Source organism: Limanda limanda, chromosome 5 (genome assembly GCF_963576545.1).
Source record: "Limanda limanda chromosome 5, fLimLim1.1, whole genome shotgun sequence".
Lineage (NCBI taxonomy): Eukaryota > Metazoa > Chordata > Actinopteri > Pleuronectiformes > Pleuronectidae > Limanda > Limanda limanda.
Window position 1 is genome coordinate 6,628,275 of NC_083640.1, and position 123,706 is coordinate 6,751,980.

Here is a 123,706-nt window from a genome sequence, read left to right on the forward strand (position 1 = left end):
GATGAGTCCCGCAAGTTGGCCCCCCGGTTTATTGGTCCGTTCCCCATCTCCAGGATCATCAACCCCGCTGCAGTGTGACTCAAGCTTCCCCCCAGGATCGTCGATGGAGGTATTGCGGTCGCCAATACTTGGTAGACTGGGAGGGGTACGGCCCTAAGGAGAGGATATGGGTGTCTACGAAGAACATTGTTGACCCGGTCCTCATTCGAGACTTTAACCGCCTGCATCCTGACCAGCCTGGGACGTCCGGTGCCGTCCCTAGGGGGGGAGGTACTGTTATGTCCAGTCCGGATTATTAAGGTTAAGTTGGCCTGATATTTATCGTTCATTCTTCTGTTCTGTGTTGTTATTGTTTACTCACCTATCCTCTCGTTTCAGACTCCTCACTCACTCCCTTTGTGTGTGCTCCACCTGGTTGTTTATCTGTTCCTCATCACCTAGTGTATTTAGTCTGTGTGTTCCTGTGTCGCTTTGCCAGTTCGTCTTTGTTACCCCTGTGTCTCAAGCGTCCTAGCAATTCCTTTGATTAGTCAGCTTACAGTGATACCGACCCCGGACCGTGTAACCGACTCCGCTTCTGCTTCTTCCCTGTCTGTGCCTCTGCCTGGTTTCTGTTGTCTACCCGTGTACCGACCCTTGACTGGATCTTCACCGATCCCTGCTACTGCCTGACACTCATTGGTATCGTTTGCTTATATTTGGACTGCCTTACCTGTGTGCAGAACCTGGACTGGATCTCCGACTTCTGCTACTCCCCGACCCTTATTGGATTTGTGTTGTTACTGGACTGCCACTCCGTGTATGATATCTTCCATATTATGAAAATTCCACTTTTGTAGTGCTTCTACAAGTTAATGTGGGTATCTGGCATGTCTACCGTCCCAAAAACTCTGGAAAAAAACAACTCCTGCGATTTGTTGTGGTTCCTCTATGTCAGAAACGATGCGCTAGAGTGCGTCGAATGGGATTACGAGCGAAAAATACGTAATAGTCACACCATGCCCATGTAGGGAGTCTCGCAACATGGCCTTGGACCACCCCCCACCATCATCTCACCGGCTCCAGGGAGCGAGAAAGCCCGGATCCCCGGCTTCCCAGCTAGCGTTAGCTCGCGAGCGGCCGGTGGAGCCCGGGGGGCCGGCTAGCGTAAAGTAGAACTGCTGGTCCTAACTTTGTAGGTGTTTTTACTCTGTCTGCGCTAAGCAGATAGAGTGTATGTGTGTGTGTGTGTGTGTGTGTAAAATATCTCACGAATGCATGGATACATTTAAAAAAAAGGATAGGATTTAGTGCCGGTCTTACCCTTTTAATTTAATACATGTAATAATAATTAATAACAATAGATCTGTCTTGAATTAATTCCAGAATTAACTCAAATACATTCCTTTGAATATTTGTGGTAAAATGTAAAACTGGATGAACATTAATCATGTTGTTAAAGTATACAGGCCAGTGTGGCAAGGGAGGTCTGTGATCTTACATGCGACATCAAAGGAAGTTTGTGTTGGATGAAAGACATCATATGTAAAGGATCTTTACGATAAAATACATAAACATTTGCATATACATTAAAGACATTAAATGTCTTCAATGTTTATGCATTAAACATTTCCTGTATCTTGGAGGCACCCCGACAACGTGCCGTGGCACCCAGATGCTGTAGAAAGATTTGATGAAAGCAAAACAAAACCTGAACACACAATGACACAGGACAAAAGCGATACAGTGAAAGTCAGCATAAAGACAAGCTAGAGCAACAGACAACATGGATCCAGACAATGTGCAAGGGCAACCACAGAATGTGCAGCTGCGCCCAAATACTGTACAGCAGCTCCCAGTACCGGTGCAGTTGCCCCCAGACACTGTGCAGCGGCCCCTGGGCACCATGCAGCTGCCCCCAGGCAGCGTGCAGTTGCCCCCAGGCAGCGGGCAGCGGCCCCCAGGCACCGGGCAGCGGCCCCCAGGCACCGTGCAGCGGCCCCAAGGCACCGTTCAGTTGCCCCAAGGCACCGTGCAGCGGCCCCCAGGCACCGTTCAGCGGCCCCCAGGCACCGCTGCACGGTCCCCAGGCACCGTGCAGCGGTCCCCAGGCACCGTGCAGCGGCCCCAAGGCACCGTGCAGCTGCCCCAAGGCACCGTGCAGCGGCCCCCAGGCACCGTGCAGCTGCCCCAAGGCACCGTGCAGTTGCCCCAAGGCACCGTGCAGCGGCCCCCAGGCACCGTGCAGCTGCCCCCAGGCACCGTGCAGCTGCCCCAAGGCACCGTGCAGCTGCCCCAAGGCACCGTGCAGCGGCCCCCAGGCACCGTGCAGTTGCCCCAAGGCACCGTGCAGTTGCCCCAAGGCACCGTGCAGCGGCCCCCAGGCACCGTGCAGCTGCCCCCAGGCACCGTGCAGTTGCCCCAAGGCACCGTGCAGCGGCCCCCAGGCACCGTGCAGCTACCCCCAGGCACCGTGCAGCTGCCCCCAGGGACCGTGCAGCTGCTTCCAGTCCCCGTGCAGCTGCCCCCAGGGACCGTGCAGCGGCCTCCAGGGACCGTGCAGCGGCCTCCAGTCCCCGTGCAGCTGCCCCCAGGCAGTCCATCAATGCAGGAGTCTGACCATTCGGCTTCTGAAGAGAAGCAGAACAAGGAGCTCGTTGGCACGGTGGTCTTGAATGTCATTAAGATGAGTAAAATACTGAAGGACGCCAGCGATCAGGAGTTGGAGCGCTTCATAGAGCGTCTGGTAAAAGAAATACTGAAAGGACTCCCGAAGGATCATCTTGGTGATGTGGGCTGGGAGAATGTGTCAAAGGCTGTGTATTCCAAGCTACACAGCAAGTTTGGCAAGAGGCTGAAATACATGCTGCTTCTAACTGATCCTGGAGTGTTAGCTTCCGTGGCGAAGTGCTTTCAATCCCAGATCCTCGACAATACAGGGAATAGTTCATGGTACTCCTACAGCCATAAATGTGTCTTCAACATCTTCTGGGGTGTCCTTGGGTTAGCATCAATGGCAGCCTCAGTTCCTTTAGTACTAAGGTTGATTGGTGTATATATGTCACAGTTTGTTGAGGGAGATGACGGACCCAGGATGCAGAGGTTATACGAAAAGGGTATTTAATATAACAAGAGTCTTTTAACAAGACCAAAACAAAACATAAAACACTAACAGGTAACCCTGGAGGGAAACAAGAACACGAGGATCATAATCCAAGCGACAAGGCGCATGGAGAACACAGAAGATCCAGGATGGGAAAGCTGGACGAGACAACAAGACAAACCATAAGCGACAACGTGTAACACGAGTAACGAACCGACAACGGACAAAATGGAACACAGAGGCTTATAAAGAGACACAGGAAAGGCAGGGGTAATAAGCCACAGGTGCAACACATGAGGATTTGGGAAGACAATCACCAAGACAGGAAGTGACACACCCAAGAAGCTGAAACAACACACAAGGGAACGAGACTACAAAATAAAACAGGAAACAGAAAACACAAAGAGACCGAATTTAATAAACTAAAATGACAGAACATCACAATATATCTAAAACCAGCACTTTGTCTTTATGTGTGAGAGTTTTCGGTTATCCCATTTCAGAATGTGTGTTGTTGCATGTGTTTGTGTATGTGTAAAATCTCATTATTGTATTGACTTTTGTATTTTTTGTATTTAAAGGGTTTTCTCCTGCTGCTCCTTTAATTGTATACATTTTATAATAAATATGAACATCTTGAGCTGTCTTGCATTAATTCCAGAATTATCCCAAATACATTCATTTTAATATTTGTGGTACAATGTAAAACTGGAGGATTGAGGATTTTCAACTCCCAAGCTGATAATCATTAATCCTCATAAGTTTTTAACTCATCATTTACCCGTAGAGCTGATCGGTATAATAACATTCTAAATTCATGTTTAATTTCCTGGCTAAAAAGGGAATGTGTCACAGTTCCTCTGTGCCTCCAGCCTAACCCTAACCCTCTCTTCTCTCCTTTTCCCCACAGGTACTGCTCATCTCGTTAGATGACTCGGCGGAGGCTCACCAGAGAGCGCACCTGCACTCATCACGCTGGCCTATATCTACCCTGGCTGTGCGCCGAGTCATCGCCAGTTCGTCCTCGTCACTACCGTGGTTGTTATTCGTTCTCGGTCCCGCTATTTGTTTCTGGATGAGACCTCTTATCGTAACCCCCTATTTCTTTCCCTCTGTTCACCAGGACTTAAACCTTGGACCCTTCTGTTCTCTCCAACTTCAATAAACACTCTTGAACGCACCACCCTTTTTGGCTCTGTGTTGCCTCTGCTCTGGGGTCCCTCTCGAGACCTCAGTCGTCACAGAACGAACTGGCCAATAAACTATGGACCCTGCAGAGTCAAAGGAACTTCGCCACGCCATTTCAATGCAACCTGCTCGGGGAACCCGACCAGACGCTCCAAGGACTGGTAACCTCCATTAACGCCGTTGGAGTCCTGCTGATGCAGCTTCACGAGCGCCTTAATCCCTCCTCCGGCTCTTCCTCGGGGGAACCATCAGCCCCGACGCATTCCGACCCTCCAGTGGCTTCCACCCGGGATCCCCACATTCCCACACCAGAACGCTACTCCGGTGAGTTGGGGTCTTGTCGGCGCTTTTTGCTCCAATGCTCTCTCGTTTTTGATAATCAGCCCCGCATGTATGATAATGACCGTGTTAAAATAGCTTTTGTTGTGAGTCTCCTCTCGGGTCGGGCTGCGCAGTGGGCCATGGCGCTGTGGGACCGAGATTCATGATTCAATTTTTCATTTGATTAGCTTCAAGCAGAGATGAAAAAGGTTTTTGTTCCCAGTTCGGGGCAAGGAGGCAGCCAATCGCTTGCTTTCGCTCCACCAGGGGACACGCTCTGTGGGGAGGCCACGGAGGAGCCCATGCAGGTTGGGAGGGCCCGGCTCACGGCTATTGAGAGGGAGCGGCGTTTCCGGGAGTGGCTTTGCCTGGACTGTGGTCAGCCCGGCCACACTCTCTCTTCCTGCCTCCACCGGTCAAAAGAGGAGGCTCATTAGGGGAAGGGGGAACCCTGGTGAGCCACACTCAGTCCTCCCCGTCTCTAACCCCCTCCAGAACATTATTAGAGGCAAGACTGTTTACCAATGAGTTTTCCCTTCCCCTCAAAGCTCTGGTGGATTCCGGTTCGGATGAGAACTTCATTGACACTGACCTGGTCACTCAGAGCAACATTCCTCTCACTCACCTCCCTCAACCTAGAGAGGTGAGTGCCTTGGATGGTCGACACTTGGCCAGGATAACCCATCAGACCAAACCCCTCAGCTTGGTGGCGTCAGGTAATCACCGGGAGATCATCCAATTCCTGGTTATCTCCTCGCCTCACTCTCCCCTGGTTCTAGGTCAGCCCTGGTTACAGCTCCACAATCCCCACGTCGACTGGAGGAGAGGCGTGGTGATCAAATGGAGTACTCATTGCCACGCCAACTGCCTCCGTTCAGCCAGCCCGTCATCTTCTCTTCCTCCATCTCCTCCTCCTCCTCCTCCTCCAGACCTATCTCTGGTCTCCCCGAAGGTGTTCAGCAAGGACAAGGCCTTTACCCTACCCCCTCACCGACCCTATGACTGTGCTATCACTCACCTTCTGGGACACACGCTTCCCTCCAGCAGACTTTACAATATCTTCAAGCCAGAGAGAGAGACGATGGAGAAATACATTCAGGAGGCACTCGTAGGAGGACTCATCAGGCCCTCTGCATCCCCGGTTGGAGCAGGCTTCTTCTTCGTAAAGAAGAAAGATGGCTCCCTACGGCCATGTATAGACTTCCCCGGGCTTAACAACATCACGGTAAGGAACAAGTACCCACTCCCCCTGATTGACGCTGCATTCGGCCAATTACACGAGGCTTCTGTGTTCTCCAAACTGGATCTCCGCAACGCCTATCACCTGGTGCGGATCAAACAGAAAGAGGGATGGAAGACGGCTTTCAACACCCCGCTAGGACACTTCGAGTATCGGGTGATGCCTTTCCAATGCCCCTGCAGTGTTCCAAAGCCTTGTTAATGATGTTCTCCGTGATATGCTCAACCGCATTGTCCTTGTTTATTTGGACGACATTCTCATTTTCTCACGGACCCTGCAGGAGCACAGAAAACACGTCAGGTTAGTGCTGCAGAGACTGTTAGAGAATAAACTGTTTGTTAAAGCTGAGAAATGTGTGTTCCATTCCCAATCGGTCCCTTTCCTGGGATATATCGCGGAGAAGGGTCAGCTTTGGACGACCCGGCTAAGGTTCAGGCAGTGACCGAGTGGCCAACTCCCGAGACCAGAAGACAGCTGCAGTGTTTTCTTGTTGGGCTCAAGACGCTGTTTTCCACCGCACCTGTACTCGTTTACCCGGATCCGTCCCTGCAGTTCGCTGCGGAGGTGGATGCTTCAGACATTGTGGCCGGGGCAGTCCTCTCTCAACGTTCCCCAGCCTGTCCTCGGGTTATCACCCCCAGACTAACAGACAGACCAAGCGAGCTAAACAGGACTTGGAAGCAGCCCTCCGCTACGTGTCAGCCCGACATCCCTCATCCTGGAGTGCTCACCTGGCCTGGGTCGAGTACGCCCACAACTCCCTCACCAGCTCTGCCACAGGTATTACCCCATTTACTGTAATGTACGGTTTTCAACCCCCCCTGTTTCCCTCACAGGAGGAGGAAGTGGCCGTCCCCTCCATTCAACTCCACCTACGCCGCTGACGGAGAATCTGGAGGGAGGCTCGTGCTGCCTTGGTTTGCACAGCAGCCAGAAATGAGAGGATTGCCAACTGCTGTCGTACTGCTGCCCCTACTTACACGACTGGACAGAAAGTATGGCTGTCCTCCCGGGACCTTCCACTCCAGGTGGAGTCTAAGAAGTTGGCTCCCCGATACGTCGGTCCATACGAGGTGGTGAAGGTCATCAATCCGGTCACAGTATGTCTCAAGCTCCCCGCCGCTCTGAATGTACATCCGACCTTTCACACCTGTCTCCACCTGTCCGTTGGGCCCTCCGGCCGAGCCCCCGCCACCCAACCGACCCATCGACAACCATCCAGCTTACACTGTCTCCAGCATCCTGGATATCCGAAAAGGAGGCAGGGGGTACCAGTACTTGGTGGACTGGGACTGATACGGTCCGGAGGAGAGGTCTTGGGTCTCCCGACAGCTCATCCTGGACCCGACCCTCCTTTGAGACTTCTATCATGCCCATCCTGACCGTCCTGGTAGGACGCCCAGAGGCGTTCGTTGAGGGGGGGGTACTGTCACGGTTCCTCTGTGCCTCCAGTGCCCTTCCCCCTCTCCTCTCTCCTTTTCCCTACAGGTGCTGCTCATCTCGTTAGATGACTCGGCGGAGGCTCACCAGAGAGCGCACCTGCACTCATCACGCTGGCCTACATCTTCCCTGGCTGTGCGCAGAGTCATCGCCAGTTCGTCCTCGTCACTACCGTGGTAGTTATTCGTTCTCGGCCCCGCTATCTGTTTCTGGATGAGACCTCTGATCGTAACCCCCGTGTTTCTTTCCCTCTGTTCACCAGGACTTAAACCTTGGACCCTCCTGTCTTCCTCCCCGTTGAAGACCTCACGGAGCTCTCAGCGGTCCCGTCATTCTGTTCTCTCCAACTTCAATAAACACCCTTTAACGCACCACCCTTTTTGGCTCTGTGTTGCCTCTGCTCTGGGGTCCCTCTCGAGACCTCCGTCGTAACAGAATGTCTTCTTCTGTATCACTGAAGTTAAAAGGAACAGCACTGTGTGATCTTTCGGTGTTTTTTGTAGTGTTTGAATAATTGATCCCCTATTACTTCAATTGTATTGGATTTGGCAGTAACGCTGTTCCCCCCTGAAACTCCAAAAAGTGTGTTGTGGACTCAAAACACTTCACCCATCCCTCTATCGACATAGTGGTGAGTATATGATGAGCGAATTTTTATTTTTAGGTCAACAAAAGTAACATATACCAACCATTTATACAAACCGTTTTTATAAGGGAATGAAATTGTTAACTTTGATAACAACACTTCTTACAGTGTCTATATCAGTTGATTCTCTCAATGCCAGGGGTTTAAGAGAAGACGTTAAATGTAAAGCTCTGTTTCTATTTGCAAAACAGCAAAAATCTGACTTCTATTATTTTCAGGAGTCACATTCAGTGATAAACGATGCTTCCTTGTGGAAGGCCTAGTGGGGCATTTATATAAGGTTCTCGCATGGTTCAGAAGGATCTGTAGGATTGCTATCTTAAAAAATAATTTTAATGATAATATCTTGCACTCAGAAAGTGACCTTAATTGCTGTTATATGTTATAAATGCTTAAAATCAATAACAGCATTCTCCTTCTTAACAATATTTATGGTTATAACACTAAACTTGAAAATGACTATTTACTTAATGTCCTGGAATGCAGTTTCTTATATGGATTATCCAAATATCCAAATTTGTTTTTTTTTGTGGGTGGTGATTTCAACAATGATTTAGATCAGGGGTTTTCAACGGGTTTTGTCCCAGGGACCACCATTCTGACTAGAAAGTAATCCGCGCCCACTGCGCCTAAGCACGCGTGCCTACGTGTGTGTGTGTGGGTGCGTGCTTGCATGTGGATAGAAGGAAGTTTTAACATTTGGTTTTCCATGTTGGTTTTATTTAAAAACCTCAAACAAATCTAGATATATCTACCTAAAAACCTCAAACAAATCTAGAAAAATCTGTGTAAAAAAACAACAAAAACAGTTGATTTTCAATGCTTAAGAATTGAAAACAAAATTAAAATGCAGTTTGTAATTGTACTGCATCTCAGAACCATATGCACATCAATATATAACGTTCATGACTTAAATGTACAGACATGTAGCTGTCGAAAGAATGTTAAAGTAATGGTGATCAATAACAATCAGCACAAACTGGGGCTACAACTGAAGAGGGAAGATGACAAAGTAGCAGAATATGTCACAAATGATAATCATACAATATCACACAAACAATTAAGGCCTACTTAAATGTAACATCATGATCACCAGAACCTTTATATTATTTTAGACATATTTTTCTTATTTTAGATATTTTTCACGATATTCAAGAGTAATCTGGAAATGTGATGAAATATCAAAGCGAATTTCGCGGACCCCCTGCAATGCCGTGGCGAACCACCAGGGGGAATTTTATATGTACACTTACACAAATACACCACAGCAAATTCCTTGTTTTTGTTCTTCTGGTTATATCTTTGAATATGTAGTCGGGGAGAACTTGATGAAAAGTAGATAAACGTTTAGAAATGTCAAAGTCAGATCTTAATAAAAATTCTTTACCACCAAAGTTCCTGAATAGGTTAGACGGAAACTAAAACCGAAAACTTTAGTAACTATTTAAATTTGATAGTATTCATAAGATGATTTAAACCCCTTCTTCAGGAGATGTAACAATATAACTTCTTCAAAAATACACACATTTTTCCATATATACACATATTTATACATGTGTACATGTTATAATTACTATTATTATATCACTATTACTATTGTTATTATATATACTGTTGCTGCCATTGTTATTATTACTATATAGTCTATCACATGACAACCCAGAGTTGGGACCAGGAAGCAGAGCTGCAGTGCTAAACTCTTCTCTGCGCTCCCTCTGGATCAGTCACCCAACCGCATAGAGACTGTCTCTGTCTACCGTCCGATTCAATTATTTAAATTAAACAATAACAGAGCGAGAACTCACAATAATCTTATACAAATTAACACAACCTCTGGAACAACACAGGAAACTAAGACTTTCAAATGTGGTCTTTTAAACATTAGATCACTGTCCTCAAAGGCTATTTTAGTTAATGAACTAGTCTCAGACTACAATATAGATTTATTGTCCCTTACTGAGACGTGGCTGCATCCTGATGAATATGTCAGTTTAAATGAATATACTCCCCCCAGTCATATAAATTCACACGTTCCCAGGGAACTCGGGCGAGGAGGTGGAGTTGCTGCTATTTTTAACTCCAGTCTATCAATTAATCCTAAACCTAAATTTAGCTACAACTCATTTGAATGTCTTGTTCTTAATCTTCCACGTCAATCCAGGAAACACCAACAGCCAATCGTATTTTCTGTAGTTTATCGTGCTCCTGGGGCTTATACTGAATTTCTAACAGAATTCCCTGAGTTTTTATCAAACCTAGTCCTAAAGACAGATAAAATTATTATTGTTGGTGACTTTAATATTCATGTTGACAATAATAAAGATAGCCTGAGCGTAGCATTTATTTCAATACTAGACTCAATTGGTTTTAGTCAGTGTGTGCATCAACCTACTCATTGTTGTAACCACACACTTGACCTTGTGTTATCATACGGTGTCAAAATTGAACATTTAACAGTACTTCCGCGCAATCCAGTACTATCAGACCATAATTTAATAACCTTCGATTTTTCACTATCTGAATATATGCCCCTAATAAAAAACTCATTTTCTAGATGTCTACCTGATAGTGCTGTAGCTAAATTTAAGTAAATAATTCCGATTACATTTAAACCCGTATTATCCGTCGACATAAACAACAAATTCTTTAAAAACCCGAGCTCTATTGAGATTGACCACCTCGTAGAAAGCTCTGCAGACTCATTACGATTAACATTAGACTCAATAGCGCCTCTAAAAAAGAAATGTGTAAAACATAGTAAATTAGCTCCGTGGTATAATTCCAAGACACATGAGTCGAAACAAATATCAAGAAAACTAGAAAGGAAGTGGCGCTCCAGCAACAGTGTTGAAAATCTCCTAGACTGGAAGAGTAGTGTTACAGAATATAAAAAGGCTCTCCACAAAGCAAGAGCTGCCTATTATTCAAAACTAATAGAAGAGAATAAAAACAACCCCAGGTTTCTTTTCAGCGCTGTAGCCAGGCTGACAGAGAGTCACACCTTCACCGAACCCAGTATTCCTCGATCCCTAAATAGCAATATCTTTATGACCTTTTTTAATGATAAAATTATTAGAAATAAATTCAATCATCTCCTGCCCTCAATTGACACTAATACCCTCCCAACAATAGAGATCTCAGAAACGGCTGAGAATCCTTCCCATTATTTAGACAGCTTCTCTCTGATCACCCGTGATCAGTTTACCAAAATAGTCTCAGGTTCTAAACCAACAACCTGTATTTTAGATCCGATTCCAAACTAAATTACTTAAAGAAATTCTGCCCCTAATAGATAATTCGTTACTTAACACAATCAATCTGTCATTATCATCAGGTTATGTACCACAGTCTTTTAAAATAGCTGTAATCAAACCCCTACTCAAAAAACCCACCCTAGACCCAGAGGTTTTAGCAAATTACAGGCCAATATCTAATCTCCCCTTCCTATCTAAAATCTTAGAAAAAGTTGTAGCCAATCAGCTGTGTGAGTTTCTCCAGGAAAATAATATATATGAAGACTTTCAGTCTGGGTTTAGAACCAATCATAGCACAGAGACAGCCCTGGCAAAAGTCACTAATGACCTTCTAATAGCTTCAGATCAGGGACTTGTGTCTGTCCTTGTTCTGTTAGATCTCAGTGCAGCATTCGACACAATTGACCATCAAATTTTATTAGAGAGACTAAAACAGTTAATTAACATTAAAGGAACGGCCTTAAACTGGTTTAAATCTTATTTTGCTGATCGCTCCCAATTCGTTCAAATCAATGATGAGTCATCGGTGCGCACCAAAGTTAACCATGGTGTCCCACAGGGGTCTGTGCTCGGCCCAATTTTATTCTCATTATATATGCTTCCACTAGGAAACATTATCAGGACACACTCGGTAAATTTTCACTGTTATGCGGATGACACCCAGTTATATTTGTCAATAAAACCTGATCAAAGTAATCAATTAACTAAACTTCGAGCATGTCTCAAGGACATAAAAACCTGGATGACCCGCAATTTTCTCTTATTAAACTCAGATAAAACAGAGGTTATAATACTCAGCCCTAAACACCTTAGAGATACATTATCTAATGATATAGCTGCGCTAGATGACATTGCCCTTGCTTCCAATGACACAGTCAGGAACTTGGGAGTGATCTTCGATCCTGATTTGTCCTTTAATAGTCACTTAAAAGTAATTTCTAGGACCGCGTTTTTCCACTTGCGTAATATCTCAAAAATCAGACATGTCCTTTCGCAAAAAGATGCAGAAAAACTAGTCCACGCCTTTGTTACATCGAGACTGGACTATTGTAATTCATTATTATCAGGCTGCAGCAGCAAGTCGTTAAAGACTCTGCAGCTGGTCCAAAATGCCGCAGCACGTGTCCTGACGAGAACTAAGAAAAGAGATCACATTTCTCCAGTATTAGCATCGCTACACTGGCTTCCTGTTAAATCTAGAATAGAATTTAAAATTCTCCTCCTCACCTTCAAGGCCCTTAATGATATGGCACCTCTTTACCTTAAAGAGATGTTAGTACCATATCAACCTACTAGAGCACTCCGATCCCAGAACTCAGATTTACTTGTTGTCCCTAAAGTCTCTAAAAGTAGAGTAGGAGCCAGAGCTTTTAGCCATCAAGCCCCACTGCTGTGGAATAATCTCTCACTTTCAGTTAGGGAGGCAGACACGCTCTGTTCGTTTAAAAGTAGACTCAAAACCTTCCTTTTTTATAAAGCTTATAGTTAGAGCTAATTAGTGCGATGTTCCAAATTTGATTAAATGGCAAAAACCCCTGATGATGCTAAGACGCACAGGGAATTTATGACACAAGACACACGGAGCTTCTCTTTCCTGCTTCTCCTTCCTTTTTCTCCATATTTATCACATCAAGATAATTCTTATCTGATCAGTACATGTTACTAACTTGACCCCTTTCCCGGAGTTTCTGTGCCTTAGCGCACGCGGATGCAGGGCCACAGCTGTGGCCGCACCATGGATTATGATTGTGGATCGCGTGTCGGAGGTCGCAATGGTGGATCCAGTTCGGTGGATTCTGTATCGTGCCAGCTGATCGTCGTTGTAATGGAGGATCCTTTGTCGCGTTGGCATCGGATGATGAGGGACCACGACCGAGGCGGCAGCTGATAATGGATTCTATCTGGCGGCGGTGGACAATGACTGTGGATTATAGTGGATCCCATCCTGATGCTGGATCGTGGTCTTGCTGCTGACCAGAGACTGTGATTGCAGCGGGACTGCCTGACACATAGTATTGAAAAATGTTTAGTCTAATGGATGCTGCTAAAAATCCTGATGATGTTTTCTTACACCTGACATCTATTGCACTTCTGTCCGTCCTGAGAGAGGGATCCCTCACATGTGGCTCTCTCTGAGGTTTCTACATATTTTTACCTGTGAAAAGGGTTTTTAGTAGTTTTTCCTTACTCTTGTTGAGGGTTAAGGACAGAGGATGTCACACAATGTTAAAGCCCCATGAGACGAATTGTTATTTGTGAATGTGGGCTATACAAATAAAACTTGATTGATTGATTGATTGATTGATATACTGCTTTTATATTGGTAAAATTACTATCATATATAAATGTATATTATGTTATATTATATACTATATATACTGTACTATTCTTATATACTGTCTAACAATAACATTACCATCATATCAGCAGTACTATTAACATCATCTTGCCACTGCACTTTATCTGCCTATTTTATTTTATTTTATCTTGTGCTTCTGTTTTTTTATTCTTTCTACCTCAATATTTTTTTATTTTATTCTATTGTATTGTATTTTATTGTATTCAAATATACCGGCTGCTTTGACAACTTAATTTCCCTTCGGGGCAGAATAAAGTAATCTATCTATCTATCTATCTATCTATCTATCTATCTATCTATCTATCTATCTATCTATCTATCTATCTATCTATCTATCTATCTATCTATCTATCTATCTATCTATCTATCTATCTATCTATCTATCTATCTATCTATCTATATGCAGTTAAAACTGTCTGCATGTATTTTTTTTGGTAAATACCAATACGTCTGATACATCCAATAAAAAAGTGGGATACTGGATTTAGCAAAACGTCACAGGAGAAAACGAACGAGGAGTTTACTTCCGGAAACAGATGATTTCGCTCTGAAAGCGGCGACTTGTTTTGTCCCAGTGAGCTCGCCGTACTTTCACATGACTTCCACTGCTTGTGACTCCCCCGCATTCCTCAGGTGGCTCCAGCCCATAGACTGTATATATAAAGCTCCAGCCCGGTCCCACCGGTGTCTCCTCGGCCGCAGCGAAGACAAACAGCGGCCGCAGAGTCATCCTCCAGCGCCTTGTGTCTGCACAGCATGTAGAGCTCACCGGAGCGACCCACAGACAGACTTCTAACATCTGACTCCGCCTGTGCTCGGTGTCAGAGGGGATCTGCAGCCCGGTGGAAGCGTGGGGATACCCGGGCACATGATAACCGTTGACCGAGGAACCTTCTCCGCTTTCTCTGGGCTTTCCCTCGGTGATGGCTGAGCTAATAAGAAGGTGAGGTCAGCACAGATGAAGTGTCTGCTGCCACTGTCGACCTGGAGGGTGGATGTAAACACGCCTCTCTGATCACTAGTCTCCTCAGCTGAGAGGATTTATCCATGTGAGCCAAACATGAATGTCTTCACTGCTACATCAGCCTCCATTCTTCATCTGATGCTATTCTAGTACATATACTGCTATTCTACTACATCTTCCTCCCTTATACTACATCTGCTGCTATTTTACTACATCTGATGCTATACTACTACATCTGCCTCCATTCTACTACATTGCCTTCCTTATACTACATCTGCTGCTATTTTACTACAACTGATGCTATTCTACAACATCTGATGCTATTATACTACATATACTGCTATTCTACTACATCTGCCTCCCTTATACTACATCTGCTGCTATTTTACTACAACTGATGCTATTCTACTACATCTGATGCTATTATACTACATATACTGCTATTCTACTACATATGCCTCCCTTATACTACATCTGCTGCTATTTTACTACAACTGATGCTATTCTACAACATCTGATGCTATTATACTACATATACTGCTATTCTACTACATCTGCCTCCCTTATACTACATCTGCTGCTATTTTACTACAACTGATGCTATTCTACTACATCTGATGCTATTATACTACATCTGCCTCCATTCTACTACATATACTGCTATTCTACTACATTGCCTTCCTTATACTACATCTGCTGGTATTCTACTACATCTTATGCTATTCTACTACATCTTATGCTATTCTACTACATCTGATGCTTTTTTTACACTTCCTGTGGATGGACAGTACGGTTTTACAGGTACAGGCCTATCACCGGTCTCATTCTGGGGCATTCACTCTGGTAAACACGGCTGGAAGTCACGTTATGTTTGCAGCTATAGAAGACCAGCCACATATTCAAATTTGGTGACAGCATTATGTTTCTGAAAATTAAGTTCCACCGTCCTCATGTCTGTTCAAGTTTTAGAAGGACAGTAGGCCAGAGTAGGAGTAACGTCCCGAGTTACAGTACTGTCCCCTCCCTCTGGAACTCTCTCCTCAAACACATCAGTGACTGCACGAACTTGTTCACTTTCAAATCCCTTTTTAAAACTCTTAACTCTGCTTTCAATATGTGACAGTGTTACATTTGTATCTCTAGTGTATCTTTTAAATTTGTTTGAATCCTTTGTAAAGTATCTGAGTGACTTGAAATGGGCTTTACGAATAAATATATTATTATTTTGCAGGTGTACTTATTTCTTTCTCTATGATGGATCAAAGGTCCAAGGAGAGGGGGACGCCACGAGAGAGGGAATCTGCTACTTTTATCCTGAAGAGGTTTGCAGCCTCACACACTCTTTCACGTTTGGTTCCTGTTGTGGGTGGATGTCCTGTATGTTGAAAAAATGAATCCTTGCGCGTTGTGTGTATTTGAATCCACAGATTTGAATTATCATTATTTCTGTGTAATTGCCCTGTGTGTTTCTTGCAGACCCCTGTAGATAAGCAGGAGCTTCTCTGCGGACAGCTCGCTGGCGTAGGTCGCTGTGTCTCGGAGCTGTCCTCCTCTCCTGTCCGCTTCCTGAGGCTACGTCGCAGCAAGTATGCCATCCGCATAAAGGATGACTTCTTCTGGGTGAGTGCGCTCACAGGTGGTCCAGCTGCAACATTTCAAGATGACTTTGTTTTGACATGTTTATTTTGGGATACATGTTTCTTTTGTTTTTTTTACTCTCAGGCTCTGGGCTGCTCAGTGGAAGTCCCCACCACCAGTGTGTGTGAGCTGCTGGATCAGCTCATTAATCTGTTTTGTTTCTACAATGGCTCTGTCCGACAGAGCTACCAGGTACACAGTCCAGTCGTCCTCTCAGTTCTACAACAGCTCTGTATGTTGAAAGTCTGATTTGTTCCCTAAGAGTTTGTAAGAGGATTTGCTTTAAGTCATGGACCAACGTTAGGAGAGGAAAGTTTATTTGTGTAGCACATTTCGACAGCAAAGCAATTCAGGCATTATGGCAAATAGTAAAAGCATCATAAGACAATACATAGAAGGAGCATTTCAAAATATATAAAAAAAACCTGTTAAGTGTTGAATTAAAAACAACAACTAAGAGATAAAAGCGTAACAGGAACAGTAATAAAAGACTGATGATTTGATTTAATAAAAGGTGGTGGCAAACAGGAAGGTCTTCAGCATTGTATTAAAGAACAGCTTACAACATAGATGAAAGTCAAAATCACAGTTTAGTCGTACTGTATGTGGAATTATTATTGTCTTTTTTGTATATATTGAAAAAATACATGAAGAACTTTGACCCAAGAAATGTTATGTCTGTCTCTGCATGTTGTAATTTGAGCTTGTTTTGTGCTGTAGCTTCACAGTCAGGAAACGTTGGCCGCTCGATGGGGGCAGTACCTCTCCCACCTGCAGCCAGGATCCTCCGAGTTCCATCGCATCTTCAGCTGTTTACGTACCATCGACTCAACTAATGTAGGCACTACATGTTGTTAGCCATCTGCAGTTCAAAGCTGCAGTGTCTTATGTGATGCTGCTGCACATAAACTAGATTTTTTTGACAGGATATGACTTTGCGTTATTGTGTAAGCCCTCGATGTGTCTTAACAGAAACACAGAGGCAAACTTCTGCTTATTCATTGTCTCGAGAGGATCAGGTTAGATGTTCCCAAGGCAGTGCCAGTAAATCCTGGTTATTTTCTGGCCTCTTAGCCACACAAAAGGTTAAATGAGCAAGTTTAAAATGTGCTGATTTCAAAGCCCATTTTGTTAAGTCCCGTTAAAAACACATTCTGAGACGACCCTGCCTCATGATGGATAAAATGTCCCCACTTTAATAATTGTATTCCAGCAATAAACACTTAAGTATTATCCTTAAACTATCTCTGTATTCATTACTTCTCAATTCATCTACTTTTTAAAAAAAAATCTATGTTTTTGTCCTCAGGTTGACCCACTTCTGTTGCTCAAAGCTGCCCTTATTCTTCAGGCATGTCAGCGCTGCCCTCTAGTGTTGGCAGGCTGCATCCTGTTCAGAGGAAGGTAAGCTGACATTTTGACATCATCCATTTTCTGAGAAATAGTTTTTGTAAGCACACGCAGTTGGAAAAACCAGACCTTTTCTTCTTCTCGTCCTCAGAGTTGTCAGCACACAGATGACTCCTAAGCTCACAATGAAGGTCATGGTCCATGAGAGTGAGACGTACTCAAAGGTACAACATGGCATTTAGTCTGAAAATGTTGATATACCTAAACTAAATTAAAAACCCTCCTTTTTAGACTGGCTTTAATGTAATGTTTCTAATGTCAGGGTAATGTTATTTGTATATATACATATATATATATTTTGTTATTCTTATTATTCTATTGTCTTTTACACCCGTGGATGGGGCGCTGTGCACCCCAACATTTTTTTGACAAAAGGCATTATTACTACGATGATGATTAGTCTTAATATTAGTAGTAGTAGTATAATATTATTAGTATTTTATAACATATATATATATATTAAAATAAAGAAAACAACACAGACATAAAGAATATACATGCCAAGTATGTAGTCGTTTAGATGAACGATCCACAGGCAGACAGTTAGTTAGATAGTTTGTGGAATTAGGAGGTAGATATCTAACTTACACATTAAACAGTGACTGTTCCTACAACAAAAGCTGTTTAATTCATGTGGCACCAGTCCACAAGATATTTAGTGGAGACATGAGTGACTTCGAGCTCCTTATCTAACTCTCCCGAAATATATACATTTCCCTAAAAGTTGAGCTATTGCTTTAACAGTATTTTTTTTTTATGTAGAGGCGCCATGGATCAGGGGCCTCTGGCAGATCTGGTGCGGCTGTCTGCTCCACTACAGTGTTCCTGACCTTATCCGAACTCCAGTACCTGCAATCTGCTCCTGTCGACAAAGATCTCAGGTAGTGTCCTCCCCTTGTGAGATTTGGTTAATTTTTTCGTTTATTTAAGACTTTAAAAAGTAGCTCAAAACAGGATGCAGGACTAAAAAGACTTTCTGAAACTTGTATTCCACCCTCCAGTTCCCATTCTACTCCGCGCAGAGACGCTCCCCAGAAGAAGACCCGCCTGTCAAGAACGTTATCTGAAATGGCCTCCAGTGAGTCCGACTCATCTGACCTCGGTCCCTCCCAGTCTCCTCAGAAGGTGTCCTTCAGTCCTTGCTTGTCAGAATCGGATTACTCAGTGTCTAGCCCAGCTCCATCACAGAGCGCTGATCCCCTCAGCCCTCCAACGCTGTCCCCTGAGCCTCCTTTCTCTGATGAACAACATTCCCTTGAAACACCGGACAAGTCGTATTATCATAGTTTTCTCAGCAGCGAAGGTGGAGACAGCCAGGTACGAAGCAAAGGAGATGATTCTGTGTTTGAAGAAAACTCCCTCCTCAATGGCTGCGGGAAAGAATTTGACCTGCGAGAGGCAGAGTCAGGCCTCGAGGAATCACATGACGACGAGGAGGTGGTGGGAGATAGAGACGTGGATGGCTGTGGGAGGGCACAAGGTCACAAGGCCGAGGTGCAAGATCCCCTTCCTTCCTCTGGTGCCTCTGACGACCCAGAGGAGAGTCCACTGATCCCCATGACGCTGTACCTGCACCGGGTGAAAGGCCTGGTGCTGGCCCTGCTGGTGGATCCTCCCTTCCTGAGTGACACAGCTTCTATGGAGGAAGTGGTAAGAAACAAAAGCCACGCGGCTAATAACTGGGATTTCTCCTATGTTTGTCACATTTCCATACTGAAGGTCTTTGAGCACAAAACCTGACCTCACTTCTTTTGATGAGTGGAACAAAAAGAAGCTTCATGACACAGCAGATGTAATGCATTACAATGTCTGCCTCTATAATCCACCAGCTGTGACTCAGCAGAATTTGAATTTAAGTGCATGAGTGCACTAATTGGCCTTTGTGATGATAATGTTTGGCTCTGCCTTTATGGTTTGTATCCAGTATCACAGCAGCCTGGCGTCACTAAACGGACTGGAGGCTCATCTGAGGACCGTTTCTCCAGGGGCCCCGGGTGCTCCGGGTCCCTACATCTTTACCCATTTTGACTGCATTCAGAGCACCCTGACGAGTAAGGCCTCATAAGATTCACACGTCTCTCTGTATTCACTCTTTGACTTTTCCTGTACTTGGCTTTGCTCTGAATCTGTCTTTTCCAGTTTTAACTTTTCTGCTGGAGTGAGTAAAATCCCTGGCACCTCTTCTCGGACACTGGGGTGGGGTTTGGAAGTTTATATTTGTCTTTGCATGAGTTAACGGCTAATTAGTCAAACTGGGGTCAGCATTCCTTTGTGCAGCAGGCATGCCTGTCCAGGTTAATGTGCCACTGTTATTGTGTGTCTCTGCAGCCAACCTGTCTGGTCGACCAGGGGGAGCCCCGGAGCATCCTTTTGTCAGGGCAACATCGCTTCTTCACTCGCATTTCTGTAACACTAAAACTCTGCAGGAGGCTATTATCAGGTCAGTATGGCAGTGACGTGGTGGTGGTGGTTTTGTGTGTGTGTGTTGGGGGGGGTGGTTCTCGTGCCTTTCATGGCTCCTCAAGTATAGGTCGGGGGTGGAGGTTTGTCAGAACATCGTGTCTATCACTACATCCCACCAATCCCTGAATGTTCTTCCTTTACTTGCATAGATCACACTGCAGCAACAGCTCATGCTGTATTTACTGGAAGACGAATAACTTGTCTGTCCTTGCTCTTTGCATCTCTTTATCTTCTGCTCTGCTGCATGACGACATTCTTTATGCCTGAAAATTCATTTAACATTTCAACCACAGGAGCGCCGGTGCTGCAGTGTATGGAACCCGCAGCGTGGCTCAGGAGACTTACTTCCAGCAGCACGGGGGATCTCTGAGGAACTCTGGCATCCCCAACCACCAGGACAGCGCCTTCTCGCTGCCCAGCAAGGCCCGACACAGACTCCTGAAGCACGGGGTAAACCTGCTCTGACCTAACAACACTGTGACTGTCTGCTCTTGATGTTCTTTCAAAGAAAAGCTGTCCTGTTAATAGCTTTAACATTAACACGGCAAATTTGACTAAAATATGATTAAAAGCTTCCTCTGTTTTTTGAACTGCCATGGTTAACATATTGTGTGATATTTGCTTATGGTGTGTTATGAAATACTATGGCACTCATTTTGTAGTATCATCAATAGGAATTTGCTATGAAAATGAAGGTAATTTATGTTATTATGATTTTTATCAGGTTACGTCTGCACATGTTTACAACAAGGCTTTAGCCATATCTTTAGTTACTCACATGCTTTATTTACATTTTATTTCTGCCTTGCTAAAACACACTCCTGTTTACACTCTGCTCACATTTCCTGGACTTTTCATTTGACACAGGCAAAGGTACAAATTCCCTGTACTTGTATTCATTCAGTTAGAACTAAATCTTTATACTGTTTAACTTCTGTACATATTCAAACTTTTGCTCAAGCTATATTTAAACATCTTTTTATAAACAAAAAGTGTATTTATTTCAAATCAACTCTTGGTCACATAAATGTGTTGTTAAACCCTTACTTGCACTGTGCTGTTTTTTTTAATTTTATTATTAGTGGAAATTAAATGAATACAGGATCCTCTCAGTGTCGAGTCTTGTGTGAGCTATTTTTGTAAAGGCTTGTGTAAAAACCACGGGGGCTGCACGGTCTTATTAGGGCCTTCAGCGGCCTGCATGTGACCCTGCAATCCGGGACCCAGTGGTTTTCCACCTCGGGATTAATGCCTCGTTTCAAAATGGTCCCAGCTGACTGCAGGATGACGTGCGCACGGTTGTTTGAGAAGCATGCTCATAAAATGTTATCATTCATGCTCCTTCCTCGGGTTAACCCGTTCCTGATGATCCGAATATGGAGTAATTAGAGTCATTAGCTCAGCGGCTGAATTTGAATGGATGGAGTCGGCGCTCTTCAGGGCGCCTTATTATGCAGGCGCATTAAAAGAAAGCGATGGGGGGCAAATGGGTGGTTAAAGGTACGAACAAAAAGAGGGGCAGGGTCTGTGAGGAGGGCCAGGATTCAAATTCTAAGTGGTAAGTTGTTCCCATTGTCACTGGGGTATAAAGGCGGCACAGCCAACTCGCCGGAAGGAGAGCTGGCACCACACAGAAGCAGCCTGTTGTTCATCAGTGAGGATCCGAGAGTCAGGATCTACACACCTCGCCATGGCCTGCTCGCACTGTATCTGGATTGCTCTCATTCTTCTCTCGGTGATGACAAGTGACACTGGAGTATATGGTCGCGCAGTGGATGCGCTGGGATTTGCGTCGCAGTCGTCGAGGAGCGCAGCGGAATCCTCCGGAGCAAGTTTACGCACGGAGGAGGAGGAGGCGCACCGGGAGCGCTGCGCAGAGCTGGCGGCGCCGTGGCTGGAAAACACACAAGCACCCGGGGAGAACGCGACAATGTTGCAATTCCGTGGTCGACCCCTTTCCCCGGGAGCCTCGCAAGGCCTGGTGTTCCCGGGGAAATCTCTTTTCAACTTTGTCCGACGGGTTTACCAATGCTGTCACGGGGGACTAACCTGCAGACGCGTCAAAGGGATTCAAGGTCGTTTGAGAGGAGGTAAGAGTTGTTCTAATCATCTCTGTTTACTGAATATCAGGTTTGTTTGCGTGAGGTTAATTCCACTAACTGTGCCTCAAACTACTATAACCACACATGGGCTGCACAGGCGCTACAGAGGATTTGAGAGCCTTTAAACTTGTGACCAATCCTCCAGCTGCATCACAACTCAGCATTGCCTTACATGTGGGTTAAACAGATTTCTTGATGGTATATGTGTACATGAGGAATAATAGAAAAAGAGCAGCCTTCCTCAGGTAAAAAAGCACACAGAGCTCTGAGGATGGCCCAGGTGTATAGCCATCAAGATGGTTGCATTATATAAGATATAAGATGAGATGTGCTCTTAGCTTTTGCAAAGATAAAACCTGTTCAGACCCACTGAGAGGCGTTTTGAGTATACGCACATCTAAGATGCCATTTACATTCTGCACAGTTCGTGGTGCTGAGAGTGTGACAGTGTGCAGGAATGTCTTAGGCTGTAGAGGGGAAAGAAAATTAGCTGGAAAAGCAGTTTGGGGGACATAATAGCTTGATTAATACTGTTGTATTGAGGAGGGTGTCATCTGCATATAAATGAGTCTCAGCTGCCTTAATGTCCCCTTCATGAATTGCTGAGATGTCCTGCTGACAGATTAACATGGTATTAGCAGTGAAAACATCACCTCTGTGCTAGAGATTGTTTTCTGATCCCTGAGATTGATCAGGATGGAGCCTGACATGAGTTTGTACTGCTCTGTGACCTGAAATGCTCTTCGTCTTTAACGGGCCGTGACTCTGATACTGCCTCTTGTTCTCGTCCTCCCCAGATAGAGATGTGGAGTTTCTCCTCAACAGGGAGATTCTGTCACTGACAGTAACGAGAGCCGAGCTTCACCTTCAACTTTCCAACCCGCAGCACCTGGACATCCACCCGGTGCTTCCATCCATGGCAAAGCGAAGCCTTCCAACAAGGTAAAAACTCCTCTCGATATGAGCTTCACATTTAGATGCCCCTTTGAGGCCTTTATAGACAGTGGTGAACTGCAAGCCTCTGGTGGTCTCAGGCCTGGTTGAAACTTTGTTGTCTCTTGCCTCCTTTAGGTACAGTGTGTGGTCAGGGGGCAGCAGGCTGGAGCTCAGAGTGGATCTGCTGTTCCTCTTCCGGAGTCTGCAGGAGGCGGCAGGTGGTGCCGGAGGAGGGGGTCCCAGTTTGGTGAACATGCGGCGGGTGGCGTTTTCTTCCAGGGGGGATCCACTAAGAGAAGACCCAGCTCCTCACACTCTGCATGACGCCAACGGCCACGCGTGGGGGGATGTGCTCGCCAGCGGGCTGCCTGCTCTGGAGCTGGTGCTGGGCTGCAGTCAGGCCGGAGCAGAGGTGTCCTGCGAGACTGGCGGAGTTCATCTCTCACACACACCTTTCATGGCTCTGTACTACAGATGAAGCCACGTTGAGACTGGGACTGCATGGAAACTGCTTTATCTGTTACCTCTGAAAAGAGGCACAAGGAAATACTGCACTTCGACATCAAATCTATTAATTTATAAATGTTATGTTTTGTAAAATATATATATAAATTTGTAAATAGTGAATATGATATACTGGGAGTTTATGCAGTCATTCATTGGTTATTAAAACTCGACTTAACAATGGCTCTTGACAAAAGCGTGTGGCCGCTTCAGTTCTTAGATGTGCTTCGTCTACTTTGTTCAGCTGTGTTTGTCTTTTAAATATTCTGCTCCCAGCAGCTTTTAGATATGTGGTTCTTTTTCAAGAAGTATTCACAGTTGGTGGAAAAAGGTGGAAAAAACAACACCTGGACAAACAAAGGGCCTGTGCATGTTGCTGTGACCCTGATGAACCTAGCTGCTCTGTTAATTTGTTTCAGGAAACGCTAGACGAACAAGTAAAGAGTTTCAAGGGTTGCAAGTGCTCACAAGGTTTCACAGTTCCAAAAATACTGTGGATCCACAGGCACAGTACTTGTGAAACACCGAGGAATCCAAAAAAACACCAGACATTCTGATAAAATAGCACATTTATTAAAAAGAGACAGCATTTAATCAGCCTTTCCCATTTTGCAGGTGTACATGACATGAGTAAAATCAGTCAACACAGTCATCAAAATAACCTGTCTTTATCCAACACATGTATATCTGTACAATGGGTTTCGTATTTTAGCTCACGCTCACTGTCTCTCAATCCCACTGTGTGACCGGTGGAAGACCTCGCCCTTCATGTACGCATACGATGGTCTAAATTGGCTTTCACTGTTCAAATTTGTCTCAATTTAAATTCATCTCACATCTGAGCTGCTTTGAACATGGGACACGAGGGGAAATAGTATCAAGCTGAATTATTTTTTTTTACAATTACAGAGAAAATAAAAGATGGCAGGCAGATGATAAGTGGTGACAAATTAAATGACATGTTTGCCTCCTGGTTTTTTGTTACTGCTTTACCAGGTAATGGGGGGGAAAGAGAAATCAAACACCATTTTAAGACACTGTTAAAGAATCTGGATGGAATGACAGAAATTCTTTGGTTCGTGTGGAAAATAAATAATAGAGAGCAGATCTTCATTCCCCTCCAGTCTATTCAGCTGTGAGGTGTAGTGATCACAACAAGTCCAAAAAGGCTGGTGAGGAGTTAAGGCCTTTTCATTTGTGTTTGACTGGCTTTGCTCCTAGAAAAGTTGAGGTGAACAACCGACTGAATGTATATGGATCATACAAAGCCTTATGTCAAAAAAGATCCGCTTGTGTGGAATGAAGATCTCCCCCTGAAATGTGTGTTTAACTGAGAAGAGGGAAAACAAAGAGGCAAATTTGATATAAGCCAACAAAAAAAGCAACCTCAAGGCGAACGATGGTAAAGCACGTTGTATTCAATAATTCAAGGCAACAAAGACAAAAACACACATCAAAATTAAAATACATGAGGCAGTGCAAAATGTCACACCAATAACATATCACGTTTTAAGAACTCAAAAACAAAACAGATCCTGAGGAAAAATTCAAACATACAAATCCATGTGTATTATAAAATATCTCCAGATCAGCCCCACTCTGATTTAAATTATATGTAATAGAATGGAAGATCCCACATTTTTAGACGTAATCTCTTTTATTTGTTACTCTTTTCTGACAGTTCATCTGGCTGCCTGTTAAATTTTTTTTATTTTTCATATTCTGTACCAACAACCATTCCTCCCCAGAAGAAAGGCCACAGAGTCCTCCTCACGAAAAAAAAAAAGAAAAACCCTAACACCTCAGCTAAAACACAAAAGTGATGAGATCAAAATTGCCGTCACACAACAAAACTTGTGATCTTGTACCTTATATACACATGCAACTGTGTGGACTTGTGTAGAGAAACAGAACATGGCGACTTTGGTGCTGAAATAATTAACTTTCTGCAGCATCCAATAGGAAGAAAAAAGGTGCTTCCGTCTTTAAAAAAAAAAAAAAGTGTTGAGTTTTTCAGCTGAAAAATTAAATCAATTACCCCCCCCCCGAAAAAAAAACAGAAACCCCAAAAACGCAGACAACTGTCTGAACAATTTATGGCACAAACTTCTTGCCAATCAATCACTCTGGGAAGGGGAGGTCAAGGAGTGGGGGAGAATCAGCAACAACTGAATTATTAACAGTTTTTCCAAGTAATGCATATGGTAACAGCAATACTAAGTTGGGTGGATGGGTGAGGGGCCCGGGGGGAAATTTAAGACGCATTAGTGAAACAGACAAAGTTACAAAATTTTCCTTGGAGAGCTGAGCACTTAAGGGAGGTAACTAGATACATTATAGGAGGATTCACAAGACAACGCTGTAAAATTTAAAAAAAAGAACAAAGCTGCTTCTAAGTTCGGATATAAAGCGGAAAAGGATATCTTTGTCCGAAAGCTGAAACTAACTAACTCAATAATATGGCCATGTAGAAAAAAAAACAACAATGATTATGTTTTATCCAATTGGTTCAATATCAAGAACAAGCATCTTAACTGCACTGAATTAACTAAATGGTACGGTCTACATAAGTACGTAAAGACAACAGATCTGAAAAGGCCAAATGGAGAATGTGGAAAATTGATCTGGAACATCTGGTAAACTTTTGGTTTTCTACGGATACCAATGTTGTGCTTTCTCTCACTGCAGGTGGATGAACTTTTGGTTCCCACAGAGACTTTTTATCAAACACATGCAGCACGGGCACAGGTTATTCTAAATTATATTATCATTGAGCTGCTGTGGCTTGTTCTCTTTCAGTCTGATAACATGGAGTGAAGTTCATGGTCCAATCAGAGTCAACACAGCATTATGTATTCAATAGAAAAATAAAACAACCCCCCAATTTAAAATGTAAAACATTATGTTCCTCTAAATAAACAGTTACAAATTTCATGGTGTTTTCTATTACGTGTATTGTAAACCTAACCGTTTGCCACAAACATCACAGATTGAATTTTTAAGCGGTTTGTCAAATAAAAAAAACAGCCCCAAATTTTCCCTAAACTTAAAAAAACAAAAACATTCTTTGGTGCAACAAAAAGGCAGGCATGCATCATTGTTGAACAAATAATGAAAGCAAAGATGACCTAAAGTAAAGCAACGTGATAATCAGGACTCACTCACTTGTCTCTTCACACCTTGAAAATTCAGACGTTAAAAATGGATTAATCCTTTAAAACAAAGGACAATTTGTAGATACTGTAGAGGAATCATTTCTCTATGAACACTCAAATTAACTAATTTGTGAAAACCGTTTTATATTTCTGTAAAGGAAAGCCGAGTCAAGACAGCAGATAGCAAATAATCCTGCCGGCCACAGCGCTAATTCCACGTGAACGTTTGGATGTTTCAACATTGTACAGCAAACAGATGATGGCACGTCAAGGCAGGACTAACTAGGTCTGAGTGGACAGACAAAAAAAAAAGCAACAAATTGAATAGGAAAAAATGAAAGCATTCAAATGGCAAATGCATTTCCGTTAACCATCAGACTCATGTTTTCTAATCTTTTAAACTATTTCTCTGCAGCACCCTATCCAATTATAAGGTAACATGTATGACCAGGTGCTGAGCAGGAGCAGCAGGAGTGTTAAACAGTGTGCTTCCTTGCCACACCCAATACAAAACAATGCTTTTTGTTTATAAAACGGGCCCAGACCAATCACTCCTGAGCGTCCCATAGCTGCTGAGATGTGGTTTCAAACCGTGAAGACTGGCCTCTGTAAATCCCGCCCAGTCTCATGAGTGGAAAAATTACGAACATTGTTCAAAAGGGTCAGCAGAGGTGGATGCCAAACACATTCACAAAGAAGCGCACAGCATACACTTCCTACATCTCCTTTTCTGTCCTCCGGTACAATTCACCAGCAGCGTTTGCGTCATCTTGAGGTGGCTTCCCGAAAAAATTATTGTCTCAGTTTGTTCCTCCCGCCGTCGTCGATTTTCTGCGAGCCCTCAGCTCAACCTGTGCTGCTGTTGTCACCTTGACCCCCTCCCGTCTTCTCTCCCCCTCTCTCTTCATAGTCTTGCGTCCTCCTCGTCCTCCTAACGTCGTCCTGACAGCTTGTTTGAGCTCACAGCCGACAGAGGCAGAACAGTGTGGGGATGAAAACCCCAAATGCCACGAGGATGGGAAACATTAGACTGCTGTTGTCGGCTGCGTATGGGTTTGGTGTTCGGGGACCAGACTGGACCCTGTTCTTGGCACCTGCTGGCAACTTTTTCTTTCCACCTTCCTCGCCTCCTTCACTATCTTCATCGTCATCATCGTCATCGTCAGGCTTCCTCTCCTCCAAGCCAGGGTGAGGCTGAAGTTTTGGTACATCTGTTAAAAATAAACACGGTACATAAAAGAAAGGTACAAAAAACATTGGGATGTGTCTAGTGTGCTGGTATATAACACCGTTACTACTAGGTCTACAATTGCTTTACGCAAAAGTCTAATTGTTAAAATGTGTTCAGTGTCAGGACTCACCTTCTAATGTTCCCTTCATCACATAGAGCGCACAGACCTTTGGGTTGTCATAATAACCCTGAAACAAAGAACAGATCAGCCCCATGATGCAGACCAAACAAATGACAGTAAATAGTTATAGGTATTTATAAGATTAATCGGTGGCTTCACTAGTGTATTGAAGTGGTGATTTAGAACAGCTATATGAAATGGTACAATTGACAAAAAACTGTGTCATTGATGTATAATCACAAACACGGCTGGAACAGGCTAGCCTTAGCATGACGCTCAATGTAAGACGACAACAATTAGAAATTGCCTTTCTTCTTTCTTTTTAATCTGCAAAAAGAGTTTTTTCTCTCGACTGAGATAAAAGCACAGACAACCAGTGACCTATAAAAAATAAAAAGAAGAGGTCACTGCGGAAAGTAAGCCATTCTACATATTTCGACCCAGCCAGGTGCTCTACAAACTCCCAAATAAATTATTTTTAATTTGTAGGAATCCAGGGCTTAAAGTGAATAATAATCGTGTCTGGGGAAAAAAAAGGCTCCTTGGGCGTAAAACTCTTCAGGATCTGTGAAAAAGATCCACACAATCCCTCCGACTGAGGTTTCTTCATGTTGGATGTTTTGTTGCAATTGCAAATATGAGCAAACTTCTCCAAAGAGGTTACACTCTCCTCTGCGTTTATGTGTCTGTTAGTTAGTATAATACTGAGCCGATTACCACGAAACTTAGTGGAAGGATGTTGTATGGGTTAAGGAAGAATCTATTAGTTTTTGGTGCAGATCCTGATCACCGGGTTTTTTCTTTAACATTTAGTGATAAGGCGTTTGCAACATTTTCTTTGATTGCTCGATAGTTCATGCAAACAATCAATCTCTCATGTTTACAGGACAAATATTTTTGAGTGTGTGCAGTTTGGTGCATATAAAAACAACAATCAGGATCTACTGAATTTATATGTGATTTTATAAGGGGACTCTTAAGCCTTGGCGGAGGTATACGCCCTCCCGAGTTCCCTTTTGAATTCAATTCTGTTGGAATAAATACACCTAGGCACACATTGTGGGAAAGGTTTGTGCATCTGGCTCAGGGGTCGCTGACCAGATGGTTCGTGGTTCTATCCTTGGCTCCTCCAGTTTGCATGCTGAAGTGTTCATGGGCAGGCCACTCAACTTCCAAACTGTCCCTGAGGCTGAGTAAAGAACTGTATGAATGTGTGTGTGTGTGTGTGTGAATGGGGGAATGTGGTTGGTACAGTTAAGCACTTTCCCTTGAAAAGCGCTATATAAAAATACAGCCAATTTTCTAACCCTAACCCATTTACTACATATTAGATTTAAGCTTATAAATATCATACCAAAAGTCAAAAGCATACAGCATCATTGTATGAGATGATGCTGTTTTGAGAGCGACGATAGCAATACAGGTAAAGCTGTGTGAAGTGACTAAAAGGAGGAGCATTGCTAAAGGATATTGTGAAGGTTAGACACAAATTACCAACACTACTGCTGTGGCAGAGCACAGTAGATGGACTAGCAGAGAATAACATGTGACAAGGAAAGGAGTGACACAATTACTGACCTTATCACTGGCTCTTTTCAGAGATTAAGAATGAAGGGTTCATGGTCAGACTAACTCCAAATTCTATCTGATATTTTGGATATCATTAACGTCCTCTCGTAAATGACAGTGAATTGGGATTACATACGAAGGGGGGAAATGATCAAAATCCACCACTAACTTGAAGAAATATTGAATAGTGGAGAAGTTGAAAGATGATTTACAGAAAATAGACTGGTGAGGGCAAAAAAGCAAGGTTAAACGCTGTAGTAAACAAATATGATAAAAACTGATGAGATTTGGGACTGATGTCAAAAACATGGACCCACAGTCCTGCAGTCATGAAAGCAATATAACTTGGTGGGTCAAACGCTTCAAAAGACCTAAAGATATTAAATATGTGGCATGTTCCTCTTTCTTCAGAGAACTATAAAAATACTTTAATGGTAGTATTTTTACTGAGTCACTCTTACTGCAGAATAAGACTTGCAGAGCCAGACTTATCTCCAGTGATGAGAATGGCCTGGCTTTACCCATTATCGTTCTGCTATGGGAAAAAAGGGTCTGGTTTGTTTGCATTTATTTAACCAATCACAACTGTCTTGGGTGGCGATAAGCCCAGGATGCAGTGAATGTACTGCTGCAAAATAGTTTGAGGGGAAAAACAAAGACAAAAGTTGACTGTGTATTTGCCATTCTTAGTGTGTAGGTAGTGAAGGAGATTTTGAAAATGGTCACAAGCTGTAAGGGGTCAAGAACGCCGCCTAGAATAGGTGCTCCAATGGCAAGCTTTCACCCAAAGTCTTCATCTGATAAGACATGCTGCCTCACATTTTATTTTCATTTCACAGCTGGAGCACAACTTTTCAACCAATCAGCCAACCTGTAAAACTACCAGTAGCGTTCACATTCTGTCAATTTCCGTAACTTATCAACCCGTTTAAACTAGACCAAGTCGTCAGAACGCCAAGGAAAAAGCAAAAAAACAATAATTAGAAAAGGAAAACCAGCTCACCTTTACAAACTCCACAGTGAGCTTGCCGTTGAAAGTGGACACCTCCCCTTGCACGCTCAGCTTGCCGCGTCGAATAGAGAAAGGCACTATCTCATCATGAGCAGTACTGTGGCCCACTCGATCAAAGATATCCAGGTCCTTCACCACCACATGGCCGTTCAGACGGACGTCAAACACCTAGTAATACAGATTTTTGTATCATCAATAGAGTACCCCAATGAAAAATCAAACAACTCCTAGAATACTGTCTGAACACCAGTGTGCAGCTACGAGGAAATTAGGAGAGAAAAAGGATATGTCTGTCACATTATATTTGAACTGGAAAAAATATATAGAAATAATAATTATACCTTAAAAAATGTGTTCATTGCGTAGCTTGTCCATTCAATCTTTGCAGATAAAACATGCAACACAAATAGACTTGATACATTCTTTGTCATACCTTTTGCTGTGACTGGGCAAAGTAAACTTCTGCATACTTCAAAACCAGTATATAGTCTCCTTCATCGCGAATGGGGACATCATATCCAAAAGTGTCCTCGTTGTAGCGCTCCGTCTGATAAAGAATCTGGTCCTCTTGACTGGAGCGCAGGATTGGCAAACGCACCCCATAGTCGGAGGCTGCAAAAGAAGGACAAGGCATCAAGTTGTTTTCTTACACTTGACATCTATTGCACTTCTGTCCGTCCTGGGAGAGGGATCCCTCACATGTGTGTCTCTCTGAGGTTTCTACATATTTTTACCTGTTAAAAAGGTTTTTTAGTAGTTTTCCCTTACTCTTGTTGAGGGTTAAGGACAGAGGCCCTATGAGACGAATTGTGATTTGTGAATGTGGGCTATACAAATAAAATTTGATTGATTGAAGTTAGGTGTGCACTTTGCTCAGGGGACCAAGACAACACCTGCAATGCTTTGGGAGACCCTGGACTGTGGGCAGAAAAGGTCTCTGGTTCGTCTCTGGTTTGATTCCACGGAGAAACAAGATAAAAGGAGAACCTGGATTGATCTGTCCTAAAATCCAAGAGGATTCTCCCTACCCTGTCTAGTGCCCCTGAGCAAGGCACCTTACTCCCCCAACATCTGCTCCCCGGGCGCCGTACATGGCTGCCCACTGCTCTGTGTGTCCTGCACCAGATGGGTTAAAAGCAGAGGTTAAATTTCCCTCCTTGCATGAGTGTGCTTGTCTGTGCATGTGTTTGGGACAAATAAATGTATCTTAAACTGATGGTCCTTTAAATTCAGCAGAGCACCCCATTACAGGAGGCCTTCCCTGTTCCACCCCCCATGTGAAATACAGTTTCCCGTTTGTCTCAAATGGCAGATTATTACCACAGTGACCACGACAACTTTCACTTCCAGAATTCCTGACGACGCCATGAAGGTCTCTACAGTCAATTAGAGCGCATCATCACCTGCTTCCTGTCCACGCTGAAAGGGGGCGGAGCCGCAGCCCTCTCTATGCTGACTCCTCAGTAACCGCTGCTCACTTGCGGAAGCAGGAGCGTGCACAGGGTTTTCTGCTGCAAAAATCGTCCCCGGGCTCCGAGGAGCAGCAGCAGCAGCAGCGTTTACCTTCACAATGTCACTCTCAAAGACACGTATAAAAATCCCATGAGCGACTCACCTTTACCGAGCTTCCCTTCCAACGGGTCCTTTTTGAAGTGGATCCCATGCACGTCTACGTGGGTTTCACCCCCGGCGTTGACAGCCCAGATGACCCGCTCGGCGAGGCTGGGGCCCCCGCCGTCCGCCCAGCTCTGCCCGGCGAGCAGCGACAGCACCGCCGCGACCAGCCCGGCGACGAGGTGCCCGGCGACCCGCTGCATTGCCCCGCAAAGCGCTGTCCTGCACACAGACACACAAACAGTGTCGGTACCTGGCTACGTGCAGCAGAACCAAGTGCTAGCCAACACACACGGCTAAAGCGTCAGCGGCTATCGAAGCTCGTCGTGGTGACATGCAACGTGATATCCCGGAGTTAGCCAGTATGCTAGCCTCTACAGCACCGGTAGTAGCATTAGCACAGGAGCACACACACACACAGGAAATGACAGATTTATCACAACCGGTTTCACGTAGACACATTCGCGACATGATGTCCCCATGTGCGTGTTATTTGGTTTCAAGCAGTGACGAACACCGAGACATTAGCGAGTGAGTAACGCTAGCTAGCTACCTGTCTAACCAGTAATACTTGGTCTGTGGAAGGGGAGCCCAGCTGGCTAACGCTCATGCAAATGTCTCCCTCCTACCTTCTTCCCGTTTCGGCGACAATCCGAGTCTTTGTTCCGGGAACGGGTTCTCCTCTCCTCTCTGTGCGGACACGGTGTCACCGGCTGCCCGCTGGACGAGCTGTCAGATAGGTGCAAGGGAGCAGATACTCTGGGTCCTCAGCTTCCTCCTGCTGCTGCTGCTGCTGCTTCTGCTGCTGCTACGCTGACTTTCATTCAATGTGTGGATTCTACCTAACATTGGCTCAGCCAGTGTGCAAGGGGGCGGGACAGCGCTACCTAACATGAGGCTCTCCAGGACCGGTGAGTGACGGCTGCTCCGGCGAGTCACGTCCTCTCTGTGGAGGTTTCTACCATAGATTTATATATAAAGGCTAGATGTCTCGTCCGCGTTGCCGGACGAGACATCTTGCTAGGGGGCAGCTCGCTCACCCATAACATTGGGTTGATAGATAGATAGATAGATAGATAGATAGATAGATAGATAGATAGATAGATAGATAGATAGATAGATAGATAGATAGATAGATAGATAGATAGATAGATAGATAGATAGATAGATAGATAGATAGATAGATAGATAGATAGATAGATAGATAGATAGATAGATAGATAGATAGATAGATAGATAGATAGATAGATAGATAGATAGATAGATAGATAGATAGATAGATAGATAGATAGAGTACTTTATTCATCCCCGAAGGGAAATTAAGTTGTCATAGCAGCCGGTATATTTGAATACAATAAAATACAATACAATAGAATAAAATAAAAAAATATTGAGGTAGAAAGAATAAAAAAACAGAAGCACACGATAAAATAAAATAGGTAGATAAGGTGCAGTGGCAAGATGATGTTAATAGTACTGATGATATGGTGGTAATGTTATTGTTAGACAGTATATAAGAATAGTACAGTATATATAGTATATAATATAACATAATATATACTTATATATGATAGTAATTATACCAATATAAAAGCAGTATATAGTAATAATGGCAGCAACAGTATATATACTAATAATAGTAATAGTGATATAATAATAGTAATTATAACATGTACACATGTATAAATATGTGTATATAGACTTATGTATACAAAGAATGTACAGAGAGTATGATATAATATATGATATATAGTAGAGGTATGAATATAAGTATTTGACTATACAATAGGTAATATAATATACTATGAGTGTAAGAATATGTAGACAGAGTGTGCAAAAGACAATATTATTGTATAAAATGGTAAAATAAAATTGTTGTTAGTGGTAAATAACCATAACTTGCTCAATTTTCAACCGATTTTGAAACGGTGTGGTTTGTTATAAACGTCAGAGATATAGTTATGACACTGCATTAATTATTACATTTTTTTTTAAAATAACATAATTATTCAAAAGTATGCAGTGTCATGTCTACATCTCTGAAGTTTATAACAAACCAGACCGTTTCAAAATCGGTTCAAAATTGAGCAAGGTATGGTTATTTACCACTACCAGCACAATGTAATGGGTGAGCGAGCTGCCCCGTAGCAAGATGGCCGCCATGCCATGTCTGGCTCCGTCGAACGAGACATCTAGTCTTTAGTTTCCCGAGCCACTCAACACCAGCTTCCGCATCACGGACCAATCAAAGGCTACTACGTTATAACTGTGCACAAAGAGCGAGTTTGAGTGTGTTCACTGAGAGAAGGAAACACATCCGACGTGTTGGGGGGGTTTTCACACAACACTGCATGTCTCTATTCTGAGTTTGATTGACAGACACGTGTACTGACGAGGCCCTTGCGTCTCTTTTACACGTCAGGTTTGGATGTTGGAGTATTTTTGTGCCCTAAACTCAGACTGTCAGGCAGATAGATACCTCAGTTTGGGACCACGCCCCCTTCTAAGACAGACTGGCAGGTCTGACATGATAAGAGGTGGAAAATTCTTTACTCATGTAGAAGTAGAGATACTTGTGTTAGAAATGACTCCAGTAAAAGAATGTTTATTGATTTATCCCCTTTACTCAAGTAAAAATAAAGGCTCTGAAGTGTGCTCATGTATGAAAGTAAAAAGTAAAACCCTCTGAGGGCCGTTTAATCTGTGCAACGCAAACTGAGACTCATGCCACATTCATACAGTTTGATTTCTATTTCAATTAAACCCCACTGAGTTAAATTCAAGCAAGTGTGAGCATAAACATGGCAAACTCTGAGATTCTCGGATGAAGAGTGCCTTAAAAATAAAATGTATTTATTTATTTACATTTGTCCAGGATGAAATGTATAGGCTACAAGGAAATAAAGTATTCTTTATTTAAATAAGGTCATGCAGGGAAAGTGACATTTTTTTTTCATGCTGCGTTGTGGACATTGTTGATATCATTAGGGATGTAAGCTGATTCTTCACTTTCTTCCAGGTTGTTACTCCTTGTCATGGACATATGTGCTGTGCCGCTTCTCTACAGTTGACTCTCTTCTGTCTGTTTCATCTTGATAAGTCTGTAGAGCTGATTTGTGTAGGGTTTGCATGTTATACAACAATGGATGTACTGCAAGGAACTTCAAAAGTAACCAGCTGTTTTGGAATTTTAAGGAGTAGAAACTACAGGCTTGTTTAAAAATGTACAGAGTAAATGTTATTCAGGTAGACTACAAATACCTGACAAATCTACCTAGGTATAGTAACAACGTATTTCAACGTTATTACACCGCACATTATCATTATCATTCTAATTTTTGGATCGAAACATACCAAAATCAGTCAAGGAGAGCATTTACAAAGACAATATTAATGTTGTCAAGGGGGATATACTTGAATATGATCAAATATAATTCTTATATTTATAAATATAAGTCTTATATTTTATTATACTGAAGTTATTGACTGTATTTTTAATTGTAAGAAAACCAAACACAAAGTTGGAACCAAATATTTAAATGTACAGTGTGTATTCAGCAGTGTTGTGAATGAGTGCTTTAAAAGAGCACTGATCAGTAAACACTCATATTTTTTATAAACGGTGAACTGCTGAATGTGAATTTGAGTGAATGGTGGCAGAAGACTTTGCCACTGTGTCTCTGATGAAATGTGTCCCATATTTGACATAAAAAACACCAACATTATTTGAAAAATGCTCCATGTCTTTTTTTTCCGAACAGTATGACATTTAGTGAAGACTATAAAATTAAGCCAAATTCAAAATTGTCCTTGACTCATTATTTCGCTCTTGATTATTGGCACAATGAGTTTCTCAGAAGGTACCAGGCAGTGAACCCTTCAGGTGATCCTAAACCAATACACTGTACACTGGACTGCACTGATGTCCCTGCCTGCGACACTTTAACTTCCCGTGGCAAATAATGTACTATCTGTACTTTGCACAGTCCAGTCTCTAATGTTTGCCTACAACATATTGCACAATCCCTCCCTGGTGCTTATAGTATTTTGAAAGTTTAATTTTGTATCCTATTTTTTTATTTTTTACATTTATACTTGCATAAATACACCACAGCAAATTCCTTGTTCGTGTCTAACTGATTGACCATAAACTGTGATTCTTATTCTGATTCTTAACACACACCTTTGATAACAAACCTCGACACACTGGACCTACAAGAAGGGGGACATGAATCAAAATAACAAGAATTTGGATTTATCCTTATAAAACTTCCTTTTTAGTGGCTTTACCACTATGCATTCTCTTAAGTGAAGGTCTAACATAAGCATCAATAGCTAAAAAGTAACATTAACTGATAACTAATAGCTACAAATGCTTTAAGGTAAAAAGGGCTAAACCCATGTCTAGGTCATAAATCTCTAAAACAAAATCTGGGAAAGGTATTTTCTAGTCCATTCCTAAAGCTGGAATGAACTGTCCCCGTAACTATAAATCATATTGATACACTTACAATGTGTGCATACCTTCTTTTATCTCCATTATCCTTATGTTCTATATTATTCTTGTAAATTGTGTGTGTGTGTGTGTGTGTGTGTCTGTGTAAACCAATGTTATTTAATAACTCTTATCTTCATGTACCCCCACCGTCTCTCTCTCTCTGACACGGTCCGAGTGTTGTCCAATCAGAGGGGACCAACGCAGCGTGCGCACACGGTGCACTAGAGAGCTGGTAAGAAAGGAATGAATGGAGATAGTTGCTATGGCAACAGCATTTCTTCTGTGGGTGACAGGTGTTTGCTTTTTTACCCAACACAGCACCTGTATAAACATACAGTAAAACTGCCCTCTATTCATAAAAATGAAACAAACATGCATAGTAAAATTGACTTGATTTAATACGAAAACGTTTGTTGCTGCTGCTTTTAACCTCATGTTCCTCCAGAAGTGGCCCAGGGGCAGCGTGTTGAGTACATGCAGTTTAGTTGTGGGTGTTGCTGTGCCTGCAACAATCTCCTCTGTTCTTTCTGGATGAAAACTGTGGCTAGCCCAACATTTTAGTGTTAATATTACTGCCGGTTTATCATTTGAACCTGTAACCAAACCCTGACATATAATGTACCTGAAATAAAAAAGGTGACCTTTTCCCCCCCTATTTTACAACGGAAAGTTCAGATTGACCAAGACACAAACATAGCAGCAATCTGGCCCGTGGTCAAATGCTTTACATAGAGATAATTAAGACCCTTTAAATAATGTGTAATTTGTCAAAGTTGTGTCAAGACTAAGCCAAATACAGATGAAAAAACAAACCTAATGTAGAGCAACCAAGGCCAAAGCACGGGGCGGTGTATTGTAAAAGGTTAACTTCTTTTACAATGCTGTTACCAAATAGTCGAAGCTTAACAGTGAAGTATATTCACTGCAGTGGCTTGTAAATCCATGTTGTCACCGTTGCCCTAATAAAGCAGAAGAATGTGACTTTGTTATGTAATTGAAGAAAACTTTGTCACTACCTAATATGTCTTTTAACCACCAAACATGTTTGTATCAGACAGAAATCTTTCATCAAATCTAAATTAGTCATATTATTAGGTCACATCTGGGACACAGCACAATACAATAGAGTAATTTTGACTTTGTGATGCATCTGTGTTTGTACTGTTGCACATAACTGCAAATCCATGCAGGATTCCTGCACAGTGAACAAACCCCACCCTAAGTCTCAGAGACTTGTATGAATAATAGATATGAGGAGGTTTGAACTCATGACGTGCTGTGACAGCATAGTGATGTACCAATATGCTGATAATGACAAGTTCAGTCAGGAAGACCTTACCCCGTCAATCAATCTCAATTCTCTCTCATCTTTTCTTATTGATCAGCTGATTGTGGGCATTTCTAAACAGCCAATCAGATTCTGCCACAGTCTCTTCCAGCCAATTATGCGGCTAATGTCAAACTGTCAAACCAGTGTCGAGACCCCCTGGTGGAATCCTTTACTACGTTCTACTCCACCCCCTTCTAATCCTGAAGACATCACATAGGGGTGAAGACTTACAACATTCACATCACTTTCTCTGTGCACGTGTCAACAAATTATTGTTAAACCATTTAAGGTTCATGACAAAAAAAACTGTCGTCAATGTATAAGCATAGTATATTTTCATTTGACTTCTTAATAACAGACGCGAAACACTTTCTACCATATTGCTCCTGTATTTTCTTTGATAATTTTATCATGGGAAAAGGGGGCTCAAATGTAGACACCTTTTAATTTTTGTACACAATGAACTTGGCGAAATTATTGTATTTACTTCCTTAGACAAAAACATGTAATGTGCATACTAAATTTAATAAATTTCTGTCTTTGGCATGCATAAAAATTGCTTCAACAACACGGATGTGTGGAACATTACCACAACTAGATTCATATTGACACTGACATACAGTACAGGTACAACATAATCACATCCACTGCATATACAGACCACAAATGTCATTCCTACGGTGTGTTCACAGACAGGGTCGTGGTGATACTTTGAAAACTGACATTACTTGTTCCCAAAGCAAGGTTACAGATGACAGGAATTCAAACCTGTGAGCGCTGTCAGACAGTAAGTGGAGAGGCTCCATTTACACTGCATTGGATGCTGCAGACCACAGCAGGCTAGTGTCACTGAGCACTTTGGTTTTCTGGCTTTTGAAAGAGAGCTATGCATCTTTTTTAAAGGAGACATATAATGCAATTATTCACGTTCATAAATTCCTCATATTGGCCAATGCTGCAGCTCCTGTAGGAAATATTGACCTCTGCCCTCGCTTTAACTGGTTTTAGTAGAGGGTGTGCCAGAGTGGCCGTTAGGCTTAAATCATGCAAATGTCTGCATTGTGATGTCATGTGACATTATGACAGCCCGGAGGTATCGGCCAGGCTGGTGACGAGGAGCTTCAGGAGCAGGGTTTTCTGTGGAGGAGAGTTTTGGCTCTTTAAAACACACTAGAGGAAAGAAAAACTGATAAAAAGCCCCATATGTCTCCTTTAAATGGGTTTTCCACTGTCCCTGATCCAGACCATGCAGAGTGAGATCCTGTATATGAACTGTAATTCTGAGTTCTGCTGCTCATCGATTTCAGAGATCTGCTGCTTCATTGCATGTAGCTGTCAGACAGTTGATGCTTCTGTTTACTGAACTGGCACAGTGAGAAATCACAGATGGTCACACGGTTACAACACAGGTGTGATATTACCACGTTGGTTCCTTGGGGGAGCACCAGTTCATTCCACTTATAACTTCTAATAAAACACATACTGTGTGAAGATGAAGCGTAACAGTCTTCTCAATCTTTTCTATAGGCATACATTCTCTAATCCTGACTGTTATGCTAAACACTTATATTAGCCACGTAGAAGAGGAGACGAGACACTAGCGTTCTATCCACACAGGAAGTTATTTAGTGAGAATTAAAGTGCAAAAACCTAAGTTGAACAATCATCAGCTAGGCTACAGCAAATTTCGCCTCACTGAACCGGAGACTTTTCAGGAAGAACACTTATTGTTTGAAAGTGAGAGGTGACGCTTTTCTCCGTTACATTCAAGGAGTTTTGATTCCAGTTTGATTTATATTGGGACGGCTCAGAAGATCTCAGCATGATCCTCTGTCGAACTCGGTCAAGTACAGACAAGGACACAGCTTCACATTCAGGACCGATCTTTTTGTGACCTCAGCGAGACATCATTCGTACAAACTCTGTGGAGAGAGAGAAAGAGAGAGGGACGATGACAGAATGCACAACACTTCCCAGGATACTTTGAATAAATAAGTAGTTTGTAGATGCTGTTTTACCTTCAAAGTCAACAAGCCCGTCTCCATTTAAGTCAACATCCCGCAGGATATCTTCTACTTCCTTTAGACCCACCTGGAAAAAAAATTGTAATAGTAAACAGAGTGGAGCCCCACACTCATATAAAGTAAGAACACCCACTTACATCTTGCTTTTGTCTGGAATGGGAATGGATACAATCTACCTTCCATTCTACATTTTTAAGCATATACCGACTTAATTTTAAAGAGGTATTAGAAGTGTTGACTTTATGATCTCACCTGTTGACCCAACAGCTTTCTCATTGCATCTCGGAGCTCGGATGTGCTTATGGCACCATCTCCATTAGTGTCAAACTGAGAACAAAAAGCAGAGGAACAACACTGATGATGAAGATGCAATTAGCAAATATCAACATGACAAGAGCTATGGTGAGTAAACCTCTTACCTCTCTGAACGCATCTTTCAGCTCCTTTATTCCGATCATGTCAGCCGTTTCAGCGAGGAGTTTCGGACCCATCAACTCTACGAAATCCTCAAAATCAACATGACCTCCCACTTGACAAAAAAGATTTTGGGACAGAATTTCAGACCACAATACACACACAGGATACAGTTGAATGGCTCGTAGATGCACGACATAGGTGGGTCCTTACAGTTCATGTTTATCTGTTGGCTCAGCTCAATCAGCTCCATTTCAGTGGGCATGTATCCCATGGTTCTCATACAGTTTCCCAGGTCTTTGCAGCTGATGAAACCATCTTTGTCCTTGTCAAACTCTTTGAAAGCGTCGCGCAACTCTGTTTAGAAATAACAGAAAATGACTGTAACTGTCAACTAATATGTAAATTAAAACCTGTCTCCCCTTTGCTTTTGTTCTATGACAAGCTTTGACAAACCTGTCAAGCAATGTTTTTACGATACATTTTGTCTGAGTGCTCAAGTCGAGTAAAGGTGAAACCTACCATCCATTTCCTCTGGCCGCAGCTCTCTGTCCTGTAATGAAATGACATTAGATCATTGGTCAGCACAAAAACAATGGCAGTCACATCATAAAAAACACACTCATACAGTTTATATATGAGTTAATCATCATCATGTAAACTTTCCCCTGACAACGCTGTGACTCGAGTGATGCCCAAACCTAAATCTCCCTTCTCCATAACAGTCGTTTTGTGAACTTTAAACGATAAAAGATGTTAACTGGAACTATCTCACATCTTGATGACAAATCCTCCCAGTATATCAAGCATGACTGGGAACCATAACCCTCACAGTTTACAGAAGAATGTGGCCGTTTCTATTTTTTCAGTGCTTGCTTACGATGAGCACAACCTTTAAAGGGCAGAGAGAGAGGCAGACATATCCCAGAGCCCTCAGGGGTTAACAGCAGGAGCAGTGAGACGTCTAAACACAACAATGAGGTGCTGACGTCAGCCTGAAAGAAGTGTCTGACCGGAACCACGGAGATAGAAACCACGGGAGCAGACACCTGAAGATCCAGAATAACCAGCCGGCACAGCATGCACGTATGCGCAACACCATCAGCCCTTCATGCATCACTGCCGGTTCATCATCCACCACAATTTACACTGACAAGATCCAGACCACTGAAATATCTACTCAAAAACTTCCACTACTTTACTGTCTTCACTTTGGCCAATATGATAATCTGAGAAACTGATTCCACTCAGCTACAGTACAGCCAGCAGCAGGTGAGCTTAACATTAACATTGTAAAACAAGCAGAAACAGCTGGTCTCTAACAAAGCTTGGCTACTACAGACATGTGAGTGTTTTCGAGCCTTTCATGTTAATCTTGGAAAAAAAGTGTATTTCCCAAAACAGTACAGTATTTCTTTAGTATTTTATGCACTCACCATACAATTAAAGATATAGGTATATCTGTGAAAGGTGAGCAGTGGAGCAAAGCGTTGCTGAATCAGCATCACTGCACCTGTTTGACCTGTTTAAGCTGAGAAAGGTTGGAAACCAATTGATCAATGAAGGCTGTTGCATTCATGTGCACTGCATGTGTTCACAATGTCCTAAACACATCTGCAGTCACTTGGCAGATGGAAGGATGCCAGTCACAAGCAGCATCTTGCAAACCATTCTTCTTATCCACATCACACTAGGCATGTGTATTGGTAATGGCCCAGGGAGGTGCAAATTCAAAACTTGGTGCAATTTGGACCTTTGATACATTCAATATTAATAAATTGAATAAACAGGCGCCCAGCGTTCTGTAGCAGTCAGTAGGGAGTGCTTACAGTCAGTATTTGGACCAAGCTCAACACGTCCTCCTCTACATCCTTTGATAAACTACAGCAGTGGTTGACAACTGGGTCAAATTGTGGGTCAAAATCGCAATTTTCATAGAAATTGGCAATTTGTCTTTAAAGTAACAGCATGAAGTTTGTTTTGTTGCTTTGTATCTAGCTGAAAAACCGATTTATTTTGAAAAGTTGTGAACAATGGTCTGAAGATTGTGACGATTGCTTAACAGAACATTGAAACATATGAATTTACAGGTTAGACATGCAATATATGAAAAAACAATAACAAAAAAATGAAAAAAATGTTTTTTCTAATAACACTGGCTTTAAAATCTTCCCTGCAGATAAACCAGGTAGGATGAACTTCACTCTGCATCATAGATTGTTTATAAAAAGCTCTGCACAAAACGTCCAACACACAAACAATAAAAAGTGACAGTATGTTATCGAAATATTTGAAGAGGACTCACTAATGACAAGAACTTTTTAAGAACGGGCCCTGCAGTGATAGCAAATAGGTCCGCAACAACCCAGACAAGAAGTAGATATAAGAAGGATGTTTTGTCCAGACTTACGTACAGTCTGCCTGCAATTGGCCACGCCATTACTCAGGAAGACACAGGTTTGTCCCAGTATGTTGCTCACAAGAACGCAGTTTTGTGTCATGGAAACAATGGACTCCTGATAAGGCCGGAGATACCCTGCATGGCCCATCTCCTCACAGGGCAGCCCCCCTCTGAGTCTCCTCTCAGCGTCCTGGAGCATCTTTCCAGAGGGGGAGACAGAGTTAGAGATCTGTAGAGGCTTCAGAGCAGAATGGAATAAAGCTGCAAACTGAGAGAGGAGGACGTGTGACAGTCAACTAGTTTCTCTCTGTAATGTGTGTGTATGTGTTGTCCAGTTATTATTCATGTTGTGAGGTTTACACAGTCACATGAAGGGAACTTGTCTTCCTTTTGGGGACACTTAACCTCCTAGGTTAATGTTAGGGTTAAGGATAGAGTACGTATCCAGGAAAGTGTGTGAGTGTTGTGTTACTGTAAATGAAGCAATGTTGGGAATGCAAAAACCAGACAGAAATCTAAATACATCGATAAAGCGGCACATTGCCAACTTTCCACTCATTGTTCACAACTGTTTACGTGTGACGTGCGAACTGGCAACTCACACCTATACACTGTCACTTGAACAGTAAACATACTTACACATATAAATGCAAGCTCATAAGCACCGTGGAGCTGGCTACATGTGTCAGCGTATTGTCACAGAAGAAAAAAAACAAGATTCTGTGCAGACATCGAGACACATTTTCTTCTCCTTTTGAAGAAATAGTGCCGGCTGCACAACAAAGATCTGAAGCCATTAATCTAACACAAGGTCAACTCAATATTACGGAAGCCATTTACAAGCAGCAAAGTGGCAGAATAAGCTTCAAGTCATAATAAAGTAATGTGCAAGAAAAAACATTACTTAAACAAACATAACACAACGCAAGCAAATGCTGATTTTAACTATTTTTGTAAAGGCGCTGTGTGTGGATATCATTAAAAACACACACACAGACAAAACAACTCAAAATCCTCTATAGCAATGTGGCAGTATGAGGACTTAACCTCTGCAACATCTACTCAAGCTTGAGCAGAGACTGAAAACAGCTGCACAAAAGCATTCAAAACTTCCAAAAACGATACACCACTGTCAAGTTTTATTGCCAGTTTCAGTTTTGAACCTGCCACAAAATCCACCAAACTAACTGAGAGAGACAGGGTGTGACATCCGTATATCACAGTGAAAACAGTCTTACCGTTCTCAGGGGCCAGTCTAAGCAGTTTCCCATACCAAGAGAGAAAAGAGACACTGCAAAGGACCATGAGGACTTTTTCTCCGTCAGGTTTGCAGTTTGGGCTCTGAGAGGAGTAAAAACTCTGGTTTCAGCAAGACCCATGAAGCCTGGGGTGCTAACCTGCAGCTGATGGACGAAAACAACTGTGAACTTCGCTGCACTTCGCTGTCTGTCTGCAAGTATAAGCAAAGTGTGGCCAGTGACACTCAAAGAGAGAGAGAGAGGGGGAGACGAAGTGAGAGTGAGAGTGAGAAAGTAAATGAGAGAGGGAAGTGAAGCATGAAGTATGCCTATTAAAGGAAAAGAGGTTGAGCTTCTGTGCGATATTTCACCCAACTGTCACGCTGACCAAACTGTTGTAGCCGATCTGTGAACGACACAGACAACTCGACACGGCTTCACAGACGCCACACATCAGTAACCTTTGAGCCCAGTGTAACACAAACATTCACACACACACACTTCCAGGTACTTGCTGTGTTTGTGCTGTTTGAAAATCTGTAGCAGGCAATTTTACAAGACTCCTCTGTAATAACCTATTTCCAGCTCCTCACCTGCACTCTCACGTACCACCAGACTCGTTTCTCAATTTGCAACCTTGAGATTGTTATTTGGCTGGCATGCACTGCAAGGAGGTTCATGATTTGAAACCCAGCTCGATTGGGGCTTTCAAAAGACACGCAAGATTATTGAAAACCTTGCAGGGGTTAGTGTGAATGGTAGTTTGTCTCTGTATGTTGGCTTTGTGATAAACTGGCAACCTGTCCACGGTGCATCTTGCCCAATGTCAGCTGGGATTGGCCCACCGCCTGCAACCCGCAAAGGATAAGTGCAAAGATAACGGATGGTTGGATGGAGATTGCATTTTGAATCCCTGAGGCGTTCTCAAATTATCTGCACATGCTTTGTATTCTCGCCTCACTCCCCCGCGCCACACACACATCATCCTGTGCCCTCTGCCGTCAAAGACAAGGTCAGCCTGACCTACAGCAGCCTCGTGGCACCTCCACAAAGACCGGGAGAGGCAGCAATGCAGCTACTGACGTTTGTTTATTCATGTGATTTTTTAAATCTGTGTGTGTTTGCACATATGCAAACTGGATTCAAGGTAGTCGATCTCCATCTGTTCACATTTGGCAAGTGAAACCACAACTTGCAGCCAGAGCCGTGAAAATCCTGTTTACTCTGAATGCATTGTTTAGAGAAAAATGCTAAAGGCAGAGCAGAGTGTGTTTATATCTCTAAAACCCGGTGTTATATTCCTGCCCGTCATTGACCTCCTCCCCATCTAGCTGTCTCATCAAAGACCTTCTACAGGTCACACTAATGTTTTCACAGAGCTGCTCGCACACTGACTCATGGGATATTTGTAGAGGAGGCATTCATTCTACAAGTGCTTGAGGATTTTCTTGTGTGTTCCCATACGGAGCCTGAAGCTGAGAGATTCCTAATTCTGAAATCTGTAAATAACCTCCTCGTTAAGGATCGGCATAAAATCAAAATACCACACACAATGCGACATGGTGGAGCTTTGTGAGGATTTGTGATGTAAAACTGAAATTGGTTGCAGACCTCAGCTCTGCAAGCTAAAATTATGCAAATCCACATCACTGATACCAACCCAAGCATATTAAGTGGAACCTATTTTCTACGTATAAATAGACGGCAGGCTCAAAATAGATCCCTCCATCACCAACGGGAGCATCAGAGTGATTTCCTCCCAACACAACACATCAATTGCTGCAGTGATGATGATGATGATGCAGGAACATGAATGTCCATCTCTCTGTTTTTCACCAAATACACATTAGCACATCAGACATTTGCACATCTCTGATATTGAGCATTTTAAAATGCCCCCATCACATCCACTTCAAGAGGGAACGGCTGACTGGCTGAGGTCTGTAGGAGGTAGCGCTGTATTTACAAATTATATAAGAAATGAATGTGTATAGAAGAAGCCTTTTTCCCTGTCTATATAATCAATCTGTACAGTGGGGACAGTTTTTTGCAGACTGCATCACAGAGCACAATGGCGTGTATTGATTGGAAACGTCATTGGAGCCAGCCAAACGACAGTGGCAAAGAATTATATTTTTAGCAGAGTGCTTCTGCAGGGGAAGCCTGGATTTGATGTGTTTTGTAGATGAAGCCTGTCTTACGGGCGACTGTGGCTGAGGGGTAGAGTGGTCCTCCTCCAACCTGAAGGTCGGCGGTTCAATCCCCAGTCTGAACCATCTACATGCCGAAGTGTCCTTGGTCTAAGATACTGAACACTCAATAGCCCCCCATAGAATAACAAAGTGCTGCAAGTAGATGCACTGTATGAATGTGTGAATGTGAAACTGTACTGTAAAGCGCTTTGAGTGGTCTTCATCAGACTAGAAAAGCGCTATATAAATACAAATCCATTTACCATTTACTGAACTGAAGCCACTGCTGTTGTCCATTCACGTTGGTTAACAAAACCTCATTTTCTTCTTATTAACCCCTCTCATTAAACCAATAGAACTATAGGCTCTCACATGAATTAGAACTCAGGTTTTGGGGTTTCACTAACACAGCTTGTCAGGGGCCACAGAACTCAGGAGCTGCACTTAAAACTCTTTAAATGAACAGAAACTGTGAAGGATGACTTGATCCAGACCACATCTAGTGGTGTAAGTGCACATTCACGTTTCTTTATCCGTTACCTGGCCAAAGAGTGAATTGAGGATGCTGCATAAATGGACATCGGATGCAGAGGAAGCAGCGCTGGACCTCCGGGAGCGACGGGACGACCTGCTGGACAGCGGGACCGGGGAGCAGGAGGACGGGGACGGACTGGGGACCTGTCCTCCTGCACTGTTGGCCGAACCTGGTCCCCGACGGTCCCTCGGCTCACAGAGAGGCGTCCTGTCGTCGTTGCTGTCCGACAGCGAGGGCACCCTGGGGACCGGGCTGCTGTGGCGGGGATGCCCGGGCTCGGGTGCCCCTGCCGCCGGGGGACGCTCCTCCCGGGGGTGCTTCTTGCGGTGGTGGTGCCGGTGGGTGGGCTTGGAGGACCTGCAGCGCTCCCTCACACCCCGGCCCGCCTCGCCGCTGTGTGGGGGGTCGGGAACTTGGCCGTGGGTCGGGGCATGAGACTTGCACTTGTCCCGAGTGGCTGCGTGGTCACTACTGTCCGGGCTGCCGACGAGGGTGGGGTGGCACAGGGGTCTCCGGGCGCTGACGTCGCACTCGGCCGACCAGAAGGACTCCTCGGCTGGGCTGCTCCGGAGCGTGGTGGCGGGACGGTGGTGGTGCTGGTGCTGATGCTGCGGGTTGGGATGCTGGTGCTGATGCTGCGGGTGGGGATGCTGATGCTGGTGCTGATGCTGATGCTGATGCTGATGCTGATGCTGACTCCTCCGGCTCTCTGCTGTGCGCTCAGGGAGGTGTGTCGGTCTCCTCGCCGCCGTGGACGATTTCAACAAGGAGGTCGTGGATTCAGATTTGGGGAAGGAGGAGCTCATAGCTGCGGATCTGCTCTATTCCGTCTCGCTGGGGTGATCCTCCATCACTCGTTGGGCTTCATCTCTCCACCTGGTTTGCTGTGCGGCAGCAGCGCAGCGGAGCACACACACGTAGCTGCAGAAGCGCGTCACCTTTTTCATTGATGTGGATGCTCGTCTCTGTGACGTGGGTGGAGACGGTAGTAAGGTGTAGCCAGCCTGTCAGTGGTCGGCCAACTTTTCCATGACAGAGATTAACCCGTTAGATAAACACAGCAGGAGACGGAAAGAAACAAACACAGATTCTCTCAGGACACATTCCACTCCAAGAATGATGGAAATCAATACTATAATAATATCCAATCCCTGATGCTAATGCACATTTGTTTGTCAGTAAACTGTAGACTTCTACTCCACTCAAACTCTAAACTGGCCTAATGTAACTGTAGATTTTTTTACTGACAAGATGTGGCATGGAACTGAATAGGCTGTTTGTGTGTCATTGTTTTCCTCCTGGTGGAGAAAATAGGAGAAACACCAGTGACCATCTTCCCATCTGCATTAATTAGCTGTAACATTTATAGAAATATCACGTGTTCCAAAAACCACAGCTCAGACTAATGGATTTCAGAGGCTGATGTGATTCTGGCTTCTCTATTCACCTGCATTTGAATGAATTGAGAGTTATTGGGTACTAAAAACTTGAAAAAAAGGCACCACAGAAGACGCAGATCCTCAGGAAGGAGTAGGTGAAAAAAAAATGGTTATCAACTAAAGGTATACGACAGAAAGAAAAGACTAAATCATACTAGGGGGAAAAAGGCTAAACAAAAGCCTCCCAGCAAGCTGCCAACTCCTCTCCCTCCTTCACTACTGACTGGCATTTACCTCCACATCCTCACCTGCCTGGAACCTACCTGCCCTGGTAAGTATAGGGTGATCTTAACAGAATGACAAGTAAAGAAACCACAATCTACAACACGATCACAAGACCAAGTTAGGACTGACAATTCAATCTATCTGCAAAGATACAGAAGACAAATGCAACACCTTGAGTGTGTCACCCTTGACTCTGCCCAGTCCCTCCTTTCTCCGAGACCTGATCATGACCTGCTGATCTGACCCCTGATCCCTGGCAAAAAAAACAACCACACAGAGCAACATCACAAACAAAACAAAATAAACTGTCAACACGTACTTGCTGTAAAACAATGCAACACACAACTCAAAGAAGATTCTCTACATCAAGCCCGTACCATTCCATATTCTGTGGTCCCCCAGTGATGTGGCATGAACAACTGAATGATATTTTTTATAATGAAGGCTATTTCTGTGATTGTACAATGTGACTTCTAGGAGAAACACCAGTCTGGTGCATTACACTGCAACAATTACTGAAGTGTTACCATGTGTGTGAAACTCTTCTACGACACAAACTATGGTGTTTCACAGGTTGTGATTCTGAATTAACTATTCACCTGCTCCGTCAGCTACACCTATATAGTTCCATGCAGCTCATCAGCCCACACACAAGCCTGACTTATGACAAAAACACACATTTATACACACTGTTAGTGATATGCAGCTGAGAACAGGAGTCCTTCCTCTGGCCCTCGACGATAGTTGATTTAAAAACATCCCTGAGGACGACAAGTTGTGTGAATAGTGTGAATTTAGAGGTGGAGAAGGAGTCACATTTTCCTCTGTATTGGTCTTATTATAATAAGAATCTCTATACTTCATGAAATGTCGGTTCAAAATGCAGTAATGTTCTGGTGCTCCGGTGATGAGACGTAGTGTTTCTCGCTCTCTCTCTCAAACACACAGAAGGCTCAGCTCTGGATACAAGGCAGTAATCTAAGAATAACTACTATTGTCTACTTTGATGATTCAACAGCTGCAACAAGAACACTTCTGGGTCCAAAAAACATGCAGTCTATAAATAACATCACTTCTGTCTTCCTACATGACTCAGCCTATATGTTTTTTTTTATTATTGCTGATTATTGGCACATCAACATGTGTCTTCATCCATAGACAGATGTGGAGACAGGAACGTACCATTGGAGATCCCCATACAGTGAAGGATGCTGATGCTGTGTCAGGAATCCATTTCCTTGGCTCTGGAGACAGTTTCTTTATGAACCCATGAAGTAACAATGACTCTATGATGTTCTTGTTGCCTCAGCGCTTTAATGCTTTCCATGCTGAGGCTACAAAGCCTGGCAGTAAATAACTGCTGCTATAATGAGAAAACAGAGCAGTGACAGCATCGTTGTGTGTCTATGCCTCCCGGTGCCACTGCATCCAAACTGCATCTGTCTGAGAGGAAGCAACACAATTTATTTTGTCCTCTTGCTTTAATGGAAAAGTCTATCGTCGATACCAGAGTAGCAATTCTGCACAAGCGGTATTTTTTTCTTCTGAAAGTGTTCATCGAGCAGAATGCACTAGATTAAGTTCGTACCATCATGTGATGTCCACATCTCTTGTTCTGTGTAAAAGTGACACCTCTGACAACAGCTCGTTAGATAAGATACCATTTATTAAATGTACAGAAATACTGTTCAAAATCCACACAAGACTGTGTTAAAGCACAAATCTTTAACCCTAATGTAAACAATACGGTTGCCCCATCTTATACTGTAAAGCAAATGCTTCGGAATGACAGATTTCATTGTCCTAAGTGGATTTAAAGCACTCTTGATTTCAAATCTACAGTAGTTATGGACAGCTCAATGTGAGTGTCGGTGTCGTCCGATGTTGTAAACAACTTGAAAATGATCACACTTCTGTAAACATTGGAATTGACTCCATGATTATCTTGAATTGCAGTGGACTTGTAAAGATGCTAAAGATGATTTGTCGCTACCTTTCCACACTGTGCACGAACGCCCATGAAGTGCTGTCGAAGAATCCGGGGTTGTGGCTTTAACAATGGGCAACGTGTGGCGCTGCAAAAATGACAGAGTCCTAAAATAAAAAAACGTCACAGAACAACGGAGATAATACTTCATAAACATTTTACAGAATCTACAAATTCAATCTATCAAAATGATCTCATGGTTGGCTCTTTGAGAACGGAGAATGAAAATGCCATCACTTCAGCTGTAAAATCAAGACAACACAATAGTTATAGCATTGAAGACAATCATTTCAAAACATCTCAGACTGTTCAGTCGTTGTTGTTTTCTTTTTAACTCAACCCTATTTACAGAAATACAAACCTGATATCAAATACAAGCAAATTACAAGAGTTTAGTAAATTTACCAAAAACACTTCATATCCAGTGACACAGCACAGGCCGACTCACACAGTTGGACCTAAAAATGTGCTTCTCTAACCATGTCTTGAGAAAGCAGGGCGGACTTTTCCAGAGAGGAGCACAAATAACTACCACACCAGCAGGAGTCGTCGAGACAGAGACGTCTGTAAACATTCATGTCGCGACTGACATTGGACCTCAAATATCAAACCACATGTGGATGAAATCTGTTTGCCTTAATAATGATTAACACAGGAACATGTCATTGGAACAACCGCGACATTCCCATAGATCTATCTGCAGTCGCCAGTTTGGTCAGAAGTTATTAAAATCCCAAACTGTAGCAAAACAAGAACCAAATTCATTGAACGTGTAACGAGTGCTTCCTCAACTTCAGTGTTACTTTTACACAAATACATTATGGAAGCTACAATCACTAAAATATACATTCTGCAAGCAGGCAAAAGTCAAATGTTTGTTGTGGCTCTGTTCTGAAATGAAAATATTCAAACCCACTGACAGTTGTGTCTTTTCCAGACACAAAATGATAAGCTGGAGTGGGACTGGATATGTTGAGTCATGTAAAAAGTTGAATGATCAAATATCTTAGCCCTTGCAGAAATGTATGTGGGTGTATCTAGATAAGTCAGAGTAAAATAATCCATAGCATGTGTTAGATGTTTAGTGTAGTCAAGTCATGTGCTGTTGTGATTTGTGTGTCCTGATGCCTGGGAGGAGGTCAGGACACAGGAAGGCTTGCCCAATGACTGCAGTTCATGTAAAGTGAATAGAGCAGGTTGGCCTTATGGACCTCCTTAACTGTTTTCATCCACTCAGGGTAAAATCCAGAGAACTGTCTACGGAGTTTACCCGTGGTCTCTCTTTCACACATGCACAGCACAGTGGGAGGTCCTCAACGTTCACAACAGCATCAAATCCCCGGTATTACTCACGAGAGCTGGAGCCGGGTAAAGCTAGCAGAGGCAGAAGTGACGTATTAATGCAGCTGCAGAATCACTTGATCGTATTTACGGTACATTCGTCAGTTTTTATCACCACAAACTCTTTTGACATCTTTGACGGTGTCTTCTACGTGTGTCAAATTATTTTTTAAAATGTTTTGCACATCGGATTCTATGGCGGCCAGGCGGATAAAGTCCGTAGGTCATTTCCCACCCCATTTCATGGGAATTGGTTCTGTAGTTTTTGCGTAATCTTGCTAACTAACAAACACCAATGAAAGAAATAACCTCACATGTCTCTGCTATGGTTTTAATACACTCAAGTCAAATGTTTGCGTAAACAATCGTGCACCTGCTCAGGTTTGAAGTACTTTCACGTGTGGCTGTCTTTCAGTATACAGGCAAAAAACATGAACATGATTGATAAAAGAGGCCCAATGTTTTGTCATCTGCTAAGAAGAGCTACGACCGATACTGTATATGTACACAGTGAAAGTGAGAGCTGGTCTGGAGGCAGAGAGAGCAAAAAAAAAAGAAGAGTTGCTCCCCAATCCTACAGACACCTCTCTAAAGGCCATCCGTCTCTCGCTTGGACATGGTTTCTCACTCACACCTTATTTCCCTTCCCTGTCCTCTAAGCGGCCCGGAGTGAAAATGTAGTCCAAGGCTTGTCTCTCAGCAGCGGCCACGTTGGGGTGCCACAGGTCCACCATGAAGACCACCCTGGGGCCGTCCTCTGCACCGCCTGCAAACACACAGAGAAACACAAGAGGAGAATAATCAGAGGTGTCAAGTAACAAAGTACAAATACTTCTTACATTTTCAGGCAAATATCTGTACTTTATACTCCTTACATTTAAAAAATAGCCTTGTTACCCCTATTTAATTTTGGCTTGTTTTCATTCCGGTTTGTCATCGTTCAAAAACACACACAAAAAAGGCAACACGACCTTGTTACGACTTTTACTTCCTCTAGATAGTCAAGTTTGATTATTGGTAGTGTTCAGTCCAAAGGTCTCTTCCAACAATATATGTATTTGCATTGTAATAAAATTTTATAATTTTCAATGGGCATATTTGGAGTTCAAACGAGTAGCCTAGTGCATCCCACATTTTTCAACATAATATTTTAATATAACATTATAGTCATAGTGGCCTTTAGAAAAATGTGTTTTTTGCAGGAGGGGGGGTAGTGCACTATAGGCCCCTGAGACGCGGCTTAAGAGTTTGTCCTTAATAGACATTTTTTTCCCCTTACATTACTTTTATACTTTAAGTAGTTTTGAAACCAGAACTTTTACACTTTTACTTAAGTAAAAAGCTTGAGTTGATACTTCAACTTCTACAAAAGTATTTTGAAACCCTAGTATCTATATTTCTAATTGAGTAATGAATGTGAATACTTTTGACACCTCTGAGAATAATCAAGAACCTTATTTTGTCACTGTTTTGAACAGGAACCCATGTCAAACTCATTTAAAAAAATAAATACATTTTCTTAAGCGATATTGGTTTATATCCTTGTTTGGTCAATCCTCCTTCATGAAATAAGTAAAAACAAATGGGCAGAGTGCAGTTAAAGATTTTACATCCTTTTTTTACATACATTTTACCCTTCTTACCCTCGTGAAAAGCCCGGTGGAGGAAGGAGTCATCAAAAAGCAGACAGCTTCCCTCGGACCAGCACTGTGGCTCTCCACCGACCACGAGCTCACAGGAAGGGGGAACTCTGAGACCTGCCGCAGGAAAAAATAAACAGTCCATCCATGGGTCAGACTAAATACAAGGCATGTTGTGTTGCTATCCAATCACACACATGACACATCCCTCACGAAATGTTCTGCTATTAAAGGTTCAGTGTGTAAGATTTAGGTGAAAAGGATCTATATAAAATAATCCTGTTGAAACCTTACACTAGGGTTTGTCATCGTCACTAAATTCAACACTGAACCTTCAAAGCCTGTATCATCATACTGTGCTGTATTAAAGCATCCTGCTAAATATACTTTCTTCACAACAACAAACTTCAGAGAAGAGAGGCAAATATATCCAAAGGTGCAATGAAAACAATATTTTCATTTAGCTTAAATAGGAAATCTCACTCGTCAGTTTAATCTCTACAGCAGCTGACTCACTGCACCTCGTCTCATTACTGAAATCATCTGCTGTTGTGTTGCATTCACTGCCTCACACATCACGTGGCTGAATCGGTACACACTTCACCCTCTTACCCAGGTGGCAGCGCAGCCTGACATTTGTCGGACCGTAATGCTCGGTGATCAGAGCTCCGGGCGTCAGCACAGAGAAGCAGGCGTTGCCGAACACGTTGTTGGCGATGAAGGTGCGCAGCTGTCCCAGCACCCTCCACGCCCGCGGACACCTCCTCACATTCAGAACCAGAGGGGTGCCTTGGTTGACTAGGTAGTAGGTCCACCACGTCCCGCGGGGGGTGCTGTTGACCTTCCACCCCGGCGGCAGAGAGGAGCCGCTGCGGGCCGGAGGCTGGTGGTAGATGCTCTCAAACTCAGCCAGAAGGGCGGGGAAGCTCTGCTCCAGCAGCTCCACGTCATGCCTCTGTATCTCCCGGGAGAAGAACGGCGCTGACGGCAGGTCGGGCAGGAAGAAGACCTCCGGCCGCTGGATGGTTGGTCTGCTGTTGAGGTAGCGGCCTTGATCGCGGACTCCTTTGTGCACCCTGCCCATGCCGGACCAGGTGTAGCGCTTGGCGTAATCCTGCAGGCTGTGGTAGAGCCTCTGGTTCAGGCTCTCCCCGGCACTGGTGCAGCGGAAACACTCGGACGACTGGCAGAAAGCGAAGCCGTTCTGCTCTTCCAGCAACGATCCCAGTTTCCCTTTGCCCCTGCCACGACAGTCTGTATTCATGAAGCCTCCCACAACGCCTCCGATCCGGCCAGGCCCGGCCAGATACCTCCCACGCAGGGGGCTCGAGCCGTGCTCCCGGCCCACCCTGTAGCAGTACCACATGAACAGCAGCAGCACGCACATGGCTATGGCCAAGGCACAGATCTCACACTCCCTCACAGACTGCATCCCTCCAGCCACCATCTCCCTCACACTCTCCAGCGACCACTCCATCCCGGCTCGCTTCTGGATTGCTGAATCTGACGTGAGGGGGTGACAGAGAGTGCTGATGGAAGCGTTAACACGTCTTTTCTTGATCGCAACCGATAGGGGCCTTAAACTGCACACGGGGCGTTAGTGGGTCTGGTGTCTGGCAGCTCGTATCCCCCCCCACCCGAATGTAAACAGTCTGCTGATTTGATCTGACACACTGGCTCTTCAGTGCTAACATTTCAGCACTCTGCAGTGAGGGATGCCTTCTCCTCGCATGGTGTCTGGCTGGCTGTGCGGTATGTGTGTCTCTGCTCCCTCTCTCTCTCGTTCTCTCAGACGAATGCAGACAGACGCCGCGCCTTGGGGTGATCTGTTCCCTGGAAAACAAGCAGAAGGAGAGGAAGAAGGGGATGAGAGGGGGGAAGAGGACGCTTGTAACTGAGAAGAGTTAAATCAGAAGAGTGCTGAGACTGATCTTAATGCTGGAAAACTGATGTTTGATGTTAATGTGTGTGAAGTGAAGTCACATGCAGGAGCATCTTAACCCTTTTGCTTTGTGTGTCTGTGAAAAGAATCGTTGCTGCTGCTCTGGGTTTTAAGATTAAGATACATTTTATTATCTCACACACAGACACACTCATGTAAGGGGAAATGTAACCTCTGCTTTTAACCCATCTGGTGCAGGACACACAGAGCAGTGGGCAGCCATGTACGGCGCCCGGGGATCAGATGTTGGGGGAGTAAGGTGCCTTGCTCAGGGGCACTAGACAGGGTAGGGAGAATCCTCTTGGATTTCTGGACAGATCAATCCAGGTTCGTCTTTTTGTTGTTTCTCCGTGGAGTCGAACCAGAGACGAACCAGAGACCTTTTCTGCCCATAGTCCACCGCCTCTCCCTGATGTTTGACAGCATCCTGTGTGCAGCTCATCTAGAAACACACCTGCTGGAAGTCACACACACAAACGCACACACACACGTACACACACTTTGGAGACTTGAATGTCAACTCTCCACACACACACCCCTGTGCTGCACTGTGTAAAGCCATGAGTCACGGTCACAGTGCAGCATTTAAAACACATCTCTTCCTCTTGTGTATATTTTTTGGCGCACTCCCCACCCTCACACACGTGCACGCGCACTAAACAGTGCATTGAGTAAACATAAACAGTGTTTCTGCTACCCCCCCACCCCCCCACCCACACTTCATTTAATTGGCATTCATAGGTTTCTCAGCAGGAGCTGCATAAATGGATGAATAGGGTGGGTGGGTGGGTGGTGGTGGGGGGGGGTGGCAGTCTGTGTAATCTGCCTCAGTAACAAAACACACACTGGATTAAAATGGGTGTGTGATTATATAATGGTAATGGACCAGTAAACAAAACGCGAGGAAGTGCAATGCGTCAGCTGTGATCGGTGCGCCCCTCACCAAAGATGGTCGGGAAATCCTGCTCCATTAGACCCCCCCCCCCACAGCGTCAAGACGCCCCCACACTCCCGCTGCATTTCAGAACCATCACACCCAACACACACTAACACACACACCCACACACTTTGGCTTTACTCCTCCAACCCTGCCTCCATGGTATCTGGCCACTGGAGCAGCTGCATCCACGGTGCCACACAAAGTGCTGGTCACACAAATATATGGATGAGCTATAACGCCTTAATAACAACCACGGTAAACAAGCAGCGTGCCACGTTGCCCTGGTGGATGGTTCGGAGCAGAACAGGTTTTGCACTGATCCGGACCTGCTCAACACTCCTGGCTGTGGCCGCCGGAGAGAGGAGGCGCACAGGTGTTTCTCCAGGCGGAGCTGCGCACCACTGCAGTGCACGGAGCACACGGAGGAGATCACTTGCTCACATAGAAGGGAAAACACACAAAAGAAGTCCCGCAGGAACCGACACGCATCGCACTCTGGAGGGGAAAACAACACAAAAGCGGTCCTACCGACGGGTCGCCTCCCGGTCTGCGGTGCACGGCAGCGTCAGAAAGGCTTCACGTTATATTGTTGTAAATAGTCAAGCTCCACCGGAGGAAGACACCCAACGTCAAGAGACCGGAGGATCATGCAACGGTAGTTCCAGTCGCACCCTTTCAAAATAAACGTCCTGGTGAGGCTTTTTTTGCTGAATGATTTCATTGAGCAAAAAAGCCAAAGAAGCGACAGAACTCAAAGCACCTCCCACCTCACACAAGACCAGAGGTGTCAAGTAACGAAGTACAAATACTTTGTTACCTTACTTAAGTAGAAATTTTGGGTATCTATACTTTACTGGAGTATTTATTTTTCAGACGACATTTTACTTCTACTCCTTTCATTTTCACGCAAATATCTGTACTTTCTACTCATTACATTTTACTCCTATTTCCTTTTGGCTTGTTTTCTTATTTTCGTACCTGGGGTTCCCAGGAGACACAGTAGATGTACTGAAGTCCTTCCCAGCTGTGTGCCAGCTATCACTTAAGTTTAATACAGCAAATTCTGCTGAAGTTTGACTTTTTGCACTATTACAATACTTATTGGCAACTAGTTATCATGTCTTCCGCTCCATAATATAACATTATAGTCATTATGGCCTTTAGGAAAAAGTTTTTTTGGAGGAGGGGGGGGTAGTGCACTATAGGCCCCTGAGATGCGGCTTAAGAGTTTGTCCTTAATGGTGAAAAAATTCCCCTTAAATTACTTTTACTTTTATACTTTAAGTAGTTTTGAAACCAGTACTTTTACACTTTTACTTAAGTAAAAAGCTTGAGTTGATACTTCAACTTCTACAGAAGTATTTTTAAACCCTAGTATCTATACTTCTACTTAAGTAATGAATGTGAATACTTTTGACACCTCTGCACAAGACCACAGTGCAACACGTTCAAGTTGGCTGCTCAACAATTTACATTAATAAGGATTATTAATGTAAATTGTAAATTGACTGTTTATAAAGATGGACGATGTTCTTCCTCGCACTATCCAGAAACGAAGCCAAAAATATCCTGGTCATGAACGCTGCCATCTTGTGCATTTGGAGGCATCGTCTGCTCAGTAGCAATCAGGGGATGGAGTTGCCGTAGAGATGTTCCTTTGATGCATAAGCTCAACCTAACGTGAGTCAGTCTCAGCTGTCAATCATAATGTTTCACCTCGTTTTCATAACATTTAATAACTTATTAAAACTAAACTCAACAAAATTTGCACTTGGACATACACTGTTGTGATAAGAACAACCTAAAATGTCCGAAACCGTCTTTCAAAAATGTATTTGTTGTGTACTTTATGACTTCTGACCTATACTGCAGCCAGCCACCAGGTGGTGATCGAGACACTTTGGCTACACTTTTGGGGAGTTGTCATGTCGTCCATCTTTATATGCAGTCTATGGTAAAGCCTTGATGCTGGAATACCTAAATTAAAGTCTTAAGCAGTTCATGGCCATAAATATAGTATAAGTAGCTATAATGTCAACAGAAATTTGCAAAATTTGTGTCTTCAGGATTTTGCAAGAGGCTAGTCTAAAGTGCTATACAGAAATTAAAATACTATCTAGTTATGAATATTATTTCTGACATTATATACCACTAAATCTTAAAACAAATACTTGAATACGTCAACCAAGGCACTGAGCATTTTCACCAATTTCTATTCAAAAAGTCGACAAAATGATTAGTTAATAAAATGACTTGCTGATAATCTGACAATGAAAGTGCAGCACAACCAAAAGCCTAGAGTTTAACACTGAGAGCCAACTGTTGTATACTCATTCTTTTATTTTGAAGGAAATCGTACCTTATATCCGGTACAGCTCTGGTTCTCTTTGGTGGACTTGACTCAGATGGAAGCCTCCCTCTTCCGTGTGTCTCCTGGCTCGCCCATCGACTGTTTATTGCAACTGCAGACAGCAATTCCCATGATGCAGTGCGGCTCTTAGGTTGAGTCCGCAGCGTCACAGAGCAGCAGTTTGATGATGATAGTTTATTACACAATAGGAAAACATGGTCAACACATTTAAACCCAGAAAGTAAAGACTGAAGATTAAATGATAACCATGTCACTAATAATATATAACAATAACAACATAACATAAGATAACATAAGATAACATAACATAAGATAACATAACATAACATAACATAACATAACATAACATAACATAACATAACATAACATAACATAACATAACATAATAATAATAATGACAATAATAACACAATAATAACAATAATAATAATACAAAATGTGTATTCATAATCCAGGAATCTAGCTGCTTGGTTCACTGATATCTAAGGCAGGGGAGAAATCAAATCATAAAAGTAAGTAATTTTATAATTTTAATAACTCGTTCCCGAAGTACCTGAGGACTTTTGTGTATTTACAAAATAAATAATACAAGCTAGGAAGCTAATTTTGAGTGAGTGATTTGAAGCAGTTTCCCCAGCCAGGTTAGTAAAGAAACTAAACTAAAACATGATTAACTTAGTTAGTTGTTGGCACTCACCTGGCACCAAGCTGGGGATACACTGTAACAGTGCCCTAGAGGTGGAGGAAAGTATGTGAATACTCCTTATACCTGTCATCTGTTACCTGAGTAATATACACTCAAATATAGATAGATAGATAGATAGATAGATAGATAGATAGATAGATAGATAGATAGATAGATAGATAGATAGATAGATAGATAGATAGATAGATAGATAGATAGATAGATAGATAGATAGATAGATAGATAGATAGATAGATAGATAGATAGATAGATAGATAGATAGATAGATAGATAGATAGATAGATAGATAGATTACTTACTATTCATCCCAGAAGGGAAATTAAGTCGTCATAGCAGCCGGTATATTTGAATACAATAAAATACAATACAATAGAATAAAATAAAAAATATTGAGGTAGAAAGAATAAAAACAGAAACACAAGATAAATAGGTAGATAAGGTGCAGTGGCAAGATGATGGTAATAGTACTGATGATATGATGGTAATGTTATTGTTACACAGTATACAAAAATAGTACAGTATATATAGTATATAATATAACATAATATATATTTATATATGATAGTAATTATACCAATATAATAGCAGTATATAGTAATAATGGCAGCAGCAACAGTATATATAATAATAATAGTAAATATAATAATAATAATAACATGTACACATGTATAAATATGTGTATATAGACTTATATATACAAAGAATATACAGAGAGTATGATATAATATGGTATGATATATAGTAGAGGTATAAATATAAGTATTTGACTGTACAATAGATAATATAATATACTATGAGTGTAAGAATATGTAGACAGAGTGTGCAAAAGACAATATTATTGTATAAAATGATATATAATATCAATATTGTTTATATTAACACATATCACATATGATGTGAAGTAAGTGTATATGGAGCGGAGTGTTACAGGGTACACAGTGCAAGGAGACAACAACCCTTTGTGCCCCCTCGTCTCCTCCAAGTCCTCCTCTGGAGCTCCGGACCGAGGGCGGAGCCAGACCAGTCCGATGCACACGCCCCTTCTGATGGCACAACCGCACAGTCACTCAGAGGAGTTTTCTTATTCCAGGAGTGATAACCTGTAAAGGTCAGATGGAGCTTTAATGAGCCCCGCAGAGACGTCTGCTACTATCATCCATGGCGAAGTCCAAGGCGAGGCTGTACACCTGGTGCGCGCTGCTGCTGCTCTGCGTGCTCGTCTTAATTGTGTGTCTTGCTGTGTTTGTGAGACGCAAGTGTCCAGCTGGGACCTTCGCACATGCTGCAGTGGCCGCAGACTCTCGGACATGCTCAGAGATTGGACGGTGAGTTTCACTTCTGCTGTGTACTTGGATCATTTGTTCTGCCCAGTGGGTTTACGCACGCTTTACGCACAACAAACACAGCCAAACTTTGCACTTTTTCAAGAACAACCTCACCTACAAATTCAAAGCGTGGTTAGATAAATGTAGCTTTATATATTTTTTGTTTTATATTGTTGTTTTATATTGTTGTTTGTACAAAACAGCGGCATTTGTAAAGTGCCTCACCCACTGGTTTAACATCAGTAGGTGTTAAAACAAGTCCAGTCTCTTAATAACAAGACCAGCCGGTGAATAACTAACATACCTTACCTGGTGTGACAGGTATGTGCAGCAGTAGTAAAATCAGGTAAACATAATGACAGTAATTCAGTGTGAAATCTTTTAGGGACATCCTCCAACGAGGGGGCTCAGCAGTAGATGGCGCCATTGCTGCGCTGCTGTGCACCTCCATCATCAACCCTCAGAGTATGGGCCCTGGAGGGGGGGCCATATTCACTGTGATGGACAGCTCTGGTAACACACACATATGAATGGATCTCTGCAATACAGCAGAGCCAATGATCGCCCTGCTGAGGTGAGGAGTTAATATGTTCTTTTTATAGGTAAAGTGAAAATCATCAACGCCAGAGAGACCGTACCACAGAAGTTTAAACCTGACCTGCTCAAGTCGTGTCCCAAGACCTTCCAGTTGCTGTCAGGTAACACTCCGACCTTTGGACCTTTGGTTTAACTTTCTGATTCCTCTTTTTCGGGAGGCTGTCCTGGTTTTTCTAGTTCAGGCTGTTGTGTTGTTAGTCACTCGGTCACTGGGTCACTCTGCTCCTGCATGCTCACTGAAGGAGGCCACATAAACACTTTTGTTCCTTATGTCAGACTCTTCAGCTTGGTTCACATCAGGAGTGCTGCTGTGTTTATCACACGAAGACACCAAGTTGACAGATTTATGTCGGGTCCAGCCATGAAGATGTTACATGTCCTTTCTTGGACCTGCATATATACATTTGTACATACACGCACAGACTCGCACACACACACACACGCGCGTGCACACAAACACACAAGTGAAAGTGAAATCTTTGTTAATAATAGAACACAATTCGAATAGAACAAAAATCTAATAACCTGTTCCCTTTCACTGAAGCTGGTCCGGCCTTCACTGCGCTCAGCGGTATGATTCAATATCCTTTTTTTAATCTCTTCCATATTTGTTGTAATGTTCTGGATTTCATTCACTTTTATTATTTTTCTTCACTGTAAAGCATCTTCATCATTATATCCTCAGTGCTGAAAGAGGTTATAATATCCTAAGATAAGGTTTATTTACATAGTAGGAGGAATAAGCCAAAATAGAAGACACAAACATACCCATTTTCAAGCATAAACCAACACTTTCTCTTTAGTTTTTTGATGTTACTTTGGAATGTGCCTTGAGAGAATGTCTGTTCTGATCAGAGGCTAATTGAATAAAAGGGAATCGAATTGGAGAAGAGGGAAACTTTTTTTAAATTTCAACTCATTCACATATCATAATTTGTCTCGTAGGGCTTATTAAAGTGTGACATGCCGTCTTGTTTAAATCATATAGTCCATGATCAGACGCCACCACGATCTTGATCCTCCACCAGGATAATATATAAGAGGTCATTGAAAGGCCTCTTAACTTAAAAATATATAAATATTGCATTACATAATGTACAAGAAGCTTATGCATCTGAAATCGGTCGATGTGGAGTTTGGTTTTGTCCAGTGGTTCCCAACTTCATGGTCAGGTCCCCTCCAAAGGTAAATGTGGGGGGTCGTGAGAAAGAGAAAGAGAGAGATCTTAATATGAAATAATAGTTCTGAGATCACATTTCTACCATTGACCTCCGTCCATCCGTCCATACCAATTTATCGATTCTTATTTATTCACATGGAAGGGTTAGACACGGTAACCAACTGCCCTTCTGGAATTATTAAAGTTGTCTGAATCTCTCTCCCTCCAGGTAGCCAGTGGATCGGGGTCCCAGGGGAAATTCGAGGATACGAACAGGCACACAGGCTTTATGGGAAGTTGCCATGGGCAACCCTGTTCCAGCCGACCATCCAACTGGCCAGGGAAGGGTTTCCCATCCCTCAAATCCAAGGTCGATACATCTCACACGTTGATACGAACCAGACCCAGGCACTGCGGTAGGAAACAGCCCCACAGAAACATCACTTATAAACATTTCACCATCCCTGTAGCTGAGTGATGTGTTCTTTCTCCGTGGTTTCCCTATAGGAAGTTATTTTCAGATAAGGACGGGAACTTGCTGAAGACTGGCAACACAGTGAGGTTTGAGAAACTGGCCGACACCTTTGAGATGATTGCAAATCACGGGGCAGACGTCTTCTACACTGGGAGAGTGGCAGAGGATTTAATCCGAGACATACAGGAGGCAGGTATTGTGAGGTTTCATTGTGTTCTCTTTCCTCGCTCTGTCCTCTCTCTGCCTGGCCGTCTGATCTAATTAGAAATGACCAAATCAGTTGAAGCACTGCAGTGGTCCTTCACAGACTGCAGTGTGGGTTGCCTGGATCCATTTAAAATCTCAATTACTCTGAGCTCAGATGCGTTTTCACTCAGCAGAACCATTTGTTTGTGATATTCTCGCTCAGGAGGAACGCTCACGATGCAGGACTTGGCGTCGTACAGAGCTACAGTGACTGATGCGTGGGCTGTTCCTTTGGGAGAGTACCAGATGTACATACCTCCCCCCCCTGCAGGCGGCACCATCCTCAGCCTCATCCTGAACATCCTCAAAGGTCCCTGCTGTAAACAGACTGCAGAGCTGCTGCTCATCTTCACTCTCACATCACATAGCGTGGAAAATATATTCGTGCTTTGAATAGATCCGGCCAAATGAATGCCTTTATGTTGTTGACTTGTTGTAGATAGATAGAATTTGAATCAAAGAATATATGCAAATGTAAACATAAATGCACATCTTTTTGCATTGTTTATTTTTAATATCGGCGCATATTGGCAAACATAAAGGCTAATACTTATTATTTTGATAGTTCACTCCCTCCAGGATTTAGACCACACCGCAGTTCTTCTTTTACTGATGGAATTATTTGTGTTACGTTCTCTCCACATCATCTTCTAACAGTCGAAAACTTTAAGCTGAGTATAACACTTTCAACCAACTATAAAATTGTCTTTAAAAGAATACATTGCAACAATTATAACGTCCCAGCACAACACAGACTGTAACATAGTTCCTATATAGTAATAATGCAAAAACGGACCGCTGTCCATTAAAGTAAATTATTCAAATATTGGGAGACAAAACACATCAAATAATGACATAAACAACATTTATGGTAGTTGAAATGAGTTTCTTTGTTTCATGGTGTCAATGCCAATCTTGGGAGGGGGGATTGTCTCAAGGTGAACAAAACCAAACAAACACAGATTGTTTGTATTTACAGGATATGGCCTGAATTCAGCGTCTCTGACAGGTGAACAGAAGACTCTGGCGTATCACCGCTATGTTGAAGCCTTCAAGTTTGCCAATGGACTGAAGAAACACATCCATCCACAGCTCACATCAGAACAAGTGAGAATCGCAAAATGCTCCAGTGACCAGGGGAGCACATATTTCCACATGTCATTGCTGTACACCATCACCATTTCACTGAAGGAGTTAAGTTTAGTTAAAACTTACGGCCAGAGGTGGAAGAAGTATTTAGATTTTTTTATTGAAGTATTGCTCTAATGTAAAAATCTTGCTGTGAAATGTCTAGTCAGTGAAATGTAGTTGGCTATTTAAGAGTAAATCTCATTGTTTTGCAGATTACTGCAGCTTGAGCTCATTTCAAGTACCTTATATACTGATAGTGGGTTTGCTCAGAACAGGACTGAAAAGGAGAGAAATTAAACTGCAAAGCAACTAACGCTCTCAAATAAATTCTGGCTCTACTCTAGTTAGATATACAATGTCTTCCTCTGCAATAGAGCAGAGCAAATATATACAGCTGCATTAAATGGAAAGATACAAGCAAAGTATTATTATGCCTCGAAATTACACTCACTTGAGCATCACTTGACTAAACACCTTTACTATCCACAGTCCAAGAACTCTTCAGTGTTAAAGTGTGGCTCACACTCAATATGACATGTCAGTCAACATATCAACAGACCTCATGACCACACTGAGCTAACATGCTTGGTTGTAACGCAGACTTTGTTGTTATGGCAACCAAAGAAACTTGTGTGAGGTTGTGTGTCAACTCATGAGGTGGGGAAAGAGTCGAGTCAAAAACTGGTGTCAGTTACATCTATCCATCCATCCATCCATCCATCCATCCATCCATCCATCCATCCATCCATCCATCCATCCATCCATCCATCCATCCATCCATCCATCCATCCATCCATCCATCCATCAATCCATCAATCCTTGAAATTTGTGACACGTGTTTTTAAGTTCACTGCACTCTCCGCAGATGGCGAGGAAATTCACAGAGGACAGTTTTGCCGACAATATACGGAACTTGATCAGCAGCGACAAGACTCACGATCCCCAGTACTACAACATCACCCCCCACCTGGACAGTGTGGGCACCACGCACGTGTCGGTGCTGGCCGAGGACGGATCTGCTGTGTCCGTCACCAGCACCATCAACCACATGTCAGTACCTGCAAAGACAGCAACAAAAGTAGAGGTATGATTTAATATCAGATGTCATAGTTTAATGATTCAGTTTATGTACTTTCTTCGCAGCTTCGGCTCCAAGGTCTTCTCTCCGAGCACCGGAGTCATCCTCAACAACGAGCTGTCCGACTTCTGCGGCCGAGTCGACAATCTCTTTCCTGGTAACCAGATCATTTTCATATTCATTCATGTTCATTGAGTAACTTTCTGTTCTTTGTTAACCAGGATGTCTGAGGATGGAGCACGTTACAGTTGTAAAAAAAACTCTCATTCCTAGGAGTCTTTAATGAGTTATCCAACGAGCAGAATTAATTGAGTTGATTAGATGTTCTGAGCCAGTAAGTGCTGCAGGAGGGGGGGGGGGCTGGTTTACTGTATCTGAGACCTCAGAATGTGCACTACATACTATTCAACGTGTTGTGGGTTGATTTAAAGTAAAAAAATTTCTATCATGTAACTTCTTGACATATTTACTGGTCCTGGAGACCCTGGACACCTTAAACTATTTAAATTGAATGAATTGGGGCACCAATGTTTAACAGCCCCCTTCATGAAACCACACTTAAGTTCAATACAAACTTGGATCTGCACCAAATTACACACACATATAAATATAGGTCCTCTTAAAATGCCTGATCTCTTTCATCAAGGTCCATGAATTATCTTCTGAGGAATCAGTGAAAATGTTTGAAAACACTCAATGTTAAATAAGTTTGCCTTCCTTAACCCTAAATCAATCTATCGGGATGTCTGTGGAGATGTAATCAAGTCCTCCCAATGGTCTGACTAACCCCACTCATGATTAACTTCACAATGTAGATTTCTTTGTCTTTGACTATTTGAGAAACAATGTTACTCAGGAGAGCACATACCTCAAGTCCAGTCCCCCTAAATCCAATCAAGCTGCACCAAAGTTGGCCGTTTTTTCATAAAGATATCTAAATTATTGCTTGAGAAATTGACAAAAATGTAGAAAAACATCTTGCAATGTTAAAGAAAGTGAAAAAAAGGAAAATAACCCTGGATCTGCCCCTATAATAAAATCTGCCTCTTTGTTGGCCCCTACCAAACCCTTCCACCAAGTTTCAATTGAATCGTTCTTTAGTTGTTGCGCAATCCTGCTGAAAATCTGAATGAGCCATGAGGACATAACCTCCTTGGTGGAAGTAATAACTGTTCATAGCTCGTACAACCTGTAAGATTTCTTACTTTGTGTAATAACTATCTTAATGGTTATTTCTATATTTCGTATTATTTGGGGTTTTAATTGATCAGACGAGTAAAGAATAAGAACAGATGATTTGCTACTAACAACAGTGGTGTCTGTGGGGTCTGTGTTCACAACCTGCTTGTTCCTTATATAATGAACCCTAAAATATTCAGCATTTGTTAAACTGTTGAGGTTAAATTAACATGAATTATTAAAAAACACTCAAGTATGCATTGATATTGCCAAACTGGAGAAACCTATTACATATAAAATGTAGTCGTCTCCTTTTGTCATTTGTCGGACATGTTTGATGAACAGTATGAAGCTCAGAGTGAAACATTCGCAACAGTCAGACGTCAGCTGGTGAACAAAGGTCAAGTCACAAAGTGATGGGCTCAAGAAAAGCCTCTCACCCTTTGATTGGAGCCTTTATAATAATTACCCTCTTGTTATCTTCACACTGATGAGTCTGAAATGTGGCCGTCTGTCCTGTCAGTCAAAGCCTTTTTCTTTTGCGTTCACAGGGGATCAGCCTCCCTCCTCCATGTCTCCCGCCGTGCTGAAGTCTCAGTCGAGGACGCTGGTGATTGGAGCGACCGGGGGGAGCATGATAACGACCGGGATCGCCTCGGTACACGTCCATGGGCAATCACACTGAGTGCCATTAAGATAAATTGCTGCAGGCCAATGGCCGTCACTGTTGTCATAGCGAGAGCTGTCCTCTCCAGTAACTTCAGCACGTCCACAATCCATTGTTTAACCATCACTGTTCCATTTGGATAATTAAAATGTATTATTGTCTCTCCTCCAGACGCTCATGAACCACCTTTGGTTTGGAAAGAGCCTGAAGGAGGCCATCGCTGCCCCTGTGGTTTTTATCAACTCAAAAAACACACTGAGGTTTGAATCCAACTTTGACAAGGTACACCAGTCACTGCATTTATCTGATGGTGAAACATAATTACTTATTAACTATTTTTTAAATGTAAATAACATTTTGCACGTTGCTGTCCTGCTCATTATCTGTATATAACGTATTATATTATATTACAATATATTACACAACATGTATCCTCTTATTATGAAAATAAATTAATTTATGTATTTAAATATATATATATATGTGTGTACTTGCATTGCTATAAAATATTCACACCGTATTGTATTATTGAATTTATACAATGCAATATACCTGTTGTCTACTGTGTCATTATTTACATACTCATTTTATTATTCTTTTGCATATATTGCTTTTAGATTGTCTATTTTATTCTGACTATCTGCCGCTGTAACAAGTTTATTTAAGCTGATCTTATCTTATCTTATCCCCACAGAATGTAATCAAGGCTCTTAAAGCTCTGGGACACAATCAAGAGATGTCGAACATCTTCTACAACGTGGTGAACGCTGTGGAGCAGGAGAACGGCTGTATCTGTGCCGTGTCTGATGCCAGGAAACTGGGCCAAGCAGCCGGATACTGAGACAGCGAGTGAGTGACGTCGGATGCGTGGGATGGCCTGAAGGTGGAGGAGACCTTCCTGCTGCCACGAACAGATTGTGTTTGTCCTGCTGGAAAATTATCACATGAGGCGCTGAACAACAGGCGTCTCCAGCTGAACACTCACAGTTACATGTAGCGGTTAAAAACACGTGGCCTCTGATTGTAACTGTTACATGATGGATTTCTCTCTGTGATTGAACCCGACCTCAAGTGCCTCTCGTGTACAGCTTATTTTTACATGTTCTTATATCTCAAGACATTTCTGACATATTTCTGTCGTAAAAATGAATTCAAACACTGATCAATGTTCATTCATTCCATTTCCTGACCTCATACCAGTGACTTGATGTTGTTAATATCTGGGATACATGCTACTTTTCACTGTCTCACTAAGTTTATAACTTGTTAATATCTGGTATCATGTGATATTCACTGTCAATACTAGAGCACTGATTATTCAGACATAATTAGGGCCCGAGCACCGAAAGCCCTGTTGAAATTGGTTTGATTTTTCTTCATATTATTATTCTTAGGGGGCGTTTGTGGGCCTAGACATGCTAAAAGCTCATGAAACTTTGCAAGAAATTCAAAAGTGTTAAAAATGTACTTATTCTGGAGTAATTTGAAATGGGCATGGCAAACTGTCTCAATAGCCCCCCCCCCCCCCCCCAAATGTGTATCATGAACAGACGCACAAAAAACTCTCAAGGAGTATTATGAAAAAAGCAACAGGAAGTCGAAAATTTGGGATATAGTGGCCATTTTGGCCATTTTACACATTGCGTATTTCAACTCCTCCTAAAACTTTGTATTATGGAGTCATTTGAAATGGCCTTTGGCAAACTGGCTCAACAGCGCCCTCTAAAGAGCAGCCCCTGAGTCTGGTTTCACCGATCTTCAAGAAATTCTGTACTATCACCAGACGGCAAAAAAAAAGTCTGAGCCAGCAATCTGATTAATACAACAGAAAGTCAGCCATTTTTTATTTATTCGGCGATTTTGGCGAATTTTGGCCATTTTGTTTTTTAATGAAACTACCACTTTTTTTTTAGTTTTCATCACACATTCTGACGGTGGTGTGGCGTCAAAGTGATTCCCCAAAAAAGAGGGATCTATTAAAACTCCTCTGTGCCTTGTCCAATCAGCCTCAACCCTCTTTCACACGATCACAGTGCTGAACAGATCCATATGTCAATATTGACTCATCTCCACAACACCCCCTGCTGGCGACAGGAAGTGACATTGGACAGGAAGCAGCCAGGCACTGGTCCTCGCGATTTTACAATATACAGCTCAAGTTAGCTAAGACAAGTTATACGACCACGGTCAGAATTGTGACACTGAGGTGCGGCAAAGGTTCATCCTTCGCCAAAGAAGACGATGTTGTCATAACTTCATGGTGCATTGTCCAATCATCACCAAAATACTTTCACATGAACAGAGTCGTGGCCTGAACAGCTCCACATGTCAATATCAACTCTAGGTCATAGCGCCACCTTCTGATTCACTGTGACACAAAAAGTTTTTTTGACTTCACTGTGCATTGTCCAATTTGGACCAAAATACTAACCTATGAAAAGAGTTGAGATCTGCCCAGATGTGTTAGTATGTAGTGATAGTGATAGCGCCACCTACTGATCAGCGTGAAGTGAAGTTGTTGTTACTCTACTGTACATTGTCCAATCGGCCCCAAATTCATAAGAGCCCTGACCTGAACAGATCTAATTGATAGCGGCAAGGAAGTAAACCTTGTTTTACAACTGTAATCGATTCAAATGATATTTTCACTATGTGGTCTGCACTTGATGGCGTGGAAAGCCTAAGCCTAACCCTAACCCGTATTGCACGATTAGTGGGCGTGGTCTGGCGCCACGTGGCGGACGCAGGAACTGCCGTGTTTATCCTTACCGCGTTCCAAAAACGCACGCAAAAAACACCACCGTTTCACCTGGTCCTGCCGTCCTGGGCGACCGCATCGGGTCCCGAGTTTGCAAGTGCTCAGGCCCGCTCAGTGCTGCTTAGCAGGCTTAGTTAGATACACATTTTTATTGTTCAAACATCTAATTCAAACAAAAAGCTGCATTTTAGTATGAAATAGTCCTGCAACAACAGTGATTATCCTCCTTTCAAAGAAGCTTTTACAAAAAATATTTATATTACTTGAATACATTATACAGGAGCACATGAATTTCATAAAATGTATAATTCTTGACTTGTATTTACTGAGTTAAACACAACTAATAAAAGGTACCTGAAATGGATTTATTCAGTTTTTCACAGTACAGGTGTTGAAAGTCATATACGCAGGAATAGGAAAATTGAATATGTGAAGAGTTAAAGAGATACAAATATGTTAAGTCGAACCTATGACAAAGACTTGTAATAGAAAGTGCTTTTTTGGATGAATTGACTGACGGAGTGACTGGTGCGATCCTTATTTATTTTCTTTTTTGGAGTGGATTATCCAGGTTTTATCCATATTTTTGCTTTCCTTGGACATATCCTGAAGTGGACTCTTTTTGTTGGCGTTTGTTTTTTCTCGAATGGATCTAGTTTTTTGTTTCTTCCTTTGGAAAAATAAAAGCGACTCATGGACCAGAATTGTGCATCTCCTGTGGTGTTTTGTTATGTTTAGGGCTGAAAGACTAAAATTGTTGTTGGGATTTTTCTATTGATAAGTTTTCTTTTGGTTGTGTTGGAATAACGTGAGTTATGGTTAACACATCCTTTGTGTTGGCTTAATTTAGTTAAGTTAGATAAATTATTGATAGGGTTCTCCCTGGCTGGCACCCCAGAACCAAAAACACATACCATGTAACGTTAAGCCGTCACAACGTCTGCTGAAATCTGCTCTGTAAATCCATTCCTTTGACCTGTCAGGGATTTTTGTCATAAATTTTTATTCCTTTAGTGCAGGAGCATGCTGCAGCTGGGGCAAGATAATCCCATCAAATAATGACTCACACAAACAGGAGAGCGGTAACCGGGGAAGTTTGTGAAGAAATATAATGCACAAATTCCACGTGAGTCACAGTTTCAATTCATGTTAAATCAAGTTTTGTTTTTTGTTACATTTCATCAAAATCCTGGGCAACAAATCTAATCTGAAAGGAAAAGGTCAGATGATGAAGATCCAGGTGATTTTAGGGCCGGGCTCTGTTGCCCTGTCACATGGTATTTGCACTTCAGGGGTGTGACAGTCACACTGTGCCCCGACCTTATAGGAGCCACCTGCTACAAATGCCACATTACCATGTCTGCCAGCAGGAACAAAAGGTTGCCAGGGGAGGATCATGGGTAGGGCCTCATGTGGTAACCACCCTGCCTTTTCCTGGTAGACTGTGGCAGGTCAGGTATTTTCTCTGACAGCACAGGGCAGCCATATGATCCGCTGGCTCAGAAACCAGTACAACGCTCAAACAACCGATCCCAAACAGCACGGTTCGAGCTGATTTAATCTATTGCCCAATTTGCAGACTAATCGGCATAAATACAACTGTGGGTTGTGAGCAGCTGCTCGTGACCCAGGGGTCAAAACCACTCCATACACTCCTTTTTTCTTCTTCAAAATAAAACAAAACACTTTTCGTTTTGGACCAGTTTTATTGGCAGTCAGTGTTTGGCATGAGACGAATACACACAGGCTACAACAGGTAAGAGTTTGACGTTGACTCACTAAAACATAAATTACAAACAAAATGGACAATGCTGGTCGTTATTCAGATGAAGCGTTCCACATAAAAGATTTCCACTATGCCACCGCCTCCCCTTTTTTTTGCTTACTGCTCGAGCTCATACAGCAGCAGGTCACCGCAGGGCACACTTTCATAGACATTAGAGTCATTATCATAATTAGGTGGACTAAAAGGACGAAACACCAAATCAATAACACAAATAATTACAGCAGTAATTGGACGTATTACTTTTACAAACAGGTAGAACACACACTTAAACAATTATCATATATCTGGTGAATGTTTGTAATAAACCTTGAGCTGGTCATCGTTTCATCTTAACGAGGTACACCTTCAACCTTCTGCCTTGTAAATATCTCTCTAATAAACCACAAGAATATGCTGTGGAGGAAACTATAAAAATAATAGTGTCTTAAAGTGCTTTGCAGTGTTTCGGTCAGTCTAACTTAATCGTCATGTGCTACTGTAGAGGGACGATAACCAATAAATAACAGTCATGACTGTGCCTCATAACACACACAGGGTCGGTAGAGCTCAATAAACGGAGAGGACGACATGTTTGTGGAGACGGATGTCAGAAGGAAGGGCAGTTTGGGCACGGCACACAACATTGGCCCATATTACAGCTGGAAGTTGTGTCATAACTGCACTGAAACACTGTGGTGATGACTACAACACTTTAATAATTACAAAGAGGTGAGTATCAGCATTTAGGCAAGTACAAAAAACAATCAGTGACAGCTACCCATTGTTGAGTCCTACCTGTTGTCTTCTAAGATTGCTTTGTTCACCAAAAGTGCACGAAAATAGCCTGGTGGAACACAACAGAGCCATGTTTTGTGTCCTCATTTACATCTACACAAGGGCTGCGCGGGCATTCACAAGTGGACATTTGGAAAGGGGGGGAAAAAGCCGCACAAAAGTCTTGACCTAGCAGTTTTGCCAGCGTCACGTGACAGGTCGTCGGCTGTATAGTCTGTTGAACTTGTGTCATAGCTTTTGTTGAGAGATTAACAGAGAACACACAATGTGGAGCTAGGCCCTGCCTGCCAGAGATAGTCTCAGTCCTGGTAGAGAACCCAGAGGGACCCACTGTTTCCAAATTAACTTCCACTACAGCTGGGATGCTGCTCCTCCATCCAACCGACTGATCTACACCTCCTCGGGACTGGCTCCTCGGCTGCCACCATCACAGAGATAGAGAGAGATAGAGGGTGAGAGAGAGTGAGAAAGAGAGAGAGAGAGAGAGAGAGAGAGAGAGAGAGAGAGAGAGAGAGAGAGAGAGAGAGAGAGAGACAGAGACAGAGAGCATCGGTTCATTAACTCTTCCAGCCCCCCTCCAATGAAACCGCACCTTGTTCCCAAGAGCACCATCCACCAACACAGTAAGTCTGCCGTTGTGACTGTCGCTATCTTGTGTGGGTTAACTCAGAGAGATGGTTTAGGAAATAGCTTGAAAGCTGTGTCGGGACGAGAAGTTCACAATGTGGGCACTGGTCTCTCTCGTGCCTCGAAGGGTGGTGTGAGGGCGAGAGGGCGAAGGAAGTTACGGTGAGCTGCGGGACGACGTGTCCACCGCAGTTGTCAGAGCCTCGACCAGACAACACCCCATCACCTCTCACAGTAGTGGAGGGTGAAGTCTTTGGAGAGCTGCTTCTCCCCCAAACCCCACGGCTCCAGCTCCAGTTTGTCCCCCATGTCATCCTCGTCCGCCGCCGCCTCGTCATCCTCCTCCTCTTCCTCTTCGTAGTGGCTGGGCTCCTCGATGGAGGTTTCCAGATGGTAGCTGTAGGGTTGACCCTCTGTGTACTCGTAGATGGTCGGCAAGCTGCTCTTCAGGCTACAGCGCCGGCGCAGCGCCACCAGCAGCGGCTGAGGCATGGTGAAGATATCCACATTGTTGCCCAGGTCGATCCAGGACAGGCTGGAGAACATCTTGGGGTCTTTGAGCATCTCGCTGAGGTCTTTGAGGATAGCCAGGGTGAGCCGGTTGCCGTTGAGAGCCAGGGTGCTAAGTTTAAGCAGTGAGGCGAGAAGAGGCAGCAGAAGCCTCAGGTTCTCGTCCTGGAGTTCGGTGAAGCTAATGTCCACAGCCACCACACTGTCTCTGTTGTTTTGGAGGTAGAAGGCAACTTGGCGGACATCACGAGTGGAGAGAGGGATGCCGGACAAGTCGACAGAATCATTGGACAGCTTTTTCTGTAAGGTGGTCTTGAGACTGTTGGGGAACACAGAGAGAAAGAGAGGATTACTTTAATGACACTTAGAAACAAAAAAGCACATAACTGTTGACGTTTTTAGACCTGGGGGCTGAAACAGATCTTAGAATGATACCACTATCTGTGATACTGGAACAAGGCCCTGGTTTTATAATGTGCTTCCTGTGTTGTATAAAAGAGGGGGTGAATGTGCCGGCTTGGAGCGGAAGGTTGACACAGAGACTGCAGCATGGGGATTTACTAGTGTCAACAGAGGAGCCAAAACATCCGAATGAGCCAGCAGCTTGAGTTTAAAGCTCTGATGGGCAGGAGTTCCTTATAGCACAGAGCCAGGACAGTCTACTGCTTAAAAGATGTACTATATGCAGTGTGTTTTAGAAAGAGAGAAAACTTGAATAGATTTTGGCTTCTATATTTTTAGGTCAGCAAAGAAAATAAGATGCATCTTTGGAAATGCTATTGGGGAAATACTACAGAACATTCTACAATTGAGATTAAGGGATTACCTCCACAACCGAAGTAATGCTTAATATTCAGTTTCATTGTTAGATTGCAGGTGTCTCCACCGTGTGATGACAGATTTCATTGACATTTGGTGAAAATTAGGTCACGAAGCACAGATCCAGTATTTTCTAACATTTCTAAATAGGGCATTAAAAAAAGGAAGAACTTTCCCTTTTTCCTCAGCATCCACTGAACTTACTGAAAAGATCTTTCACATGTATGATCATTGGTAACACATCCGTAAAGAATACAAAGGCCACAGTTCTGTAGTTGTGACCCTGTGTCACTGTGAGGTTGCTGTTGCCTTACAGAGGTTCCTGGTTCGAAAACCCGGTTCAGGGTCTTTCTTTGTGGATTCTGTGAGTACTCTGGCTTCCTCCCATAGTCCAAAGACATGTTGACTGGGGTTTGATATCGACCGTAGGTGTGAATGTGAGTGTGAATGGTTGTTTGTCTCTGTGTGTTGACCCTGGGATGCTCAACCTGCCCAGGTTTTTTTAGACCTTGCTGGAACCCTGCTCTGTTTACCTTTCTCTTGTGTTCTTTCGTGTAACTAAGTAGAAGTAAAAAAAAAAAAGGCTGTGTCAAATTATTCAAAGGGATATTCATGAGGGGCTCCCTGGATGATTTTCTATCTTGTACTTGGTCCTTGGCTGAGAAAAAAATGAAGAACCTCTGGTATAGATGACGGATGGATGGATGATTGCTTCAATCATACGCAATGTGCATGACTCCTGACAGTAAATTAACAAAGGCTGTACCATGACCTGCTGCCTGCCATTTATACTTCAAGTGATGAGTTAATGAATCATCAGTTGAGGATGCTTAAATCACAGCTCTTAATCAAATATTAATTTATACCGTGCAATTAGCTGAATCCAATTACAGACAAAAGTGCCCTTCATACATTTGATCTGCCTAATCATATAAGTGACTGTATGAAGTAACTGTGAATGAACGGTCAGTAACTGATGATCCACTAGCGAGCCGATCAACTCATAGTGATCATTTGTAAACGTCAGCTACAGGAATTATATATTCATCATCTGCCGAGCAGAAGTTAAGGAATACTGAAGCATATGTTTCATACCCTTATTGAAATGTGTTGATTGTTCTTATTAATTATTAATAAGATAAAATAAGATCAGATCAAACTTTATGGATCCACACACGGGGGAAATTCAGTTGTTACAGTAGCAGGCAGGTCAGAATGAGGTTGACAAGAGAAAACAAAATATTAATATAATAATAATAACAATTTGATAAAAAAATGCTGAATATATACATTAAACATTGTACACTTGTCACTGTAGTGGTTTGTATAGAAATGTTATGAAGTAAAGTGCAGTGGCACAGGATTATTGCACGATAAAACAGTTATTGTACAACCGTGGCTGAGCAGTGTTGACCCTGGCTGAGGTCTAGTTGTATCCGAGTGACCTGTTTTGTGTTTTCAATACAAACAGGATTTGAGGCTAAATTTGAACATAACTGACGCTCCTGTGAGACTTCTTCAATTTTACACTTCATGTGAAAATATATTCATTATTTACACACCTTTGCCCTTTTGTTTCCAGTCAGTCCATTTTAGCGCTGGACATGTTGCCCCACAATGATACTCCATGATTAACATGAAGTGTTACAGAAGTGGCCTGTACAGCTGATCTGGCGTCAGGATGAATAATAACATCCTCTGGCGCCCAGTGACTTACTGTGACATTTACTGCAGCACCTGTCACTTGCAATGCTTTAAAGTGTGTTTTGGTCACATTGAAGATAGATGCGCCCTGAGCAGCATGTGAGACTCCATTTTGAGAGCAAGTCGTAAGCTGATGAACACGAATGTATTTTTACAAATAGCCTAACACAAAAAAATAAGTCTAAAATCAGCTTGTGACGCCGCCTTAAGGCGAATTTCATTTAGAATCAATCGGATAGAGACATTTGTCACGGCTGCTGTAACTTTATCACAGTCTAGTAAGCCACAGTCCTCTACCTCTCCATTGTCTGCTTTGCCCTGGCAGCCTTTTCTATGATAGAAACCTCATCCTCACCAAAGGCACAAAAGTCCTATAATAGCCCGGCAGTGGCTCCCCTGCAGGTGTGAATAGGTTTTGATCACACAACTCCCTCCTTTTCAGACAGATTCATCCTTTTGAGCGCAGCAAGCATGAAAAATTAATGTCTGAGGCGTCCTCTCAGGAAGCCTCTTCCATCCTTCCACGAGATTAATTTAATACCAAAACACACGAACGTCAGGGACAACGAGAGGACTGCTTTTGTTTTGTCTTTTCTCCGTCCATGAGAACGCTGACAAGAGATTAAACCATAAAACTAGTTTATAGGTAAGAGATTAAAACGGATTTTAAAAGAAAGAAATGGTGCAGCGGTGCAGTGTTCTCCACAATGAATCCAATCACATTCAATACATGTCACTAAATAGATGTTGGAGGCAGCAGAGAGAAAAAATAATCCCCCCCTGCACAGACATTGAACTGATGCCTGTTATAACACAAACGGCATCAACATTGTCGGAAGAGTGTTTACCGAACTATGCTCACAATGACATTATCTAATACATATCCATTTCATAATTAAGTAATCAATTTCAGTCAAAGTTGCATTGTATAATGAAGCCGTCTACAAAGTATTCCCACTTAAATACGGAGGAAGCAGAGCGCGTCTCCTGTCTGTGTGCGGCTCGGCAGTCTCTGCGTGTCAGTGAATTCATATAATGAGGCAGCATTTGAATTCAGAGAGCGTAAATCAGATGACTCTTGTCATTTATGAATATTTATAATAGCTTTTCTTGGTTGAAATCAGGTAAAACAACAAGTGGGTGGATGGTAGCAGAAGTATTTTCCAGTACTTCATTTTGGCTCCCTAGCTCACCCTGAAGCTGTTGTTACCCAGCTCATATTTTTTTGTTTTCTGGTTGCAGTCATTTATATTCAAGTTTTGCTTCATTATTCATTTCTGTCGACTGATGGCTGAAGGCAAGCTGCACAAGAGAGATGTGAGATCAGCGGTCTAATCACATCTGCTCCCTGCCATTCCCCTTTCATTTCCAATTCATTTTCTGCTGTATCACATATAGAGGAGAGTGCCAGAGTGAAAATTGTGGGCAGGAATCATGCGCTCACTCACACCGCTGCATTGTCCTTGATGGTACAGGGAATTCAACCTCACCGCTGAAAGCTCAAATCAAGAAAGACGGTTCCTGCACATAAATATAACCTTTATTATAACCTATATATCTTTTCATGTGCTGGATATTTTGGTCAAAAAGCCTGTAGAGGAGGGCAGCTCTCACCACTTTGTATTTTCCTGGCATAGCTAAAACCATCAGTAAAAAATGATTGATGTGCCCCTTAGGAAGCTTTAATGTGCATGGTATGCTACAGTGCACAATATAATGTAAATTTGTGAATTTGAGAAAAGGTGGAAAAGGAGTAATGCAGAAACCAAAACAGGTACCTTGCACTGAAATGGAAAATCCACTAAATGGTTGTTTTGTGTTTCTGAACATTCAGAGGACAAAGGAAGAAAAAGATAATTATGAGGTCAAATGAGGCTGATGCAACTGGAAGATAGTGGTGTGAAAATAGAAGAGAAAAAAGGTCCCAAGGGACCTGCAATTTTCAACACGCACATGGAATGACCCTTTAGGATGAAGCGGCTTGGCAGCAGTTATGTGTCACTGCCCTCACAAACCCCATTGTTGAGCTCTTTCATTGCATATAAACCCCCAAAAAACAACATTTCTAGCAAAAACCAAATAAACTACTTAGACAGATTAACGGGATTAGTGAAATTAGGACATTAATTCAGTGTGGTATTTCAGTCAGAAATGTGTGTACAGTATCTAGGGGGGCCGGTGTGCAGTGCTTATGCTGGATAATGAAGGGATGAATAAGCCGGTGGCATTAAACAGACTGAGCTGTTTCCCTCACAGAGAACACAGGAGCCTCACAGGAGTGACACGGCTGCATTTTTGCCCAGATGAGAACAGTTTGCCTGCAGCCGAACAAAGATGGAAGTTAAAGGGACCTTAAATGATCTTTATGACATGTTTTCTATTGGGGAACAATTAAATCCTTCTTTGATGAAGGAGATGTTCAATATTTTGGAAAATGCACCTGCTCATTTATTTTACAGAGTGTAAGAGAGAAGCTTGATACCACTGATGAAGCTACAGACGGTGAGCAGTTCAGTTAACTTGGAATAAAGACTCAAATCTGTCTACCACAACTCAAGCTCTATAATGTAGATGTTAAATCTTGCTTTGTAAAGTGCAATTTAGAACTTCTAATTTCTGTGGCACCTGTAGCCCCAGAGGTGGAGATCTTCTCCACTCAGGAATCCCATGAAGTGGAAATTAGTGTGGCGGAGGACCATGGTGGTCCCAAGCGATTCAAGGCAATGCAAGTGTAAGAGTGGACGGCTGCAGCGGCAGTTTTTATGAGAAGTCTGGCAAGAGAAACTCCTGAGAAAGTCCAGAGCTTCTAACACAAACATTTGTGATCTCACATACACCCAGGGGGGAACTGGTCGCAGCTGAAATTGAATTTTCCACTTTCCTGTCAGTAGTCTATTTTTTTTTTTTTGAATACAAACAAAACTAACAACAAATGTGACAATTTGTTAAGAATTTGTATTTTCTAAGTGTGATTGATTGTGTGATTGAACAAGGAACTTTCAAAATATGTTCATGATGTGTGGTTTTGCTCAAAACTGTAGAGCTAAGAACAAAGAAGGAATGACATAAATGTGCACCTTACTGAATCAGGAAGTGTGCATGGATGTTGGCCCTCTATATAGAATGTGGCCCCTTTATGGCCAATGATTTAGAAAACTCATGATCCGCCACTTAGAATAGCCGATTGGAATAAGAGTGGCATCGTTTCATCAAACTGTCGAACAGAAAGGGAATAAATGAAATTCCCAAATGTAAACAAGCAACCTTTGACCTTCCCCACCAGACACGAGCACATACAATAACATTTAATACACTACAACCTCAGCCAGGCCGCTTTCTTTAATAACACTTTAATAACACCAAGTAGGAAACTAACCATCCACCCAGCGAATGATAGACTTTTATAAAATTGTTAAACCAGACATAGTGTCTCTAAAAATTGATATTTTTTTGAGGTGAATTCACAGTCAGAGTCTGACTGGCCCTGTCTCGTCTCTTTCCAGCTTTGACAGGTTTTTGTGCACAGACACTGAGGCAGGCGAAGCTGTCAGAGCTCATAGCAGCAGCCGTATTCATTTTTTTCCTATTAGTGATTCATGTTGCTCCTGCTGCCTCAGCTGGTGTCAGACGCTCTCTCTCTCTCTCTCTGCAGGTTTATGAAGCCAACAACATGAAAAAAATGTCCCTTTAGTGAGGAATCTAGCAATCGTACTTATCTGCTCATTTCCAGAGATGCTGTCGGTGTCAGTTAAATTCTGTCTCTCCTCTTGCGGGGATGAATTAAAGGCCCACGAGCAGAGCAAAGCCCTCAGCGGAGAACGGTGGGCTCTTGTGAATACGATGTCGCTTCTCCTCAGATTCTGCGTATTGATACCTCTGACTGACTCATAATGAACCTGCCACATCTCACTGTGTTCTCATTGTCTCCTTCTCAGTCCTTAGATAATGTTCATCTCCAGAAAATGAATGCATTACGTGCTCGTCTCGCCCGCTGTTGAATACTCAATTACACGGGAAAGCTTGCCTGGTTCTGTTCGTGAATAGACTACCAAGCAACACCTTTGCATACAAAAAAAATCTATTTGTACACAAGATAATTCTCTAATCATAATTTGCACATCAAAAGCAATTCAGTCTTTGATCAAGATGAGGACAATTATATTTCATCATCAGCCTCCCTGCTTGTCTCCAGCGAGCAGATGGACAAATTTGCTGCTATGCCACTTTTGAAGAGAATTGAAGCCCAGTCGCAATGCACATCCACCGCCTGGACATGACCATTTAAGAGAGGGATGACTGACAGCTGCGGTTACCATGGCGCTCCGTCAGGTCAGCCTGTGGCCGGCTCTGCCCTAGCACAATGTCAGCTACAAAGATGGAAATCTCTACGGCTCGACATGGAGCAGAGCTGTGCTCTCTGTTGTGCAGAGCTGCCGATTTATTACAGACTGGATGTCTGGACAGAGGGGCTTACCAGGCCTGGGATTTCTGTCTGGACATGCTCTGCCTCAGCCACTTTGAGTGCGGGGTCAGGTGGTAGATCAGCTGCCTGCAAATCTTGTCAGAGGACTTTATGGTGTCCGCATCCTGTAGGAGAGAGTGAGAAGAGTGTTTAGAATGGCACAAAACCGCTGACAGTGGTGCAGCAGAAATGTGAGTTTCTGCTCGTGTGTGTGCAGAAAAAACATCCTAACAATTCATTATTTGCCATCCAGGCTTTAAACAAAGTTTCCTATCTGTATTATATTTCACATGAAAACAATAGATGAGGTTTGTTATAAGTCAAATCACCTTGAGCAACGTCTGAACAAAACACAATTTAGCCGCCCTGCTGGAGCAAGAAAATCTAATCTCATGCAGTGTGCATTGGGCTGGAAAACACAGGAAGTACACAGGAGCAGTGAGATTCAACACAGACACTCATAAACATTGGTAATTTCATTTCAGTAACCATGATGTGGCTGCTGGTTCGGACTGACTTCGCCAAAATACTTAAATATTCACTGCTGGAGTTTGAGACAAGCCGAGCTATAAATGTCTCTCTTTACATGTAGAACTTTATTATTTATTTACCATACTTATTCTGTTCGTTCCTTGAGGTTAACCACTTATATTACATATATTTACAGGTAACTCAAGTTTTCAGATGTGACATTTCAATATGATCAAACAAACAGCATTGAGCACAGCTCTCCAGGACTCACACTTAACAGACGTTCCTATTTCTAGCTCCTCAAAAGCAGCACGTGTCTGCAGGAGGGCTTTCAACCCTTTCAGCAGAAGAAACGTAAGTCGATAACATCCTCAGATTAGATTTTCATGGATCTAAGATTGCTCAAAGTAGTAATATTTTTAGGGTAAGAAATGCTTTCTTTTGCAAAATACCAACATCAAGCTTGTTTTTCTCAGCCACAAACTGACCTTCTTAGGACACTGCATCTCTCGAGCCAGGCTAAGCAGCAGCTCGTGGGAGATGGGGTCCACTAGGTTGAGGAAGGCAGCGTTTTTGTACAAGATGTCATTCAGAGAGGTGCCCTCCAAACCCAGATCCTAAAAAATTTAGAAGAATTACATCACAGAAAGAGGAAATTTTACAAACACCCTGCAATAATTACAGTTAAACAGCGTGTCCTTGGACGTGCGGGGTGGAGAATGCATTCGTGATAGAAAAAGGGGGCCTCTGCTGTGTCAAGGGCAATGCGACTAGAAATGGAAAGATACAAGAAATGTTTGGTTTTAAATATTCATTAAAGGAGACAGTATTTTTATCTAAAGTGGGAGCGTGAAATCTAGAGGGAGTCACAGGGAACGCTGTGTTTCAGCATATATAATCACACCTCCATCGCACTAAGCCTCCCTGCATACACCAACATGCCAAGGAGCATACTGTTTATACAAACTAAGAGGGCAAGAGTCTAGCACTTTAGAAACCATGCCTTATCATTGAAAACCCTGTTGAAATAACTCAAAATACGTATTTAATCCCTCAGCCGTGTGATATTTCCCATGATATATATATATAAAACCATATGACAGTTGTAGAAAGGAGCAGGCCATAAATATGTTCCCAAAGAAGTCAAAGCTGATCACCGCAGTTTAACCACACATGTGACAAATCTAACAGCATCTGCATTAAAAACAAATCAAAGCTAAATTAAAAATGCTGCTTTCAGTTCAGACGACTCCTTGATGAGACAGAGCTGTGTGCAATGAGCTACAACAATCTATCTTCATCAACACGGGTCCTGAGGAGGCAAAGCCCTTGTGAGAGCCCATGCAACTTCCATGGCAGAGGCCAGCCTGAGAGACAGACAGTGTGCACACACCTGCGAATGCACAGTTGCTTCTCTCTGCAACACAATTGGCATTGATTATAACAGACAGTTGAGTGGGAGGTTGGCAGCTCACCATTACTGGCTCCTCTTTTTAACAAGAGCAACAGTAAACGCAGAATGAACCCAGGGCGGCAGAGAAGCTGCTTCTTCTCCTACTGAAAAAAAAAAAAGCAATAAAAAAAAAAAAAACAAGGTATAAAAATATCCCCCCCATCTGAGATTAGACACGATCAATTGTTATGTGCAGGAGCAGCATGAGGCCATGAATGCTCACCATATCTGCAGCACAGCTCAGATCTCTTCTCATATCTGGAGCAGAGCATGGTGTTAGACACCAATTAACTCTGCCACAAACTCCTTTTAAATTCGGAGAAAAGGATCTCTCAGACATCTGCCGGCTTGCAGTGCAGCGACAAAAGATAAAGTAAGGCTTATTTAATAAAAGTGGAGCTCATTTGGAAGGAGAGAGCCCGTGTCCCCTGTGATGTGGCTGTCATGGAGCCTCGGCAAGCCAGTTTATCTCATCGGCTTGATTAAGGAAGTTCTACTCTCTCACTCCCGTGTCAAAGCTTCAGAGTAATTAATGCTGGATTGGCCCACAGCTATAAGACAGAGGGAGGCCTGAGGGCAGGCGAACAAATGAGACCCTCGAAGCTGCTTTCACATATTTAGTGCACCTACATCCTTTAGGCACGTTTTAATGCTATATCTCCCACAGCAGGTGAGGAAAGCCTCAGAAAACAAACCCCTGACTGTGATCAAACACTATTTCCTCAGTGTAGCAGGGCATTCTCTAGGTCACGACCACCTGCTCATAGCTATTACATATTTTTTAAGAGAGCATTAAAAACACCAGTGTTCTGGGCTTCATGACTGTGCATTTTTAATCCAATCGGATTGGGTTTTAAGATTTCTTTTTCATCAGCCACAGGCTAAACCATAGAAAAAAACAAGTAATCCACCATAAAAAAACAACGTGCAGCCAACAAAATATGAAACAATATATGAAAAGGCCTATTGAAGCCATGACAGCACTCTTCATTTGCATTTCAGTGACCTTTTCTCTCTGAGCACGAGGTAATAAAACCTTTTGGAGGGGAGTAATGTATATTCCGTGGAACACGCAGGCCTCCAGGGCTTACATTGTTGCTGCTGGAGCACAGCCCATAACAGAGAGAGAGAGAAGGAGACATAAGAAGTGGAAAAGGTTGGAGGGGGGGGGGGCAGGCCGCTCTAATGGGAGCATTAGACCAGGCTAAGGAGACATGAGGTTGGCCACAGCAGAGGAAACAAAGACGGATGTGGAGGGAGGATGGTGGCGTGTGCTGTAAAGACAGTGATACATTTGGGATGAAGGCGATGACACGCAGGACACATTAGGTTATTCGGGGGAGCGCAGGTGATGCTTGGAAACAGAGTGCCAGCATGGCGCTCTGTCTGCTGGCGGGAGAGTGCGTTGAGTCACATGCAGCGTCTGTCACTGAAACGATGTGTCATAGGTACACACGCTCTGCCAGTGGCCTAGTTTCTGTAGAAAACAATACTTCTGGAGTGAGTGGCAATGAGGGTGGGAGGAGTGCTCGGGGGTCAGAGGTGAGAGGTCAGAGGTACCTGTGCACACATATTAAACTTCACACAAACAAACAACCTTGAACTTGTTTGCGAGGACACTAATTGGCTTAATGCATTCCCTATAGCTCCTTATACCCTTTCACTAGCCATCACAACGCAATGCCAAACCTTAAAGCTTATACCCTGCTCAAACCTGAATGTAAAAGCACAGAAGTGGGTCAGCAAGTATAAGGACTGGCCAGGATAGGCTCAAAATGGTCCGTATGGGAGCATCTTCTGCTTGTTGCCCCATCTGTTGCTTGGGGGATATGTTAATAAGGATGCTCTGGCTGCAGCATCAGCACCAGAGCATCAGCAGCAGCAGCTCAGTGTAAACAGGTTGTGGACGGGTTCTCCTGCAGGCCGAGCAGTGCGCACATTCCCTCTCCTCTTACCTTCCTCAGTAGTTTGAGCACGTCGGCCGCCTGCTCGATCCTGCGCTCCCGGAGCAGCTTCTGGATCTCCTTGATCCACGCCACCCGCCTGGCGTACGGACTGTGGTTGGACCTGCGCAGCATCCCGGGCAGCTTGTCCGACTTCAGCATCAACGCGAACAGAAAGTCTCCTCCGCCGCCGCGTCCACCGCCCCGTTCGCTCACCTCCCCGGCGCCGTCCAGCAGCTTGCGTCGCTTTTTGGAGAAATTCTCGTTGTCCAGGCTGCTCTGTCTGCTCAGTCTGGAGCCCATCGTGTTGTTCGGGGTTGTTGGTGTTTTGTTTTTCCCTGGCAGCAGATGACGCTCCTCACTGGGAATCAGTCGTGATGTCTGTCTGGCTCTGACACTGATCCGGTGCAGAGCTGCAAAATATCCCGGTGCGACAGTCTCGGTTTATCACCATCCTCTCACAACGCTGTTATTTATGACTTTTGCACCCGTGCACCGAGAGATACGTGAATGCGCCTGGCTCGGATGATGGTGGTGATGATGATGATGATGATGATGAGGGATACCTCGGCTGCTTCATCCTCCGGCTGCTCTACGCTGCTGTTTAGATTTCTGCAACGTGGAGCGTCAGACCAATCCCTGCATCTGCTCGTCCTCCTCCTCATTATCATCTTCCTCCTCCTCCTCCTCCTCCTCCTCTTCCTGTTGGTAGCTACAGAGCAGATGAAAAGACTGGAGGATGGCAGTGCTGTTTTTTTATTTTTTAAATATCTCAGGCAAACATGAAATGCACAATTCCCAAAATACACAAGACAAGCAGTCAGTTTTCTGAATCAGGGGCCATAAAGGGGCCACAACTTACTCTTACATGGATGTTACATGTCCAACATCCATGTACAATTCCTGATTCAGTGAGTAACATTGAAGTCATTCCTTGTTCACTGTTAGCTTTATGTCTTTGATTCAAAGCCACACATCTTTGAAGATATTTAGAGAATCGCTGCTTGATCAAGCACATTGTGTTCTAGAATAAAAATTCTCAAGAAATCATCACATTAATTGTTAGTATTGTTTGTGTCCCCTGGCCCCGCCCAAGGATCCGCCCCTGGCTTCACTAAATATAAAGCTACAACCAGCAAATGATTAGCTTAGCTTAGCATCACGACCAGAAACAGACAAAAGTGCTGTTTGCAGAGAGTTGTCAAATCACATCTTGGCATTTTTACGCCTCACAGTAGTTTGTTTACAGATTAAAGGGCGTTGTACACTCAATTACATGAGTGCTGTGATGAAACACACAAATGCTGCAATTAATACTGATTGTTAAAAAGATTCTCATATTTATTGTTAGTGACTACCTAATAAAAAAATTCTAAACCTACTGACAGAACAGGGGGTCTCCAGAAGCCGATCAATTTCAAAGGGGCCAGTGCCCGTGGATCTGCCCCGGATATAACTAGACATTTATGAGAACTCAAATTTGCAGTTTGCGACTTCGGTCTTGACTGAGGATGTTTCATATTAGTACATCGGAATAAAGTTTGTATTTTCTTTTATCCACTCACCCAATTTTGAGCATTGCCGGTGGCCCTGGATAAATATGAATGTCTCTTTTGACACTTTGGTAACAGCCACTGCACGAGCTGTCAGGTCTTGTTTGCATCTGTCACAACTCCACTAAATCATTGTCATTGTTTGAAGAACATCCATGTCCCAGCGTACCTTTCTGTCACATGCGTCAGTATCTTGTTCACACACCCACCGGGGTCTCTAAGGGGGGACTCATCAGCGATGACACATTAGAGACCAAAAGACAGCTCTCAGTGAAGATATCTTATCCCACACAGCTTTTGCAGATTGTAACTCTAGTATTGGTAGGCCCATTGTGGCTTCATAGACATTGATTCATGATTTGAACTTGATTAAGTCTCACTCTTGTTTAGTGGAGCAGAACAGTTGAGCTTCTGTTTAATAAACATGTCCCCTGGCTGAACTCCACTCACTGGACCCAGTCTGCTGCGTGTTTTCCTGGAGGTTGTTGTTATGATCGACTTGTTCCCTTCATTTGATGTATCATCACCATGCTACTCATTTGTTTTGTCAGAGCTTTGGCTCTCTCTCAATATTATGTCATGGCCTAAACACACACACAACTGTCGACCCTGCTCTTGTGTTCTTGTTAGATTTTGAATATTGTGATTTGTCTTCACAGAAAAGGAATAAAGAAATAAACAAACAAAAGTATTGCGATCCCAGAAAACACTGTTCCAGAAGAAATAATCTTTTATATCATGGCCTGGGGGGGTGGGAATATCGTGCCCAACAAGCCCAAACAAAACATGGTGGCCACCATTCTTTAAGAAGTCTTTGTGTCGTGTGTATAGTGCAAAATAAGCAATCATGAAGGGCAGTACAAATACTTTGGACCAGTCATGTTTGGACGGCATTTGCAAAGTCAGGAGCAACACTTGAAAAGAGATTCTGCAGTCATGCATGTATAGTTGATTTTTGCTTGAATTAGGCGCTAGTGTTGCTGGGAAATCAGAGACGTATAAAGTGACGTATACAGTGATGTTATGACATGGTTCTATGGCGGCTTTGGCCCCTTGAAAAACAAAGTGGTTTTTAAAATGTTCACAAGTTAAACCAACTCTGAACCAGCCCTATAGCACCAGGTTCACCGTGGTTGAAAAGGGTTAACAGTGGTAGATACTTGAGGGGGGACACCAATTCTCACACATATATTTCAACTAATCCTTTATGAGGAGTACCGCCCAGCTCATAAAATAGATGTATCATCTGTGGTTCCCGATGGAATCTTTTAATACCTTGGTGATGTCATCAGGGTTATCTCATCGAGACCTAATGTGTTAAACAGACAGCATGGCGTTATCAACTGGAGCTGTGGGATTCGAAAGACTGTGGCATTTAAGAGAACATTAACACTTATTTAAGAAAACATCACTGAGGTGCATCATGGGAACTGTATTTTGGTGTTTGATCAGGGACTAAATATTAAGATATCTTGATGTTATTTCTTAAAAACGTCTCCTCTCAAATAAACACAAACAGAATGGCCCGGTATTTTTTATTGTCTGTTAATAAAAATAAACTGCATTAAATAGTCAATATGTCCCGTAAGGATGTACGACAATTATCTGTGAGTCTCGGGTGGTGAAGAAAGGGTGAGCCATAACTAATGACCAAGTACATCACCTTCATAGTACATATAAGCTTTTACCATCAGGAAGACGTTCAGGGTGCCAATCCTTTCGAACCAACAGGGTTGGCAAACCGTTTGTGCCCACAAGTATTTCACTCATGACCAAGCTGTGGAACAAAAATGATTCAAGCAGCTTTTTATGACTGGTAATGTAGGCTTATTATAGTGATGTGAGGTGGCAGTGGAGTTGTTATTTGAGGTATTATTGTTAATTCAAATTTTCAGACGACTGCTGTGCAGCACATGATGAATTCATCCATCCTTCAATCAATTTCTCTAAATTATGTGATCATTTTACCTATTTGTGAGTCCAATGAAGCAACAGGTTGAGGAGATTTAACACAGGGCTGTAAGAGACTCAAATAAAGAGCATGGAAACAATATCTCTAAAGAAAGCACACAAATCATTCTGACTGACAGAAAGCAACAATACATCGATAAAATTGATGTTAAATCTGGTCGTGGATCTTTGTTAATGCCACCAAAATATTTAAAATGTTATTGCATTCAATTATAGTTTGATTATAATACACACGTCAAACCTGCTTAATTTAAACATAGGCTACAGACCCATTTGTCCACCTCTGCTTGGAATGAAGTAGCTGCATTTACAAATGATAATAGCAGCACACACTCTATAGAGGCCCTGTCATTAAAGGGCTGCAGTCACATGTAAAAAACACATGACATCATCTTCTTCTGCACTGTGGCCAGTGTTTTTGCAGACTGTGTCTCACCTGCAGCCGAGGAACAAGTAGTGTGTCATCTGATTTTCTGCAGAGGATACAGTACATACAAGCCCACCCCTTATATTGTGTGCAAATTATCTGAGGGAATCATGGAGAGTAGCAGCGTATTCCTCCTAGCAAAGTCAAACTGAAACTGAGGGATAAAAATATAAACACGTGCCAGCTGACATTTCATAAAACGTCCTCCATCCAGTGACAGTGATGTGCATGCAACAGCTGAAGGAAGGCCCTTGTTGTGATGTGCGACAAATAGATATGTAATTGTCGTCTTCCGGTTTAAATCAGCTCTGTCCATTAAATAAACGTACATCCTTAGGGTGGCTCTGAACCTGGGAGATCCAGGACAGGATAGCAGTGATTAGATTAGGCCACAATCACAGCCGCAGCACTAGCAGCAGCCCACAGGCTCCCCTCACAGTGCTCTGATGATGATGATTGCAGCAGGACTACTTGACATATAGTATTGAAGTTATCCTTCAAAAATGTTTACCCTCATCGATGCTGCTAAAAAACTTTAATCCCGATGATGTTTTCCTACACTTGACATCTATTGCACTTCTGTCCGTCCTGGGAGAGGGATCCCTCACATGTGTCTCTCTGAGGTTTCTACATATTTTTACCTGTTAAAAGGGTTTTTAGTAGTTTTTCCTTACTCTTGTTGAGGGTTAAGGACAAAGGATGTCACACCATGTTAAAGCCCTATGAGACGAATTGTTATGTGTGAATGTGGGCTATAGAAATAAAATTTGATTGATTGATTGATATCAATGCGGCCCAGCAACAGCCATCCCCGCTGGATTAGAAGGGGTGTACCACAGAAGGTTTGTTTCTCGTTGAGGGCCTCCTGTCAACAACGCTGCCAGGTTGGACCTGTGCTGCTGGGATGGAGGCTCTGGCATCTCAATCAGTGTGTGGATGCCGGCAGAATAAACCAAATAGACTGTGACACGGTTACCGAGCATGGCAACAGTGCCGGGTAAACCAATCAGACAGACAGAGCCCCAGAGTCGGGGCTGGATGCCGGCTGCATCTGTAAACAGAGCTCTCTCACCTTCACTTCAGCCAACCTGCCAGATTGATATCAGAGTGGAAATGGAAGGTTAGGGAAAGACCAACTCAAGAGTTTCACTCACAAAAAGACTGAGAGTTAAAAGTGCAGGTTTATGTCAAAATGTCAATCGCTGTTGCTCCCTTGCTAATATTCCCTCGAGATCAAACATACATTTGTGGCTTTCATGACCTTAGCCATCCCACCTCCATCTTCCTCTGTGTCTCTGCTTTTCAACCCTCTGTATCTTTAAAAAAAACTAGACGTGGACAAGAGGCACATGCTTATTATCTGAAAAGCTTTGCTCAACAACAATGTGTCGTTATGGCAAAGTGACACTTGAAAACCAAAGAGATCAGCATGCTCCATCATCACTAACACCAGAGATGACACATCACGCTCCATCACTAGTGGCACACACTGCCAGTTAGCTTCATCGGTCTCGTTTTGTCCTTTATTCTAACTCTGTCTGAGCAAATACAGCTGAAGGTGAGTGAATTTTCTTCTCGACAGATTGTTGTCAAGGGTTTGGCTGCCATGATGAAGCTGATTGGTAGTCCGGAGGAGAAAACACTTGTGTCTGAGGTGTGTTGTTTTTGTCTGACTGTGAGATGCATGCATTCCCAGGAAAATGGTTGGGAAGCCCCTGATTGCTGGCCTGGTGGTTCTCCTGGTGGCCGCAGTGAGCCTGTTCCTGGGGGTCTTTATGGGGCTGGGGAAGAAAAACACGCCTCCCCCCTTGGACCACTTCTACTCAAGGGCTGCTGTGGCCGCCGATGCTGGAAAGTGTTCAGAAGTAGGGAGGTGAGAAGTATTTTGTTTTTCCAGATGCACAGTGGCAGGACATTTGTCTCTTCCTGGATGTGAGCTTCAAAGGTTTGTTTTTTAAACCAGGTGTCTTCTTGTGTTTCCAGAGACATCTTGAAGAAAAACGGTTCAGCCGTGGACGCTTCCATCGCTGCCTTGCTATGTGTCGGCCTTTTGAACGCTCACAGCATGGGCATCGGAGGAGGACTCTTCTTTGTCATCTACAACGCTTCCACAGGTGAGTGTGCATCGCCAGTCGTACCTTGTCAACAAAGCTGACTACTCCAAAGTCATCAATCTGTTCTCCGTTCCTGCTCAACAGGGAAGGTGGAAACCATTGATGCGAGAGAGACAGCGCCCATGAACGCCACTGAAGACATGTTTGGCAACAACACCAAGCTTTCTCGTACAGGTAGCAGCAGGCTGTGTCTCAGATGCAGAGGAGAGAGGAAGATTCAGTCGTTGTAGATCTGACTTCATTGAGTTCTGTGATGCTGTTGAAGCCACTGTAACACATCTCTGGGGCTAGAAAGGGATTTAAAGAGGATAAATATTCTCGTCTCAGATCAGTCTGTCCTGCTCCTCTTGAATCCTATCACTTAAAAATCGTTTCTGCCTCTCTCCCATTGTATCTGCTTCTGGTTACATAAAACAAAAATCTATATCTGTCTCTGTATCAGTATCTGTAGAGGCCTCAGCGTGTCTTTGTGCTCCACGCAGACAAGAGACAGAGAGACAGAGAGACAGAGCTTGTGAAATTCACTTTACTGTTATGGCTGTTTCTACATGACAGGTGGATTGTCCATAGCCATTCCCGGGGAGATCCGCGGTTACGAGATGGCTCACAAGAGGCATGGCAGGCTGCCATGGAAGGAACTGTTTGAGCCCAGCATTGCCTTGGCTCGTCGTGGTTTCCCTATAGGAAAAGCCTTGGCTCATGCCATCTTAAAGAGCAAAGATTCGATTCAAGGAGATGCCAACATGTGGTGAGGATGAAGCATGACAAAGAAATACAAGCTAAGTTGAAGAGCAGCGACAATGGCTCTAATAATTCAGCTTTTTCTTATTTCATGATGTGAACGTAGCACAAGGATTTCTCCAATATTTTGTGGTTAAAAGGCATAATTTGACACATTGTTGCTGTAAGTTAACAAAGATTGATCAATAAGTCTGTAGGTTAGAGATGAAGCTCACCATAAAGACTGGAAATGGGGGAAGCAGGTTATTCCACCTTCCCTAATTCTAAACGTCTCATTATTATTCCTGACTGCCCAGCTTTTTGTCAAATATTACAAAATCTAAAAAAAGTGCTGAAACTCTTCATTAGTTGCATGTGCTGCTTGTCTACAATATTCGAGAAAATAGTTGAGGACATCAACATCAGTAAAACTTTACTTTACCATTTTCACAATTAGCTATTGGTACATATTACACAAACAAGCTAATGCTATTTAATAGCGTTCTTAAAGGGATGAATTTTTTTTTGAATTGACCAATTCTTCAAACAGGAATAATAATGACCTCATCAATAATGATTTTCATATTTCTGTAAACTATCTCTTAAAGAAGTAGTCAGTAGTGGTAGATTTATATTTTCTACTATGGACAGTGCAGGACTATTCCCCCCCCATTTCTAGTCTTATTCCAAAATTAAGCAAAAGCTTTCCTGGCCATAGCTTCCATGATTATAAGACAGTAAATAGAGGCTTAACTCCAAGATGATGCACCATTCATTTGAACCATTTCCACATGTACAATTCTATTTCTTATTCTTGCCACAAATGCTCTGTCCTGTTAAGTTTATTAAGTTATACTGGGATGACGTCATATGCAAAGAAAATATACCTTTCTGGATTTCTGGAATATTGTCTTCTTATACGCTGTGGGGCACTGAAGTCAGAAATGTTTTAAATTTCATTCACAGCAGCTTTTATATTCTACAAATTGAAATATTGTTGTGATTTGAGGAATTCTCATCTTTTTCTTTTTGTCCGTCTTGCAGTGAGATATTTTGTGATTCTCAAAAAAACATCCTGAAAGAAAATGATATCATCAGATTCCCAAAGCTGGCCGACACATACCAAAGAATAGCAGAAGAGGGGCCTGATGTCTTTTATAATGGGTCAATGGCACAGATTATCGTGGAGGACATCCAGGCGGCAGGTCTTGTTTTCTTCTTCATTTTATCTTAGGAGATACACAGAGGAATACATGTTAGATTGGCTCAGATCCAAACTACAAATTCCAACCAAGACTTCACAAAATACAGCCTCAGTAATGCTGACATTGCACATCATTTTAAATTCACTCTGTTCATTTCCGTGCCCGCTCCAGGTGGCATTATCACCCTCGATGATTTGTTGGAGTACCAGCCTGTGCTGAACGAGAACCCTCTGAAGCTGAACGTCGGGGAATACACAATGCATGTCCCAGACGCCCCCTCCAGTGGCCCTGTGCTGGCACTCATACTCAACATAGTGGATGGTGAGCAGCTTGGCCGAGTGCTTGTGCAGCCATGCAAAAGAGAGGATGTCAGGGTTTCCCCAGGTCGTCCCCGAACTGCTCCTCTGCCTCTTCTGGAAGCAGAAAACCGAGCTGCTGCTCAGTTCTGCTGCCAAATTTAATTCACCATCGACGCCCCATCTGTTGCCACAGAGAATATTTAGTCATGCTTAAAACAAAAAGTGGCTACATTGCTTTCAAATTAGGGCTAAAATTTAATGTGTTCATATATGACTCTGGAGGAAAATGCTCCCTCAGACAGATATCTGCTGGTAGGGCTCATGTTGGTATTCGACTTAATGTTTATGACCTGCCATAGACAGATATGGGCTTTTAGCACAGTGATGGAGAGGCATTATTACAGACTGAGAAAATGTAATTAATTTACTCCAGACACGATTTTTTCTGTTGTGGATATTTTGCAGGGTACAACTTCTCAGACACAAGCGTCTCTACAGCAGAGACGAAGACTCTGACGTATCATCGCATTGTAGAGGCCTTTCGTTTTGCTTATGCCAAAAGGAGCAGACTTGGAGACCCACGTTATCTCAATATCACCGATGTAAGTCTTTGTACCTCTGATGTTTACTTTGGAGCATCTCTAACTTCACTGTACCCAGTAGGATCACAGTTGTCTCCTTCTCTCCTCTACAGTGGGAGTAAGGATAAAAAAGGCCTTGTTTAAAGGAAACATTAGCATTTGTTTTTCATTGCATTTGATAGGAACAGCGCTCATTAATCAAAATAATGTAAATGAGCCAGAGTTACATAAGCTAAATTTCATCTGCTGCCCCCATAGCCAGTTTTTACAAGTTACCTGAAACTAAATAGAAATGACCTCTTATATGATTACAAATATCTATAGATAATTCATGTGTATTATAAACACCAATCAAACTCACTGTACGAGAATCCCATTAATTAAAACACTTGACCCGATAAAATCAAGCAAATACCTAAAATACATTATAACAATTAAAATATACAATTAAACACTCAGCCACATATATGCATTTATCTAAATCACAAAAGATAAAGTGGAATTATAACACGACTGTTTTCTGTATTGTTACAAAAACAAGTGTTCTTCTACTGTTTAGTACTTATGATCATCATGACAAACTGAGTTCTGCAGCTGACTTGTTTTTCTCTCCTCAGCTCATCCACAACATGACCTCAGACTTCTTTGCGGATGGCATAAGAAGTAGAATTACAGATGACACCACCCACCCAGACAACTACTACGAGCCAGACTATTTTGTCCCAGACAACCACGGAACAGCTCACCTGTCGGTCATAGCTGAGGATGGAAGCGCCGTGGCTGCCACCAGCACCATCAATCTCTAGTAAGAAGTCACACTTTTTTGAGAATTTCATGTAGAATAAAGAAAATGTGTTTTCCTGAACAGCCAGTCAGAGAGAAAACTATTTTTTGAATGAATCATGAATCATTAAAAAGCTGTTTTTTCCCCCAGTTTTGGCTCCAAAGTCATGTCTCGATCAACTGGAATCATCTTCAACGATGAGATGGACGACTTCAGCTCTCCGTACATGACCAACGGGTTTGGAATCCCTCCCTCACCCAACAACTTCATTCAACCAGGTGTGGCTGGATTGAATTATCGCACACGTATTGCGCCATCCCCCTTGTTTAGGGGGGGGGACGACTTCTGTTTTGATGGATGGTGCTGCTAAATTAGGCCATGTTTCCACAGTCAGTTAATCCTTTCTTCAGTGAGGAGAATGCAAAGGTGATGTTCCAAACAGCCTTTCACTTGCTCCAGGATTTATCATTGTCAGGGGCTCGGATACGTCCAGCTCACACACACAGCATCCTTCTCCTCCCCCTTTTCACAGCCACAAGCTAATTTCCAACATCAAACTGTGGCTCGCTGCTGCTCTTTAATGTGTTTACAGTTGTTTTAAATGTGTGCCAGGTTAACATGGATGTTCACGGACAATTGAACCAAAAGATAAACAATTGATCCTTTCAGCAGTCATAGCCACGTTGTGTTTATCTGTTGGCAGGCAAGAGGCCGCTGTCTTCCATGTGTCCCACTATCATCTTTGACAAAGACAACAGAGTGAAAATGGTTGTAGGAGCATCTGGAGGCACTAAAATCACCACAGCTACTGCCTTAGTAAGTCAGATTCATTCACACATACACACGCAATTACACACTTATCTGACATTTTGCATTTTCTGGTTAAAACACAGGTAATCCTGAACTCCTTGTTCTTTAACTACGACCTGAAGAAAGCTGTGACGGAGCCGCGATTCCACAACCAACTCAATCCAAATATGACAGTGGTGGAGCAGGGCTTTGAAAAGGTGGGTCACACATCACGGACATTGCTGATTTAAGAGGAATGTTACTTATGACAAACTGATTGGGTTACAAACTTCAGTTATTTGCAAAGCTCACTGTCATATTGGATTAATTTTCATACCAAACATGCAACTTGTTATTTCAGCTCATGTCAGTGTGAAAATCTACTTGCAAAAACACATAATTTGGGATTATACTACACTCAAATCTGTGAGATTGCATCAAGATGCACAACAATAAAAACCATCACATCTCTGATCTGCATCCAATGTGAGAAAATAATTATAAATAATAAATAAATGGAAGCAAGACTAGTAGGCTAGTGTTACTATGCTAGCATGTTATTAGTCTTGTAGTAGTTTAATTATTATCACCAGTACTGAGGACGATATAATTTTGACCTGACTGGCTACGGTGGCCCTGAGGTGCTTATCACAGCAGCGGGAAACACAGCAACAGATCACAACACACAACGGCAAATAAGAAAAAGATTACAAATTACAAATCATCGAGGGACATGAATGTCTGTTCCAAGTGTTAGTTGGTGAGTTATCTTACTTCAGAGGAAAGCCTAGGGGATCCCCAGAATGAATTAGAATCTGATTTTATATCTATGTAAGTTGATTTACTGGGTGCTAAAAAGATAGAAAACATTCCAAAGAATTGTGGCATGCAACTTTTTATGTGATGTAGATGGACAGAGAAAAAAAGCAAAAGTTTTGACCTCTGATAAAGAGTAGTAAAACCTTATGCACAAGACTCTACATGTGTGTCTGTGTGACGTGGCCTTGGCAGAGCGTGCTGGAGGGTCTGGCCCAGAAGAACCACGTGACCCAGCTGCTGAGGATCCCGGACTCGGTGGTGCAGGCGGTGGTGCGGCAGGGAGAGCGATTGTGTGCGGAGTCTGACCCCAGGAAAGGAGGCTACCCAGCAGGATACTGACAGTGACCTCAGGCCCTCCTCAAAGACACTTGGACAGATTCACAGTAAACAAAAAGGTGTCCGCACGGAAGACCCAAGCAGTGTTTAAGCTACGGAGACACAGCCACCAATCCTTCTTTTACTCAAACATGGAAAGTGACTCAATTTCAATACCTCTTTCACTCAAACTCGACTATTCAGCATTACTTTTTCCTTTGGCATTAATTTTGTGTTTTGAAGTAAAGTAAGAGGTTGCACCTAGTTTGACTCCTGTATCATCACTTCTGGATACTGGTCAGGTAGGCCGAAACACATTTGGTTCTACTTAACCTATGATATAAATAATACATTAATGTTGAAGGTTTCATCACTATGTTTTAGGTAACAATCCGAGTGGTTTAAGGTTGTCCATGTTTACTTTTCTTTTGTTGTCTAAGTAAAAAGAACGATGGGTTGAGTGTTGTTTTCATGTCAAACTTGTGAAAACATCAAGTATCGACCGACAAGCACTGATCAATTAAAAAATAAGGACACCTCAGGTTGTTTGCCTGTTTTCCCCAAATGTCTACCTACATCTTTCTCCTGATGTAAGCTGATCGTGACATCCACATCATTTAGCAGAAACTGACCGTGTTGTTTTCTACCGTCACTCTCTAGTGAAACTGTAAATGTTTAATATCGAGTAGAGGTCAGGTGAATGTATAGTGTATTCTGAAAAATACATTTGCAGATATATTTTTCTAAACATGCATTGTTCTTATGCCATGTTTGTTGCCATGCTTGTTATTAAACATTTTGAACAAAGATGCTATATTTTACAATAGAAACTGTGCTGTTTCTGTACTGAAATGTTAGGCACGAGATCAATATATCTCATATCTTTAATTTGTGTTTAGTCAGGTTTTGTTCTAGTGTAAATACTAAACTAACCCCTAACCCTAACCCAACAAACACAAAGTGTTTCATCCTCTGGGGACCATGAGCGTAGAAAATGTCAGTGACCTTGACAATGAATCGGTTTGACTTGAGTGTTCAGTGAATTCCGATCAGGATTCAGTAAATATCTCCACTCTTATACTCTTTGAGCAAATACTGGCAGCAATGAGACCGCTTCGTCACCTTCGGGTAAAAGCCTCATTCTCAGAAGTGTCGGCTTTTTGCTGTTCATCAAAAAATCTCTCTTAAGATGTTTTTTCAATCTATGGTTGGATTTTCTCAAATGCCTTAGGAGCAAATTTGATTGAGAAAATAGGTTTAAATCCCAATCTCATCATATCTGCAGCATTAAAACTCTTTGGGACAAAGCATTAAGTGAACACTCAACTCTGCACTGTGTTGACACAAACATAATCCTATATCCAGACAGAGGAGCAGGTTTGTGTAGGTTTATACTATAGCAACCCTGTGACCCGGCTCACATGCTCTGTAATCAAGCTCTCACTTGTGAAAGCGGGGGGGACTGTGTGATATTTACATAGAAAACAGGCCTGCTATTACTTCACGCTGCTGTAATCTATCTGTTTATATGGAAAATGACAAGAAACCAAACAAGAGACTTAAACAAATTCAACAGGAGCTTTCAGGGGGTCGGGACATGTGGGAAACCAGACAAACGGCCGCCACGGATTCCCATAATATAGCCCTCCTCAGAGATGCTTGTGCTAAAGGAGAAACAAAGCGAGCACATCCGGAAATATCAGGATTACTAGTTACTTTAAACTAAACTGTGCCGCGCCTGCAAGTATATTCCCATTTAAATTCTCATTCGGGTTGCGCCCTTAACTGAAAACTAAATAAAAGATAAAACAAGTAATTTCTTTTCTGGAGAAAAATGCTTTAAGTTACAGCTTTGGAAGAAATGTGATCATTCAAATCTTTCCAGACATGAGTGGAATTCAGATACAGTATCTGTGGTTATGTCACAGCGGGTCTAACACGTTATGTGATCGTGATTTCTTCCCCACGGATTCTAGCTTCATCAGTATTCCACCGGTGAAATATGAATCTTCCAGGCCACTGGAACACATTCATCATGTGGCTAACGGTGATATTACCCTCATTCATCAAAAAGTGGTGGGTAAATCGGCACAGCTGTGACCGCTCCAGATAAACTTTCGACCAGACACAACCTGGACTGTTGCTGTGGTGGAAGCTATCAAACCACCTAGTTATAAACAGGCCATTGTTCTACTCTGTAACCGACAAGTGAGGAAACGATGACAATATTTATGACTGCTGACACGGTTCTGTTTAATGAATTCCACTGTTCCCAGCAGTTTGATGAGTTATAAAAGGAAGGGTTTCAGAGCTGAGAGAGCAGGACAGAGTTTCTCTACCATCTAGTGGTGAACTGAAGTGACTCGACGCAGCAGCAGTTGGTGGAGGTGGTCTGTCTTTCTCAGCAGCCCCCTTATTGTTCGTCAAGCAGTTAGAGTCGCATGGAGAACGGTGGTGCTGGTGACTGCAGCTCCTGGTCCAGCAGCCGGAAGAGCATGGCACTTTTGTTGCACTGTGAGATTTGTCCCAGGGATCGGTGGAGCTGAGCCTGCAGGTAGTGGACGTCCCGCAGCCGCTCCTTACAGCTCAGCTTGGAGAAATAAGCCGCGGCCTCGTTCAGCGTGTCAACAGCCAAGGCTGCCAAATTCAAATCTGTTAGGGAGATAATAAGCAGCAGTGTGTGAATGGTAATGAACAAACCACATGAAGCTGCGAGATAGGGATCAGTGTTCGACCGGGGGGTGAGGCCGTTACCTGCTTGCCCTTGTCTGTTTGGCCTGAACCCAGCCACGGCCATCTGACAGCGGGCTGTCAGCAGCAGGGCTCGACCTTTATCTATGACCGCTCCGTGGGCCAGAACGGGCTCAAGGGCTTCGTGAAGGACATTCAGAGCCTGCTCAGGGACCCCCAGCATTAACTGCAGAGAGGAGAGAAAACAATATTATAAAAATACATTTACTTGAAAAGCAATTTTTAAAACACAGTGACAAAGTGCTCCATATATAGAGCTAGTTAAAATTAGAAAGTGACCGATATGGATTTTTGAGAGGTGATGCCAATACGGATATTAGAAAGTGAAAATATGTTCTGGCTTGAATACAAATACAGGAATACATACAACCAGACATACAATCAAGCATACACTCATCCACAGACAAATTAAGCATTCAACCAAAATAAACAATCACTTGAGCAAAAAATAGAATGTTGAAATTAGTTTCCTGTAGTTTTTTAAAACAAACCACAGATTCAGCAGATTGGGAAAAAAAAGGTTTAGGGACAGGAACCTGAAATGCCCAAGAGGCCGGCCACTTAAATAAAGGGCTCAACATCTCAGCTACATCAGGAGCCAGGCCTGAAATGTAATTAAAAAGAGTTTAAAATCTATTCTACGTTTTATTTTTGTCAGTGAACAGAGGCCAGAATTGGGCCGATGTGAGACTAATGACTGGTGTTAGTTAATAGTTAAGCTGCAGTATTTTGGACAAGCTTCAGATGGGCTAGGGAGAACTGAGTTATTCAGGTGAAAAAATAATTACAGTCATGTAAATGGGTGATGATTTGCATGACTCCTTGTTTTTAGTAGAAAATAAAGATAATAAATATACCACACACACACACGTTAAACATTTACAGCAGTCATACTGAAGATTAAGGCTGCAATGATTTGCATTAACGGGAGCTGTAACAGTTTCAGGGTGAAGTGTGTGTCTCTGTTGTGTCTGACCTGAGAAAAGGCCAAGTGAAGGATGGTCTCTGAGGCCAGCGACTGTAGGTGGTGCTTACTAGCTAAAGCCAGCGCCTGCAGGAGGAGAGGAAGAGCTGTGGGGAAGCCAGATGACTCCCAGTGCAGCTCAGCTGTGGCGAGCATCACTCTGCATGACACATAAACAGGCAGTGATGTAGACGAGAATAAAACAAATGACTTATCCCTGATCCCTGGAAAAGATATCTATTTTTATTTGTCCAACAGGTGAGTCAACTCAATTCAACAAATAAGAAGCTAGTGTGTTTACTCTACGTGCTTAGAAATCATCCCAAAAGCAGTAACCGACAATGTAACATAAATGAGCATTTACCTGATGACCATCTCTGTGCATTTAGTCTTCTCACAGTGGAGCTGTAGCCGCTGTAAGATGCTGTACGCCTCGGTGCTGCGGTTAAGAGCCTTCAGGACTTGAGCTTTCCTATCAACAAACACACGGTTAGTGCGTCATCACAAGTATGAGTCAGACTTTGGGAGGAACACAACAGAAGGTTTGTGTTACCTGTAGAGACCCTCTGTTCTATTTAAGGCAGAGATGGCTGCAACGAGTGGCTCCGCTAAGTGGTACTTTCCTTCGTTCATGTGTCTCTCAAACTGGATTTTAAGGTCACACAGCATCCAGAGCTGAGGCGGTGATTCAAGTAAACAAACAAATGAAAAAACAATGAACATATTGTGCAGCACATAATAAAGCAGTTCTCATACTAAAAAAACAACAAAACCAAAAAAATGCAGTTTATCCACATTACATAAAAAATAAGGACCGTTTTTTAAGATATCTTATTAAATAAAAACTTAGTATGCTATACAAATATACAACCTTCTTTAAAACAGCATATACATTTTGTAGTAACAACAAAATGGTGCTAAACCCTGAGAAACTCTGTCATTTGCAACAGCAGGCAGGTAAAGCAAGAGCGCTAACTGAATCAATCAATTGTTATCTAGCAGGTGTCGAAGCTAGTGTGGTTTAGTGTCATCACATATTTCAATGTTAAAAAATAGCTAATTGATTGAATTATTTCAAATAGTTGTCTGACCTAAAGGATTTTTTTATAAAGTCATTGTTATTTGTTTTTGGTAGTATGTTGGCTCTACCACAAACAAAAGGTATAAAATGAAGAAAAATACCATTTTAATCTCTACGATGATTCTCGGTCCTTCAGGCCATGACCTTTTTAGGAGTTAGACATGTTTACGTAGGCAACTGGACCTTCATTTTTCCTTTCACAACTTCTGAATATACCTTTCCCTGGATGACTTAGAATCTTCACAGATATGCAACTGGACTTGCTTGTGTTTCTTTAACACCGCTCATCCAAAAGGCTTCTTCAATTCAAACTTACTAGTGGGAGGTTTTGGGTGACCTTAAAAGCCTTCGACTGCTTTTCTTTAATTCACTCTGCAGTCACAGCTTCTGTAGAGCAGCACGGGAGAGGTTAGTGAGCTCACCTTCGCATGCAGTGAGTGAGGAGGAAACTGTTCTTTCAGATGCTGGAGAATCTCTGAAACTGCAAAGTACAGGCCCTGAGACAGAAACAAAGGGACATGAGACAAAGAGTTGAGAGCTAAACTCTGCCCAGGAGCTGGAAAACAGTTATGATCAATGTTTATTACATTCCCGCAAGGCTGGGCCAACTCGCTAATGGATGTGCATTAATCAAATGTGTTACCTGCTCAGCGTGCAGCTCAGCCAGGTGGCAAAGAGCCACGGTGAAGGCCTCGGTGTTGTTCTGCTGGACCCCGAAGTTAACTGGCTCCAGACTGCTCATGTTGAGAAGCAGCTGGGCCTGCTGCAGAGCCATGGTGCTGCAACAGACAAGGGAGGCCACATTAATGACAATAGCGTCCTGGTCATCTACGGCCAGTGTATTTATTAGGGATGGGGGGAAAAATCGACAATTTTTTTTTATTTTTCAAAAACATATTTATTGGTTTATACCGGGGGGATATATGGGGAGAGCAACATCACCCCAGAGCATGTTGACCAGCTCTTGTTTTTGCACAAGAATCTAAACATACCCAAGCACTAGCTTTGCATCGGCTACATGAAAACAACAATAGCCTACTTTTTGTTTATTTCAAAGTTTATATTTTAAGTAAACTTTTATTCATTCTATTTAATTTACCTTTTATTTATTGTTTAAAAGAAGCCTAAGTGGCATACACTTCTTAATCTGTCAGTTTGTGTGTAGTTGACAGGGGTTATACAATAATAGGGCACATCTTATTTATTTTCTTTATTGGCTGCCCAGCAGTCATTAAGTTAATGTTAATATTTGAAATAAAACTTGTAAAGCTCTAAATGAATTTGACTGTGTTGTATTTGAAGGTATGATTCAACATTTTTCCATGGTCCAGTATTTAAAAAAAAAAAATAACCAAAAGAAATCCCAGGAAATCGTAATATCGAATCGCAATACTTACAGAATCGCAATATCCACAGAAATTGCAATACATATCGTATCGCCACCTTAGTATCGTGATAGTATCGTATCGGGAGGTCCCTGCCGATTCCCGTCCCTAGTATTTATGTCGCAAAGTCAAAGGTGAGCAGAAGATGTTCGGCCGCCTCAGATGTTAAACCATGCATAAAAATATCAGACATTAGTCGTACTTCACAGAGCAGATTAAACACGAGTCGGGAGCAGGTTGTGTGCTGGCATGCAGTCTCCTGTCAGTAACTGTGAACAGACATGACAACTGTGTGGTGGCAAGGTGAGCCTGACCTCTTTCCATACATCCTCCATATGGACGTCGTCTGAGCCAGGCTGATCTCGATCAGCTCCGACAGACTGTGCTTCCAGTGCAGGATGTCCGTGTCCTTCAGAGCGTCCATCAGTTTGTGTGCCGTCTTACCCTGTGTCGCCCCCTGCTGGAACAACGACTGAATGCCCAGAGAAGCCAGGTACTGCAACAGAGTATTATCAGGCAGTGTGGTGATAACACAAGTCAATAATCACATATGCAAAGGTTTAAGAGTTTAAGAACACTTTCTTGTGTTGTGGATCAGGATATAAGGGTGTTGCTCACAATCAACACATGTATCTAACACCCAGTGTGTAACACTTGTACATAAAGTATAATTACTAGGTGTGTAACGATTCTGAAAATTAGATTAGAAACCATGATATAAAAATCTTATATCAAAAGCAGGAAAGTTTAACCTCAAAATAACAACTCTTAGTCCCCTGCTACATTCAAGTCAGCAGTGGTGACACATGTTGGCCCCTTGCTCCCTAAACAAAAAAATTACAAAAAACAATGAAACGAAGTATGAACCAGGCCATGGATTTGTCGAATCATTACATCCCTAATAACTACATTTGATCAAATATTTTAGAATTTATTTTTCACCAGTTTTCAAGTAAATGTATGGCAGTAATGTAAAAAAAGATCCAATTTATCTCCTTTTGTTTTCCATCCAAATAATGACAAGTATTAGTATAAAGTTTATATTTACCTAATTAAAGTGGATTTGAATTCTTGGTGTCTCAAAAACAAACTCTAATTACAGACACAGATAAACAGATGCAATCCCTTTTATGAATGCAGGATTTGAATGGATGCTTAAGTTTTTCCTAATTTGAGACAGATGTTTTATTTTGTGTTTGATGATGCATGTGCTCAGTAAACATTTGGATTATAGCCCTTTCTGTTACATTTTGAAATTCAAACGGCGCAAAAGCAATTAAAAAATAATGAAAAGCCACTTTGACACACTCGTTGCTGTTTGTTGTTATATTATGTGAAACTCACTGGCAGGCAGAAATGGGCAGCCATTTTCACTGAATCCTCAGTTAACACAGTGCTGTCGGATCCCTTCATCTGTTCCAGGGTGTAGAGCCAACTCTGACAGAGGACACAAAGAGAATGGGAGAAATTAACTGAGAGATACTCTTTAAATTCAGCCTTAATGAACCATCATGTCGTGGAACAACGGTGACAGGTAGTGAAATAAAAGTTGAGACAAAGTTTACCAGACAGTGCTGCAAGCACACGTGGTCATTGGACTCCTGGGCAATACGGATGGCCTCCTGCAGAGCCAGATCAGCCTGCTGACTGAGGGGAGAGAGAAAACCATTCATTCATTCTTTGCTGAGGGAACTTGTCCATGAACTAAGAACTCCACCAGCACTTGAACTTACTAATGACCGAAGCGACAGTGCAGGCTCGCCAAGTTAAGAGCAGCATAACGGAGACTTCGACCATAGCCCTCATCCCCGTTGCTTTTGCCCTCATTTCCGGCCAAGATGAGGCGGTCGAAATAATGAAGGAGACTGTGGGCGGAGAGGAAGATGTCCTGGACTCTCATGCTGTTCAAGTAGTTCAGATAATGCTGCAGAGACACAAAAGACCAGAGAGCCGATGAAATTCGCCCTGAAACTCATTGGAATTGATACATTTTTTTAGATTAGATTCAACTTTATTGTCATTGCACAGTACAGGTACATATACAACGAAATGCAGTTTAGGGTCTAACCATAAGTGCAAAAAAGGCAGTTAAAGTGCAGAGTATTGTGCATATTAAAGTGAAAATGTAAATAAATAAGATCTGAACAGTAGAAATATAAATGGAATATTACAGTATTAACAGGAATTGTATGATATAAGAACGATGAATATGCTATGAGCAGGATAAAAATATAAATATATATAAATATGAATACACTATAGGCGGGGTAATACAGTAGTACAAAAAAAAATTAACAGTAGTGCAAATGTACAAATGTTCCAATGATCAGTGGTTGGAGGAGGGTGTGTGGCAGTGTGTGGCAATAAGATTTGAGACATGATTCATAACAGTTATAGTGGAAGTTTGGGGGTTAGGGTCTCACCGCCTCAGCAAAGTCTGGGTTGAACTTCAGCATGTTGTTGAGCTCTTCCTGCAGCGCAGCAGGCTTCAGAGCCTTGTTCTCATCATTCTTCAGAAGATACGCCTGGTGGAAGATGATCAAAAACAAGTGCCATCTAGTTTTCACACACACGATGTTGATGGTTTCATTTTTACCACTGTGTCTTGAAAAAGGATGGCCCCTATACAGTTTAGTTCTCTTCAGCCGTGACGGAAACACTCACCTGTCTTGCCAGAAAATACTCGGCTTGTTTTTGTGACAGGGGACCTCTGCTTGGAGCATTATCATTTCTAGGAACAAAATAACACACCACTGTAAAAAACTAAAATAACTCACTAAATAATCAAAAGAGGGTTTTCAATTTCCATGCTATATTGGGTACATTTACATGAATCACATGACTTTAAGGGCCCTGTTCAGACCTGCTATTAACATCCAGCCTGAGAGTTTTGATCACAAGTGGACAATATGAAGTACCAGTGTTCACCACTGCCAATAAAATGAGTCCTGAATGTTTCTCCTTATACCGACTGTGATCGGATCCCCACTCAATATGCAAATGTTCTGTTCGTAAAGACCCAATTATGTTGGTGTTAAACCATTTGAGTGTACAGTGCAACACTGTGTGTGTGTGTGTGTCAGTGCCCATGTCTATCTATAGTTATAGGGGGCCAATTTTGGTTCAACACCATCACTGTGAGGACATTTTGGCTGGTCCTCACAAAGTCAAAGGGCTGTTTGAGGGTTAAGACTCAGTTATAGAGTCATGGTAAGAGTAAGATTTAGGTTTAGCTATGATTGGTACGGTGAGGGTAAGGGGCTGGGGAATGCATTATGCCAATGAGTGTCCTCACAACTATAGAGAGACAAGCGTGTGAGTGTCTGTCAGCCCAAGTGAGAGAGATGTCGGGGGCTGAATAAAGATCCCACCACGAAGGAATGGATGAAATATACTTGTCTGTTCCTTGATAGTTGAACATAATTCCAACAAGAGCATCACTAACCGAAGCTCTGACGCGTGCAGTGGGGTGTCCATCTCGTCTCTGCCTATTCTGTCTCCTACAGTATCTTCGGTGCTGGTGAGGTCCATATCTGAGTCGTCGGCGACCAGCGCCGGCAAACTCATCTGCCCATCACTAGGCTTGGCGTAGTGACTGTGGTAGTAGTGCTGCAGGGACTTGTAGAGTTTGTAGACCTGACTGAAGGACAGCTTGTTGTAGGCCAGGAGCATGTGTCTCATAAAGAGTCCTGAAAAACAACAACAACAAAGCAGTTGAGTTACTTGATGCCTAAATAACAATAATACTGATATTTCCAATCAGACTTTTCGTCGAATCACGAGTACTACTCACCCACAACACTGGTTTTATAAGCCTCAGAATCAAAAGCAGTGAATGGAGTGGGAAGAGTGGAGAAAAAGTACTCCATGTCTTTCAGCTCACCATCTGCCATCTCGTGCAGCCTTTGAATGAAAATAAATAAATAAAAAGCCTCAGCAACAAGATTATTGTGATGTCGTCCAGGTTATTATGTGGATCTGGGCCTTTGCTGTCAGGGGATTTCCCTATGGAATAGTTTACCAGAGTGGCTTAGACTGTTTTTAAATCATCCCTCAAAATGTACTTTTACTGAATAACTTTGACCTGATTGGTTTCAGATATTATCATGTTTATTTTATTCTTTGTTCCATTGATTTAAATGTTTTATCATTTGCTGTATTTGATTTGAAATGTCATCGTATTTTATTTTGCTTGTTGTCTTTAATGATTTGTCTTCTTGTATTTATTTGTCCTCATTGCAACAGCTATATAAATCAACTTATTCTTCTTATCACATAGAAACCACTACACAGGCGGGCCCTTTATTATACTTGTGAATTATTGTGTCCCCTGCACATGAAGAGATCCCTAAATCCAGATTTAAAACTGAAGGTGACCGGACATGTTCCATCACAACTCCACCCTCTGGAACATCTGCCATTAGTTACTTAAAAAATGCAGAGATCGTCAACAGCTTTAAGAAGTTGTTTAAAAACTCACCTATTATGTAAATATTTTAACTTGGTCTAGTCCTTATGGTCCCATTGTTTTTTGCTTGCCCTCTTTGTTATTGCCATTCTTCTATTGTTTATGTCTTAATGTTTGTTTTGTACAGCACCTTGTAACTTTGGTTTTAGGAAGTGCATTACAAATGTACTTACTTACTTACTATTATTATTATTTCCCAGAGAAAAAGACCATATTAATATAAAGTGACCTGATTTCCTGAACCTCTGGTGACTGTGGGAGCACCAGGAGTCTGAGCCTAGTATCAACCATAGACTGTATATATATATATATATATATATATCAACAGGCTGCACAGTATTGATGTATCAGATGCAGTCAGTGTGCATCATGCTGATCGTAGAGGGAATGGCGGATCCTTTGTCCTATTGGCATCGGATGGCGGTGGACCAGGACCGAGGCGGCAGCCCATGATGGATCCTAATAAGCGGCAGTGGACAATGACTGTGGACTAAAGTGGCCTTTGACCGGGATGGTGGATCATGATCCTGCTGGTTGCTGACCATAGACTATGATTGCAGCAGGACTGCTTGACATACCGTATTGAAGTGATCCTTCAAAATGTTTACCCTCATCAATGCTGCTAAAAAACTTTAATCTTGATGATGTTTTCCTACACTTGACATCTATTGCACTTCTGTCCGTCCTGGGAGAGGGATCCTCACATGTGGCTCTCTCTGAGGTTTCTACATATTTCTACCCTGTTAACAGGTTTTTTTTAGTAGTTTGTCCTTACTCTTACTGAGGGTTTAGGACAGAGGATGTCACACCATGTTAAAGCCCTATGAGACGAATTGTGATTTGTGAATATGGGCTATACAAATAAAATTTGATTGATTGAACAGCTTTAAGAGGTTGATTAAAAACTCACCTATTATGTAAATATTTTAACTTGGTCTAGTCCTTATGGTCCCATTGTTTTTTGCTTGCCCTCTGTGTTATTGCCATTCTTCTATTGTTTATGTCTTAATGTTTGTTTTGTACAGCACCTTGTAACTTTGGTTTTGAGAAGTGCATTACAAATAAAATGTACTTACTTACTATTATTATTATTTCCCTTTGAAAAAGACCATATTAATATAAAGTGACCTGATTTCCTGAACCTCTGGGGACTGTGGGAGCACCAGGAGTCTGAGCCTAGTATCAACCATAGACTGTATATATATATATCAACAGGCATGCACAGTGTTGATGTATCAGATGCAGTCAGTGTGCATCATACCTGAGTTTGACAGCATAAGCAGTCTGAGGACAGCACTCCTCCACCGTCTGCAGGAACTGACCCAGAGTCAGGTCTGGACCCTGATGAAAACAAACAGCACAGACAAAGATCAATCACCTGCTCCAGCTCCAGTGAGAGACACAAGTACCCGCTCCCCACCGACCTGCTGCAGGGGCAGGATCAGCTTGTTCAGGCGTCTCCTCTCCGGCAGCGTGATCTTCGAGGCGGTCATCTCGTACAGCAGCGCCAGCACGGAGATCTTGTACGGAGTCACCCAGTCCTTGATGCCGAACACGTTAGCGTGCACCACTCCGTTCGTCATCATGGGGTTGAAATACAGACTTTCGTGCACACTCGCCATCTTGGCAGGGTTTTAGTTACGGAGATCAGGATGAAGCGGGTCGACATGTAGCGGAAACTTCCTTCAAACAGGCAGCAGCTAGCTAGCTAGGTGGCTAACGTGGCTAGCTCCACACTGAGCACCAGCTGAGTCCTGTGAAGAGACAACAAGTGAGCGGACACTGAACATCTCACTGACACAGAACTGCCTCGTCCGGTCTGACCCTCGTTCACAGTCTATGGTCCGATCAGGTAGCTCATTTGAAACGTGTTGATAAATCTGAAGTTTCTCCTTTCAAACCGCCCTCCCTCCGTCCCCTTTTAATTACGTCATCAAGAGGCAGAGCTTTTTTTTTCATCAACTTTATTTGTAAGTTTGGTTTTGGGCACAGGCTGACCATCAACAACTGTCAACTAGAAAGAAAGACAATTAATGTGCACCTTTAATACTTAATTATTACTTAATAGAATTTTCAGTTATTTATTTATCATTATTATTATTATTTTTATTGAATTGATAGATAGATAGATTACTTTATTCATCCCCGAAGGGAAATTAAGTCGTCATAGCAGCCGGTATATTTGAATACAATAAAATACAATACAATAGAATAAAATAAAAAATATTGAGGTAGAAAGAATAAAAACAGAAACAAAAGATAAATAGGTAGAAAAGGTGCAGTGGCAAGATGATGGCAATTGTACTGATGATATGATGGTAATGTTATTGTTAGACAGTATATGAAAATAGTACAGTATATATAGTATATAATATAACATGATATATATTTATATATGATAGTAATAATTATACCAATATAATAGCAGTATATAGTAATACTGGCAGCAACAGTATATATAATAATAATAGTAAATATAATAATAATAATAATAACATGTACACATGTATAAATATGTGTATATAGACTTATATATACAAAGAATATACAGAGAGTATGATATAATATATGATATATAGTAGAGGTATAAATATAAGTATTTGACTATACAATAGATAATATAATATACTATGAGTGTAAGAATATGTAGACAGAGTGTGCAAAAGACAATATTAATGTATAAGATGATATATAATATCAATATGGTTTATATTAACACATATCACATATGATGTGAAGTAAGTGTATATGGAGCGGAGTTGTACAGCAATTGTGTAATGTATTGTTTGCATGACCACGTTCATGTGGTCCATAAATTAAGAAAAAAATCCTAGGAGGTAGACTGTATATCTTTACTCTGAACCCATCGTGATGCACAGTGTTTTTATGGTGTCAATATCTCTATATATTGTTAATTGTCGTACAGAGATTATGTGATACTCAATGTAAATTTGACATTGATTCCTGTACTACTGTGCCTTACCTCCTAATAAAAATATATATATATATATATATATATATATATATATATATATAAAAAAAAGAAATAAAGACAATAATACTTTCGAGGTGACAATTAAAATGCTGTTTTTGTTTTTTTAAAGGTTGATATTGTGTGTGATCCGAGGAAATCATACTTTATTTTGAAGGTTTTTATGGTTGTCATTACTATACTTGTTATAAGTTTATAGTAACAAGTATATGTATGTGTGTTATATTTACTATTATTTATGCTTATTAGTGCTCAGACAGAGCTGTAGCCACACAATGTGACCACCAGAGAGCAGCATACAGAATCAGTCAACCACTGCCTCTCTACCAAGCGTCAAGGTCCATGTAGCCAAACTACTGACCTAAGTTGTATCAAGTCAAATAACAATAATTGTATAATTTGTAGTCTTCATCAATAAAATTAAGTAATGCAAAATGTGATCAAACATGAATAAGATAGAAAATTAAAAGTTGGTGGTTGTTTATAAGTTAAACAGCAGGGTTTTGAGTATAGGTCCATTCTGAAAAAACAATAAATCAGTTATTGAGAAACAGTAAATTAATTGTCCATTGTTCTCGCCATTTTCTCATAATTTCCTTTCTCTCTCTGGCGACTCCTGTCATAAGTTATTATAACTTTGTAGATTATATTCAAGAATTCGATTTTAATTAGTTGAATATAATATTATATAAAGAAACATTACATGCAATCGTTTGTCCAGTTTTTCCCCCGGTATAATGAAACAAGCTTCAGAATATCATCTCAAATAAACCCAAAACTTTATTTACAATTCATCAAGTCAACATGTTCCCACCATATGATGGATGCTGTATCATTTGGCAGATGGCTGACAAAGCTGGGGAGTCTGGAGCAGGCTCTGCCCTCGGGCCATGCAGAGAGCTCGGTCTGTTTCTTCACATCCTTCAGCAGTGTGTCGGTCACCTGGTGGCTCTGCATACGGCTCAACTCCAGTCTGCTTTCAATTGACAAAGTGATGAGTGAGAGGAGTTCAGCTCATATAAGTTAGAGATACACACCCTGATGTCGTTTCAGTTTTACATCTCTAAGCCAAAAGTGTGTGATTTAAACACCAACCACTGAATTCTGGGATTTCAGGACAAGATTAATTACTATTAAAATCTAACAACTACCCCCACTACTGCTGCATCAGCCACTGACCTCATAACTTCTGATACCTCTTCCAGTACTTTCATTTGTTTATTCTGAACACTCCTGCCCTCCCTCCTTGATTTAGATTAATGCTATAACTCTAGACTCCAAGCTGAATCCCAAGGGTTTCTGTGGATAAAACACAGTCTCACAAAGACCTCTGGCACATCTGTTCAAGTAAAAATGTGAATAAAAGCCAATCATCTGCTAGCATCTGAATGTCGACATGTATTCTGTACGACTATTCAATCGACAAAGAAATTTCACCTACAGTGGATCCAGTGAGATTTGAATACTTAACCTCAACAGGATTCAGCATGATCCAGGACCTATTCAGACCTGTTTAACCATCATATCTCATGTGTTGTACTGTATCAGTGACATCAAGGTCTTGCAGAATAACTGATGGGGTGAACGGAATAGCAATCGTTAAGTCCAGTCTATAGCTGATTTACTTAAAGTGGGTAAAACCAAAATAACAGCTTTATGTTTAAAGTTTTGTCAACTTATGTTTGAAAATAAAAACAGCGATTGCATGTTTAAAAGTATTTCAGTAACTTACTGAACAAGATACTCCACTAGGTGAGTAAAACACGAGTCTTTGTTGTGTTTTGATGCGGGTGTCTTTCAATGTTGTCAAGGTCATTCAGAGAAATGTCAATACAAAATATAAAAGACAAGTGTAGATAAGTGTTTTAGGTTTTGTTCTTTGCTGACCATTGTACGACTATAGACCAATTGCCACTTAATATCTAGTAGCTCACATTCTAACAGAACCATTAATTTCTGTACTTTTTAGTTGCTGCAGTCTCCATTGCCTTTTAAGAAATGTTTACACCCTGTGAGGGCCAAAATAGTCAGAAGTAAACAATAATATAACATAATACCCAGTGTGTACATCCACGTTTTAATGCATCAACATGTATGTATTTTATTATACAAAAAAACCCACTCAAATTGTACTATTCCATACTAAGTATTGCTTATTTGTACAGGTTCTAGCCAGTAACCTAGAACCTAGTGACAATTCTTGGAGAAATTATATATGTAGCAGACAATTTTCAGTTCCCCCTCACAAAGTTAAGTATAACTTTGCAAGTCATTCACAAAACCTTTTGTTTGTAAAAGCATGAACTGGAGGACAAATGTTTGGCTTACCATTTTTAGTTTTTTATTATCTGTTCTACAAGGTCAATAAATCTATAAATGATTCAACGTTTTACAAAGCTTGTCGTGTCTGCAAATCTAAAGTGTAAACTACTTACATATGCATGGTGCACAATGATACGCTGCCCAAACAATATTATCTCTACACTGACATTCTGACGTAAAAAAAACACAATCCCAATTTAAACAGCGGGGATAAGTAGTCAGTTATCTTGTGTTAGTTAATACAGAACCTCAAACTTCAGTCAATCAGATAGGAGCTCTTCTGATCCTGTACTTGCTACACTCTGCAATATGGAGCATAACAAGTATCTACTGTATGAATTATCAAACACACTCACTTTTATAACATGTATCTCCAAGTCACAGATACAGCAGATAAATTAATCGAGAAAACTTAAGATTTTTAATCATATTTCAACACTTGTACTTAGTTATCTTTAATCATACTCTTACATAGTTAGTACTGGTCAAAATGATCTGGCTAAACAATGACCTCACATTACCCCAACAGGGCTAATATTTTAAATATTAGTATTCCCATGAGTTTCTTTAAAGGAAATTACTTGTTTTAAGATAAAGATAGAGATAATAGAAATAGAACTGAAATTATTCACTCATTTGCACATTTGATAATACCTGCCTGTCTTGTCACTCATTTAGTTTCATAATTAAATCATACATCGGCTAAAGCAACATTTTAAGATCTCCAACTTTGCATGAGGTAATTTACATTGTAAATATATCAGCATACATGGACACACAAGCTCTGTAATTGTAGAGCTAATAGGAGATGAGTTTAAAAGTAACAAAATACATTGCCGTGGCAGTCATACACAGCCTTTGTCTATTGCCCTGATCAATGATGTGGATGGGAAACAATATGATTATTGGATGAGCTTAAATTGTGATGATAGAGATAAAAAAGGAAGATGAAGCCTGAAATGCAAAAAAACAAAAAATAACTCAACCGCGGTACTGTATATACATATTTGTGTGTGCACAACCAGAATAAGAGAGATCATTTCCAGAAGAGGGCAGTGTTGAACTACCAGCTTATTCAGTCTGTTTCAGAATTTCATAGAATGAGAATGCAGAATGAGAAGGATGAGAGCCCCCCCCCCCCCCTTGTCTCTCTCCCTCTTTCTCCTGTTAAGCTGAGGTCCGTAGACATTATACAATGACACCTGTCAGATTTGATATTTACGAAAAGCTTAAATGAATTGACTGTTAACGCCTTTTGCCATTTTTTGTCAATACATGAGTCACTGTGAGCAAACAGTACCAACTGTGTGACTGCACAGTTTGTAGGATTAAAGATTGAAGAGATCAGCAAACAAACAAACATGTGTGTCAAGCTGAGTAACTGTCATCAGATTCCAGTTTTTATGAGTTGTGGATGACAAAACTTTATCTATCTATCTATTTATCTATTTATCTATTTATCTATCTATGTATCTATGTATCTATCTATATATCTATCTATCTATCTATCTATCTATCTATCTATCTATCTATCTATCTATCTATCTATCTATCTATCTATCTATCTATCTATCTATCTATCTATCTATCTATCTATCTATCTATCTATCTATCTATCTATCTATCTATCTATCTATCTATCTATCTATCTATCTATCTATCTATCTATCTATCTATCTATCTATCTATCTATCTATCCAACCATCCATCCATCCAACCATCCATCCATCCATCCATCCATCCATCCATCCATCCATCCATCCATCCATCCATCCATCCATCCATCCATCCATCCATCCATCCATCCATCCATCTTCTTTGCAAACATTAAAAGTTGAAAATCAGTGTATTCAGATTTAACATGGACTGGGGAGTACCTGTTCAATAAAAATATATTAAACATACTCAAAGCAAAATTATTTCAAAAACAAAACAGCAAACAAGTCGAGGCAATATATTTTCATAACATGCTGTCATTTCAATAGGTGTAATTTCTTTGATGGAGGATCTTGAAACTTAAAATAATCTCATTTCTGCCCTGAAACGACTTCATCGCAATGATGAAAAATTGTTTTTAAAAACTAGTTGAGGAAGCATCATTGCTTTATACCAGCTGGGACATCATCAGTCAAAAAAACAGACCTACACAAATGATTTCTCTTTATTTTCTTCACGGAATTGAAAAATCCCTGTAAACACTTTCTTGCTGCGAGTTAGCTTAGCGCCAGTCTCATGGCTGCAACCCAAAAATGTCAGGTCAGCGTAGCTTAGCGATAAGGCTGGAAACAGGTGGACAGAGCAAATACAATCTGACCAGCAGCACCAACAGGTCATTGATTTATATCTGACATCTCAGTGATTTCATAAAAACTGAAAAGGAAAGATGACACATGGAGCTTTAGAAGGGCTGGTAGGAGATTTTGTTACCAAGGTAGCTGTTTCCAGTATTTAGGCTGCTGCTACATATTTAAGCTATTGTATATCTGGGCAAGAAAGATGATTTACCCTGCCTGGTGGCTGGCTGCAGTATTTGTATATGTTTAGGTCATAAATGTTGCCTGATCCATGTAAGTGGATGGGATGTGCACCAAACAAAAATTCTCGTCAAAAATATGTTTTCTCAAAGATGGTGTCTGTCATTTGACATTGTTCCTCTCACATTGATGCTTGTTCAAGTGTTTAATTTTTGTTAAAATTAGTGATTGGATGTAAAAACAGGTAGAAACATCATGATTGACAGCTGAGACTGTCTCCGGATTCGTTGAGCATTGTATCGGTGGGACCTCGCTGCTGCAGCTCCAATCCCAATCGCACAGACTCCAAATATGCAAGATAGCAGCATTTGTATCCAGGATAGTTTGGCTTTGTGTAGTGACATGTAGCTCATCTTTATATACAGTCTATGTCTAATAGCATGAGATTAGATTCAAGCTTTTGTTTTTGTGTTATTTCATGTGTAAGTATAAAGTAAATTACTATCACTACTGACTGAGATACATTTCACCTATTCAAAGTAAACTCAAGTGAAGAAGCTATTTTGAGACATTGTGAGAGGAATGCAGGAAGTTTTATCAGCTTTTAATGGCTGAATAACTGCTAACATTTAGATGTGATAAATAACAACATGTGAATTCACTTAGCTACAACAGTGTGTCCTTCACCAGCATCCACAACATTTTTTCTTCTTAATTAACACGTAATTTCTCCCACATTCGTTTTTGAAATACTATTTACAATATATAACCTCAATTAAGAATTTTGTTTGCAGAAAATGTCTTTCTTTATTTCTATTCATGCTTACAGGAAGGTCACTGAGACTGCTACCTTGAAACGAGGCCTGATAAATTGACACATTGAAGACGTTTTGTCTACCCATAACAAGTCAAGAATTTTGTTCAACATATTCACACATAGAGTCAGTTCTGTTTTTACAGGCTTTGAGAATACCACGCATTTTTCTTCTCTCAAGCACTCGTGTATCCTCCATTTGAGTAGGCTTTCACGTTGTAGCTCCTTTTAATCACCATGATAGCAAAAGAAGATGATGGCATTCTTCTCCCGCCTCGCTGCTGTTTTTGTCTGACTCTTAAGCGTGTGCAATAGATTATGAAGGATAAACTTATTGTGCCTGGTGTGAGAAATGACAGACCTCTATGTACACTGACCCTGACTCAGCTTCCTGCTGCTTACTGAGTGTCTCTAAATGGATTAAGTTGTCAGTTGGACAGCCCATCTGAGATTTTTAATATCCAGCCTGAGGTATATCAAGAGCCGTCTGCCAAATGGTATCAGAGGGATTTACTTCGGTTTTATTGCAACTTTCTCCCTCTCCCCTTTCTCATCTAAGATATGGTCGTGCCCTCTGTGATTCCTTGAGGGTTTTTCACTTAGAGGAGAGTGAATTAAAGGTATATTCCATGAATTCCTGAGCAAATATTGTGTTTTTTAACAGCAATTTATTGCACTTGTGAGGTGGAGAATGTAAACCCAAAGTTACATACATTAATTTCCTGGACTATTTTTATATCTTGAAACGTCTCCATCTGATTGTGTTGTTTGCAACCATCGCAAAGTCAGATAAGAATGAAAAATAAGCACAGGAGACTGTTGAGGTCTTAATGGATTTGGGAATAGACAGAGCACTGACCAGACACTTATTGACCTTAAGTGGAAGGACACCCAGCTTGTCCAAAAGTGACACCCATTTCAGCCTTTTTGCAGGGACTCAGTCCCTTCAAATGGACTTCACTTCACCTCCTCTATCCATGGTGCTCATGTTTTGCCCATAGTGCTGTATTGAAAGGATGGAAGAAAGTCATAAAGTCTGTGACAATGCATTTGGATGCATTTAATCAGGAAGCCACGAAAAAGAAACATGTCAGTTGTCTGTGTGTGTTTGTGGATTTTCTTCTCCGGGAAAATGTGTTTGGTTTGCTGAGCCTGGTTATTTGTGCTTGTTTGTGTATCTGGCCCTGTGTTTGTGTGGGTGTGCGTATGAGTGGGTGTTTTCATACCAAGATAATGCCTTGTAACGGTTGCTAGTGTGTGACGTCGTGACAGAGCCGTAAACAGAAAAGCCTGAATACACTGTAAAAAGCTCCCCACTTTCACTAAAGACATGACAGTTTCTGGGTTAAAGCTGGGAAAATGATGTGCCTTCTCCTGGTCAATTAGTGTGACTCATTACATTGTCCAAAAAGAAGATGTACAAATCCACAACCACTGTTTAGTAGAAGTATCGTGACCACAGAGGAGTTCTGAGACTTGGCTTTTGAAGCATATGAAACTGATTTCATACACGGACGGCTTTATTTCCAGTGAGTCATTACTGGATGGTTGTATTTTAAATGGTGTAATTTGGTTTCAGTATTACAATTTGCTTAGGCTTTACAGTTCCTGTTACTTCCTCACAATTTCCTCAGATGCTTCCTGGAAAGAGCTAATTTTGTAATTTGGTACAAATCATTTAGGGAAGAGACTTCACACTCTTCATAATGTTGCAAGACAGTACTAATGTTAAGAATACCTTGTGTTTTATTTAATTTTTTCAATTCAAATTTAGTTTTAATTTAATTCAAAAGTTTTTATGTCAAAGTTTCAAATTGATAAAAACAATGCAACACCAAACATATTACACTGAATCAATGAAAAACCAGCAACAAGATCAACAGAATAAAACAAAAGCAATCTGGGAACATATATTATATAATGTGCAAAACCACTAAAAGGGGCACAACTGGTAGACCATAAATAATAGACTATACAAAACAGAAATTTGGGTAGCACATTTTCATATTAAAACATTACTCTAATAGTAATATTTTTGCGTAAATAACAATCACAGACCTTAGAAACAGATTATTATTGTTTTTAACAATATATTGACTGAGCCTATAGATTTCACTGTTATTAAGAACATACGACTCGATGGTAATTAGACCTACAATGTTGTATGTGATCAGGTCAGGGTTTTTTTGTGCTCAACACCACAAGGACGTATTTCTAATCTTTCTTCATCGTCCCTCTTTCTAGTTCTCTCAGTCTCCTCCTCTTGTCCTCTTTCTTCCTTCCTGTTCAGTCCACCCACACACACACACAAGCAATGACACTGGTTATCAGTAGGGATATTTTAGGCAATTGGTTCATAACTGTTATTATGCTTCAGAAAGAAATACTGAGGACTGGACATTAGGACCAAACATTCAAGTAGAAACTTAAGACATTGAACGAGACATTATTCTCATATTCATGTTTAATCGTATAATTTGGGTTATTAATTTAACAGGTTTACATGGTCTAAAGCTCACAAAACACATCATTTTCCACAAAGTGTCCATTGCTGCAGCTACTCATTACTCAGCACCCCCTCACAAACACAAAAAAAAACTCAGTAACAGAACCAGAGGAAAAGGAAATAAATTGCTCTATTAAGTTAAATGATCTAATTATAAAATCTGCAGTTTTTTGCATTGAAATTGTGAGACATCCCCTTTATGCAATTAATAGTCCAGTAAGTATTTCCTTCAGGTAAGAAGACCTTTGTTGTCATGGTTACAATAATCAGCACAGTTAAGCTTGTGGAATGGTTATGGATAAATGAAAGAACAGTGTCTATGGGTCAAAACAATCTTGCAAATGTCAGACAAATTCACAACAATGGACGACCTATGGGTACCTGGTTTGTTGCAGGTGGATAATCTCAGATGGATGTGCAAGAAGACGAAAGCATTTTAATGAAAAGGTTGAATTCCTGCTCAGTATCAGCAATATCACATTGAATTCCTCTTATGAAATTTTGAAAATCTGTCCACAATAAACAATCGATAAGTCAATTACACAACATATAAAAATATCCTTGAATCAGACAAACAGCACATGTCAAAATCTATTGAGTATTAGGCTAATATTTGTTTAATATCTATATTCTTATCTGTTCTTTTTCTATTCTTAATTTGATGCCTGACAAAGGCTCATAACCAAAGCTATGGTTAAAAAACTGATTTTATCCATGAATAGGTTCATTTTCAGACGCTTGCCACAGGATGGATGTGTTTTAAATGGTGTCTTTTTAACCTTTGATTTAATGCCAGCTTATGTCATGCCTGTTTGATTGCCTAGATTATGTTAGTTATTCATCTTAATGAATCTCTCCAGCCAATAAAAATAAAATGTCACTCCGACAATGAAGTAATGATCACCTCTCACTTCTTATACAATGCAGTTAGATGAAGTCACGCTAACTATATGTCTACAGCAGATGGTGGGAAATCATTAGACACACCATAGATCTTCACTGTGGAACTTACGGGAGCTGAGCTACACGAGGGAAACTGCAGACGAATCATAGAAGAGCTTTTTCTGCTCCACAGAAAAAAAATTTTCTTTTTTTTTTAAACCCACTGAGAATTTGTCTTGCATGCAATACCTTCATCTAGCTTCCACCCACAGACTCTCCTTGTCTTACCACGCTCATCCGGTAATTCATAACACATTGCAAAAAGCATTTATAATTGGAAATGAGTGACAACAACGAGGCAGCAGTGGCAGAGGCTACAAGATTCTTCACCTAGCAAAAATGACTCAGAGGCGTTTTCGTAAAATAGTGGGGTTAAATACGCAGCAGGGATCCTCACCATGCAGCCATGGCAACCCTGATAATCTCTTCTTCTTTCAGGAATGTGGATGACTGTTTTCAAAGTGAATGAGAATATGTCAAGATTCTCAGAGTCAGTTTTTTATTTCACTTCAAACTGAACTGACAGCGCCATATTTATAACATGTAGAACCTTTATACAATTTTACCTCTAGTGAATGATCTTCACGCTTGCTAAAAATGTTTCGGAGCCAAAAAATAAAGAAAGCCCCTGAATCAATTCTCCAGCTATCAATGCTCATGCTGCTCCCATTGTCCTTATGTCAGGATGACATACCATCTCACCTGTGCAATTTCAAGTTGACCCATCGGATATCATTATGGGTGGCCTGACAACCGTGAAACTGTCAAAGGATAATTGATGTCGAGAGATGGGTGTTACTGGAGCTATACATCATCTGATCTCCACCAACTTACCTATTTTATGTTAGCACATTGCAGAATATAATAAAGCAGCAGCATCCAAATTAAGCTTCTCTGCAGAAATATTTGCTGTAATTGTAAATTATGATGTAAATTACATTCAAGAGTGAAGGAAGCCGGTGTATTGCATTTTTAAGTGATCGTCCAATACAGACAGGTTTATCTCTCATACTTTTTCTTTTTTTACCAGAGTTTTTCCCCACTGTCTTTAATCACAACTTATAAGTAATATATTTATGGTTCTAAATGTCATCTGTTGTTGCAGTTCTCTGGTACAGGGTCTTATTCTGCTGTGCCAGCGTTCCCAGGTCTGCCATTAAATAGAGCTGAGCCACTGGAAATTGTCTCCTCATTCTGCTGATGAACTAATTGTACTTGTATGCTGTAATAACACCATTAAAGTGTAATACCCTTGGGGTCATTACTTCACATTTGATATTGTTGCATGTTGCAGGACAAAGAAAGAAAACAAGTGATTCAGTTGCAGCAGAGTTTAAGCTTTTTAAAATGATCCACTGTCAAAATCAGGAGAAGAATCTCCCTCTGTGGAATAAGTGTCTATGAATGTTGAAATTTGCTCTCCACATGTGGATTAAATAATCACATAAAAAAAGAGGGAGAGAACTCCAGTAATATGTTGTAGAACTACAGAAAAGCATTAATCTGAGATTTGTGCAGAAAGAAGACACATCCAGCTGCTTGAAGTGAATGATACTGTGCTGTCATCTCAAGCTTTGATGAAGGATCTTTCATTTCGTTGGCCACTAATGGGAATTCTCGCAGTGTCACTGAATCCCTCATTTCAATCCCTACTTTTAATTCATAATGCAATTTCTTCAGGGCCAGGATAATGAAATGTTTGCTACAATATCCCTTCCTTTTTAGGATTTTAAATTATAATTGCGTTCATCCATCTGAGCTTATTCGGGAAATGAAATTGAGTATTTTATGAAACAAAGGCGATAACTGCACACCTGCAGTACATGTGCACACAGACGCTGACACTGAATGAAACAAATAAGAATAACGTGGCTTCAGCCTGCTTTTGAGCTATATTGCTTGAAATTCAGCCTCCAGAAAACTGAGAGAATAGAGTTTATTTTCTTGACAACACAGTTATCGTGCCAAAGACATTCGCTGACATGCAAGGCCTTTGAACAAAGCTCAGTTGGACTTCTGGGGTTGTGCTTTTTAATAACGTCCCAGCATTTTCCTCGTGTAGCTTTGTCGACTGGAGCAGTGGGGGAGGGTCCTTGCAAAGCCTAACGAATTCTGACATGGAAAGACTTTGGCTTGGACTTTACATAATTAGGCAAGATGCAGTAACACAATGACCTTGGAGCAGTCCACCTGGATAACAAGCGATCAAACAGCCTCATCCATCTCCACTTACAGTCTCCTGCAGCTCTCTGTTGAATCGGACAGCTACCTTTAAGACGAAGCTCATTAACTGACATTGTTATCTTCTCTCTGATATGTAAGTGTGTGTCTGCATGTTTTAACACCATGCTATCAACGCAGGTTGTATGTCTTGCATGATTTCAGTGGTTGCCAGGCTTTTTTTTTATATAGGCAACTGTTAGATGGACATTTAATGGATGTGTTGTTACAATGATAAGCCATACTTCTGGATTTTCAGCATTAAGGTTGATTTGGTAAATTTTGCATTGGTATTTCCACCACTTTTTCCTTTAATCTATTTAATCTATTTATTAATTACTTTTAGTGAAATAATCCTTTATCCATTTCTTAGTTAATAATTTCAACTGTTACAGTGGCATATCAGTTATTAACTAACTATATACTAACTGTTTCTCCATTTATCCGTTGGTATTGGCCATAGGCTGTAAGAGATGGATGACATGACTGCAACCCTATAAAGTCATGCCAAAGCGTCATGAACGCCACCTGGTGGCTAACTGCAGTATAGGACATAATCCCAAATTTTCTCCAAGATGGTTTCCGTATTTTATGGTAGTCGTTATCACACTGCTGTTCAAGTGTTCTTCTCTCGGGGTTAGTTTATTTTTAATCTGTTATTTGATTCTGTAACAAGGGGGTGAAACACCATGATTGACAGCTGGGACTGACCTATGACCTGTTTAGTGTGTTGGACCTTGCTACTGTGGATCATTGTCCTGATCGCCACTATGTAGAATCCAAAAACGCAATATACCGGCTTTCGTATCCAGGATATTTTAGTTTTATATCTGGATAGTGGGAGGAAGTGGAGATGCAGTGTTGATCTTTACATTCAGTCTTAGCTACCTTTTTAAAATGTATTACTCTTAGCCACATGTATCTGTTTATACATTGCTTTTAGTTAATATCTAGCTATCTATCTATTGGAACATGCCTTATTGCTTACTAACTAAAGATTTCATACACTCACTTGCATCTCAGAGTTCTCAGGTAAAGATGATCTCTCTGTCAAAGTGCAGTAAACAGAAAAAACCCTCAACTAAATCAATATTTACTGTGACCACCAACAGATTCCCACGGTACACTTGCTCTCAGTTCGTTAAGGTACTTGTCAGCTAGGCTTTTCCAAACATCTTGGAGATCGAGATATAGTTAATTAGTTGAGCTACTCCACAAACTTTCCACATCCGCTAGGCAAACGTAGCGGTTCCCCCTGAGGCAGCGGCTCCTTGGGAATCACTGATTTAAACACAAGGGCTCCATTCTAGTCTGTCAATATTTACTGTGTGTGAAAATAATGTTGCAGCAGAGGATATCCTGAATAGATATCAACAGTGAGGCTAATGGGAGTAATTTGAGCTGACATTTTACAGATTTGTACTAGATTAGCTTGAAAAGAAGCCCCCCCACCCACTTTTTTTATAGTATTTACTTTCAAGGAACAAAGAGCTTGCACACAATGACCAATACTTGTTAAATTGTCAAGGCCCGCAGCTTTAAAACCCATCTGAATCAAACACAATTTAAGCACAATTTATTTAGAGGTCCTTATCAGTTAAATTATGCTGTTTTCCTGTTAAGGGAATCCAGGTGCACTCACCGAAGGGGTGCAAGTGAATCTGTTTCTTAATTTATTTATGTAAACTTGGCCTCGCTCCAGTTTCAGCAGATGATTTCATTTGTCTGAGCAGAGTGGTTGATTTAATAGGCTTACAATCTGGCTGTTGGAGAATTGTCTGTGGACCTCTGTGTTTCTGAAGGCTGGAGCAGGTTTATTACCCCATGATGGCATCTTTATGTTTTTTATTCACCGGCTTCATCACATATTAAAGGACACATCATATCATGTAAATTAACCATTTATCATGAGTATGGATTTACTGCCGAGGCCAGAGATAATCCTGATCGGTAAAGTAGCTAATCAGATGCCTTTTTCAGACCTGAACTCCGGAGAATTGGGCCTGGACTGTCTCCAGAGTTTCACTTTCAATTACAAACAACGCAGCAGGAGATTCTCCGCACAGATTAGTTCAAAGCGACACAGAAATCTCTGGAGCGTTTTTTGTTAGGGGAGGCGCAGCATGCAGAGGCAGGGCGTAACATATTAAATTCCCCTGCGGAGATCACATATTTATACACACAAACATTGGCTCTCATCACTACAAGTTGTCTTGATCTCACATCGGTTTCTTCCACGTGTGAGGCATTGTTTTTTCCACTCAGATATTTGTATTCGTTTTGTTTTTCTTTCACTTCTGCATCTGATGCGTGTTAGAAACATCATCAACACCCCCACTTGCTCGCTGTGAATACTGAGGAGGATCTCCTGTTGTGATCTCATATCGTCTCATTTGGACATTATCCAGAGTTTTTACAAGAGGGCTGGCCGCACAAAGTCTGGAGCCTCTCACTCTGACGTTGGCATTGTCCCATTCAGCCCCTCTGGAGAATGTCAGGAGATTATCTGGAGTTCAGTGCATGTCTTTAATAATAAAGACATGCACTGAATATTCTCTTAAAAATTATAATTGG

General features: G+C 42.0%; 9 protein-coding genes across 13 annotated transcripts; 4 read left to right on the top strand and 5 right to left on the bottom strand.

Annotated features, from left to right (window-relative positions):
- Positions 1-14,188: 14,188 nt before the first annotated feature.
- Positions 14,189-21,049, top strand: hps4 (HPS4 biogenesis of lysosomal organelles complex 3 subunit 2). Its single transcript, XM_061071765.1, has 12 exons — positions 14,189-14,473; positions 15,726-15,816; positions 15,971-16,114; positions 16,217-16,324; positions 16,853-16,969; positions 17,442-17,536; positions 17,634-17,706; positions 18,305-18,423; positions 18,544-19,192; positions 19,467-19,593; positions 19,871-19,982; positions 20,299-21,049. Exons 1-12 carry the CDS (start codon positions 14,454-14,456, stop codon positions 20,468-20,470), a joined length of 1,827 nt encoding a protein of 608 aa, XP_060927748.1. The 5' UTR covers positions 14,189-14,453; the 3' UTR covers positions 20,471-21,049.
- Positions 21,050-21,695: 646 nt separating this feature from the next.
- si:ch211-170d8.2 (uncharacterized protein LOC571755 homolog) lies at positions 21,696-23,600 on the top strand. The gene is made up of 3 exons (XM_061071038.1): positions 21,696-22,095; positions 22,905-23,049; positions 23,179-23,600. The coding sequence occupies exons 1-3, from the start codon at positions 21,696-21,698 to the stop codon at positions 23,519-23,521; spliced, it is 888 nt and encodes a 295-aa protein (XP_060927021.1). The 3' UTR covers positions 23,522-23,600.
- A 498-nt stretch (positions 23,601-24,098) lies between these two features.
- On the bottom strand, positions 24,099-33,062 carry mlec (malectin). Its single transcript, XM_061071134.1, has 6 exons — positions 32,879-33,062; positions 32,251-32,471; positions 31,069-31,247; positions 30,627-30,803; positions 28,064-28,121; positions 24,099-27,913 (listed from the first exon to the last, which is right to left on the bottom strand). The coding sequence occupies exons 2-6, from the start codon at positions 32,450-32,452 to the stop codon at positions 27,663-27,665; spliced, it is 867 nt and encodes a 288-aa protein (XP_060927117.1). The 5' UTR covers positions 32,453-32,471; positions 32,879-33,062; the 3' UTR covers positions 24,099-27,662.
- Positions 33,063-38,503: 5,441 nt separating this feature from the next.
- Positions 38,504-47,687, bottom strand: cabp1a (calcium binding protein 1a). Of its 5 annotated transcripts, none has more exons than XM_061071834.1 (8): positions 44,155-44,557; positions 42,930-43,106; positions 41,038-41,068; positions 40,729-40,872; positions 40,521-40,630; positions 40,354-40,428; positions 40,096-40,168; positions 38,504-39,999 (listed from the first exon to the last, which is right to left on the bottom strand). In XM_061071834.1, exons 1-8 carry the CDS (start codon positions 44,293-44,295, stop codon positions 39,974-39,976), a joined length of 777 nt encoding a protein of 258 aa, XP_060927817.1. In that variant the 5' UTR covers positions 44,296-44,557; the 3' UTR covers positions 38,504-39,973. The 5 variants fall into 5 exon arrangements, with proteins under 5 accessions (XP_060927817.1, XP_060927815.1, XP_060927814.1 ...); XM_061071832.1 differs by having other exon boundaries at positions 42,930-43,115; XM_061071831.1 differs by lacking the exons at positions 42,930-43,106; positions 44,155-44,557 and adding an exon at positions 46,887-47,687.
- Positions 47,688-50,193: 2,506 nt separating this feature from the next.
- On the bottom strand, positions 50,194-57,012 carry asphd2 (aspartate beta-hydroxylase domain containing 2). The gene is made up of 4 exons (XM_061071358.1): positions 56,924-57,012; positions 54,126-55,346; positions 53,517-53,630; positions 50,194-52,639 (listed from the first exon to the last, which is right to left on the bottom strand). Exons 2-4 carry the CDS (start codon positions 54,988-54,990, stop codon positions 52,509-52,511), a joined length of 1,110 nt encoding a protein of 369 aa, XP_060927341.1. The 5' UTR covers positions 54,991-55,346; positions 56,924-57,012; the 3' UTR covers positions 50,194-52,508.
- Positions 57,013-60,630: 3,618 nt separating this feature from the next.
- Positions 60,631-68,181, top strand: ggt5a (gamma-glutamyltransferase 5a). Its single transcript, XM_061071879.1, has 12 exons — positions 60,631-60,797; positions 61,183-61,310; positions 61,400-61,495; positions 62,783-62,969; positions 63,061-63,221; positions 63,438-63,584; positions 64,254-64,381; positions 65,271-65,455; positions 65,549-65,640; positions 67,214-67,320; positions 67,501-67,611; positions 68,024-68,181. The coding sequence occupies exons 1-12, from the start codon at positions 60,631-60,633 to the stop codon at positions 68,168-68,170; spliced, it is 1,656 nt and encodes a 551-aa protein (XP_060927862.1). The 3' UTR covers positions 68,171-68,181.
- Positions 68,182-73,496: 5,315 nt separating this feature from the next.
- Positions 73,497-84,939, bottom strand: lrrc75ba (leucine rich repeat containing 75Ba). Its single transcript, XM_061071880.1, has 4 exons — positions 84,649-84,939; positions 81,729-81,857; positions 80,782-80,894; positions 73,497-74,103 (listed from the first exon to the last, which is right to left on the bottom strand). The coding sequence occupies exons 1-4, from the start codon at positions 84,937-84,939 to the stop codon at positions 73,497-73,499; spliced, it is 1,140 nt and encodes a 379-aa protein (XP_060927863.1).
- A 5,348-nt stretch (positions 84,940-90,287) lies between these two features.
- ggt1a (gamma-glutamyltransferase 1a) lies at positions 90,288-96,237 on the top strand. Its single transcript, XM_061072189.1, is given in 12 exon segments — positions 90,288-90,460; positions 90,571-90,701; positions 90,786-90,875; positions 91,257-91,449; positions 92,466-92,626; positions 92,798-92,947; positions 93,391-93,527; positions 94,124-94,311; positions 94,441-94,568; positions 94,994-95,170; positions 95,173-95,297; positions 96,091-96,237. Coding segments are annotated over 12 exon segments (1,800 nt in total).
- A 2,200-nt stretch (positions 96,238-98,437) lies between these two features.
- anapc5 (anaphase promoting complex subunit 5) lies at positions 98,438-108,782 on the bottom strand. The gene is made up of 17 exons (XM_061071513.1): positions 108,287-108,782; positions 108,124-108,203; positions 106,188-106,297; positions 105,840-106,083; positions 105,059-105,125; positions 104,818-104,919; positions 104,128-104,318; positions 103,960-104,041; positions 103,739-103,831; positions 102,709-102,890; positions 101,653-101,788; positions 101,432-101,506; positions 100,482-100,603; positions 100,293-100,400; positions 99,941-100,088; positions 98,968-99,130; positions 98,438-98,865 (listed from the first exon to the last, which is right to left on the bottom strand). Exons 1-17 carry the CDS (start codon positions 108,482-108,484, stop codon positions 98,645-98,647), a joined length of 2,322 nt encoding a protein of 773 aa, XP_060927496.1. The 5' UTR covers positions 108,485-108,782; the 3' UTR covers positions 98,438-98,644.
- Between the last annotated feature and the right edge of the window lie 14,924 nt (positions 108,783-123,706).

Coding starts and splice junctions, on each gene's coding strand:
- lrrc75ba (XM_061071880.1), bottom strand. CDS start 84,939: ATGGGCTCCAGACTGAGCAGACAGAGCAGCCTGGACAACGAGAATTTC. Junction 81,858..84,648: donor TGCTCAAACTACTGAGGAAG/GTAAGAGGAGAG, acceptor TAAATTTTTTAG/GATCTGGGTTTGGAGGGCAC. Junction 80,895..81,728: donor AGATGCAGTGTCCTAAGAAG/GTCAGTTTGTGG, acceptor TCTCTCCTACAG/GATGCGGACACCATAAAGTC.
- asphd2 (XM_061071358.1), bottom strand. CDS start 54,990: ATGGAGTGGTCGCTGGAGAGTGTGAGGGAGATGGTGGCTGGAGGGATG. Junction 53,631..54,125: donor CAGGCTGCGCTGCCACCTGG/GTAAGAGGGTGA, acceptor TTCCTGCGGCAG/GTCTCAGAGTTCCCCCTTCC. Junction 52,640..53,516: donor CCACCGGGCTTTTCACGAGG/GTAAGAAGGGTA, acceptor GTGTGTTTGCAG/GCGGTGCAGAGGACGGCCCC.
- mlec (XM_061071134.1), bottom strand. CDS start 32,452: ATGCAGCGGGTCGCCGGGCACCTCGTCGCCGGGCTGGTCGCGGCGGTG. Junction 31,248..32,250: donor GGAAGGGAAGCTCGGTAAAG/GTGAGTCGCTCA, acceptor CTTCTTTTGCAG/CCTCCGACTATGGGGTGCGT. Junction 28,122..30,626: donor TCACTGTGGAGTTTGTAAAG/GTGAGCTGGTTT, acceptor TCTTTGTTTCAG/GGTTATTATGACAACCCAAA.
- ggt5a (XM_061071879.1), top strand. CDS start 60,631: ATGGCGAAGTCCAAGGCGAGGCTGTACACCTGGTGCGCGCTGCTGCTG. Junction 63,585..64,253: donor CATCCTGAACATCCTCAAAG/GTCCCTGCTGTA, acceptor TTGTATTTACAG/GATATGGCCTGAATTCAGCG. Junction 67,321..67,500: donor TAACGACCGGGATCGCCTCG/GTACACGTCCAT, acceptor TCTCTCCTCCAG/ACGCTCATGAACCACCTTTG.
- cabp1a (XM_061071831.1), bottom strand. CDS start 47,687: ATGAGCTCCTCCTTCCCCAAATCTGAATCCACGACCTCCTTGTTGAAA. Junction 41,069..46,886: donor TCAATTCACTCTTTGGCCAG/GTAACGGATAAA, acceptor ATTTCATTACAG/GACAGAGAGCTGCGGCCAGA. Junction 40,169..40,353: donor GAAAGCTGTTGGGTCAACAG/GTGAGATCATAA, acceptor TTTTTTTTCCAG/GTGGGTCTAAAGGAAGTAGA.
- si:ch211-170d8.2 (XM_061071038.1), top strand. CDS start 21,696: ATGGCCTGCTCGCACTGTATCTGGATTGCTCTCATTCTTCTCTCGGTG. Junction 22,096..22,904: donor TCAAGGTCGTTTGAGAGGAG/GTAAGAGTTGTT, acceptor CGTCCTCCCCAG/ATAGAGATGTGGAGTTTCTC. Junction 23,050..23,178: donor AAGCGAAGCCTTCCAACAAG/GTAAAAACTCCT, acceptor TGCCTCCTTTAG/GTACAGTGTGTGGTCAGGGG.
- anapc5 (XM_061071513.1), bottom strand. CDS start 108,484: ATGGCGAGTGTGCACGAAAGTCTGTATTTCAACCCCATGATGACGAAC. Junction 103,832..103,959: donor TGTGCTTGCAGCACTGTCTG/GTAAACTTTGTC, acceptor GTCCTCTGTCAG/AGTTGGCTCTACACCCTGGA. Junction 100,401..100,481: donor AGAACAGAGGGTCTCTACAG/GTAACACAAACC, acceptor GTTTGTTGATAG/GAAAGCTCAAGTCCTGAAGG.
- hps4 (XM_061071765.1), top strand. CDS start 14,454: ATGGCTGAGCTAATAAGAAG. Junction 17,537..17,633: donor TGCATCCTGTTCAGAGGAAG/GTAAGCTGACAT, acceptor TCTCGTCCTCAG/AGTTGTCAGCACACAGATGA. Junction 19,193..19,466: donor CAGCTTCTATGGAGGAAGTG/GTAAGAAACAAA, acceptor GTTTGTATCCAG/TATCACAGCAGCCTGGCGTC.